A 144,179-nucleotide genomic window follows, 5' to 3' on the forward strand; every position below is an offset into this window, starting at 1 on the left:
CTGCTCCTTAACTCCAGGACCAATATTCTCACCACTAGGTCAGCACATATCGATTTTATATAGATCATAGAGCTAAAAGTTAAAATATGTGAGGTTAATTATTTCCTAAGGCAAAAATTCAGTAGCTGGCTGGCTAGATGGGCAAGAACCATATGATCATGACAGGTGAATATTTTATATCATTTACTCAGTCAATTTTTTTTGATGTGGACAATTTTTAAAGTCTTTAGTGAATTTGTTACAATATTTCTTCTGTTTTATGTCTTCTGGCCGCAAGGCATGTGGGATCTTAGCTCCCCGACCAGGGATCGAACCCGCACCCACTGCATTGGAAGGTGAAGTCTCAACCCCTGGACTACCAGGGAAGTCCCTCAGTCGATATTTTTAAGATCCTGCAGAGGATCCTCTAAGTCTGTGGCTCTAAAATAATGGAACCAGCTCTATACCACAGAGGGAGCTCACATTTGTGAAGCACTGAGAAAACCAGACTCCATGAGCAAGGAATTCTTATAAATTTGCTCCGTGATTGAAATACCAAAAAACCTCCAAGGAATGCTTAAATATGCAAATTTTATTTGAAAGTATTCACCAGAAAAACACTTCTTAATGGGTTAGTTCACTTCCTTGTCTATATAGGAAAAAAAAATCTTTGATTATTGCGGGTGTCAGAGTCATAATTTCAAGTCGTTCAGAGCACTTAAAACACTACCTACTTTTTGTTAACATTTGTTCTTATTTATCTTGAGTGACTATCTAGGAATAGAATTGCTGGGTCATCAGTTAAGTGTATGTTTAGTTTTATAAGAAACAATCAAACTGATTTTCAAAATATTTGTATGTACCATTTTACCATCCCACCAGCAACATATGGAAGTTCTAGTTGCTCAAAATCATCACCAACATTTGGTGTTATCAGTTAAACAATATGTATTTTTATTATTAGTGTTCATAGTTATCTCCTTCACTAGACTGTCAGCCCTTGAGGTCAAAGACCATAGCTTATCCATTTTGTGTCTGTCAGTGCCTACTTTAAATGCTCAATAGATGTTTGTCTAATTTATCAGCAATTCTCATTCTCCAAATAGGAGACTGGTTGGAATGGCCACTAATCTCTGGAAGTTGACATTTAAAATAAATACCTGGTAGCTTGTTGAATGTGGTTTCATTTTTTTCTATGAGCTGATTAAAGACAAAAATTCTTGTTAACTGAGGCAGAGTCTATGAGATTTCAGTTAATGGAAGTTTCAGTGTATGTAGCTTAAAGATGCTCTTGGGATATAACTGATAGATTTGAGAAAAAAATTGAGAAAAATCTTGATACATTTTTCATGATTGAATAACAACATTTAATGAATTATAATTTATTTAATAGAATAATAAAACAAGTTTGTGTTCAAAGGTAATACTACTCCATTAAGATATGTATTTTCTTTTCTGACAATGATACTTGAGAAGGAAAAAAATCCAAATATGCCTAGGTAACTGTACAATCTTTGAAGTGATCAACTTACATCCAAAAGTCTGAAACTTGATTACCCTCTCTCAGTAGCAAAACTTAAATAATTATAAGTCATAACATCATCCAACTCATTACAAAGTCCAGTTGATAGTGAACACACTCTTCATCAGACAGGCTCTATAGAGATACGTGTTCTGCCTGAGGCACAGTGGATCCTCTGTTGTCTTCCGTGTACCCAAAACTTATTTTACTTTCCTGGCTAACTTACAGTGGACCTGTCATCCTTGATTGTATTACTCTCATTGTGTCAATCTGTATTTTTTGCCTCCACAATCTTTTTAAGATAATGAGTTCCATACAACTTCTGAGTAAAATAATTTTATTTTTCCAACTCTTAATTCTTTCAACCTTAAAGGATATCCTAAGGGTTGAGAAGAAGGGTTTTTAGATTTCTGGGTTAGCCCCTTAACACCAGTGGTAGTTTTAGTTGACCTTTAGCCTTGTCTTTCTTGACAGGCATTGGGTAGAATCATATGCAAGACTGTTTGCACTGAGCTGGTACTGAAGTTTGATTATGCACTTCCTTGATTTCTTTGCCTTTTCTTATTATGACCAGTTTGTTGGCCTTTTAAGCTATTGAACCAAAGTTTTTAGAAAAGCACATTTCTGGGAAAGCCCTTACTGAAGCCTGTTAACTCACTTCTTATAATGATAAAGGCAGGTATTTTGATTGTTTCCATTGAATGAATTATTTTGTACTTAGTTGACATATGTGTCCCTGCCACTTTTCTGTTATAGTGTTTCAGGCTTGCCATTTCACTGCCCAGTGGAGCTAAGTGGCACTTGCAAGCAGGACTTTCACTATGTGAGCTCTGTCACTATGGGGTATGTGGATCATAGCCACATCTAAGTGTATAAAGAAAGGTTACTGAGAGTATTAACTATGTAAAAACACCTAATATAGGGCCTAGGACAAAGTAGGCATTCAATAAATATATATATTTATACACACACACACATACACACACATTATAGCTCTTTCTGAATGTCCCTTCTGAATGTCCTAAAGGATACATGTAATAGATTCTTTAATTTTATCTTTGATTTAGCATGACTGCTATCTTCCTGATGTCCATGCTTTTTGGCCTTGCATGTGGGCAAGCAATGGCTTTTTGTATTCCAACTGAGTATATGATGCATGTCGAAAGGAAAGAGTGTGCTTACTGCCTAACCATCAACACCACCATCTGTGCTGGATATTGTATGACACGGGTATGTAGTTCATTTCACTTCTTTTAGCTGAAAATTAGATAAACCTAGACTCAGTCCAATTCTATCCAGAGAGAAAATGAGATAAAACACAACCTCATTTCCAAAATCTGATGGTTATTGGCTCTGTAGAGGTAGAGTACACAGGTTACAGTATCTACTCAGCAGAGTGGATACAGATAATTTTATAACAGTTTTACTTCCAAAATTTATTTAAAACTTATCTTGTTCTCATGATATAAGGTAAAAGAGGGGGTGCCACTTTTGTCTCTATGGGATTTAGTGTGGATATGTTGAGTTAGTACCAGGGAATGGAACTAAGGAATCCTCCTCCAGTCCTGTTTGTGACAAAGGAATATAAGTGAATTGATTTGTATCTGTTTCCATTATCTATGTATTTTCTAAAGTCCTATCACAGTATGCTCCTTTTTTAATTCTTTCCTCAGGACTTCAATGGCAAGCTGTTTCTTCCCAAATATGCTCTGTCCCAGGATGTTTGTACATATAGAGACTTCATGTACAAGACTGTAGAAATACCAGGATGCCCACGCCATGTTACTCCTTATTTCTCCTACCCTGTAGCTATAAGCTGTAAGTGTGGCAAGTGTAATACTGACTATAGTGATTGTATACATGAGGCCATCAAAACAAACTACTGTACCAAACCTCAGAAGTCCTATGTGGTGGGATTTTCTATCTAACTTCAATTGCGATGTAATTTGCAATTTGGTTAAATGTGTTTACCTGGAATAAAACTAATAAAATATCGATATATTTCACAACACCATGTGTACATTTGAGTATTATTTCATCCATACTCATACCCGTTTATGCATTAGCGAGCTTAAGGGCTTTAGAAGAAAAAGTGAGTGAAAGACAATTTCCAGCTCATATGAAGGATGGTTTCCACATGAAAGGGCAGAGTGCAGGTAAAATGGAGAACAGGAACATGAAATACTAATGAAAGACAGCCTTAATCAGGCTCTCTTAACAGAGGGCCACGAGGTTTGTCTTGACATAGAAAATGAATATGGGAAAGCTACAGAGTAATGTGATCAGCGGCTGAAGGAACATATGGCGTCAGCGTACTGGAGACACCTACTTCCAAAGGCTGAAACGGGGCTGGAGTAGAGAGGGAGAGTAAGGAATATATGAAATCTGCAATATACTACTTTATCCTGTCATTCAAATACACAAGATAAAACTTCACTAAAACTCAGTAAACAGTATATTTTAATCTATTTAATTTAATTACTCTGGTGGGCCTACTGACTTATGAAAGTTATACTCCAAAAGCCTAGAAAAGAGGCCACGATCATTTTACATGTAGAAGTCTAAATCCTTTGTAGTCTTTAAGGTAATTTGAGACACTTTCCAGCAACTTACGCTGTTTTGGCTTTCAATGTCATGAAAAACTAGTATGATTATGAAAGATTTTAGGAATAGTGGTAGAGTGCTAAGGGATCTAACAGAGAGGAATCATCCTAAATTCTAACCTAAACCTTCAATAGTTAAACACTGTTTTCCAGTAAATGTGCTTAGTGAGTGGTTTATTTTTCTCTTCCTTCCTTAGGTACTCTTTCATGAGAGTTTGGTTTCAATAGCTGTGTGAAGTGAGACAGACCTAGTGCCCTGCAGACTTGACCTCAAAAAAGATGACTTATCCTATATTTTCCCATTTCTCTCCATCCAAATTGCTGCCATTGGGTAAAAATCAATTGTCAGCAGGGCCGGTTGTCTTTGTTATATCCTAGTCATTGGTTGCATTCATCTGGGCACATGTTGTAAATGCCTGCAGAGTGACAGTGTCCGGGGGGGGATGTTAAGGTGGTGTAGATGGACTAGTACCAAATCCATCCAGTGTTCTGCCAATGGGGACAGAATAGTTGTACATTTATATACAAAGTCATGAATCCACATTATTCTTACCTTAATATCTGAAGTCAATGTTATCATGATCTCCAAATATTAATCTGGGGTTTTGGGTTCTCATATCACTTGACAACATGGACACTTAAATCTGTAGGATTAAAACATTCCCTCTGAAAACTGTATATCAAATATAGATTTTTGATTAATGAGTAAAAAGTCTAATGTTCAAACCTAACTGGCACTAATCACATATGACTTTCACAGAATCTGAAAAATGTTTTCCAAGGACTTGAGCTGTGGAAAGGCTATGGGGTTCAGTGAGGCCCCTTATAAACAGTCCAGCTCAGAAGACATTCATTAAATGGGCTTCCTCAACCTTCAGGGAGGAGGCTAGGCCTGGACATGGGTGTGGTGGCCTGTACCACCATGGAGCCCTAGAGTGGGTGCATTAGAGACAACTTGTTTCCTTCCACTGAAGGCAGTCCATTTGGATTAGATGCATATGTAAATTATATTAAACTACTTTTGAAAATGGAGTTGTCCAAGGCAAAGAAGCCTTAGAAAGGAGCTTAGGAATTGGCATGACCAAAAATTTACCTCAACTGGATCCAGAAACTTGGGTATATGGAAATGCTATTTTGGAATGTATTAATATTCTTTGGGTTTAGAAGTGGGAGAATGAATAGAGAACTTAGAGATGGGGAAGTGAAGAGTTATTGCTTGTGTGAGAAGAGAAAGATGGAACTTTTGGAACATCTTCTGAACTGGTCTTTAATTCAACCTGAAGTTTAATAAGTCAGTTTTGGGCAGAGGAAGTTTGAGATTCAGTTCTTTAAAAAGAGTCCCTCTTGTTTCTCATTTAACTTTGAAATATAAAGAGTTCTTTCATAACTAAGTGGATTTGGGATTGGTGCAGCAGCAATCTCTGCTTTTCTAATGGCCAAACTCTTTAGAAGTAAGTGAATGTACCAAGATGATATATTGGCAGGTAACTGTGTGATGCTTCCTGATCATAGGAACTTCAAGTAATAAAAGTTCTCTTTTAAAGGGAATGTACCTCAACATAATAAAGGCCATATATGCAAGCCCACAGCTAACATCATACCGATGAAAACTTTTTCTCTAAGAAGAGGAACAATACAAGAATATCCACTCTTACCAATATATTGGAAGTCTCAGCCAGAGAAAGTAGGCAAGAAAAAGATAAAAGACATTCAAATTGGAAATGAAAATGTAAAATGGTCATTACTGCATGATACTGTATATAGAAAACCCTAAAAACTCCATCAAAAAACTGTGAGAACTAATAAATGAATTTAGTAAAATTGCAGGATACAAAATCATGTACAGAAATCGGTTGCATTTTATATATACTAGTAATAAACTAACAGAGACATTAACAAAACTATCCTATTTACAGTTACCTCAAAAATAAATAGGAGGTAAAAGACCTGTACACTGAAAACTATAAGACACTAATGAAAGAATATGAAGAAGACACAAATAAGTGGGAAGATAGTCTGTGCTCATGGATTGGAAGAATTAATATTGTTCAAATAAATGTCCATACTACCCAAAGCGATCTACAGATTCAATGCAATCTTTATCAAAATTCCAATGCCATGTTTTACAGAACTAGAACAAACAATTCTAAAATTTGTACAGAACAACAAAAGACCTCGAATAGCCAAAGCAATCCTGAGAAAGAAGAACAAAGCTGGAGCATCATCTGTCCTGATTTCAAACTATATTACAAAGCTATAGTAATCAAAACAGTATGGTATTGGCATTAAAAAAAGACACTAAATCAATTGAACAGAATAGAGAGCTCAGAATAAAACCAGGTACATATGGTCAATTAATATACAACAAAAGAGCCAAGACTATACAATGGGGAAAGGACAGTCTCTTCAATAAATGGTGTTGAGAAAACGGGACGTCTACATGCAAAAGAATGAAACTGGACTACTTTCTCACACCATATACAAAAATCAACTCAAAATAGATTAAAGACTTAAACGTAAGACCTGAAACCATAAGACTCCTAGAAGAAAATGTAGGCAGTATGCTCTTTGACATTGGTATTAGCAATAATTTTTTTCGATCTGTTTCCTCAGACAATGGAAACAAAAGCAAAAATAAATAAACTACATCAAACTAAAAAGCTTCTGCACAGCAAAGGAAACTATCAACAAAATAAAAAGGCAACCTACTAAATGGGAGAAGGTATTTGTCAACAATATATCCCATAAGGGGTTAATATCCCAAATATACAAAGACTCATGTAACTCGACATTGAAAAAAACAGAAAAATGAACAGCTTGATTTGAAAAATGGGCAGAGGACCTGAACAGACATTTTTTCCAAAGAATACATGCAGACAGCCAACAGGTACATGAAAAGATGTACAATATCACTAATCTTCAGGGAAATGCAAATAAAAACCACAATGAGATATCATCTCACACCTGTTAGAATAGCTATTGTCAAAAAGACAACAAATAACAAGGAGAAAAAGGAACCCTTGTACACTGTTGGTGGGGTTATAAATTGGTGGAGCCATTATGGAAAACTGTATGGAGTTTCCTTAAAAAAAATGGAAAATAGAGCTACCATATGATCCAGCAGTTCCACATCTGGATATTTATCTGAAGAAAATGAAAATATTAACTGGAAAAGATACATGCACCCCTATGTTCATTGCAGCACTATTTACAATAGCCAAGATTTGGAAACAACCTAGGCGTCCATTGATAGATGAATGGTTAATGATGTGGTAGATATACATAATGGACTACTGCTCAGCAGACAAAAAGGAAATCTTGCCATTTTTGGCAACATGGATGGACCCCGAGTATATTATAAGTGAAAAAGTCAGATGGAGAAAGACTGCCAATCACTGCCATTTGATTTCACTTATATGTGGGAAAAAAACCCCCAAAAAGCCCATAGAAAAAGATAACAGGTAGGTGGTTGCCAGAGGTGGAGGGTGGGGAAGTAGGTGAAATGGATGAAGGGGGTCAAAAGGAAAAAACTTCCAGTTATAAAATAAATAAGTCATGGGGAGGTACAGCATGGCGACTGTAGTTAATAATACCGTGTTGCATATTTGAAAGTTGCTAAGAGAGTAAATCTTGAAAGTTCTCATCAGAAGAAAAAAATTCTGTAACTATGTGAGATGACAGATGTTACCTGGACTTATTGTGGTGATTATTTTGAAATATTTACAAATATTGAATCATTATTTTGTACACCTGAAAGTAATATAATGTATGTCAATTATACCTCAATTTTTAAAAAGTTTTTTTTTATATAAGAAATTACCTCTCCCACCTTTATTGAGCAGCAAGTCTGAGTTTAAGTGCCGTAAAAATTCTTATATCATGGTATCTTCCACTCTAGTTCTAATGTTCAGTGTTGGGTTCTTCCTTACCCTCTCATTTCTTTTAGCCGATTCTTACTTATCTTTTAACACAACTCTGTCTCACTTTCTCTACTTCTATTACCCTCCTTTCACCTACCATTTTTGCCTGGCTAACATCCATGTCTCTTTTGGTAGCTGCACCTTGATTTTCCTTTGGGGGCTCTCCCCCCACCCTTTTCCAAGTCAAATGGTTTGAGTGGAGCTGATGGAGGTAGGCATGCTACTTAAGCTCAACCAAGCCTGACTGATTAAAGGGGCGACATATGACCTAATCTCTTCCAGTAGGAGTCAGTCTCAGGGCTTTAACTGTAACTGTTGGACAAAGAGGAGTGCATGGCCTGTTGGGGTTTCTAAGCTGCTATAATGTGAACCTAGAGCCACTGCTAGCCATCTTTGGCATCTCCTAGAAACAGCCAGCCTGAGAATAAAGCCAACCCAGAGAAGAACAAGAGAGTGAGGAAAGGGAGACCTTCTGATATCAGTAGGTCTAATGTGAAGCCAGCTTCAACCCTTAAAGAAATCATAACTTTCCTGTTCTGCTTAAGCTAGAGTTGGGTTTCTGACACTTTTTCAACTGAAAATTACTGATTGCTTCAGCATCTTTTCCACTAGTTTCAAAAGATGCTCCTCATCCCATCCTCCATTTCCTCCAGGACCTTGCTGTTTCCTCTTCTATCTTCTCTTGCTTCCTCTTTATGGACTCCTTTGCTTCAGTATAAAGCATCCTTGAATGGCTTCTCATCCAAAAAAAAAAAAAAAAAAAAAAAGCAAAAGCAAAAACAAGCAAACAGCTCTCTCTCGACACTGTGCAACCTTATATTTATTTACCTCTCTCTCCTTGAATTCTTATTCCAGGTTCTTTGTGAAATAGCCCTGTCTTTGTTTGGGCTGCTATAGCAAAATACCACAGATTGGGTAGCTTATAAATGACAAAAATCTATTTCTCACAGCTCTTCCAGCTGGGAAGTTCAAGGTCATGGTGCCAGCATGGTCATGTTCTGGTGAGAGCTCTTCCTGCTTCATAGCTGGCTCCTTCTTACTGTGTCCTCACTTGGTGGAAGGGGCAAGGGATCTCTGTAGGGTTTCTTTTTATAAGAACACTAATCCCATTCATGAGGGCTCCACCCTCATGACCTAGGCACTTCTCAAAAGACCCCACCTCCTAATACTATCACAATGGGCATTAGGATTTCAACATATGAATTTTAGGGAGAAACAATCAGACCAGAGCAAGAACCTTACACTAAATATTTACTTCCTCACTTCTCATTCTCTTCTTAACCCATTACAATTTGACTTCCACTCCTATCTTCCCTTGAAACTGTTTTCAGTAAGGTCAACAAAGACTTGTTAATAGTCCAATATTCAGGACAATTTTTAGTCCTGATCTTCCCTGACCTTTCTGCTTCCCTAGAGGGCCCAGTGGAGGTCACATATCTGGAGTCTCAATGTAATACATCCATGGCATTTATAACCAGTCCTAATGAGGCTGAAGTCAACATTTTCTCCTGTCATGCCTTTATACCCCTTTTCTCTAAGATGACTCAAAATCTATGCTGTGGTGTTTAGCAGGCAACAGTAATATAGTTCTGGACTATATTTCCTTCTGGGAATGTAATTTTGCTTGGTGCTGTAGGGGTGAAGGTTATAAACTTTGTGAAGGAAGGGCTAGTGTTGTGATAATCTTATGTGTCCTGTTGACCTTGTGGACACTTAAATGTAGAGCATATGAGAAACTTCAATTTGTATTCATTCGACCTTGGTTGTCCTAAGGAATTACACTCATTGCATTAAAAGACAGTTTAGATGTCAGCTATTAAAGGAATGCAGGTAGCTAAGAGACACTCCAGTCTGAGATTAAGAAATGCATGGGGAGTAAAGAACTGTTTGGGGCTTTTATCTTACTAGAGTAGGAGATTATAATTTTTTAAACTTTATCACTGAAATCTTAAATATGAGAGGTGGCTCATATAGTTCAAATCTGGGCATTACTACTTTTATGTTGCAGATTCCTCAACTACAGTTCTAGTCTAGACTTCTTTCCTGAGCTTCAGAGTCATATATCCAGTGCCTGTTTATATATCCTCTTGGATGTCCTGTAGTCATCTCCAACTTGCATCATCACTACAATCTGCTTTTCCTCTTGTACACCACTATCTTCCAGCTGCCAAGAAACATAGGCATGACTCTAGGTTCCTCTTTCCCTCAATTTCTCTTGCATCTGTCTACTACTTCTACTACTGGTAGAATTTGCAGTTCATTAGTTAGAAATCCTCATGACTCTGGCCTTTGCCCTCCAATCATTGTTTATACTAAAGCTGAGTAATCTTTAAAAGGCTGAAATTTGATTTTGTAAAAATTAATTTGATTAAAATCAATTAATCAAATTAATTTGATTTTGTTTAAAAATTTCCCAAGGACCTCTGTACAAAACCTAAGACTCCTTAGCACAGTTTAACAGGGCCCTTTATCAACTCAGTTCTTGACCTTCCCTCTTTGAATGTTTCCATGCTTTCTCTGTTTCAGGGCCTTCTTCATACTGTTCCTCAGTAATCCCCTTTTCTTTTCTACCTCTATTACTTTTTACTTGACTCATTTGTATGGGTTCTTCAGGACTCAGTGTGGTGACCTCAAAATTCAGGAAACCTCTTTCCTCTGACCATCCTTCCCAAGGTTGAATGGATCCACTCTGGGTTAATGATTATCATAGCACTTACCTCATGGTAATTATACTTGCCTTTTTTCCACTCTAACCTCCTTGAGGACAGACTTGTCTTGTTCATCTTAGCATATCAGCATTCTTATAAAGAGTTTTTTCAAGTGTACAAAATAGTAGTTCCAAAACAAAGTAAGAAAACAATTCTAATATTAGAATGGGTTGCATCTTACAAGGCAGAGCAGGCCCAGAGAATTACAAGGCAGAGTAGGCCCAGAGAAAAATATAGGAACTGTAGCTATGGCTCTTGATATGTAGTCTTTAAATTAAAATAGAATTGGGAAATATATAAAAAACTATTCATTAATTCAGCAAATGAATGTGTTCAAATAGGTATTTGGTATCATGCAAAAGTATCTTTAGTTATACACAATTACACATGTTTGATTTATAGTTAACAAAAACTCATAAACATAATAATTGTAACAATAGGTAATATTCATTAGTGCCAGGCATGCTAGGCACTTTGTTGGTTATTTCTTTTAATTTAATTTAAATTTCTTCTATTTAATATAAGTAAAACCATCATAAATTATACAGGACAAAAACAAAAACAACACCAAAGTTTTGGAAGTGTTTCTGGCATATTAGCTAAAAACTTTGTGAAGTCAGCATAGATTTTGCTTTGCAACATTCAGGACATATTACTTCTATTCTTCATGTATTCCATGTCCGCAGGAGATAGCCATCTGAATAGTGGATTCCTGAAATGTATTTAGTGGTTGTTGTTAAAATGAGAAAACCAACAAAATGATTAATAACAACATTTTGCATTGTAGTCTTTTTACCTTTCAAAAGACACCTACATACAGTACCTCACAAGTACATTTTATAGAAAAAAAAAATTCTTGTTGAAAGAAAATAGAAACCATTTGTCTGTCTTAAAATATACCTTAACACAAATTTGATTTTGATGAGCCCAAACTAAGATGATATAGTTAAATGACTAGCTTCAAGGGTTCACTAGTGCTCCCTCCTAGGGGTGGGGAAAATGGGGCTGCTGAAATCAAGGGGCTGGTGGTTACATGGGAGTGGTGAACCGGGAAAGCTGGGGTGCACCTCCTGAATACTCAAGGGCTGCCCTTGGGGCCATGGAAACCACATTTTACCCATGACATGGAGGGGGTCTCTTCCTTTTAATCTCTGATAAACTTACTTCAGAAGGGAAAATATGCTATCTCCTTCACTGCCATCTTTCCAGGAGCCTCATTCTCACCATGCCAAACCTACTGGCACTGCTCACAGGGGAAAGGAGAGCACCTGTCATTGATGACTGCACGGGCGGTTACACTGGCCTCTGTATCAGTGTGTAATTTTACAGGTTGTACTATGGATGACAAAGGAGCTACTCTGGGGAAAAGAGGTGTAATTCAGGTGAAACAATATCAATTGAAATATAACTGTATGCAATAACTTTGTTAGAGTGTTGTTTTTAAGCCCAGCTGCTATTAGTAACACTATAGAAAGGTTACTACTCTTTCCTTTTTTCACCATATTATTTGGGTTGATTGATAGTTAGGCATTTAGATAAGTTGAATGAGTGTGTATAAAGATATAACAGGATTTTAAGATAAATCAAACAAGAAATTCTGGTACATAGAAAATTTAATTTGAAATAAGTTAAAATATTTCATCAAGAAGTTTTAATTCTATGCCTTGGCACCATATATTTAAGAAAATCTTTGGGCCTGATCTCAAATTAGGTCAGGTAAACAGATATAACCAAAACTTTATACGTGTGTGTATATATATGTACACATATATGTATACATGTATGTGTGTATATAGATATATACACACACACACGTATACATATGTTCAAGCTATATATGTATATATATTCAAGAGATATATATTCAAGATGCATATGTAGATTCAAGATATATATGTATATAATTCTACCCTCACTCAGAGATGAAATTCTCTAATTTTACTCATGGCACATATTTTAGAAAAATTACTCCCCAAAGTCACACTTTAATCACATATGGAACAAATCTCTACTCTTCCACTTTTAGCTAGACTTCTTTAAGGTTAATTCAGATATAGAATGAAACTCACTTTTGTTGAATCCCGGAAGATTCTGAGCTGGAAGAAACCTAAGTATGCCCTTAAGCCTGTTTCCTGTCTTCAGGCAGACAGGTGAAATAAGCCACCAAGAGAGATGGTGGCTTTTTGTTCTTTACTTAAAAAGCTCTACTTCTCAACTACCAGGGTAGAAACATCTATTTCATGAAGTGAGTTTCTTAAAATAATCTTTCTGTTAGCTACAGACACAGCAAAGTAGCCATGCACAATTAAATTTTTGGCTTGCTTCCAGTTTGACTTTTTTTCTAGAAATCTTCCTCCACAGTTAGTAGCAGTAGCAAGTATGGCAGGAGAAATGTGGTTCCCTGTGGGAGTGAGATTATTTCAAATGGTTACGTGTTCTCAGCAAAATGTTTTGTAAAACTTTCTCGGAGTGCACACTGTCCTTTAGTGCAGACCCAAAGATTTGTGTTCTCACATGAGTACAAACTTACTTGGGGGTTTCCAAAAGTCCCCCATACTTTCATTTTTGTGTGGCCTTTTAAAATGTAATTTGAAAAAATCCATTATTTACTAAATGTACCAAGTTGCTATTTAAAAATGGACGTATATGTCAATTTAGATTGTAAATTTGGGATTACAATGAAGCATCAAGACCATAAAGAACACAAACATTTTATTTTTATAGGAGACCTGCACAGAAGGAACATATTTCTGTTGTGTGTGTATTTTTGTTTCCTTAGCTTGTCTCTGTTGTGTGCACAAAACTAGGAGAGGATGTTTTTCTTTATTTTGGTTTGGCTAAGGATGCTCATGATATAGTATATTTTAAGTGGCAAAAACTGTAGTTCTTAATCTATAAAGAAGAATTCTCTAGGTGAATAAATAAGAAAAATACTAAAAAATTAGGAAAATATGTAAACTCAAGTTATGAGGTATTTCAAAGATACAGTGTCAGTAAAAATTCTCTTTCCCACAATTTGCAACTGCCAGATCTCTTGCTTTAGTCTTTCTATGCTTACATCTGAAGAAACACAGAAAAGTTGGAGATAAAAGCCCTTTTGTGTATGTGGGGGTTACAGTAGTTCAGAGAAGAGTCAGAAAAGGAAAGTCATAAAGCAATATTTAAATGTCTTTATATAAGAACAAAAATATTTCCTTAAAAAGTTGTTAAAAGATTTTCTTTCTAGTCCTAAAAACACTCAGTTTTATAGGGCATGTGATTGTCTGTGTGACACCTCTTTCCAGAGCAAGGTTTTTTTTGTTTTGTTTTGTTTTTTAAACACTAGGAAAGTATGACTTAGTCAAATTAGATTTTCCAAGCTATATTTAGTTTTACAGATGTGTTTAGTCCTAAATTCTGGGGAGAGTATGTATACAAAAAAAATCCCAGGAAACCCTTACACCTAACCCAAACACAGTTACTTTTAACACTGCACCATGATCTCTCAATTCCTGTAGCTTATTGCTTCCATAAACTAGAAATCCCTGAATTCTCTGTATCTAACTTCCTATGGCTAGAGTCTGAGAAACTGACCCACTATCATATTTTTTTCCTAAATAACCAAGATTTTAAAGTTTATCAAAGCTCTTTGATCTTTTTCTGAGAGTTAAATATGTGTTTCTCTCACATAACAAGAATCAGGAATTCCCAGCAAAAAGATTTCATTATGCATATACCAGAAACATGCAGATCACACATGAATATGCTTCAGTCAACATACATAGGCATTCACTCAAGGGGTAAACCAGTAATGAGCCAAACATACATACATGTGCAAATGTACAATTAACAGCAAATTATTTTAGATCCTAATGTCCTTTGAATATTAAAAATGAGCCAGGAGACAGCTCCTGTGACATTTGTATGCTCTAGATTACAATTTTCATGTAGAAGTAGCTTCATATGACATCTCGTGAATTTCGTATCGCACAGCAAAGGACCATGCTGAATATCATGCCAAAGATCTGAAACAGAAGGAACCACTTGTTAATGACTTTCAAATGATGAAAATTGATTTAAAAAAAAGGCCAGCAAACTGCTTACATGTTTAACTCATGTTAACAAATAATTATAACCAATAATTACTGAATATAAGTGGCACTTTCATATGTGCTATTTAATTATGGCTACTGGTTAAAGACTTCTGTTAACTGCTTAAAATACATTCCTATTTTATTATTGTTAAAAAATAGCAAGACTCTGCTTTAAGAAAAGGGCTCTATTTCTAGCTTATAGGGCAGTTCTTAATAATTATAAAAGACTCATACACTACTGGTTTTAGAATTTTATATTTCAGGTTAAACCCAGATCTAATTTATATATATATGTTTTTGAAATTTTGAATTTTATTTTATTTATTTTTTTATACAGCAGGTTCTTATTAGTCATCCATTTTATACACATCAGTGTATACATGTCAATCCCAATCTCCCAATTCATCACACCACCACCCCCAGCCCCCCACCACTTTCCCCCCTTGGTGGGCATACATTTGTTCTCTACATCTGTGTCTCAATTTCTGCCCTGCAAACTGGTTCATCTGTACCATTTTTCTAGGTTCCACATATATGCGTTAGTATACGGTATTTGTTTTTCTCTTTCTGACTTACTTCACTCTGTATGACAGTCTCTAGATCTATCCATGTCTCTACAAATGACCCAATTTCATTCCGTTTTATGGTTGAGTAATATTCTATTGTATATATGTACCACATCTTCTTTATCCATTCGTCTGTCGATGGGCATTTAGGTTGCTTCCATGTCCTGGCTATTGTAAATAGTGCTGCAATGAACATTGATGTGCACATGTCTTTTTGAATTATGGTTTTCTCTGGGTATATGCCCAGTAGTGGGATCGCTGGGTCATATGCTAATTCTATTTTTAGTTTTTTAAGGAAACTCCATACTGTTCTCCATAGTGGCTGTATCAATTTACATTCCCACCAACAGTGCAAGAGGGTTCCCTTTTCTCCACACCCTCTCCAGCATTTGTTGTTTGTAGATTTTCTGATGATGCCCATTCTAACTGGTGTGAGGTGATACCTCATTGTAGTTTTCATTTGCATTTCTCTAATAATTAGTGATGTTGAGCAGCTTTTCATGTGCTTCTTGGCCATCTGTATGTCTTCTTTGAAGAAATGTCTATTTAGGTCTTCTGCCCATTTTTGGATTGGGTTGTGTGTTTTTTCAATATTGAGCTGCATGAGCTGTTTATATATTTTGGAGATTAATCCTTTGTCCATTGATTCATTTGCAAATATTTTCTCCCATTCTGAGAGCTGTCTTTTCATCTTGTTTGTAGTTTCCTTTGCTGTGCAAAAGCTTTGAAGTTTCATTAAGTCCCATTTGTTTATTTTTGTTTTTATTTCCATTACTCTAAGAGGTGGATCAAAAAAGATCTTGCTGTGAGTTATGTCAGAGTGTTCTTCCTATGTTGTTCTCTAAGAGTTTGATAGTGTCCGGTCTTATATTTAGGTCTCTAATCCATTTTGAGTTTATTTTTGTGTATGGTGTTAGGGAGTGTTCTAATTTCATTGTTTTACATGTAGCTGTCCAGTTTTCCCAGCACCACCTATTGAAGAGACTGTCTTTTCTCCATTGTATATCCTTGCCTCCTCTGTCATAGATTAGTTGACCATAGGTGCGTGGGTTTATCTCTGGGCTTTCTATGCTGTTCCATTGATCTATATTTCTGTTTTTGTGCCAGTACCATATTGTCTTGATTACTGTAGCTTTGTAGTATAGTCTGAAATCTGGGTGCCTGATTCCTCCAGCTCTGTTTTTTTCCCTCAAGACTGCTTTGGCTATTCGGGGTCTTTTGTTTCTCCATACAAATTTTAAGAGTTTTTGCTCTAGTTCTGTAAAAAAAATGCCATTGGTAATTTGATAGGGATTGAATTGAATCTGTAGATTGCTTTGGGTAGTATAGTCATTTTCACAATGTTGATTCTTCCAATCAAAGAACATGCTATATCTCTCCATCTGTTGGTATCATCTTTAATTTCTTTCATCAGTGTCTTATAGTTTTCTGCATACAGGTCTTTTGTCTCCCTAGGTAGGTTTATTCCTAGGTATTTTATTCTTTTTGTTGCAATGGTAAATGGCAGTGTTTCCTTAATTTCTTTCTGATTTTTCATCATTAGTGTATAGGAATGCAAGAGATTTCTGTGCATCAATTTTGTATCCTGTAACTTTACCAAATTCATTGATTAGCTCTAGTAATTTTCTGGTGGCATCTTCAAGATTCTCTGTGTATAGTATCGTGTCATCTGCAAATAGTGACAGTTTTACTTCTTCTTTTTCAATTTGAATTCCTTTTATGTCTTTTTCTTCTCTGATTGCCATGGCTAGGACTTCCAAAACTATGTTGAATAATAGTGGTGAGAGTGGACATCCTTGTCTTGTTCCTGATCTTAGAGGAAATGCTTTCAGGTTTTAACCATTGAGAATGATGTTTGCTATAGGTTTGTCATATATGACCTTTATTATGTTGAGGTAGGTCCTTCTATGCCCACTTTCTGGACAGTTTTTATCATAAATGGGTGTTGAATTTTGTCAAAAGCTTTTTCTGCATCTATTGAGATGATCATATGGTTTTATTCTTCAATTTGTTAATATGGTGTTTCACATTGATTCATTTGCGTATATTGAAGAATCCTTGCATCCCTGGGATAAATCCCACTTGATCATGGTGTATGATCCTTTTAATGTGTTGTTGGATTCTGTTTGCTAGTATTTTGTTGAGGATTTTTGCATCTATATTCATCAGTGATATGGGTCTGGAATTTTCTTTTTTTGTGGTATCTTTGTCTGGTTTTGGTATCAAGGTGATGGTGGCCTCACAGAATGAGTTTGGGAGTGTTCCTTCCTCTGCAATTTTTTGGAAGAATTTGAGAAGCGTGGGTGTTAGCTCTTCTCTAAATGTTTGATAGAATTCACCTGTGAAGCCATCTGGTCCTGGACTTTTGTTTGTTGGAAGATTTTTAATCACAGTTTCAATTTCATTACTTGTGATTGGTCTGTTCATATTTTCTGTTTCTTTCTGGTTCAGTCTTGGAAGGTTATACCTCTCTAAGAATTTGTCCATTTCTTCCAGGTTGTCCATTTTATTGGCATAGAGTTGCTTGTAGTAGTCTCTTAGGATGCTTTGTACTTTTGCGGTGTCTGTTGTAACTTCTCCTTTTTCATTTCTAATATTATTGATTTGAGCCTCTCCCTCTTTTTCTTGATGAGTCTGGCTAATGGTTTATCAATTTTTTTTTATCTTCTCAAAGAACCAGCTTTTAGGGCTTCCCTGGTGGCGCAGTGGTTGAGAATCTGCCTGCTAATGCAGGGGACACGGGTTCGAGCCCTGGTCTGGGAAGATCCCACATGCCACGGAGCAGCTGGGCCCGTGAGCCACAACTACTGAGCCTGCGCGTCTGGAGCCTGTGCCCCGCAACTGGAGGGGCCGCGATAGTGAAAGGCCCGCGCACCGCGATGAAGAGCGGTCCCCGCACCGCGATGAAGAGTGGCCCCCGCTTGCCGCAACTAGAGAAAGCCCTCGCACGAACCGAAGACCCAACACAGCCAAAAATAAATAAATAAATAAATAAATAAAGTAGCTATAAAATGTTAGATCACATTCTCCACTGCTCAAAATTCTCCAAAGGTGTCCCTGTCTTAGAGTAAAACTCTAGGTCCTTAAGAGGGCTGCCAGACCCTGAGGACTTGGCCTCCAGCTCTGTCTCTCTTCAAAAAAAAAAAAAGAACCAGCTTTTAGTTGTATTGATCTTTGCTTTTTTTTCCTTCATTTCTTTTTCATTTATTTCTTCCTGATCTTTATGATTTCTTTCCTTCTGCTAACTTTGGGTTTTGTTTGTTCTTCTTTCTCTAGTTCCTTTAGGTGTAAGGTTAGATTGCTTATTTGAGATTTTTCTTGTGTCTTGAGGTAGGCTTGTATTGCTATAAACTTCCCTCTTAGAACTGCTTTTGCTGCATCCCATAGGTTTTGGATGGTCGTGTTTTCCTTGTCATTTGTCTCTAGGTAGTTTTTGATTTCCTCTTTGATTTCTTCAGTCATCTGTTGGTTATTTAGTAACGTATTGTTTAGCCTCCATGTGTTTGTGTTTTTTACATTTTTTTCCCTGTAATTGATTTCTAATCTCATAGCGTTGTGGTCAGAAAATATGCTTGATATGATTTCAATATTCTTAAATTTACCAAGGCTTGATTTGTGACCCAAGATGTGATCAATCCTGGAGAATGTTCCATGCGCACTTGAGAAGAAAGTGTAATCTGCTGTTTTTGGATGGAATGTCCTATAAATATCAATTAAATCTATCTGGTCTATTGTGTCATTTAAAGCTTCTGTTTCCTTATTAATTTTCTGTCTGGATGATCTGTCCATTGGTGTAAGTGAGGTGTTAAAGTCCCCCACGATTATCATGTTACTGTTGATTTCCTCCTTTATAGCTGTCAGCAGTTGCCTTATGTATTGAGGTGCTCCTATGTTGGGTGCATATATATTTATAATTGCTATATTCTTCTCAGATTGATCCCTTGATCATTATGTAGTGTCCTTCCTTGTCTCTTGTAACATTCTTTATTTTAAAGTCTATTTTATCTGATATGAGTATTGCTACTCCAGCGTTCTTTTGGTTTCCATTTGCATGGAATATCTTTTTCCATCCCCTCACTTTCAGTCTGTATGTATCCCTAGGTCTGAAGTGGGTCTCTTGTAGACAGCATATATATGGGTCTTGTTTTTGTATCCATTCAGCAAGCCTGAGTCTTTTGGTTGGAGCATTTAATCCATTCACGTTTAAGGTAATTATCGATATGTATGTTCCTATGACCATTTTCTTAATTGTTATGGGTTTGTTTTTGTAGGTTCTTTTCTTCTCTTGTGTTTCCCACTTAGAGAAGTTCCTTTAGCATTTGTTGTAGAGCTGGTTTGGTGGTGCTGAATTCTCTTAGCTTTTGCTTGTCTGTAAAGCTTTTGATTTCTCTGTCGAATCTGAATGAGATCCTTGCCAGGTAGAGTAATCTTGGTTGTAGGTTCTTCCTCTTCATTACTTTAAATATGTCATGCCACTCTCTTCTGGCTTGTAGAGTTTCTGCTAGAAAATCAGCTGTTAACCTTATGGGAGTTCTCTTGTATGTTATTTGTCATTTTTCCCTTGTTGCTTTCAATAATATTTCTTTGTCTTTAATTTTTGTCAATTTGATTACTATGTGCCCTGGCATGTTTCTCCTTGGGTTTATCCTGTATGGGACTCTCTGCACTTCCTGGACTTGGGTGGCTATTTCCTTTCCCATGTTAGGGAAGTTTTTGACTATAATCTCTTCAAATATTTTCTCGGGTCCTTTCTCTCTCTCTTCTCCTTCTGGGACCCCTATAATGCGAATGTTGTTGCGTTTAATGTTGTCCCAGAGGTCTCTTAGGCTGTCTTCATTTCTTTTCATTCTTTTTTCTTTATTCTGTTCTGCAGCAGTGAATTCCAGCATTCCATCTTCCAGGTCACTTATCCATTCTTCTGCCTCAGTTATTCTGCCATTGATTCCTTCTAGTGTAGTTTTCATTTCAGTTATTGTATTGTTCATCTCTGTTTGTTCTTTAATCCTTCTAGGTGTTTGTTCTTTAATTCTTCTAGGTCTTTGTTAAACATTTCTTGCATCTTCTTGATCTTTGCCTCCATTCTGTTTCTGAGGTCCTGGATCATCTTCACTATCATTATTCTGAATTCTTTTTCTGGAAGGTTGCCTATCTCCACTTCATTTAGTTGTTTTTCTGGGGTTTTATCTTGTTTCTTCATCTGGTACATAGCCCTCTGCCTTTTCATCTTGTTTATCTTTCTGTGAATGTGGTTTTTGTTCCACAGGCTGCAGGATTGTAGTTCTTCTTGCTTCTGCTGTCTGCCCTCTGGTGGATGAGGCTATCTAAGAAGCTTGTGCAAGTTTCCTGATGGGAGGGACTGGTGGTAGGTAGAGCTTGGTGTTGCTCTGGTGGGCAGAGCTCAGTAAAACTTTAATCTGCTTGTCTGCTGATGGGTGGGGCTGGGTTCCCTCCCTGTTGGTTGCTTGGCCTGAGGCGACCCAATACTGGAGCCTACCCGGCTCTTTGATGGGGCTAATGGCGGACTCTGGGAGGGCTCATGCCAAGGAGTACTTCCCAGAACTTCTGCTGCCAGTGTCCTTGTCCTCACAGTGAGCCACAGCCACCCCCTGCCTCTGCAGGAGACCCTCCAACACTAGCAGGTAGGTCTGGTTCAGTCTCCTATGGGGTCATTGCTCCTTCCCCTGGGTCCTGATGTGCACACTAGTTTGTGTGTGCCCTCCAAGAGTGGAGTCTCTGTTTCCCCCAGTCCTGTCAAAGTCCTGCAATCAAATCCCGCTAGGCTTCAAAGTCTGATTCTCTAGGAATTCCTTCTCCAGTTGCCGGACCCCCAGGTTGGGAAGCCTGACATGGGGCTCAGAACCTTCACTCCAGTGGGTGGACTTCTGTGGTATAAATGTTCTCCAGTCTGTGAGTCACCCACCCAGCAGTTATGGGATTTGATTTTATTGTGATTGCGCCCCTCCTACCATCTCATTGTGGCTTCTCCTTTGTCCTTGGATGTGGGGTATCTTTTTTGGTGAGTTCCAGTGTCTTCCTGTCGATGATTGTTCAGCAGTTAGTTGTGATTCCAGTGCTCTTGCAAGAGGGAGTGAGTGCACGTCCTTCTACTCCACCATCTTGAACCAATCTCTCTCATTTATATGTTTATTTTGGAAAATGTGTTTGTAACCACTTGTTTAAATACACTTGTGGTCTAAATAGTTTTCTATTGCCGGCAAAGCTGTGAATTTTTGCAACAGTGACCACATATTAAAAAGTGGAGCATCTCTTCATTCCCAGTTCATTTTTTTTTTTCAAACATCTTTATTGAAGTATAATTGCCTTACAATAGTGTGTTAGCATCTGCTTTATAACAAAGTGAATCTGTTATACATATACAATATGTTCCCATTTCTCTTCCCTCTTGCATCTCCCTCCCTCCCACCCTCCCCATCCCACCCCTCTAGGTGGTCACAAAGCACCGAGCTGATCTCCCTGTGCTATGCGGCTGCTTCCCACTAGCTATCTATTTTACATTTGGTAGTGTATATATGTCCATGACACTCTCTTACCCTGTCACATCTCACCCCACCCCCTCCCCATATCCTCAAGTCCATTCTCTAGTAGGTCTGTGTCTTTATTCCCGTCTTGCCACTAGGTTCTTCATGGCCTTTTTTTTTTTTTTCCCTTAGATTCCGTATATATGTGTTAGCATACTGTATTTGTTTTTCTCTTTCTGACTTACTTCACTCTGTATGACAGACTCCAACTCCATCCACCTCATTACAAATACCTCCATTTCATTTCTTTTTATGGCTGAGTAATATTCCATTGTATATATGTGCCACATCTTCTTTATCCATTCATCTGTCGATGGACATTTAGGTTGCTTCCATGTCCTGGCTATTGTAAATAGAGCTGCAATGAACATTTTGGTACATGACTCTTTTTGACCTATGGTTTTCTCAGGGTATATGCCCAGTAGTGGGATTGCTGGGTCGTATGGTAGTTCTATTTGTAGTTTTTTAAGGAACCTCCATACTGTTCTCCATAGTGGCTGTATCAATTTACATTCCCACCAACAGTGCAAGAGTGTTCCCTTTCCTCCACACCCTCTCCAGCATTTATTGTGTCTAGATTTTTTGATGATGGCCATTCTGACCGGTGTGAGATGATATCTCATTGTAGTTTTGATTTGCATTTCTCTAATGATTAATGATGTTGAGCATTCTTTCATGTGTCTGTAGGCCATCTGTATATCTTCTTTGGAGAAATGTCTATTTAGATCTTCTGCCCATTTTTGGATTGGGTTGCTCGTTTTTTTGTTATTGAGCTGCATGAGCTGCTTGTAAATCTTGGAGATTAATCCTTTGTCAGTTGCTTCATTTGCAAATATTTTCTCCCATTCTGAGGGTTGTCTTTTGGTCTTGTTTATGGTTTCGTTTGCTGTGCAAAAGCTTTTCAGTTTCATTAGGTCCCATTTGTTTATTTGTGTTCTTATTTCCATTTCTCTGGGAGCTGGGTCAAAAAGAATCTTGCTGTGATGTATGTCATAGAGTGTTCTGCCTATGTTTTCCTCTAAGAGTTTGATAGTGTCTGCCCTTACACTTAGGTCTTTAATCCATTTTGAGTTTATTTTTGTGCATGGTGTCAGGGAGTGTTCTAATTTCATACTTTTACATGTTCCTGTCCAATTTTCCCAGCACCACTTATTGAAGAGGCTGTCTTTTCTCCACTGTATATGCTTGCCTCCTTTATCAAAGATAAGTTGACCATATGTGTGTGGGTTTATCTCTGGGCTTTCTATCCTGTTCCATTGATCTATATTTCTGTTTTTGTGCCAATACCAAACTGTCTTGATTACTGAAGCTTTGTAATATAGTCTGAAGTCAGGGAGCCTGATTCCCCCAGCTCCATTTTTCGTTCTCAAGATTGCTTTGGCTATTCGGGGTCTTTTGTGTTTCCATACAAATTGTGAAATTTTTTGTTCTAGTTCTGTGAAAAATGCCAGTGGTAGTTTGATAGGGATTGCATTGAATCTGTAGATTGCTTTGGGTAGTAGAATCATTTTCACAATGTTGATTCTTCCAATCAAGGAACATGGTATATCTCTCCATCTATTTGTATCATCTTTAATTTCTTTCATCAGTGTCTTATAATTTTCTGCATACAGGTCTTTTGTCTCCTTAGGTAGGTTTATTCCTAGATATTTTATTCTTTTTGTTGCAATGGTAAATGGGAGTGTTTTCTTAATTTCACTTTCAGATTTTTCGTCATTAGTGTATAGAAATGCAAGAGATTTCTGTGCATTAATTTTGTATCCTGCTACTTTACCAAATTCATTGATTAGCTCTAGGAGTTTTCTGGTAGCATCTTTAGGATTCTCTATGTATAGTATCATGTCATCTGCAAATAGTGACAGCTTTACTTCTTCTTTTCCGATTTGGATTCCTTTTATTTCTTTGTCTTCTCTGATTGCTGTGGCTAGGACTTCCAGAACTATGTTGAATAATAGTGGTGAGAGTGGGCAACCTTGTCTTGTTCCTGATCTTAGTGGAAATGGTTTCAGTTTTTCACCATTGAGGACAATGTTGGCTGTGGGTTTGTCATATATGGCCTTTATTATGTTGAGGAAAGTTCCCTCTATGCCTACTTTCTGCAGGGCTTTTATCATAAATGGGTGTTGAATTTTGTCAAAAGCTTTCTCTGCATCTATTGAGATGATCATATGGTTTTTCTCCTTCAATTTGTTAATATGGTGTATCACATTGATTGATTTGCGTATATTGAAGAATCCTTGCATTCCTGGGATAAACCCCACTTGATCATGGTGTATGATCCTTTTAATGTGCTGTTGGATTCTGTTTGCTAGTATTTTGTTGAGGATTTTTGCATCTATGTTCATCAGTGATATTGGCCTGTAGTTTTCTTTCTTTGTGACATCTTTGTCTGGTTTTGGTATCAGGGTGATGGTGGCCTCGTAGAATGAGTTTGGGAGTGTTCCTCCCTCTGCAATATTTTGGAAGAGTTTGAGAAGGATAGGTGTTAGCTCTTCTCTAAATGTTTGATAGAATTCGCCTGTGAAGCCATCTGGTCCTGGGCTTTTGTTTGTTGGAAGGTTTTTAATCACAGTTTCAATTTCAGTGCTTGTGATTGGTCTGTTCATATTTTCTATTTCTTCCTGGTTCAGTCTCGGCAGTTTGTGCATTTCTAAGAATCTGTCCATTTCTTCCAGGTTGTCCATTTTATTGGCATAGAGTTGCTTGTAGTAATCTCTCATGATCTTTTGTATTTCTGCAGTGTCAGTGGTTACTTCTCCTTTTTCATTTCTAATTCTATTGATCTGAGTCTTCTCCCTTTTTCTCTTGATGAGTCTGGCTAATGGTTTATCAATTTTGTTTATCTTCTCAAAGAACCAGCTTTTAGTTTCATTGATTTTTGCTATTGTTTCCTTCATTTCTTTTTCATTTATTTCTGACCTGATCTTTATAATTTCTTTCCTTCTGCTGGCTTTGGGGTTTTTTTGTTCTTCTTTCTCTAATTGCTTTAGGTGCAAGGTTAGGTTGTTTATTCGAGATGTTTCCTGTTTCTTGAGGTAGGCTTGTATTGCTATAAACTTCCCTCTTAGCACTGCTTTTGCTGTGTCCCATAGGTTTTGGGTCGTCGTGTCTCCATTGTCATTTGTTTCTAGGTATTTTTTGATTTCCCCTTTGATTTCTTCAGTAATCACTTCGTTATTAAGTAATGTATTGTGTAGCCTCCATGTGTTTGTATTTTCCCAGTTCATTTTTAAGTGTACATTATGCTTTAATATTTAACTCAACAGTTTTACCAAAGCATAAATTGAGGTGTTTGTACTATGGTATTACTGACATTTTCTACCACTTGGATGCTTCTTTGAAAAGCCAAATATTTAGCAAAATTAATAGCTACTTAAATGGTTTGAATAGAAGGATGGCAAAAAATCCTTCTTGTCCTCAATCGCTTCCCCTATTAATTTTACAGAGCCTATGATATGCTATCTGTAGGTGCATTGTTCATAGACTACTATAATGTTTGTTCAAAGAAATCAGTACCATAACTCTCTGATTCTCTACTCAATCCCATCCTACATTAGACTAGGATCTGTAAATGCTGAATTTAAAAAGGCATGTGTTATCAGTTATTGGAAGGGAAGGGGCAGACTTAAGGGAATAGCTGGGATCATGGCTCCAAGCTTTTGGCTGACAGAACTCAGTACCAGTGTGTGGCAGGGGAGACACCTAATGGACATTTTGTTAGCTGATTACATTGTGAAACTCTTACCTTATGAAGAAAAGAATTAAAGAAGGAACTCTGGGGGTTTCTTATGAGTCAAGATGGCCAACACAGGGCCTTCCCCTTTTCCGTGGTTGTAAGGTTGGATGCAACCCCTGCTTAGACCTCTTTGTACCTAAAGGGATCCCCTCAGAAAGAAACTTTTTCAGTCTCATCCTGCCACTGTCATGAGTCAGGGGTGACCACTTCTAGAATGCTCATTCCTTGAGATTGTAGAATTGTTGGGAGGGTCTATTTGATACCTCTGTTAATGCAGAATATTTTCAAATCTTCTGCCTCAGAATTGTCCTTGGGAAGCTGCAGACTGGCCATCAGGCTAGCCCCAGGGCGGGTGGGGAGGCCCTGAGAGAAGTCCCTGGATTGGGAGGTCCTCAGCATAGTATTTTCACCCACTGCCCCAGTCCTCTGTGCTCTAAATACAGAAAGGAGGGAAGATGATTGTGTGTCCCCTGAGAACTGCCAATTCATTGATTTCCTCACAATTCCATTGCCCCTGCCTCAGCTTAGGCCATGAATTAATCTACATAGGAGGGCTAGAGGGTAAGTACTATCTTAGCATTAGCTATTATCACTCAGCCCCTGGACAATGGGAATCACCTCTTTATGGGCTTACATGACTCCAATCTTACTTCCCTCCAACTTTATCTCCACACTGCACTACAGGTCCTTCCAAACCTGGGTGGCTCCCCTCTACCTTAAGGATAAAGCCCAACCTATCAAAAAGGCACACAAAGAACTCAATTATGTGGACCCTCATAACCCTCTCCAGTGTCATCTCTTGCTACACTTACCATAGTCTTCTGCCCCTATGAACTCTTGCACACTGTTCTTTTGTACTTTAGAAGTACTGAGCTACCTACAGGTGCAAGGATGCACTATGCTTCACACTTCCATATATGGTTTGCCTGGGTTCTGGGTTTGGGAACACTCAGATTCTATGTAGAGCTAGCATTTATTGAGTGCTATGTTCCAGACTCTTTATATGAATTAATTCCTAATAATACTTTATATGTATTATCCCACTTAATTGTCACAACAATTTTCTGAGGTTGGTATATTAAAATCCCCGTTTTGCAGATGAGGGAATTGAGACATAGAGAAATTAAGAAACTTTCTAGTGACCCCAGGGCTTGTAAGTAGTGGAGCTAGCAGTTGAATCCAGACAGTGTGATGCTAGAGTTTGCACTGTTAATCACTACACTGTGCTACCTCTGCAAATCATAGGTGAGAGAGTTTAATCTATGTTATCTTAAATATCTAACAAAGGAAGAGACCCAGAATTAAAAATCACTCATCTAGTTTAACCTTGGTGGCCTTAAAATGGGAAGTTACTGCAATGATAAACTCAAAGTCATAATTAGCTTAAAACTGAAATTTGTATCATATTTGAGAGAACTAAGTATTGATGTATTTAATTAGCTTTGTTCTTAGATATTCTGTCAAAAACATCTTTGTCTTTTATGAAAAATCTCTCCTAAGATACTGCCATATCACACTTGAAGAGAAATAAGATACAAAGGTTCAAGGCTTCTTAGGGGTCAAAGAAGGTATGTTCTGGAACTTTCTCACCGTGAGACCTGCGATTCCAATACCGACAATTCCGATGAGGTGGAGCTTAACACTGATTATGCTCTCAATTTCATCAATGCAATTCTGTTTTGGAAAAGAAAAAGTCAGGAGTAACAACTGATGGTATGTGTGAATCATCACCCTGATTCAATCCTTTCCCTCTCTACAGAGCATCCTGTGAGAGTTAACCCATGTCAGCTTCTGTTCATATTTAAACCATTCCTCCCAGATATCACTCTGCTAACTTTAAAGCAAAAATGTTGTTGGGGGAAAAATGATAATACTCTCCTTTTGGTGGAATTTTCCTATTTAGGCCAATGGCTGCTTCAAAGCCCTGAAACCTGGCTGGATGAAGTTATTCTGGGATCTGAGGTATTAAAAATTGGGGGCCTCTTCTTACTTTCAGCAAATAAAAAAAAAGTAAAATATCCCCCAAATAATAGCCCCTTGCTTTTGGATTGTTATTTATAGTTTAAAAGACTTTCTACATACTTGGTCCAATTTACTATGCAAGGTAGGCATCACGTAGTAAGAAGCTATAAAGTCTGTATAGGTTCAAATTTAAAAAAGGAAAGCCAAGTGTTGGGGGCTGGAGGACTGTTCTCTTCTATGGCGGCTGGGCTGGGTGGCCCTATTCTTTCATCTGTGTCCCATAGAGACTTGTGCAGTGTAGGTCCAAAGAACCTTCATGGATGGAGGAATATTGGACAGGGGGCAGAATAGATCACTTGTAATTACAATTAGTTTCTCCAACTTCTATTTGGTCCTCTTAAATACAGAGGTATTCTCTCAACCCAATTTTGTCCTTAGGCTGCCCAGGTCCTTTTACTTGTCAATGGTCAGCTCTCTCTGATACCCACCTAAGCAGTATGAAACTCTTACTGCTATCCTCACATCTCCTGTCATACTTCATTCATTCATCATTCATTCATTCAACAAACATTTCTTGAGCATCTGCCTTGCATTAGTCACCAGACTGGCATGGTGGATATGGAGAAAATAAGACATGGTTACTTTTGCCCTCAGGGAGCTCATAGTTTAGAGAAGGACACAGACTCACAAAAATAATTACAATACATTCTGGTAAAAGTTGAGAACCACTGCTCTAGATAGTGGCTCCCTTACTTATTGGAGTCAAGCCGTAGAAATTCTTCCAACCTTCCTCACCTGTACCTATAGACTTACACACTCCATTCATCCGGTGCCAGGTACTGCTGTAGGCAGCAAGCATGCAGATGAGAAAGGCAGACTGCTTCTTACTTCCCTTTCTCTCATTACAGCCAAAGAAGTGCCCTGCTCTGTTGGAAGTCAACCCCTTTACTGGCTCTGGATCTTATTCTCTCATCTCCTCAGGAAGGCCATGCTGTCACTTATCTCCTTTCCTTCCTACACACTCAGCCTCTCTTTCTCTGTAGCCAAGCAGGCATCTGAAGTCTTAGCTTCCTCCCTTTCACTCCCCACTCACACCCAGTCAGTCACCTGTGCCTGTTGATTCCACCCCTGGACGTCTCTGAATCTGTCGCTTCCTCTCCCTCCCCACGGTATGTGACTTGCTCTAGCCCCTCATCCTCTCTTACCAGGAAAAACATAAGCGCCACCTAAGCGGCCTCCCTCCATTGGCCTCCAGCCTTCTGTTCTACCAGTCACACCCAGCAGCCTGAGTGCTCTTTCTACAATGCAAAACGGATTATGTTAATCCTGTGCTAAGTGCAACGGCTTCTCTAAACTTCCAGGTATAAAACCATGCCATTGCCTGCCTTTTCAAAAATGTCCCTCACCATTCCCTCTGGACTCCCTATTCTCCTTCAGTCCTGGAATTTCATGCTTCTGTTCTTGCTGCTTTCTGGGCCTGGAATGACCTTCCTTTGTCAAAACTCGGCTCAAGGATCCATCCTCTGCAAGCTTTCCTGACTCCACTGTGTTCTGTACAGATACTGTGCTCTGCCGAGCATCAGCTCCCTTGACTAGTCTGTGAGGCCACTGAAGCAGGGACCATGTGTTTTTCACCTTAGAGTTTCCAGAACCTGGCATACTGCCTGCCATGCAGCACTTAATAAAGGAAGCATTTATCAGTGCGATGACACCCATGGAAGGGTACAGGGCAACATCCTTAGGGTGCACACTTCTGGCCCTGGTGAGCTTAATTAATGCCACTGCATTTGCATCATTACTGGCAAGTCAGCACACCATTACTCCCCAGGGTACCAGGAGACTGGGACTCATCATTGCTTCACTTATTCTACATAGAATAAAGCTGAGGCTAGAAGCTACTGGCAGAGGGCCTCCCAGAATCACCCCTCCACCCCGAGGGCAAGAACCATCTTAACACCACAGGCAGGATAGGAACCTGGTAGAGAAGATTACCTTGTGTCCTAGGAGCTCCTTTGGGCAGGTGGGTTGGACCTGTTCAGAGCTTTCTTTTCCACAGCACTGAAACTAGAGAGTCAGAAAAGAGATTTTAGGACAAGGAGGGAGAAGCTGCAGCTACAAGTCTGGGTATCACTGCTAAGGACTGGGTGTGCTGAGGCCGGAAAACAGCTCTGAGGCCTGACACTACAACCCAGTGGCCATTCTGGAGACAGTATGAAGAGTCACATAGTCATGCTAGCAAAGCAAGAAACGACTTCACCAAATTTGTCCAAGTTTTATAACAGGAGGTGACTGAAGGCAATCCAAACAAGGCAAGAAGCTAGCTGACAGTGTCTGTGTAACTTGCTGTTTTTTAGACAGGAGTTGGGTCTTTAGACTCTTTCTCTCAGCCTTGCTGAGTAGCTAAAGTTTTATGAGCTTCAGGAAAGGCTCATTAACTGAGGAGAGCCTGGGACGGACAGGAGAAGTGGCCACAGTAAACCCCAGGGGCTAAAAGACTGGGGCTTGAATACTGGCCAGCCAACAGGTGTCCTGCCTTAGGGCTACCCTTCAAAGACAAAGGAACCTGTGTGCTGTCTGATGTCCCTGGGGCAGCTGAAGCTGAACAGGATAAATGGTTGGCACCTTCCAGGACAGACCTGTGACAGACAAGAACTGGGCTACCTGAAAACACCTGGCCAGGAGTTCATAGCTACTTCTCCATATCACAGTGGTTGAGAAATCAGGACGACACTGGCCTGGCCCATCTCCCCCGGGGAGCCTTCCTTGATTAACTGCCTGTAGCTGAGAACACTGCACTGACAGCACGTTCTCACAGGATGTCCCGGGAGAAAAGGAGCGTGCCTGTCTCATGTGCCCCTTCATTTTACAACTGAGGGGGCTGAGTGAGGATCAGGAAGGCAAGGAACTTGCTCCAGGTCACCAAGCTGTTCCATGGCACAGCTGCAGCTAGAGATAAGCTTTTCTGACTTGAAGGTCACAGTTGTTTCTGTTACACCACAAGGCCACTCTTGAGAGAACCTGATTATTTACTTGGGCGGCTTTCTCGATGTTCTTGTTTGTGTGTGCTCTTTTGTCTCTTTGGGTGCGTGTCCTGACTTCCTCCTGTCGACTCTTTCTCTTCTAGGTTCTACACATAATGCAAACCATGGCTCCTACGAAGGCAGACATATAGTGCTGTTGCCTGGCTTCACTCAATTTATTTTTATTTTTAATCTAGGTGATTACAGAGAACCTGGCTCATGTATAATCTTTAGAAGATTCAATTTTAAGGAAGAAGTAAAGTCACTTACTGTTGAGTGGAAGGTGATGAGAGTCCCATTTCCCTTTTCCCTGTCTCTAAGGTAATCGTTATAAGCTTCTTCATACATGGTCTGAACATGTCGTATAGCCTGAGAAAAATACCAGGAAAACAAGAGGACATGAGTGAGAAGTTTCAAACGTTCTCCCTTCATCAAGAAAAAGTCCCTCTTCCCTACCCTTCAAAAATATGGCCTTTCCATATGTTTATCTGGATTTAAGGGTAATTCTGCCTATATGGAACAGATTATAGATTCTGGAGTTTCTAAGATGCTTCTGAAGATGGAAGGATAGATTAACCAAGAATACTTTTCATAGACTAGAAAGATTTCTTAGAGTGGAGGTTCTCAACCTTGAATCGACATCAGCAACAGCTGAACCTCAGTCAGATTCCTGGGCCCCAGTCAGGTGATTCTGGTGCACAGCCAGGGTAGAAACCTATGTATTCTTGGGACTCCATTGGTTACACGTACTCAAGTCTTTTCATGACATGGTTTAAAAGGTGTTCACGACCAAGGAAAACTGTTTCAGCATTCAAGTATCATAGAAAACGTAGAGAACGCTTTTTCTAGTATAATTGCACGTGATCCCCAAATCCATAGGCTCTCAAGAAGTCATAAGATCCAATTCCTCTAACCTACAAATATAACCAGCTACTTCAGAAAAATTCCAGAGGAGGTGACATTTACTTATTCTACATGTTTACCGTTTTTAAAATCTAAAATAAGTTCATAAGCATAATATTGATGGCATATGAATTTATGTAAAATATAGTAAACTTAAGATTCCATTCTTCCTCCTTTTCCATTTCACTCCCCTCTTCCCCACTGCATGTTTACACCTAAAAAGGCCCCTTCCTCTGTGGATTCTCCTGATAACCTATTCTGCTCACCTATAGTTTGAGCAAAAATCTTAACAAACTGGCTTCACCGGCACCCAGGAGGCTGGCTATAGCCTTTGAGGATGACCTGGCCTCTGTCCAGGCCAAACCCTAAGGACAAAGGACAGGCTAACAAGGGATGAGAATGCGTGTTCTTCCCCATCCTTCTTTCTCATATCTGCAATCTAACTCCTCCCACATTCCAAACGGGATCATCTTAAATTAGAGAGATCCTTTTGTTACAAAAAAACATAGGCCCCTCTATATATCTAGTGAAAGCTATGAACTATCTCCCCAGAAATATGTGTGCACCTATATGCACGCACACACATACACACATATGCTAAAGTCCACACCACACTCCTAGGTTAAAAAGTTCTGCATAAATGATTATTGTGGGGGTTATTTGGCTTTGGAATATCACTGTGGGTACCAATATTCTCATGTCCTTTGCCATAAAGAGAGCACTTTAACCATCGTTAAAAAACAATTATAAGTAATATTTACTTACTACATCCTTGCCTATAAAAGCAAATACTCCAGTGGTTATTTCAGCAGCAAATATCACCAATAGGCAGGTAAAAAACTGTAGAGGAGAGAAAATACTAACTTCATTAATTCAGCACCTTTTCAGTTTACTTAACCTCTTTGACTCTAGTTCCTTTTGCAAAACACTAGCCAAGGTTATTAGTTTGAAGAGATCTAGTAGGAAGCATTTGGCCCCTTAGTTCATTCGTAGTTTGTTCACACATTCATTCACTCATTAATTCATTCAGCAATTGTTTATTGAGCATTTGCTCTGTGCCAGGTACTGTCCTTGGTGCTGGGTATACAGTGGTGAATAAGATAAGATCTCAGTGCCTCTGCTCTCAGGGACCTTATAGTAGAGAGAGGAGGACATGATAAATGAGTAAGCAATAAAAGAGTAAGTTAATTTCAGAGAGTGATATAGAAATCCCACAACCTCGAACAGTGCCCGGCACCCATATGTTCAGTAACTAGTTGATGAACAAAAGAGATTCTATAAAGATATAAAATAAGACCAGAAGATAGAGAGTGGCTGGTGGGGCTGGGTTTGGGGAGGGGGTGACCTGAGACTGCGTGGTCTGGATGGCTTCCCTGAGGAGGTGGAAGTGGAAGTGAAGGGTGTCCTTCTGGACAGATTTCTGTTCCAATCTCGGGGTCTGCTCTGATTAAACTAAGTTCAGTGATAAACAAGACCTGAGATGCTCAGCAACAGGGGAAAGAGAAAGAATAGAGAACTGAGGGAATGAGTTAGAAACCTTACATGGCAAGAGATCAGGAGAAGGGCTTCCCTGGTGGCACGGTGGTTGAGAATCTGCCTGCCAATGCAGGGGACACGGGTTCGAGCCCTGGTCTGGGAGGATCCCACATGCCGCGGAGCAACTAGGCCCGTGCGCCACAACTACTGAGCCTGCGCGTCTGGAGCCTGTGCTCCGCAACAAGAGAGGCCGCGACAGAGGCCCGCGCACAGCGATGAAGAGTGGCCCCCGCTCGCCGCAACTAGAGAAAGGCCCTCGCACAGAAACGAAGACCCAACATACCCCAAAATCAATCAGTCAATCAATAAATTTATTAAAAAAAAAAGAGAGAGATCAGTAGAAGCAGCCACAGTTCAAACACCAAAGGTTGCAATGAGTAAGGAGAGGCCGCCTAATAAAACTGCCATTCCTCCTCATGCAGAAACACAACAACTTGCTTCCTGCTCCTCTTCTTTCTCAGGTCACACCGGCACTGGATGTAGAGCAGTTAACGGAACTTATTTCATTTTTTTTTTTTTAAACCAGAGGCTGCTAAACTACATAGGCTTAAAATAAACCACAAGAGATATGTTTGTTTAAATTGCTGATCTCAAACAGCAGTACTTTTCTTATAGATAACAGTACTTCCCTGATTATGGGAATCTTGTAGCTGCCTCACTCACTGTGAAATATTATTAGGCACTTTTTCTCCCAAAACATCTTCACACTAATGACCTTTTTTTGTTTTGTTTTGTTTTCACATTTCCCACAGAGGTAGGGACAAAGAGCACGTCCAGCTCCCTTCAGGCCAAGCCCCTGCCCACCTCGCCCCACTTACAGATCCGAGAACGCACTGGGACTCCCGCGTAGCTCCACAGCACCCGAAGAAGCCCACGGCCATCATCAGGGCCCCTGCTCCAACCAGCACATACAGTCCTGGGGGGAAGAGGCCAGAGAAGACGCTGACTACTCGGGATCGGCCCTCTGCCCGGCACCAGTGCTGCCAGCCCAGCCTCTGCCGCCACTGCCCCAGGCGTCCGGCCCGGCAGGGCCTTCCGTTGTTAATACGATAAAGGTAACCCTTGTGGAACGCTTCTGGCTGAGAGCTTCATACCCCTGACTTCATACATCCTGCACAAGGATCCTGAGAGGTGGGGGGGGGGGGGGTGGGGGCCGCTGTAATCCCCAGGGAACAAAGAAAGCCCATGCGTACAGAGGTGAAGGAAGCCGCTCAGGCTCACACAACCAGCGAGGATCGGAAATTGCCTCTGTCCCCCAGCTTACGCTCTTGGTCATCTGCAAGTGCCTCCTACGTGCCAGGCACTTCACCTGCCAGATGTCGGCCACCCCTGTAAAGTGGGCGTTAATACCATTCACAGAGATTGATGACAGTGGGTCCAGGGGCGGTGAGGAGCCAGTGCCAGAGCTGGGACGTGAACCCCTACCGTCCTAGGAGCCCGAGGCCCTCGTGGAACTCTGGAATTAGTGGCTGTCCCCATCTCATGAGAGGCCCTGAGGACAAAGTGTCTGGGAGGGGAGGGGGGCCGTTGATCTGCCCAGGCTCGGATGGAGAAGCAGGGAGGGGGTGGAATGGAAGAGGGGAGCTTTTAGTCAAGGAAAGGGGCGGAGGACACAGCGATAAGACAATAAGGTTTTGTGTGAAGATAAACTTTAGAAGGCAGTACCGTATATACTGGATGCACGCAAGGTGGTAAGTGTTACAAGAAAATAGCCAGTGAGGGGAGGTGATAAGGTAATATGCACCAAGTAATATTCTTATTAATATAATATTAGCTACATTTATTTTAAGGGCTTATTTTCTCCAGGCACTGTTCTAAGCACCTAGCACAGATTTATTAATTTAATCTTCATGAAGCAGGTACCATTATTATCTCCATTTTTTTAGACAGAGAAACTGGGCCCCCAAAGGTTAAGTGACTTGCCCAAGATCACAGAGCTGGGATAAAAATACCCGTCTGCCTCTAAAGCCAGCTTATCACCACTATCCCATCCTGCCTCTCCAACAATAACAGCGGCCTTAATTCGGGTGGTCGTTCCACTTAGTTCTGAAGTCAAGCCACAGGAACAGCTGTTCCACAGAGAAGGAAAAGGGCAGAGATGTCTTGTTCTGAGAGAAATAAAGGCAAGCCAGTTTCTTACTTCCTTTTCTGATCCTGAGATAAGTTAGAACACAATATGGGGCCTGGCACTCGACTTGCTTAGAATAATGCCAATCACCTCAACTTTATTTTCTGCATTTTATTCACATGAGTCACCTGGGAACCACTCCCATTCATGAGAGGGTGGGGAGCTGGCGTCCCACCTCTGTGGGGCAACCCTGAGGCTGGCCTGCAGGGCGCCTCCGGGGGCCCCTCTGGGTGCTGACAGGGGTTTGTGGGCAGACCTCTCTGTTCCCTGACAGACTGGGCGGCAGGCTGGGCTGTTCTGCTCCCTGCACCAGCCAGGCTGCTCTCAGGGCCCTTTTCAGGGTCCGGGAAGCCCTGCTCTTCCGAGGCCCTGAGATGGGTATTTATTTATTTCCCGATAGGCAGGCTCAGCCACTTCCTCCCTTTTCCTTTTCTCTAAAAAAATAATTTCATGCGGAATGGAGGTGGTAATGAGAGAAATGATACCATATTAAAAATAATACTATTGTTGGTCCCACTGTCGAAATACCTTATTGTTTTAACATTTTTCTTTACTTTTCAAAGCTCTTTTATTTCCATCATCTCTTTGGCTCCTCAAAACAGCGCCACTAAGTAAGGCAAGTATTATACGCATTTCTATTTTACTAATGGGGGTCAGAGCGGCAAGAGGGCTCCAGGCTGGACACACAGGCCTCGAGCCCCGATTCCCACCCACTGGAGCAGTTCCCTCACAGAATGTCTCCTGGGTGGGCCACCTTCCTGTATTGATTTCCTACTTACAAGGTTCATTGCCTCTTCACTGCTACATGATACAGTCTACAGATTCTGCTTGGAGTCTATAGAGACGGACCCACTGGGACCCTTATCCATCCTACACTCCAGCCACATAGGAATTCACTATGATGTGACCCAGCCTACTCTTTTCCACTTTGTACCTCTGTGGGTTCTCATCTATGTCTCTCTCCATAGATGTTAGGTCCTTAACCAAACCTTAGTCACCCTACCTAGAATATGGTAGGAACAAGACAGAATTCTCGGTTAGTGTTTGTTGGATAAGAGGATAAAGAGAGAGCAAACTAAATGTGAAGTTCTGGACTGGCTGTCTACTGTTGCCCATCTTTGCTTAGAGATACATGCTGGGGATACATCCCAACAAGCATCCAAGAAGCCACCAGAGGGCTGGGCTCTCCCAAGTCAGGTAGATGAGGGCATGGCTGCACACCGCGGGGAAAGCCTCCTGAGAGTGTGGAGTCTAGGAGAGGGGGCTGCTTCTGAGGAGGCTGGGGTACGGTGACAGAGGCACCGGGGTCTGAGGAGGACAGACCTGCTCCCCACGCGAACAAGCTAACTCAGCCCCTTGCCCTTCTGAAATAAGAGCTCCCCAAGAAAATTCACTTATTGGTACAATATTCCATTCTTAGACTATCAGAATTCCAGAGCTCACAGCAAACACCCTGAAAACTGCCCCAGGGGCTCTGATTCCTGAGGCCTCTCCCCAGCAGATCTCCATGTGCACGTGTGGCCACAGGACTCAGTTCAATACCAGATGAACACTGCTGGTTGGAGCTGATGGGAAAATCAGAAGAAATTCTACAAGCAGCAAATTTCTTGGCCCTGCTGATTTCAGTTCCAAATCTGGTTGTAATACTCTGCACACCACAAGGCCACTTGTAGCTTCCAAGCATACCTTATCCTTTTTTTTTTTTGATCTGGCCCTCAAAACATAGTTGTTGAATGAATACATTTAATTGGCAGTCACATTTTAATTCCAAGATGGTTTCTGTAGAGCCCTCTCGCTCCTGAGGCAGCTTTGTGACAAGTGTATGACCTATTTCCCAACCCCCTGTGCTTTCTGAGTCCTATTTCCCTTGATTTGAAAAAGAGAAAACACTTTGATATTGCATTTTTAGCATTAGTAGCTGGGCCTTGCAATGCCAGTGATCTCCAGGTGACATGCTACCACCAATTTCCTGACGATTCCATCACTTGTCTCTGGTTTCCAATCCTTCTTTTGAAGCTAGAAGTATCATTTCAGTTAACACAGAAAGGAGACAGTGACATCCTAAAAGCCTTGTCTGCATCAACTCATTTTTAAATGGCTCCCCTTTTAAGGACTGGATAGTGACACGTTCATCAATTTCAGTGGCTTTTTGGCTGCAGATGATTTTACATACCTGCCTAATGACCGTTTTTCATCTGAAAATATTTTTCTCTGCCTCTGTGCAACTTTCCCTCCCTCCCAGCTTGCCCTGGACACACATAATTATATATGTATTTAGAATATTGGATGGGACTTAGTTTATGGGGAAGGTAAGGACTAGGGTCCTCGCTAAATAACAGCAGCTGTTAGTTATTGAGTGCTGTTCTAGGAGCTTAACATACATTAGTCATGGAATCATTCAACAGTGAGTAACCACCACCATTCCCAGTGCCTCAGCTGCTCTATGCAGCATCTGTCCTTTGCCCTAGACAGGCATTATCTCAGGAACCTGCCACCTGGAAGCCTCAGTGCTACCAGTTGGTGTCTCACCCTGACTACATGGCATCTAAACCACTCTTTTATCTTCCCCTCTCTTACTCTCCCACATCATTGTGCCTCCCACAGGCTGACTCCTTCCTCAGGCTGCCCTCACTGCTGTAATAGCAGCTGACATTTATTGAGGGCTCGCGACACAACAGGTACTGCGCTCAAGCACGTTGATAGGTTAAATCATCTCATACTTCAATCCTATGAGGTATGTAGAAGTGGTATTCATATTTCACAGATTAGGAATCTGAGACACAGAGAAGTAATTTACTGAAGATTGCACAGCTAGTGAGGGGGGAAACTGGAACTGAACCCAGGGTTCTATTCCAAAGTGCACACCCTCACTCCTATGCTGCACTTTCAGTAGGAACTCAGAAGAAACGTGATTTTCTTAGCTAGAAATCTGTGAATCTTGCAATTTACAAATGGCAGGAGGGTTCTTTTCCTTCTTCCTTCAGAAAAGTGCCCGAGGGATCTATCATTGATGATTTCTGGGTTTTCCCTTCAAACCACATTGGTGGGAGCTAGAAATCCAGGCCTGTCAACTGTGCCTTTAGGTAAGTCCTCTTATTCCTCAGTTTTGTTATGTGCAATATGGCAATAATTATCTCTTAAGTTCTTGTAAAAATGCTTTGGAGAAACTGTCTCAACAATGTAAGCTATGGCACGTGTCTGTTCTGCAACTACTATGAATCTCAGGTACAACTAAAAATTGAGAAGTAAAAAAAATATTACCAGAGTGAGTCAGAGTTTTTAAAAAGTCAAGCCAGCCCCTCAGCACTCAGCACTGGAATGCTTTCCTCACACATAACGTCCAGCCACCATCAAAGCCGGGCTCTGCGGCTGTGGATTCACAGGGAGGGACAGCCACAGGCAGCCTGCGATACCGGAGAGTGAGTGGCCGCAGTCTGTGTGGGCAGCCCCTTCCCCGTCGTGGAGAAGCCCCATGACGTCCTCTGTCCCCTGCTCACAGACATGACTTCACGTGCTCCAGCTTTCCTAGGGCCGAAGGGATCGCCTCCTGGAAAGAAGACCCCTGTGCTGCCTGTACCCCTAAGGGGCAGCCCCAGAGACAAGTTGTAACAGGAAAGCAGAGGGGCATATTGGTGGAATGTGGAAGACACTGGGGCCTTCCCCCAAGAGTTCACCGAAGGAGACTAATGTGGAAAGGGTCTGGGAAACACCAAGTCACCCAGCCTTTCTTGCTGCCAGCTCCACTCTTGCCAGGCTCTCCTTTCTCCACGATAGCAGCCAGTGGACACAACAACCTGGGTCAGCCTCCAGGTCTCGACCTGAGCTCAGAGGTCCTTGAGAAGAGGCGGCAGGTGCAGTCAGTCTGACTACCCTGGTTCCCTGGCCTCATTTCCAGCTCCCCTCACAGCTGGATCCTCTCCACGCTGGCCCCTGCCTGTGACGTCACCTCCAGATCTTTATTATAAGAAGGGACCTTCTCTCCATCACCAAGGAGAAAGACCCAAGGGTCCCAGAGAGGAAAGCATCCCCCTAGAGGCGGCAGTCATCTGCCCAGAAGCAGGGAGCTAGACCACGTGCCTTCCTGAGGTCCCTCTCAGGGAGAGGTGGTATTTCTTTAAGAGTGCTTCAACGGGCCAAGCCTATTCTCCAGGGCTCTTTAACAATGGGGTGATAAGAGTTTAATGGGCTGATTGCTCTGGAACCTATTCTGAAAAGGAAAACACACAGATCAGTGCACAGTACCCTGTGACATGAAGTGAGATTTTCCAAAAACTGGGCCTGCTTCTTCTTTAAAGTCCTGCTACCTCACACTGTTGGCTATGCAAGTCCATAAAATGGCATCCTGTTGTACTTTTCTTCTCGTTTTATTGCTAGAGAACTGGTGTCTTTCCTATTTGGAAAATTACTTATTGAGGAAAGAAACATCAATTTCTGTAAACATGTATATTGCTCTTTCTATTTATATTATAAGAAATATTTAAAGTGGAGAAAATGTTCCTGACTTCACAAGGACTTTTTCTTGTTGGCACTCTCCAGAGAGACAGCACAGGGAAACAAACAGAACAAGCACAGGCCTGGGCGTTGGCAGACCTGGGGTGCCGGCTGAGCCCCACCCTGAAGGGCTGGAAAACCACGGCTGGCTGTCAGCACCCCTCCTCCTCTGCTTCAACCCCTGGTCCTCAGTTTCCTTATTCTGTCTAGTGCTAAGACTCTATGATAATCCACTTCTCTGGACTTCAAGCACTGACCGTGAGCATTCTCACCACCAGCCACTCCAGGGTGACTCAGAGAGAGGAGGAAGAAGAGCCAAGGGTGGGCAGACCCACGCCCACGCCCCAGGCCGCCAAGAACAAGCGGGAAGGATTCAGGCCCTGCTGTGAGGGCTGTTGTTTTCCCCCCTGCCCAGAGTTCACTTCCTTTTCTTTTCTATTAGACGAAGAACCCCCTCCACTCTCAGTCCATGTGGTCTGAGAGGGCTGACTCGCCTCAGCTCCAAGGCAGGTGTGAAGCCCGGGCTTCAGCCAACAAGCCCGTCCCAAGCAGCTGGCCACGATGACTGGTGTGGGAACGGGCACTGGACCCAAGATTGCCGGTGACAGTGAGACCCAGGACTTTGGCTGGATCAGTTGGAATGAAAGAAGAGTGTACTGTTGCTGAGGTTACCCGGGAGATGGCGCCTGGACCATCTCCCGGGTGCGTGGAGATGTGCGTGGACGTTTTATCTCGTCTAGGGGGGACCTGCCCCAAACTGGAACCACAGGAAAGCGGAGCTAAGAGGTGGCTACAGACTGGATTCCAATCACGTCACTTGTGTCCCTGAGATGAGAACTAATCCTGACTTTTCAGTTATATGAGTCAAGAAATTTCTGTTTTGCTCAAGACAGTTTGAGTCAAGTTTCTGTGATTTGCAATTAAGAGTCCTGACCGATATGTCCATAAATATATGATATTTCTTGCATCTTGGGCTGTTCATATTGCTTTAGTTTAGATTAGGAAATAGGATCAGGAATGTCTGTATAGAACTAGTTCGCTCTCCTATTCAATGCAGGAATCTCCTGTATTGATAAACGCTCCATTCTGATTTTTGGTTAAATACCAAGCTATCAGGAGGGATCACTTTCATCTGTAGAAGTCTGCTCAGCTTCTTTGATTTACCAAGTCATTAGAAAGCTTTTCTTATGTTGGACCCAAATCTACACCTGTGAAATTGCTATCAGTGTTTTGTTTCTGGAGCAACACAGACAGAGGCTGCCCCCCAGACTGGCTTCCATCTTTCCTTCCACATACCCGCCCCTCTCTCTAACCGAGCAGGGTCCCTTACCTCCGTAACTCAGGTTTCCATCTGAAAACCATGAGTTGTGACTTCTAGGCTTGACTCTGTCTATCATTGATATCTTTTTTGTTTTGATTCCTTCTGTCCCTGAGTTCAATGATGTTTAATAATAATATTTAATAATGCTTAATAAAGTTTCTTGTCTTTCTGTCCTTTTCTTTACAATTCCTACTGCAACCACCATGGGTTATGCCCTTATTTCTTCAGGCCTGACTATATCAATAATCTAGCATGGTCTTTTTCTGTCCTCCCCTCTCATTCCAGAATAATCTGTTTAAAATGCAGTGTAGGTCGTACCCTCCCCCAAACCCTAAATTATCCTTCTATTGTTTATTAAACTAACTAGCCCTGACATTCAAGGCCCTCTATACTTGTCCTCCGTCCCTCCCCAACTTTTCTAATCTTAATTCCTACCATGCCCACATCCTTTACATTCTTGTAAGAGTCCTCTGCCCAGCCTAGGCTTGCTAATCACTATCCTATAGACACACCTTGTGCCCCAAACCTCTGCAGTCCCTATTCTTCCTTTTCTCTCTTGATTATGGTTGGTCTTTCAAACCTAACTCAAATCCTTCTTGCCTCACCAGTTTAGAATGACCCCTGATGCACCAACTGCAAATACCACTAAGTCAGCACTTGGTTACACACTAGTTTCTCATCCCCTACTTAGCACATGGCCTCAGAATTGGAGGCTACGTCAGCCTCCCACTCCCCACCCCTTTCCCACAGTTGGAGGGAGACAGCTATTACTCCTCCCACACTGAGGCCTCTCTCCATGGCAGCCCTCCCTCCGCCCCTCCCTCCTCTCCCCACCCCCCTCCTCTCCCCCGTCTCTCTCCCCTCTGCAGTCCCTAGTCATGGAGAGACTGAGATTGACCCCTCCACATCTTGAGATGTCTCTCTTCATTTTGAATTATGTGTCTCTCCTAGACAATTTAAAATACAAGATCACAAATACACAAAACCAGACCCTGACTGGGCAGGGGTCCCCTGTCACCCCAGATGGATGAGCGAATAACTGACTTTGTGGTGTACCCACTTCACTCAGGGGGGCAAAGGGGCTTTTCCAATTCTTTGGAAATGGATTGTGGTTACATGCTGGGCTTCTTTTCTGGAAGTGGCTGAAAGAAGCACAACAGTTCAGTCCCACCTGGTCTTCCTTGCTTTTAGAAGCAGAGGGATGAACCATGTGTGGGGTGGGCAGGGTAGGGGTGGTAGGGCCCTCTCCTCTCCGCTTGGACCACACATCCCTACCCCAGGGCCAGGTGGGCATCTGGGGCTCACGTTTGCCTCCTTTCTCTCCCTCCATTCCCCGTCCCAGAAGTCCAGGTGCAGGTTCCACTCGAAGCCCGGGCAGCCCCAGCTAAGGCGGAGGAGAGCTGAAGTCACTCACCCATGTAGAAGTACTCTGGGGAACTGTCCTCCGATGAGAAATCCTTCATGGTGCCTCCAAACCGAAACCACAGTCCAAAAGCAATGACAGCCGACCCTGCCAGCTGAAAGGTAAACAGCCTGCATTTTACAAGGGAGGGGAAAGTGTGTGCAGGACCTGGGAGGCCTGAGGCCACAGAATCTGAGGGTTGGAGGGGGGGCCCCTAAGAAACCAGCCCGTCTCCTCTTCACACTTCTTATAATAGGAGTGGAGTGATGTGCTCAAAGCCCCCAGCCCACCCCAGGTCCCTGATGTGATATTAAAACTGGGGTTTCCTGATTGCAAGCCCGGAGTTTCTCCCATTCTGCCAGGCTGCCCGCGGTTATGGGGCATACACAGCACAGCCCAGGAGGCGTCTCAAAAAGGGTATTCCCACAACAGCCCCCCGGGAAGGTATCTGGTTCCTGCCCTATTGTCCCCTGCTGGGCACTTGGGATTTCCTCACCAACACCACAGTGAGAGGTCACCAAGAGCAAGATGAACTCCAAGACCGGGGGAAACCCACTGCTTTAAATGGGAAGAAAACACGCCAACCTCAGAACCCGCCCACACCTCCTGAGTGCACAGTGCCCAGTTAGAAAGCCGTTTTAGAGGCGTCTAGAAGCCGTCCTAACCCCCAGGCTGCCACTGTCACTGCGCCGCACTGCCTGGGGATGGTTTTGCAGGCAGTGAGGGAAACTGGCCGGGGTTGTTTTGTTTCTTTTTTTCTTTTTTTTCTTTTTGGTTGCTATTTTGGGTTTCCATGGAAAGCAAGACAGGAAAAAGTAATTTTCTGAAAAAGCCTGGTCTGCGTGCTGTGTGGCTCAGGGAGAGGCTGAGTGGCCGCCGCAGGCAGAGGCTGGGCAGGCTGGCGGCTGGTAGACTCATTGCCCTCTTCTTCCCCGCCACTCTGAGGGCTTCTCTGCGGCTCCGCACCTGAGCTGGAAGCCTTTCCTTCGCAGGACTGTCACAAAGGCCCGCCAGCAGGCTCCAGCCACGGTCTCCTCTCTCTCCACAAACACCCATCTCGAATTTCATTGTATCAGGTCAACAGATGTTCACTGGCACCTTCTGGACTCAAGGCACCACAAGTGAGCAGAGATGTAAAGAGAGCCTCCTGGTTCTGCCAACCCATCCAGTTAGCGTTGGGCTCCCCTAACCCATCCCCAGACCAACAGTTTAGAGGCTGCCCCTGCCCCAGCAGGGAAGAGCAGACCCAGATGCCGGCAAAAGGGAGACAAGCACACAAGTCAGAGAAGTAGAGGTTTAATAAGGAAAAATGATGTCAAAGTCGGGGTCAGACCAGAGGCCTGTTTATACAAGATCCTTCTGTCTGTGGGCTATTTGTAAAGGGCCGGGGCTATCTGTCTGAATATATATGAGGACTTTTTGTCTTTCTTCACCCTGCGTCTCCCCAAGGCCCATTCCCTCTGTGGCCGGCTTCTTCAGAAGAGCAGCATGACTGCCGCAGGGGGAATTGGAGGGGCAGAGTTCTATCAGCTGGACTCTCTAAGGTGGAACAACTAAAAGTTTCCAGGACTTAGAGGAAAGCACTAATTAGATAATGTGAGGAACAGCTAAAGGAACTGGGTTCAACCAGCTTTAAAAGATTTTTGCATTTTTTAAAAGGGTAGCAAGGCATGGAAAAATATTCAAAGAAGTCATGTTAAAACATTAACAATACTTTTCTTTGAAAGGTAAAGTTACAGGTGACTTTTCTCTTTTCACTATACTTTCTAAGTTTTGTGCGTGAAGCAGGTATTACTCTTGTAAGTTTAAAAGTGTGATACGGTAGTTTAACTGATCAGTCCAGAAAAAAAAATGGGGAGAGTTTTCTTGGGCTGTGCTTTAGTTTGGGAGGAAATCAGCTTTGAGGTCATTGCTGTTTCTGGTGCAGGGAAGAGGTCATTGTGAGGTCATTGCCGTTTTCTGATGCCCTTGGGAAAGCCCCATCCTCGGAGCGCTAGGGGCTGCCTGGGTCAGATGTGCCCAGCAAAGCCTCCCAGGCAGCCCTGCCTACCCCGCCTCTGCAGCGACTCGGTGGAAAGAGTTTCCAAGTACAAAGCAAAAATCTGTTGACGGAGGCGTCAGGCCAAGGCCTGTAACCACCGAGCAGACTGTGGAGGAGGTGACTGGTCCCAGGGACACCCTATCACGAGGCCACATTTTTGGCATCTCTGTACACAAGCTCTAATTTATAGCTGTCTGGGATCATCCTCCCAGACGGAATACATGTGTCCATTTCTGGCACAGATGTGTTTGATGCATAATGGAAAATTAGAAGAGAGGTTGCCTTTTAAAGCCAAGGGGCAATGAGGAAAAATCTGCGCCTGCTTATCCACACCCCCCAGCCCAAACCCAGGCTTTCCTCCCGGGTCAAGGAAATCGTGGTGCAGCTGAATGTCGTCACTGCGGAGGGAATCCTCCCAGCGTGCCGCCGGATCAGGAATACTGTGGGCGCGGGCCGGGTCAAGCCCGAGGCTGCGCCCGATGACAGCCAACAGCGATTTGGAAAGTGGCATCAACAGAGACAATGAAGTCCTTTGGTCCTTTTTAACTCACTGTTCTTTCAAGACTCTTGAAATACTCTGTGTTCACTGGACTTGGGTTGCTCTATCACACACCTGAAACTGCTTGAAAAGAATTCACACCAAGTCCATTCCAGTCAGGGGCAAAGTGAGCAAGTCTGGTGTCAGTAAGGCCCATTGCTCTGTGCGTCCCATACCCGGGAAGAGAAGTCTCACGGAGTAGCCTCCAGTGCTAAATTTTAACCCTACTAGACCAACCCCCCAAGCCCACCCCATGCCCCCATTCTCAGCCCCTCCTTTGCATTCAGATACAACACTGTACCTCTGGTTGCACCTCAGCACTGCAGCCAACATGAGAACAAATAAGGATGGAGAGCCCGCCCCTTCATGTTGCTTTCCTTCTCGTGCCCCTGCCCATCCTCATCTGCTTTCCTTCCTCCCTTTCACGGAGGAGGTAACTATGGTCCTGACTGGGTACCGCGTTAAGCATTAGGGAAGCAACGATGAAAAAGACATGTAAAGTCTGACGTGGAAGATAATCCCGTAAACTAATAAATGCCACAGGACGCAGGAAGTGTACTCCGTGGAACTGCTTCACTGCCCAGGGATTAGAGCAAAGCGTGATGACCAGTGTGCAGCAGAAGATGTTCCATTTTGACTTGCAGCTTGAAGAATGAGTTAGAAGTGTCGGAGCAGCGAGGGACTGGAGGGAGGAGTGAATGCCAGGCAGAGGGAACAGTGTGGGTAAGGGCTGCGCTTCCTTTCGTGGAACACTGTGCCGGGGAGAGAGAGGAATCTGGGGAAGGTCAGAGTCTGGGGCTTGAAACAGGAGTTAGGGCACATGGCTCACAGCCTGTACTAAGCTTGCTACCATTGTGGAAAGTCCATGACAGGGCCTTGAGGAGAGGGGAGGTGGGAGCCCTCATTCTGATGGGGACGAGTGCTGCCTGATGCCAGACACGGTGAGAAGCCGAAGGTAACGACCTGAGTGGTTGAAGGCCAGAGAGGGTATGTTAGGGGCTGGACGCGGTGATCGGCGAGGACCATGATGGATCCACTCTACCAACCAAAGAACTTTGCTGAGGGCTACTCTGCATTCGCGACTAGTACCAAACCCCATGCCTTTGGAACAATTACCATTAGAAATACTGTTTTTCCAGGGATGGACTTTTTCATACAACAGCATGAGTAGGGCTTTGATATTAATCATTTAATAAACATTTGTTGAGCATCTGTCGTGAGCCAGGAGGCAAGGATTCATAGATAAGGAAGATCCAGTTCCTTCTCCAAAGGATCTCAGGGGCTAGTGGAGAAACTGATCCCGCCTCTGTGGCCCAAGAGGGACTCAATGCAGGTCAGAGAAGCAGCCCCTGAGAAGACTCCAGATGTCATCATTCTTTGCGTCACCATTTCTCTCCTGCGCACCAATTGTGCGTTAAGCACTCAGAGAATGTGATGCAACAGGATTTTGAGGGCAAAAGTGTTTACACTATTTATAAAGAAGAGAGAAGTAAAATAGAAAAAGAAGATAGAAGTGAAAGGAACAGACAATGACATTAGATCGGGGATTACCCGGTACAATTACATTATGCATTTTCATGGACAAGTCATTTCAGCAGCTAACCATATTCCAGAGAGTCTGCAGGACAAAGCTGCAAACTGTAAGCATACGTCCATGGAGAAGACTGTGTGTGTTCTAAAACTAAAGCAGCAGAAAAGGGGACTACAGACCCAACTGGAAAACTTTTAAAGCAAAGTGGATGAACAAAAAGTTTCCTTTAAGTAATGCCTATCTGCCAGAAACAAGTCATTTAACATGAAGCAAAGCTTGTTATTGGATTTCAATTTTATTGTGCTGTATTTATTTCCACTTTCCTGGGACTGCTGATGAAATGTTGTATCTTGAGGATATATTCTTTTACTTAAAAAAATTTTTTTTTCATGAATCACAAACGTGGTTCTTAGGAAGGCACCAAATTGGAGGGAGGTTAGTGCTGAGATACAAAAATGCGAAGATCACTCCCCAGGCTTGGGTCCTCAGCTCCCCCCACCCCAACCCTTGCCTCCAGCAGAAGGTAGCCCACCCTGATCACAAAGAGCAAATACGTGCTACTCTGCTATCTGATGACTAAACCCACCAGAAAGCTCCCTTTCTGGGTAAAAAGCATCACTTAGGGATGTTCTCAGGCAGCTCACGTGCTTTTCCCTAGATAGGAGACCCAGTTAGTTATCCTCAGAGGCTCTAGCCGCACAGTTTCAGTTCCTTCTCCCACTTGGGGACCCTGCTCTTGCTATTTCCTTAGCTTACAAAGTTCTCCTCTGCTCCCCCTCCACCTGGCTCACACCCACTCACAGCTGTCAGCTCTCATGTCACTTCCTCTGCAAAGCCTACCCTAGCCTAGGTATGTGTCTTCCTCCATGTCTCATATAACCACTTCTGTTTAAATATTTCTGTAATTAAAAAAGAAAAATTAAGTCCTGAGCTATGTGAGGGCAGGGACAGGGTCTATACTGCTGTGTCCCAAGCACCTACCCCTCTGCCTTGCACAGCCAGCTCCCAACAGACATCTGTTAAATGAATGAATGGAGGACCTTCACAAAGGTACAATTTAGGCTGTGCTGTTGATTGAATTGTGTTCCCTGCCACAATTCATGTGTTGAAGCCCTAACCCTCAATGTGATGGCATTTCAAGGTGGGGCCTTTGGGCGGTGATTAGGATTAGATGCGGTCATGAGGGTGGGGTTCCCATGATGGGATTCCCTCATAAGGGACACCAGAGAGTGCTTTCTGCCATGTAGGACACGGGGAGAAGGCAGCTGTCTGCAAGCCAGGAAGAAAGCTTTCACCAGGAACTGAATTAGCTGATACCTTGATCTCCAGGTTCCAGAACTGTGAGAAGTAAATTCCTGTTGTTTAAGCCACCCAATCTATAGTATTTTTTTTTTTATGGCGACTTGACCTAAGACAGGCTGATAGAAGCAATTGTGAACAAACTCCTTCACAGCCCTCCAAGGGAATACTTCCCAAAGTACTGATTTCAAATCCATCTGCACCTGGGAAACACTGTGCAGACACCTCAGATGGCACTGTGTGAATACACTGTTGAATATACTCAGCAAAACACTTTCCCACAGAAAAACAAAACAAAACTAGATGGAATCATGTAATGAACACTCACAATTCTTGATCTGATTGCAAATCACATTATGATACCATAAGGGTAATGGGAGTTTCATCCTTTTAGCAGGCAAAAGTCGGAAGCACATTTGCTCTAGAAGATGATACTAATTTTCTCAAAGAGGTAAGCCAGCTCCCAAGATTTTCATCCGATTATGCAGCGAAAGCGAGGCAAGGATTGAGATGGCACTTTCTCAAAATCAAGGATTTTGTCAGAAGAAATACAAGAGCCAAATGCCATATGACATCCAGGTGAAACCACCTCTGAGGAAGCTCGCTGTCCTTGCCTCAACATCAGGACCAGGTGAGGTGGAATTGGGAGGCAGGACTATGGCAGCACATGATGAGATAGCTGCTAGGTTGGAAATGCGTGGCTGTCAGTCTGGAAACGCACTGGTTAGATGCCAGTGTTTCTGATTTCCCCTATTATTTTCCTCACAACAATTTCATAAGAACAAGCTCATGCTAAGAAATTCCTGAAAGACTTCCTTCAGGTAAGGATATATTTTAAAAATCAATGCTTAATTCTCTGCACTAATGGACGGGTTCTGCAATTCAAACCAAAATAGAGCAGGAGTGTTCTACGCATCTCCAGAAAGATAATCGGGCTACATGTTTGTCCTAACTATACCTTCTGCTGTTTGTTTAGGTTGTTATAGTTAACTTGTGTGGATCAATTGACATTGCTGGGGGGTGGGGGTGGGGATAGTACAAAAGTGCTGGGGGGATACTAAGCTCAGGGGAAGGAAACTGAGCCAGGATGAAAGGCTTGCTCTGAATGATAAAGCAGATAAATATAGATATGGAAAGTGTATGTATTTATTCAGTGGTTGTACACAATGCCTTTTTCTAAAGGAATACAGGGAAAAGGAGAGGAGAGATCAGTAAGAATTAGGAGAAAGATGATGGCTGTATAGTTTTCTTCATACAGTACAACAAATGCCACAGACTACTGGCTATGATTCCAGTGAGCAGACAGCTTTATCAAATGAAGATCAAATACAACTAAAGTAAAATCCAATCCACCAAGTTATCAAAGTGATTTAAAGCCAGTGTCTGTCTCACCTGACCTGGGGGACGAGCTCCAGGAGGACAATAATGGTCTTTTCTATGATCTCTGAACTGCCCCCTTGCAGCATCCAGCTGGCTCTTCTCCCAGGCTTGACCTCTGAGTAAACACTCCTTTGAGGGCTACCCTGACTTCTATGACATCTCAGCTATATTGAGCTTTTACATAAGCAAAGATGGAATATTAAACAATATTTATTTTACAGTCTAATATTTTTGAAGGTAGTTTGAGAGAACTACTCTTGAGCAGATAAACAGGATTTTTGAATATCAATCAATAATAACGATCTTCACCCGGTTTTAGTTGTTACAGACAGACAATGGGAGAAAAAAATGTTTCAGGTAAAACTCAGGTTAGATTGGAACAAGCCAAAACACTTTGTTTATTAAAAAGTTAGCTTGAATGGAATCCTGAAAGTCTTGTATTCTAGAGAGAATTTTTCTTACCAGCAATTTGACCAGAAATCATTTGGGGTCAGGGAGGCAGGCAGCACTGGACCACTTACAGGGGACTAGACAGGTACAGGGAGACCACGTGGGCTTCCTGGATGAGTGGCAGCAGCTTCCAGGCCCCGACCCTGCCCCACTGGGGGGCTCTGTTGTCCCTGCCCAATTAATTCCCTTGCCCTAGTTTATAAGCTGACTCTTTCCCAGTCACCATTACAATGGGGAGGGCAGGGCTTGGCACACACTTTGGAACATTCCCCAACTGCTCTTGTAGAAAATTTTACCTCTTCTGAGTACTCAGACTGAATAATGATGCTCTTGGACAGGACAGTAACAAAAACAATCCATGTGTATACGCTGTGTTGTCGAGGAGTTGTAGCAGATAAAAACGGGGGTTCTAGGCATCCCGGGTTTGAATCAGGCTCTGCCACTTACTAGTCCTGTGATCTCGGGCAAGTCCCTTAACCTCACTAACCTTCAGCTTCCTCAGCTGCAACGTGGGGGTAATAATGGTGCCTCCCTAAGAGATTAAATGAGTTCACCTTACACACTTAGAACCACTCAGAACTGTGATTGCCCAGCACTTATTGTTACTATGGTGGTAGACTCACTAATGTTATATTCAAACTGAAAACTTAATCCTACTCAAGATAGGAAACACCATGGCCATGATTCTAATGACTTAGTCCTCTGCTGCTTTCCTCTACTAATTTTTATTTTAGCACTACACTTTTTCCATGACAGCTGGGATTCCCTTGAGTTTCTAAACCTCTATACTAGGTATGTCGGTTCCGCTTTCCAGAAACTCGTTCCCCCTCTCTCTTTAATTAATTAATTTATTTATTTTTGGCTGTGTTGGGTCTTCGTTTCTGTGCAAGGGCTTTCTCTAGTTGTGGCAAGCGGGGGCCACTCTTCATCGCGGTCGCGGGCCTCTCACTATCGCGGCCTCTCTTGTTGCGGAGCACAGGCTCCAGACGCGCAGGCTCAGTAGTTGTGGCTCACGGGCCTAGTTGCTCCGCGGCATGTGGGGATCTTCCCAGACCAGGGCTCGAACCCGTGTCCCCTGCATTGGCAGGCAGACTCTCAACCACTGCACCACCAGGGAAGCCCCCCACCCCCCTCTCTTTAGTTTTAGTTTTTATAAGACCCAATAAGAGAAAAACAGGAAAAGATGACTTATGAGAGAAAGAATAACTATATTTAGGCCAGAGCTATCCAAAAGGACTTTCTCCAGTGATGTAAATATAAATGTTCTCTGTCTGTGCTGTCTAATACTGCAGCCACTAGCCACCCATGGTCACTGAGCACTTGAGATGTGGCTAGTGCAACTTAGAAGCTGAATATTAAATGCCTTTTAATATAGATTAATTTAAATGTGAAAAGCCACGTGTGGTTAGTAGCACAGCCGCCATATTGGAGAGTGCAGGTCTGGAATTCACATGCTTATCACAGCTTCAATCTTCTCTTCTTGTCAGTCTGTAGACTTGGAGTGGTTAAGAGGACAGTTTCTGGGGCCACGCACAGAAACCCAGCTCTGCCACTGGCCAGCTCTGAGGCCTCGGAAAAGGCTCTTAAACTCTCTGCACCTCTGTTTCCTTATATATAAACTAGGGGTGACAATAGCTGCTATTTCAGAAGGTCATTGTGAGGATTAAGGAAGTTAATATACAAAATGTGCATGGGAAAGCAGCCAGCACGTATCTTCCATTTATATAATGCTTAATGTTCTTCTTCAAGTTTTTGCTACTGAAATTAATTTTAAATACTGTCTCTTGATACATACCCTTTCTCAATTCCCATCTTGCTTTTCCTCTGCCTTAAACTGATCAGGGGTGTTCACAACCTTTCTCTTCTTTCTCCCACATGCCAGAGCGTTATGCACCTCTTTGCACCTGCATTTCTGGAATGCATCAAGACAATCCAACACTGGATATAATCTCCCCGGCCATAAACTTCACGTTTTCTAAGCCAGTAGCATTTATTATACCTTATATTCCATGTGCCCTCATAAATGTGTACAATGAAAAGAACACAGGGTTTAAAATCAGAAGACCAGGGTGTGAATCTTGGCTTTGCTCCTCCCTAACTCTTTGATCCCAGACATACTGTGCCTGCCTTTTGGCTTTCACATCTGTAAAACGGGGATTACATTATTTCATGGGATTGTTGTGATTCATGATCAAATGGGATAATGTATGTAAGAGCATTTTTAAACCAAAGCATCATATGAATGTTATTTTTGTCCCTAATTAAATCCAAAGAGGATGAAAAAAGCAAGCCAAGGTAACCCCTATTTGTCTGTATCATGTGCTCTCAGCCCATTTGGTCGTCCCATCTTATGGGTCTCTTTCTCAATTCCTTCTCCTTAATTCCTTTGCAAGCATGACATGATGGTTAGTATAGCGTCACTTGCTTTAGGAGAAGAGCCCTGTTGTGATATTAACTATCAGTGTTAAGGTGGGGGATGGAAGTTATGTTCTATTTTGTCACACATGATTGGAGACCCAAAGATACTACATATTCTGGAATAACACGGTGAAGCATAATGGGCAATGGACAGGTGGCCTCCTGGTGATTGTAGAAACCAACAAGTCTCAATGTAAAAGAAAATTCTTAGAAGAATAACGGTAAAGTGGTAAATGGAATTAAGAGAACTGCCACAAGGAAGCCAGGTGAGCAGGCCAAAAGGAAGGGCACTCCCTGCCCCATTCAGAAATGAGAGCCACCAGTGGATCTTTGACCCCTTAAGGCCATGTCTAAACTGGTGCTTCTCAAAATATGTTCCCTGGACCAGCAGGGCTTCTTAGAAATGCAGACCTACCGAATCAGAATATATATTGGAAGAAGATTCCCAAGTGATTTGTATTCACATTAAAGTTTGAGAGGCACTGATCACCAAAGGTTTTCCTATTTCTACCCACTGGCCTCCCCTTGGCAGCACAGAAGCAGGGTGGGGAAAAAACAAACAGCTCCAGCACTAGGGTCTATTAGCCAGAGCTCTGCCAGTGACCGCTGAAGCTATTCTAGGTGCTGAGAGATGGAAGAAGGAGGATACCAGCACAGCACACTCACTGCCCCGAGGAGCAAAGACATTAGAGAGACAGTAAACTATACTCAAAGGCACAAAGGAGCACCAAACAAAGGTCTTTTGAGTGCCTCAAGATCAAGGACTGTGTCTTAACCACTTCTGAATGCCCAGCCTTTGGTAAGGTGCTGGGCACACAGTTGGTGGTAAGCACATATTTGCTGAGTGACTAATTGCAGAGGAAAGAACCTCTCCTTTTGACTTCAGGCCTTTGATAAGCTACAAGACTCTTGCCACTTTGCTTGGTTGGTTGGACTTAGGACACCTGTTTCCTACTTCTCCTTACCTTTATGAATCTCTTGGATTCTAGATTCCACTTTCCCACTTGTTTTCTAGTGTTTAAATATGACTACCAGTAATATCTATGTTACTGAATATTTACTATCTCATGTACCATACTTAATACTTTACATATATTTACTCTTTTATCTGCACCAAGGTCATACATTGATGTTGGTACTTGATTATGTCCATTATATAGATGAGAAAATGGAGGCTCAAAGAGGTTAAACAGCTTACTAACCAAGCACCCCTGGTCAGTAAATACTATGGCCAGGAATAAACCCAGGAAGTGAGATGCCAGTATCCACCTTCCAGGCTTTGAATTCGTGGATATGAATTGCCACGCTGCCTAGACCTGGCCGAGGTCTACCAGACTCCTGGAACCATAGCTCTGGCTTCTGCAGGCTGGCTCCTATCATAGAGTCCTTGTCCCTCCCAGCACCACTGGGCCCCTCTTGTCCAAAATAGGGGAGGCTGCCGCTCTCTCCCCACCTTGACAGAAATCAGAAATGGAGACTATCCAATGACAGGGCCAAGGAAATTCCTATCTGCCTTCTGGGGTGGTCTAGCTTTTGGGTGGACCCCATAGAATACTTTCTTCAGGTATTTTTTTAAACCAGTCTTTCTGACAGGTGGTAGCTCTGAAGCTACTGTTTGAAATGAATTTGGGAAAGAGGAGTAGACAAGTCAGACATCTCGTAAGCCCACGAGACACGGTCTTTCCTAAAAGCACCTGTTAGGCATCACCAAGTGAAACTCCAGAGCTGCATTCATAACAGTGAGAAGGAAAGGAGAGCAACTTCAAACAAGCCATATATGGCATCTGACTTTCAACAATGAACGGTCCTGCTTCCTGTTGGTCGGCAACCCTGAGCAGCTCACACAGCACAATGATAGGAAAACGCTGAGTACACAACAACAAACCAAGGAATAAACAGAGCCCAGGTTCTTTTTTTTTTCTTTAAACCAACATATGTGGCTTGGTAGATTGTGGTGTTTTATTTATATTACTATGCAACAGAGGGGAAAAAAAAAAGGTGATCGCAGTGAAAGGCATGGGACCATGCCATGCTATCTGACTGTAATGTCCGAATTTAGACATGACAGATACTGGGAGGGGTTTCATGTTAGACATCAGCCATGATAACAGAAATTAATTTAGTGGGGCTTGGGGCCAGGCTTTACTTTTGTTTTGTTGAAATTCAATGGTGAGCACAGTCAGCAGCTCTGGGCCGGGGAGAGCTCTGCTGGCTCTGGCAGGCTCTAGCTGAATGTTTATAAAACCAGGAGCACAGCCTAGGGAAACTTCACCCAGCTGCCAGAAGGAGGTCGCAAATCGATTTGCAGATCACAAAACATACCCCACCCTGCCTCTGCGGCTGCCTTCTGGTGAGTTCCTGACAGGAAAGGAAGTGCTGTCACCCAGGGGGACCTCAGACCTCAGAAGGGCAGGCACGCAAGCATCTAAGAGTGTGTAAATAGAACTCTTGAAGTCATGGCAAACGCCTGTCCTTCCAGGAAAACTGTCCCCTGCCCTCTCTCCCTTCCCCAAACTTCCCACAAACCCTCTAACCAGGAAAAAAACAACTTCAAACACTAGGGTGGGACTTTTCTGGAATCAGGTTCCCTCAGTTACAGTGAAGGTACATATCTAGACAATTTATCCCAAACAACTGCTTTCCTCTAAATCATTAGGAGCCCGTTTCAGGTCGCCCCTTTCCCTTTGGTTGTACAGTTATAGACATGGGAGAGCTGTCTGTGGCTGTTGCTGGTCCCTGGACCCCATTCCCCATGGAACTGAGAGTGAGGAAGGCCCCATATTCTCCTCCTGGGCCCAATCTGTACAAAGAACAAATCGACAGGGAATGAGCAGGAAGAGACAGGCTCAGTCCTCCAGATAAAGTTGACAATTGATTACCTTTGCAAATCGGGAAGGCCATTTGTCTCAAGTTCTCTAACCTGCAGATTCATCAATTCTTTCTACAGTTATTTATGGAATGCCTTCTATGAGCTGGGTACTATTAGGCGCTAGAGATATATCCATGAACAAGACAGAAAAAGATTCCTGCTCTCAGAGTATTCTAAGTTCTAGTGGGGGAAATCCACAAGTACAAACTGAGAAGCCAGTGTGTAGTTATCCTAAAACAAAGACAAGCTGCAAGTTACTTGGCAAATATATACACTATTCCCCGATATTAAGGGACTCTGGGGAAAGAGCGCTAACTTTTACTAAATGCTTTCTATGTGCCAGGCACTTAATAATAAAAATAATAATTAAAAAAATTTGAGCACTTACTACATACTGGGCTCACAGGAAGGTGAAGTCAGATACTTTACATATTTCCTTTGAATCCTCTCAACAACTCTTTTACCTCAATTGTTCAGCTGAGAAGACAGGGCTAGAAGTAAAAGTAACTTGCTCAAGCACACTCTGCTTGCGATCTCTGCACTTGACCCTGATCCTTTTGTCAGATGGTGGTCACACTCACCCTTGCTCTGTTCCTCTGCTGGTGGGTGGCGTGTCACCCCCTCACCCTTGTCCACCTCCATCCTAACAGTCCTTGGAGCTTCAACTTAAACATCCCCTTCTTCAGGAGAACTGTCCCAACTCCTCACTATTGCTGTGAACTCCTTAATTAGATCGGATATATAAAAGGTCCTGCTTAACCCCAGTGGCTAATACATGATAGGCACTCTAACATTGCTTTGTTCCTACTTCCCTTCCTTCCTGTGTTTAGAGTCAGAGGTGTGAAATTTGTCACTTGATTATATGCTGTCGTTTTTGTTTGTTGTTGTTCTATATTCATTGGCCATTTCCTCAACTAGATTAGCAGCTTAGGGAACAGTATTTTTAATTTATAAATTATATATATATATATATATATATATATATATATATATATACATATACTTTTGTCAATATAAATTATATATATTTATATTTACATATATAAGTTATTTTTATAATTCTTGTGCATTGATTCTTTAACAGAGTGGTTCTCAAACCTGAGCATGCATAAGCATTTCCTGGACTTGTTTAAATAGATTGCTGGGTCCCTCCTCCAGAATTTCTGATTCAGCAGGCCTGTGATGGGGCTGAGAATGTGCATCTCTGACAGGTTCCCAGGAGGTGCTGATGCTACCGGCCCAGGACTCACACTTTGATAACCACTGGTTAACTACCTGTACCACTGTGCTTAGGAGCATGAAGGCTGAGTCTGAGTCCCACCTCTGCCACTCATTAGCTGTGTGACCTTGGGCAAGTGGACCTATTGGAGCCTCCGTTTTTCCTTATTTGTAAGAATGGGGATAATAATAGTATGCACCTCAGGATTGTTGTGAGGATTAAGTTAATAATGAATGCAATGTGCATAGCACTGTCCCTGACACATTGAAATGCTCAATAAATGTTGCCTGTTATCTCTGGAAAGGCTAGCACAACATCAGGCACTAAATAAGCACTGTACCCAGCCTAAGAATTCCTTCTCAGACTTAGATAAAAGCTCTTTTGAATTTGTAAGCAGTGAGAGTGAAGAGTGTCACTAAAGCATGACATTTATAATTAACAGCTTTTGAAATTAAGCCAGACTATTAAAAAGCACAACATAAAGGGCCTTTAGAAATGCCCTTCCCGATAGTATGCTGGATGTAAATGCCCAAGTGTACAAAAGCCATGTGTATTTTTAAAATTCAGGGCTGTCTATGGGGTACCTCCTTCACACTTTCCCCTGCTGCAGGATGCTGAGGATGGCAACTTGACCTCTGAGAGCTTGGAATTGCTGGAGTCACCCAGGCATCTGGGCTAATGGGTTGTTAGACACAAGCAGAGACCATCCTTCAATAATTAATTAGTTGGAGTCACCGGAAAACAAACTCCCCAGAGCAGATAAGACAAACAGCACCCTCCTCTATCCTAGTTATTTTAAAGCACCCAGCCCCCTGCTGCTCCCTCCCAGCTCTAAGAACTTCTTCACCCAAAGCAAGATCTGTATTTTCCTTCAGGGTCTGTCTAAGCAGTTATAGTGACTGACATTCCCTTGAGGAAGCCCAAGAGGGAATGCGCAGACAAGACAATTTTCAGACCTTGTCTCCCAGTCCTTCAGGGCCTGAGACAGAATATCCAGGGATCTAGGGATGGTCTAGCCCTAATCTTGTCCCAGTAATACAGGAGACAAGGGTCATGGCCCTACCAGCCGGTGAACCACTAATCCTGGGAATGTTGTTCATTCAATGCAAAGTTGAATGAGATCATCTCTGGCAGCAGTAGGATTTAGCAAAGGCTTCTCGCTGGGGGTTGTGGGGAGGTGCTGCTGCCCCTTGGAAGCCCCTCCCTTCCGCCCATTCCCTCACAGAAGAGCACCACCGCCTCCTTCCATCCAGCGGTACCCTCCCCTAATGCCCAGAAAAAGGCTGACCCCCGCAATACCACTTCCACCGCTACCCCCAATTTCCTACACAAGCCCGCCACAGCCAGGTGATGTCTCTGCACACTCCGGATGGGGCACCACCTCTGGCAGTCCTGGCGCCCTGGCGGGCCCCTGCTCCAGCGGAAAGACAGAGCGAGAAGGGGGTGTGTGCGCGGAGAAGCTGGTGGCCCCGCACCTGATGTTACCAGGCTCCAGATGAAAACAGAGGCAGAGAGGTTCCTCAAAGGGAAGAGCCGCACGGGGTCTCCCCCCTTTTCACCATTTTTCATTGCTCAATCTCTCTGTCGGTTCTCTCCCCCTCCATCTTTCCCTCCCTCCCCCCCTCCCCACCCCGCCCGCTTTGTCTGCCTTTTTCTTACCTCCTTCTTTTTGAACACCCTGCCTTCAGGAGCCCGGCTGGGACGCCGCAGCGGTCAGCTCCCTGGGGACCCCTGCCCTGCGCCCCCGCCCGGCCCCCTCCCCTACCCGACCCTCTCCGCTCCGGGTCTCACCCAGAAGAGCAGGTTGAAGCCGAGCAGCAGGTACTTGATGCACCGCAGGCCCCCGCCGAAGCGCCCCATGCTGCGGCCCCGGCGGCGGGATCCCGAGTACCCAGGCCCGGGCTCGGAGCTCCGGGAGCGCCGGGAGCCGGCGGGGAGGGGGCGGAGCGCGAGGGGCCTTGGGCGGGGCCTGCGGGGGGCGGGGTGGGGCGGGGCGGCGGGGCTGGAGCCGGCACAGGGTGAGAGAGGGCCGGGGAGGACCCCGAGCCAAGAGGCTGGCGATGGGTGGGAGCGCCGCTGGGTGGGGGTCGAGCGGCCAGAAGGAGCAGGTATCCCGTTCAACCCCGGAACGAGAGGCCGCCTCCTTCCCTCCCCAGGCCGGGCGACGCGCCCCGCAGGCACCCCGCTCGCGGTGGTTATCGGAGCATCTGCGAGGAAGGAGCGTCCACTGGGGACCCGAGACCCATTTAATCAGCGCTCTGTGCAGAGACTCATTTGAGGCCTGCGGTGATGGTTGAGAATAAGGACACGGCCCTGGTGGCTATGGAAACTAGGAAGATGGCCTCGGGTAGAAGAGATAAGTAGGACCCAAGGCCGCCCAGGAGCTGGCAGTACCCGTCGCGGGACACCCGGCCCGGGGCACCGGGTCCCAGGTTGTGACACCCCAGCGCCTTGCGAGCGCACAGGCCGCGGAAGCAGCTTCTAGGGGACCCTCCCTCGGCCCCTTCCGCGCGACGCCAACTCTTACCTTAATAGGCAAGAACTGGGAGAAGAAGGCGTGGGATGCGGCTTCCCTGCGCCCAGAAGGCTGCGACCCATCCTGCTCGGCCTGGCCAACGGAGGGGAGTCAGACACCCCGGGTCCTGCTGTATTCGACTGATGGGAGAGCTAGGAAAGGAATCGAAATCCTCGGGGATTATGGTGATGTGGAAATGGGAGAAAAGGGGGGAAGGTTTTGTTTCGCTTTGTTTTATTAAGTTAGGGGTCTGGTGGGGAAACCAGGCTCCCACTCCCATTGACTAAGTGTCTGCAACACGTGGTGCCGGGCAGTACGGGGGCGACAAGAAAGTGTAAACTCCAGGGAGCCTATGCATTAATTCAGTGAAACTTCAAGTGCCCGTTATAGGCCAGGAATAGTGGCAAGCCCCAGGGACTCGACAATGAGGAGACAGCCAGGCCTGTTGCCTTGGCTCTGGTGGTAGAGACAGATCTATAAGCAAATTATAGCACGGTGAGGAGGTGGGGCAAGGTTCCAGTAAGCACCAACTGCCCTCTTGGCACTGGGCAGGGAAGGCTTTGCTGAGGAAAGTGGGCCTGAGCGAGTCCTGAATGAGTCTGAGCAGAGGGGAAGAGCAGACGGGGCTGCACGTGCCAGAGCACGGGGCTGGAGAAGCCAGGGCCTCCTGGGGGGCCTGTGAGAAGCGGAGCAGCCCAAGTGGAGCAGAGGGAGGCGAGGGGGATGGTGCTAGGGCACAGCTTTCAGTCAGCTCACAAAAGTGCAAAACTGTCCTGGGGCCTCAGTTTCCTCATCTGCAACATGGAGACACTAGTACATACGTCGTGGAGTTGTGAAGGTTAATGAGTTAATATTTGTAAAGTACCTAGAACAGTGTCTGGCACAGAGTGAGTAAGTACAATATAAGGGTTAGCTGTCACCGTGTTGTACTCTACCAGTCAGTTGCTACCATGTTGCCGTCTTTGCCATCTGTGTCTTTGGACATTTGTTTGAATATCTCATGAATTTTACTTATGAAAATGAAGAGAAGACAGAAGAATGAACGTGTGGATTCTGGTAATAAGCATAAGCCCCAAATAGTGAAATAGAGGCAGAGATGGAAGTCATTAGGAATGCAGACAGAGGCACAGCTTTAGTTTCAGTCAAACACTTATTGTCCTCTCTGATCTATCAAAAAAGAAAAGAACTAAACTAAAGAAGAGTGTCTAGTACATGGTAAGCATTCAGTAAAATCTCTGAACTAAATGAACAACAATGGCATGATACTTTAAATATATTGTTGAATTTTATGTCTCTAAGACAAAATACATTTAGAGACTATATATTCTCGACCCTCTGGGGAGAGAACCCCTATTATAAATCTATTATTCTTTCCCACTACAATTTTAGCACACATGCACTAGAGACAGAGGGCTGCCTGCCTAACGTAACAGATATAGATTTTGAGGGTAGACTTCCCCAGCCACCCACCCTCCAACAAAGCTGTGTCTTAGGGGAGCTGACCCTTGACAGGACTAGGGTATCCTAACTGATAACACATGTTCAAGAGTACATCATTATATGAAAGTAGGAGACTACATTAAATGAAATAAGGAAGTTAGCCTTTAAACTAGATGTTGCGCAAAGCCAGAGACAGGAGCTAAAGCAGGGCGTAAGATGGTTAGATTTCTATTTTTAGACAAATTGGGGCTGCATGGAGGATGCTTTGAAGTTAAGGCTTGAGACTGATTAAGAGACTACTATTGCAGTTCAGGTAAGAAATGAGAACCTGAACCGAGACAGTGGCAATGGGTATAGGAAGGAGGCTCAGATCTGAGAGGTATGCAGAAACTTGATGAAAGATCAAGACAGATTGGAATATAGGGATAGGAGGGGAAAGAGAGGAGAGGATGACTCCTGGGTTTCTTACTTGGGTGAGTAACTAGGCAGATCATGGAACCATTAACAGAGATAGAGCTTATAGAAGATGGAGCAGGTTTTGGGGAGAATGTTACAGATACTGTAGGTGGGCTCACCTGTCACCCAATTCTATGTCCAATTTAGAGGATAGGAAGGTTAAGTACTTGCTTCCTGGTATCCTTTGCAGGTAGGGGTGGTAGTTGGACACAGTTCTGATTAATGGGATTTATGTGGAAGTCTGTTGGGAGGTTTTTTGGAAAACCCGAAATTGTCTTGGTAAATGGTTCAGTTGTGGGACTTCACTGGTGGTGCAGTGGTTAAGAATCCGCCTGCCAATGCAGGGGACACAGGTTTGAGCCCTGGTCCAGGAAGATCCCACATGCCGCAGAGCAACTAAGCCCGTGTGCCACAACTACTGAGCCTGTGCTCTAGAACCCGCGAGCCACAACTACTGAGCCCATGCGCCACAACCACTAAAGTCTGTGCACCTAGAGCCCATGCTGCACAACAAGAGAAGCCACTGCAATGAGAAGCCCGTGCACTGCAACGAAGGGTGGCCCCTGCTCGCCGCAACTAGAGAAAGCCCGTGCGCAGCAACGAAGACCCAACACAGCCAAAATAAATAAATAAATAAATAAATAAATTTATTAAAAAAAAAAAAAAAAGGTTCAATTGTCACTGGCTTTGCTTCCTTCCCTTTTTTCCTGTCTTGAACTCAGGCATGATGCCTAGAGCTGTAGAACATTTTGTGACTATGAGGAAAGGCCAAGAGAATTGCAGACCTGCCAGCCAGGATATCATTGAACTGCTGAACCAACACCAGCAGGCACCTATCTCCAGGTTTCTTGTTATGTAAGAAAAATAACCCTCATTTTGTTTGACACTTATATTCTGTTACTTGTAGCTGATGATATTTTAACTGACATATGAAGACAATCAATTCATGTTTAGATCTGTTGAGTTTTAAATGTGATGGGAAATCCAGATGATGTGTCCAGGAGACAGATGGAAATATGATTGGGATTCTGGAGAGAGGTTTGGACTGTAAGTTGTTAAAGATTCATCAGCAAATGATAATAGAAACCAGTGGTCTCCAAACTTTTGCTCACATGTTCCCTAAAAGAATTATGAAAAAATATATTCTCCCTTGCACATTTCCCCCAATATTTTATTATGAATATTTTCAGGCATACAAAAAAGTTGAAAGAATTGAGCAGTGAACACCATGTACTCGCCACCTAGATTCTACTATAGCTGATTCACTTTGTTATAAAGCAGAAACTAACACACCATTGTAAAGCAATTATACTCCAATAAAGATGTTATAAAAAAAATTCCAATCAGAAATTTTATCAAGATTTACAAGAATCAATATCTAGTGATGTATAACATTTTTGTATATTTCTATTTTTGTGACATACTGTCGGTAGGGCATATGTCAGTCAAGCACACCCATACATAACTTATTTCCAGTTTATTAAAAGTCATATAATTCCATCGGCATCCTCAAATTACCCTTAAGGCATTTTAGTAGCATAGTACGCCCAAAAATGTAATATACCAGCATTTTTACTCATAACAAATCAGATTTAATATTATACTTTATCAGATTCAATCTTCAGTTTGTATTATTGCAGATATTATTCTACTTTAAGAAATAAGCTGCATTTAAAATTTTAAAATTCACACCAACTATCAACTCCGTTTAGCAAGTGTCTGCATACATCAAAGAATATAGAAAGCCTTCTTCACGTAGCCCTTATTGCGAAAATCATAGCTTTTTGGAACTACAACAAATAGTTTGAATTAATAAAAATGTTTGAACTTAAAAAAATGTTTTTTGCTTTAGTTACATTACTTACCTCTACATCTGTCCATTTGTCAGCCTATCTTATTTTTTATGCATTTCCAGATAAATTTTAGACATTAATACATTTTACTCCTAAACTCTTCAGAATGAATAACAGTAACGAGTTCAAATATTTGCTTATAGTCTTTCTTTTTTTAGATAAAATTTATCTGAATGAAATGTTCACATTTTAAGCATACCCTTTGATGATTTTTGACAAATACTTTTGCCTTTCTAACTCCAAATCCTATTAAGGTGTAGGACATTACTATCACAACTGAAAAGTTCCCTTGTACCTTTTCCCAGTCAATCCATGACCCCACCTCTCTTAGAGAAAACTACTGTTTCGATTTTTTTTTTACTATAGATTAGTTTTTCCTGTTACACAGTATTATATAAATGGAATTGTGCAGTATTTACCCTCACACATTGTTGACATATAAAATTGTTTATTATAAGTTTGAATATATGCAAAAGATGTCATTTCTGATGTATTTCAAATTTTGACATTTTAAAAGAAAATGGTCACATCCCTCATTTTAATGCATTCAATAGAAGCTAAATACCAGTGTGATCGGCTACCAACCATCATCCATTTTTTTTCTTTTATCAGATTTGATATTTGAAATGACAACATGAAATTTTTGATCAAGACTTGTAGATGATGGTGTCTTCAATTTTTAAACATTCCTCAATGATGAGAAACTTAATTCAAAATAATTTTTTAAATTGAGGTATAATTGACATGCAACATTATATTAATTTTGGGTGTACAACATAATGATTTAACATTTGTATATATTCATCATCTATTTTAAAAAGTACATGAAAAACTCCTCTTTAATACGGTGAAAGTTTTATGTCTTTCTTTTTTTTCTCCTTAAACTTGTATTTTATTTCACTTTTTCCATGAAGTGTAATCCTAAAGCAATGCATTTTTAATGTGTGAAAGATTTTTCTTGAATGCTCTTTTATACTTGTTCAAACAAATATTATTATATGTTTATTAAAAGAAATTAATGTTTCCTCCTGAGACCATAAGGCTCTGAGTGTTAATTAATTTCTTCTAGGCTGAGTTATCATTAAAATTATTCTTAGTATACAATTAATTAAAATAACAAATACAATTTAAATAAGCAATCATTAAACATAAAATATTACTGGAAATGCATCTGTTAGTGAGATTGGAAGGGTTGGGATTTTTTTCTACTAGTTCATGTATCCATGAATGAATATTCCTTATTGCTAGAACAACACAGGGCTCAGTATAATTTCCCTTAATATTTTTTATTGCTTTGATATTAATGCTAAGAAACTTTGTTTAGACAAATAAGTAGATGAGGATGGAAGGAGTTGTTACAGCAATGCCAATCAATTCTTTAAACCCCTTCTGAATTGTATGCCCCAATTCACATACTGATCTATCATCAAAAACTATTTCTAATGACCAATCAGCTGACAACTTTAGTGTTTCTTCAATTTTATTGAAAACATAGTTGGAACCCTTCTAACTGACAAGAGCATTTGTTACCCACGTTATAGTCATTCACTATATTAATGTCATTGTTAGTGGTCTCAGTACCTAAGGAATTTTTCAAGTTGCTGGCCCAAAGATTTTTATATAAACTCTGGAGAAATGTACTGTAATCGGATTTCAGATGAGTGAGAGGTAGCTTGTGAGGGAAGACACCTTGATCACAGGCATATTCTCAGGCAGATTGATTCTAGGAAGGAATACACGTGAAAATTGAGGATCTGGAAAATTGATTCTTCTATAACTATTCACGTGGGAGTACCCTCTGGAAAGATTTCTTACATTGCCATTATATGCATGCCCCAGAGATAGAAGGCTGTTTTAGGCCACGACAATGGATGATATGGCCAGGGAGAATGTGAAAAGGGTTGAGAACAGAAACTTAAGAACAACAGCAATTTAGGAAGTGGGCAGAGATGTAACACTCAAAGTAGACTGGGAAGAAATGACCAGAGAGGTAAGAGAAAACTCAGAAGAAAGTGATGTCACAGAGGCCGAGGGAGAAAAGAGTTTCTGAGGAGGGAATGGCCACCGTACAAATACCTCAGCAATAATAGGTGGATTATAGTCCATTGGAATTGGTATTATGGTAATTTAGGGCCTTGACAACTGGTGTAAGAGCTATTTCAGAATAGTGGAGGCAGCTGTGCTGGAGCCAGACTGCAGTTTAGGAGTGAAAGGACAGTGGGGAGCTCATGATGATTGCTCTTTCCGGAAGCTTAGCTAAAGAGGTGAAGCAAGATAAGGGGGAAGCAAGTTTTCCTTTTTTCTTTCCTTCCTTCCTTAATGGGAAAGATCTGGACATGTTCTTGGTCCTTGAGGAAGGTGTCTATGGAGAAAGAAAGGTTGAACAAGAAGTAAAGCAAGGGCAGAGTCTCGGAAGAAATAGAAAGTGGCTGAGAGCCAGAGCGCTGGTGGGGATTTACATCTGGAGACAGGAGAAAATAGGTAAGCGTGGAGTTGTAGAAAGATTTTGTTTTCTGTATCTCACAATCCCAATATTTGAACTCTCTGTCATCTGATTTTGCTGGCTGTGGAATATGCTGCTTGGATTTTCGTGTCTCGCCTCCTTGTGTATTGTGTGATTTCTTTCTTCTTTCTTTTCTTATTGTAAGCTGCTCATTTTCCTTGGAAAATTGTAGAGATTCTTTGAGTCCTCAGTTGAGGTTTTGTTCCTCCAGAGAGGGTATACTTTGACTTCTGCAAATCATCTTAAGGCACTACCACAGAGTATTAATTCAGATAACAAGTGCATTTACAGGCTGGCTTTACAAGTTCCCTGGGGAGATTTCCCCCTACTCACCATGATCAAAATACGCACATATCCTTTTGCATGATGGGGTTATTTCCTATCTACTCGTACCTTGAAGGTGTAGCCCTTGGGAGGGGGCACGAGGTTTGGGTGGGGTCTCCTAATAGACTCCTTACCTTAGTGGGATCTCAGGCTTTACTTCATGAACCCCAGCCTTTGCAACTACTGAAACAGAAACTCGGGGCCAAAGCTGGTCTTGGTAGCTGCTTACTTCCTCGGGTTCTTGCTTTCACTTCATTTTGGCCTTTGTAGATTCCCTTCCTTTTGTGCTAGCTAAGCAATGTGTTTTTTAAAAGTTGCTTAAATATTTTCTCCAGTGCTTAGTTTCAATGGAGAAGGTAGTTCAGGATATCAAATCTGCCCTAGTGCTGGAAAAAGAAGCCCAATGTGCCCACTGTTGTGATTTTGGTTTTGATAAGCAGGACATGAGCAGTGTTTTGACTGCTGGGTTTGCAGCATATTAATCCTGTTGCTATGCAGTTGTTACTGGAAAATAGTCTGTGGGCTCAGGGTTTCTAAACCAACCATGTCTTGGATACCCAGAGAAGGAAGGAAGGTGAGGGCCTTGGTTTGCTAATTACAAACTATCTCCATGGTCACAGGTTACTGAGCTCTCCTCTCACAATGTTTTCCCAGCAGCATTCAGGCAGCTATGGCTTCCTCTCATTATTTTTCAGCTTCTGGTGTTTGCTGGTGAGAGGAAGGAGTGTATACGTGCTTGTGCAGGCATGTATGAAGCAAGAGAGGACTATGAAACAGGAGAAGGGGGCAAACTCAAAGGATAATTGATTGTTTCCACAGGACAACCTTAGGAGTAGGGAATAACATACTCATTTTAATTTTCACTTTTATAGGGGGATGGAGGAAGGAGAGGAACATAATAACCAATTCAGGTATAAGTTCTAAGTCTGAATGTTTATTGTGTCTTCTAGATGATCCTCATTTGAATCATCTGAATTAGGAAATTAATTAATTAAAATTTACAGAATAATCATCTGGTATTATTTTAATGTGACTTTTCTTTTTGTTTCTAAGTTTCAACAGAAGTCCCAAAAGACTGAGGGCAAAGTCATAGGTACTTAAGGACCCTTACATTCTAAAGCAAGGTGAAAGATTATCTGCATAGGCAGGGTTCTCTAGAGAAACGGAACCAACAGGATGTATATGTATATATAGTATAAGGAGTTGGCGCATGTCATTTGGAGGCTGAGAAGTCCCAAGATCTGCAGTCCTCAGGCTGGAGACCCTGGAGAGCCAATGGTGTAGGTCCAGTCCAAAAGCTGGTAGGCCCAAGATCCAAGAAGATCTGATGTTTTCAGTTGGTGTCTGAAGGCAGGAAAAGACCACACAGCTCAAGGAAGTCAGGCAGGAGGAGTTCCCTCTTACTCAAACTTTTTGTTCTATTCGGGTCTTCAACTGATTATATGAGGCCTGCCCACATTAGGGAGGCAACTTGCTTTACTCAGTCTACCAATCAAATGTTAATCTGAACATAGACACATCCTCACAGACACATCCAAAATAATAATCATCACACTGTCTATGTAGGACTTGCAAAAAGATGGAATGAAACCTGGTTCTGCCACCCAAGGGCATCCCTTATCATCTTGGCTAAGAGAAGGCTAAGAGTACATTGACAGATTGAAAAGAGAGGGTCAGTCGCACTTCACCAAGGAGAGCAGTGAGGGAGGGGATGCTTTCTTTCCCCAACTTCAAGTCAGCTGTAAGAGGCTTCAAGAAAACCCCTGGAGGGCTTGATGTATGTTCCCTGGAGTTTGAGGAACAGAAGAACTGGTCCTTGACTCATGATAGGGCTACAATGAGAGTGACAGGACCTAATGACACAAGTGTTTCCTGTGGACCAGACATGGGCCCTTTGGAGAGACCTGGACTTGGGATGTCCTAAAAGAGACCTTGTGCAAGAGGAGTTCGCAGCAGAGGTGGGGACAATTAGAAGTCAGGGGCTTAAGAGATATTCATGATTGCATGGCTGGAAGGGGCCTTACCCAAATCAAGAGAGCTAAAGATGGGGAGGGGGCTTCAGAGACCTTGCAAAGTGGCCCTTGAGAGAAAACAACTAATGTGGACATGTGCTACCTCTAGGGGTCAAGTAAGACCATCTTTCTTTTGCTTGCTTTGCGTACTTGACCCTGGAGAGTGGGGGAGGGGGAGGATGGGGTAAAGAGATGGGAGTTACCACAGTCTCTTCCCTTCAGGCTTCTTAGTCTCAGATAGGCCCAGGCTAGGGCTGGGGGAAGTCTTAGATGGAATGAGGAGCTGGAGATTTGAATTATTCTGGACTGGGATTCTTATTAACTGGAAGGCACCAGGACAGCTTTGGGAACTGCCTGAGATTTCATGCAGGGGTGGTGAAGATGACTGCTGCAGAGCAGATATCCTGGGTACGTGGTGAGAAAGGACAAAGTTGCTTGTTTGCACCCTTCTGAGTGTGGAACGATACCTTCAGTGTCCTGAAAAAAATAACTGCCATTCTAGGAATTTGTACCCAGCAAAAATAACCTTCAAGACTACAAGAAACAAAAATATTTTCAGGCCAATAGAAACAGTCTTTGCCACCAAAAGACATGCATTAAAGAAAATACTACAAAATGTATTTCAGGGGCTTCCCTGATGGCACAGTGGTTAAGAATCCGCCAGTCCTGAATGCAGGGGACATGGGTTCGAGCCCTGGTCTGGGAAGATCCCACATGCTGCGGAGCAACTAAGCCCATGCGCCATAACTACTGAGCCTGTGCTCTAGAGCCCGTGAGCCACAACTACTGAGCCCGCGAGCCACAACTACTGAGCCCACGTGCCACAACTACTGAAGCCTGCACACCTAGAGCCTGTGCTCCACAACAAGAGAAGCCACTGCAATAAGAAGCGCATGCACTGTAACGAAGAGTAGCCCCCACTCACCACAACTAGAGAAAGGTGTCACGTGGCAACGAAGACCCAATGCAGCCAATAAATAAATAAATAAATAAATAAATAAATAAATAAATAAATAAAATGTATTTCAGGCAGAAGGAAAATGGTCCCAGCTGGACAGTCAGAGTTGCTAGGAGAAATGAAGAGCAAAGAAAACAGAAAATATATGGGTACAGTAAGTCCCTTACATATGAACCTTCAAGTTGCGAACTTTCAAACATGTCCCTGTATGCCAGCTGCTGTACTGTACTACTATACTTTTCAAGGTACTGTACCATAAGATTAAAAATGTTTTCCTTATCTTTTGTGTTTTTTTAATGTATTATTTGTGTGAAAAGCATTATAAACCTATTACAGTACAGTACCATATAGCCGATAGTGTTAGTTGGGTACCTAGGCTCACTTTGTTGGACTTATGAACAAATTGGACTTACAAACACACTCTCGGAATGGAGCTCGTTCGTATGTAGGGGACTTACTGTATATCTGAATAAATAGGCAACCACAGTTTTCCCACTAAACATGGAATGCAAGCTTAATCAGTTTAAAAATAATATTAAAGGAGGGTTGACAGGGGAACTCTTGAGGCAAATGACGCTTGGTTTACTCTTTTGGTATCTGGTAGTTTAGTGATGTTGAGGGGTGAAGACATGAGGGAACTAACTAGAAAGCCTTTTAAGATTCTTTTAAGGAGAACATAAGAGTTGGAAGGGACCCTAAAGGTCAATCATTCTAATCTCCTCTTTGTACAGCTGGGGAAACTGAGGTCCAGGGAGGTCATGTGGTTTGTTGGTGGTTAAGGCAGGGCCAGATCTCAGGTGCCCAGATTTCTCACCAAGGTGCTTTCAACTCATAAATGCCCATTGTCTTAGGTGTGTATATTGAAATACTTCCATCTTCGTGCACTCACATTATCACTTTATCCATAATGAATCTCATTTGGCCATGTTTCTTCTTCTTCACCCAACTTCTAAAGACTTTTTAGGAATTTAGCAGAAAAAATTTACTGTCATTTACAAACATGGAAAATTCATGGGGCATTCCATGTTCAAGCTAGCTACGCAAGAATTACATGAGACTCATCCGGTCGCAGAGTTTTTGATGGGAATAATGTAAATAACAAACTTTATTGAGCATGTAATGTGCAGAGCTCTATTCTAAGCTCATTACAGTTATTAATTCATTTAATCCTTAAGACAACTGTATGAGTTATTACCATTTTAAAAATGAGGAAACTGAGGTACAGAGGAGTTAAGTAACATGCCCAAGATAAACAGTGACAATGTTTGGTTTCAAATCCCAGAGGTCTGGCTAGAGAGCTTACATTCTTACCCTTGCATTGGTCATTCACCAATGTTGAGTACCTACTATGTGCCAGGCATTGTGCTAGGCACTGGGGATATTGAATAAGATACCTGCTTATGGGAACTAATGGGCCAAAGGAAGCAACAGTCTTTTAAAGGAGAAATTCTAATATCATTGACAAGTGCTTCAATAAAAGGGGAGGGGGAAGGGTAAGCTGGGACGAAGTGAGAGCGTGGCATGGACATACATACACTACCAAATGTAAAATAGATAGCTAGTGGGAAGCAGCTGCATAGCACAGGGAGATCAGCTCGGTACTTTGCGACCACCTAGAGGGATGGGATAGGGAGGGTAGGAGGGAGACGCAAGAGGGAGGAGATATAGGGATATATGTGTATGTATAGCTGATTCACTTTGTTATAAAGCAGAAACTAACACACCATTGTAAAGCAATTATACTCCAATAAAGATGTTTAAAAAAATGTATAGAATGATTTGGGAACACAGAGGAGAGCTAGGAAAGGCTTCAAGGTAGAGAGGCCATTTTAGCTAACACTTGAGGACTGAGTTGGAGTTTGACAGAGAGGAAGTATGTTTCATGGGTTGCTGGTAGGGAGACTAGACAAAGAGATAGCAAGGAGTTGGGTGTGGCTAGAGACAGACTGTGTGGCTGGGAGGAGAGCGGAGAGATAGCAGAGTGGATAAAATGACATTTGGGGCCAAATTGTGAAGGACATTTTCTCTTTATGTCTGCTAAGTTATTGGAACTTTATTTCGTGAGAAGCAGGAGAATGACGTCAGATTTGTGTTTTACCAAAGAGAGGACTGAATAGTGAGGGGGGATACATTCATTCAATAAGTGTTAACTGAGCCAGACCCTCTGTAAAATGACCAGCTACGGCCTCAGAAAGCCTGCAGATGTTCTGAAAGAGGAGAAGGCATCTACCCAAACCTCCTATTTCAAGACCAACACTGAGTCCTAAGTGAGAAGTACCCAGTGCTCCAAGTGCAGGGAGAGTTCAGAGAGGCGAGACGCCTTCAGGCCGGGAGAGTTGGGGAAGGCCTCAGGAGTGGGGGGCATCGGAGGGCTGGGCTTTGAGTGATTAATGTGATTTGAAAGGCAGAGAAGGGTGGTGGGACAAACATGGGCGTGGGCAGTGTGTGCAGGGAAAGGTGAATCGTCCCTTTTGGCCGGAGTGCAGGGTACGTGAAGGGCGCCTGGTGGGAGCCACGGGCAGGCCTTGAATCATGTTTCCCAAAGTGTGGTGCCACTAGGGGATTCACAACATGATTTCTGGTGGTACATGATGGACGTTTTAAAGTTAGGTGTTTAAATTCATGTACACTGAAAATATGTAAACAGTAATTATAATATTGCTTACAGTGATGCAAAGTAAATGAGGCAATTTAATCAATATTCAGGAAGTAATAATATAGATGGTACATTGATATGACAGAATCATCAAGGAAATAAAGATTTGGGAAAATTGGGCTAAGGAGTTTAGAATGATTTAGGAGGGTAGGTGCACCAGAGTGGTGATTCAATAGAAAGATCAATCTGAGAGCTGGTGTGAAGTGGATTAAATTGGAAAAAGAGATCTGAGCTGGAGAGATCAGTAAGGAAACGACCATAGTGCATCAGTAATAAGAGTTTCCTCTTTCAGGAGCCTGTGCGGCTCAAGTTCTTATTGTAAATTCATCAGCTTGCGGCACATGGAAGCCACACGTGCTGTCGGAAGTGGGCATGATCTCTCCTACCGCCTTTCTGCAAGAGAGGCATCTCTTGGTTTTGGCAGTGGTGTTTTGAAGATTTGACAGATTACACATCACAGTTTCATCTCTAAGCTCCTTTCCTTGGAATCACTGCCACTCTTTTTGCACCAAAAAGTTCATCTAATGCGATGGAAGAAGTCTGTGAAAGAGGGGAAAAAACAAGTCTTTCAGAAACTGTCAGGCCGATGACTCAAAACTGCACAAGAACCTCGAGCTCTAGTCCAACGAAGCAAAAGAGCACGAAGGCAAGCCAAGGCTTCCCATCCCACCCCAGTGCCCAACTCTTGTGCAATTTTTATCTTTAGGCCTTTTGCAATGTCTTCTTAAGATACTGCAACCCACATTTGAAATGTTCTTCCTGTGAGAAATTATGCGTTGAATTTACGCATTTTGAGCAAAGCTTGCTTGTCCAGGAAGGAAACCACAATGTTATTCTAACAGACAGATCTCTAGTAGCAGGGGAAGTGGCTCTGCCCATCTTGGGTGCTTCCTGCCTGCAGGTCTGTCAGCAGGTGCCATGACGTATTTTCCTTTTGTCCTGCACACCTGGGGTCTCTTTAATAGGTAATGCTTGTCTCTTCCTTCACCCTCCAAAGCAGAGGAGCCTGTCAGAGGCAGAGGAACATGCTTATACATAAGTATTGGTAGAATGAATATATTTCTTCTCAGTTTCCTCTACCACCTCTCACTATGCTTGGTGGCTTATTTGTTTAGTGGTTACCTTATCGCTCTGAATGCTATAGATGACTCAGAGAATGAGGCCTGGGGGAGGGTTATGTGACGTGTGACCTGATATGAGTTGCTGTCTGGTAGCTCCTTTCTCTACTTCCCATCTCCCAAGCCTCCTATACATTCCACACCCTTGACACGATGCTGTCTGAGTTTGTCTCCTGGGCAAAACCATAGGAATCCAGTTTGTCCTTAATGATCCTCCTGCCTTTCTTTCAGAATCTGTGGTAGGTCTCTGATTTTTTTTTTTCCAGAATCTTTTCCCACTTCTTTGGGAATGTCACCACATTTTTTGGTGATTTTCCTTTGGGGAACACTCATCCCTCCTTGGAAGCTGTTTTATCGAGAGACTGCCAGTCTAGGTGTATTGTCTTGTGGCCAAGCTGAGCCCATGAGAGTTGGGTAGATTCCTTCTGATGGTGGTGACCATCCCTTAGTCCCCGCTGCCTGCATCTGTAGCACTTCCTTTGTTCCTGTCCTTTTCAAGGCTTGGTTGTTTCACCTTTCCTTTGATGTTACAATATCTGCTTCCAATAAATTAGTTTTTTTCTGAAGTAAATCAGACTGTTACTGTTGTTTAAGATCAAAGAACCCTGAAAAGGCCACTCCCTGCTCCCTTTTCTCAGTGCTCTTCTAGCTCCCCCTCTGCTTCAAGCGCTGTCATGGCTGCACACTTTTGTTAGACCAAGACCCAGATCCCAACCACAGCCTGCAGACACAGCCTGTCCCACTCTTGGTGGCCTCTCCGCCCACCTTCTCCATCACTCTCTCTGCCGCCTGGTTCACTGTCTTCCCTTATCTCGAGTGTTCCATGCACTATCGTTTGGGGAATTCACACACGCTATCCTCTGCTTGCCCGGCTCTTGGAGTTGGCCTTCCCATGCCCTTCCCAACTCATGGCCAGGTTTACTGGTTAGGTGCTCTCTCAACACACCTGGTACTTCCCCATCATAACACTTGTCTCAATTTGTATACGTATACACATATAGCTACTTGTGGCTTATGTGATCATTATTTGTCTCCTTCACCAGGTGACAAGCTCCATGAAGACAGGAACTATGTTTTTGTCCCTGACTGTATGCTGATGTCTAACACAGCACCTGCTATGCGGTAATAGTCCAAACCATTTTTGTGGAATGAATACATAAGAAAACGTACAATCTGACCTTGTCAGACAACCTGAGATGTGAATTGTGCTCCCAGCCTTCCTCTCATTGGGGTTTCTGAGTTTCATCTGTCCTCTTTAGGGCTCCGATCTGCACCGGGCAATGGTGGATGCAGTGGTTCAATCAAACACATAAACATAGTTTCTGCTAACAAGCTTTCCCACAGCTCACCTTTCTCCAACATTCTCTCATACCCCTGCCTAATGTCCACCTTATACCACCGGATTGTATTCTCCTTTGGAGGCTCATTTCATGGGAGGATTATTATACCCGTGAAGGCAGGAACTAGGGATGTAAAGACTAATTCTTTTTCTGGTTCTGCCAAAGTAGCAGGGTGGACATTAGCTAATTCATTTAATCACACTGAACCTTAGTTTCCTCATCTTTAAAATGGGGATAATACCTGTTCTACTATATCATACAGTCAGTCATCTCTTGGTGTCCACAGGAGAATGGTTCCATACCCTCCCCACTTCCCACATCTACCAAAATACAAGATGCTCAAGTCCCTTATGTAAAATGGCATAGTATTTGGATATAACCTCCCACATCCTCCCTTATATTTTATATCATCTCTACTTATGGTACTAATACAGTGTAAATAGTTGCCCATGGGGCAAATACAAATTTTGCCTTTTGGAACTTTCTAGAAATTTTTTCCCTGAATATTTCTGATTTGTGTTTGGTTGAACCCACAGATAGGAAGGGCTGACTACCTGGTGGTGGTGAGGATGTGAAGAGATGATGAATGTCAAAGCACTTGGGAAAACTGCTCAATGGATATAAAGTGTAAGAAACATTATCACCTCCATTTGGCACACTCCAAATACTACAATGCCTTAATCTCTCTGCCCTTATTTAATCTAGTAAGTGAAATAAGATGTGCTACTAGTTACCACTGAGTACCTACCAATAGCCAGGCATGGAGTAAAAGGCTTCATATATGGGATCTCATTTCATCCTCACAAGACTATGAGGCAGACAATAGTTTTCATCATTTGACTGGGGAGAAAACTCAGGCTGAGAGAGGTTAAGCAATTTATTCAAGGTCACACAACTTACAAGTTGGGGAGCTGGGGTTCAAATCTGAGCCTACTGACTCCAAGGCCAGTGCTCTTCACCAGGACCCACAGGGCCTCCCCTGCAAATCCCTCAGGTGGCCAAAAAAAGGCCCCACTCTGCTAAGTGCCCCCATGCTCTGGGCACTGTGTTGGCTGATAGACATCCTTCCTTTCCCTTAATGTTTACACTATCATCATCATTTCACAAGTGAGGAAGCAGAAACTTAGAGAGGGAACCTGGACTTCCGCTCCTGGGTAGGATAGAGAGAGTTGCAACAGGCCACCACCACTATCACTGCAATAACACAGTAACAAGAAGAAAACTGGGTAAGTTGTCAGAGTCATGTACTGAAACAATGGAGAGCAGTGGAAGCAATGAGCAGGAGGAGAACTAAACTAGAGAAGGAGCCTTTCCTAGGCCAGCTGAGCCCTACTCATTTTCTTCCCTGGGGGCACTTGCCTATTCTGAGCATGGGTGTGGACTTGACCTGAGCAAGCAGACTCCACAGAGGGAAAGAGAAACCACAGAGGTTGTGGCCATCTCGAGGGGCTGGTATGACAGAAGAGAAACCACAAAGGCCAGGCTGGTTTTCCCCATGGGACGTTGGCTGAGCTCTGGAGAAGCTGATAAGAGGGCTCAATAAGCCGGGAGCTAAATCTGGGACTGATTTGCCTGCATCACAGGCTAGTTTTGTTTTGAGTTTCTTTTCTGGGGCCCATGGGGCCCAAAGGATCCTTTCCACTTCTTCCCTTTGGCATCTGTATTCCTCTGCACCAAACCCGTCTAGATTTTCTGCGACAGGTAGTTTTTCGGAGACATTGGCGCCCCCTGCTGTCAGAGAGCAGCTCTGCAAGGACTTGGAGCCTGCCTTTAGCATCTTCTGTCCTGATAACCATTCTCCCAAGAATCAGGGGTTTAACCTTGATGATCATTTCCAAAGTCTGAGATTTTGTCTCACTGGTCTCCCTTGAGTGCTGACTATCTAGATTGGTAGATGCCCGTGGCTGTCATTTCCTCGTCTGTAAAACAGAGTCAACAGTGACCACTTCCCAGGTTGGTTGTGCATTAAGGAAGGCAGTGGATAAAGTTCTTAACGTTGCCTGGTATACAATTAGTGCCTGGTAAACAGTAATAATAGCAGTGGTGTTTGCTAAGGCTGCCTTGGGTTCTTCTCAAAGCTCCTCAAAGCAGGCAGCCCCAGCTGTCCCTCTCAGTGGTGGTGAGAGCTGCTCTGACTCTGGATGTTCTGGGACGTTCAGATGTTCTCAGCCCTCCTCGCAGTAGGACACCAAGGACCTGGAGGCTGGTGCCCAAAACCAGGAAGAGGAAGGCCTGAGCTGCGGCAAGGTGAGTGCCAGGCAGTTCCCCTGACTTCAGCCTCCAGTCTGTTAACTGGGTAGCCTTGGCAATTCTCAAGCCTCAGGCCTGTGGGAGCTGAGGTTGCTAAAACTGTCTCTGAAAAACTGCCTTTCTGAAGGTTGCATCTTAGTCCCCTCTTAGAAGATGAAACCTCCGACTTCCCTTACGTCTGAGTTGACTTCGCAGGGAGATCAGGCCTTCAGAGTCTGTGGCTTCAGCTCTGGTTCACGCCGTTTCCTGTTTTTCAGTTTCTCCAGCTCTCAAGTTCCCGTGTACCGGTACCCCTCACAGCGTGGGTCTCGCGGAGGTTTCTTTCCTGGCAACAAAGAAGACTTCGCATCACTCTTCACTTTGAAAGCGCACACCGTCCCTTGGGCACCCCTCTCCGTTCCCTAGATCTTGGCACCACCTCCTCCGAGGCCCCGCCCCTGACCCGCCCCCTCCCAGGGTGCTTTGCGTCAGCTCTGGTCGAGCGGACGAGTGGACGCAGCTGGCTGCAGAGTCGTGGGGCTTCTTTCTCCGGATCTCACGCGGCCTACGACCCAGGGACGGGGACACAGCCAGCAGCAGCCTGCGGGGACGGTCAGAATCTGAGGTATTCCAGATAACCTGGGCACTGCCGGGCAGCCCCCTGCTGACTCTGAGCCACTCTTTATTTTCTGCCTTCTCAGCATTTTGACGCTATGACTTTTAGATTTCTACCTGCTCGCACATTGCCGCATACATGGACTTAGGTTTGGGCCTTGTGATTTTGTTCAGTTCTAGAGTTGCCAGATACAAGATATCTAGTTAAATTTAAATTTCAGATAGAGAAGGAAGCCTTTTTTTTAAAGTTTAAGTATGTCCCACATATTGCACAGGAGATACACTAAAAAAAGTTTACTTGTTTATCTGAAATTGAAGTTTCACTAGATAGCTTATGTTTTTATTCAGTAAATGCAGTAACTCTATTCTGGTCTTCCTTGTCAGGGGCCTCCCTGCGCTAAGGAACTTTCTGGAGGAGGCTCTTTAGCTGACAGCGGGGACTGCACCACTCTTCAGATTAGGAGCATCACCGCGATGATTTCTTCCTTAGACTGGGAGCTCCTTGGAGGCAGGACTGGCGCTCTCCTCCTCCCACTACCGCTTCAGATGCTCTGGGTAAACCTGTCTGCGTGCAGGGTCTCGAGCTACGGCCCGAAGGCTGGGCCCGTTGTGAACCATTTGGGTGAGGGGCTCCCTTTCCTGAAGAGGTACCGGTCAGGGCTAAAACCACCCGTGTCCTGCTGCTGCCTACCTGCACGGGGACTACATTTCCTGAAAGAGTGACTGGCTTGTGAGCAGCAGGGAAACCTGGAGGGGGAATTCCCACGGTCACAGGTCTGGTGATGTCTGCCGGGCTGGGGGATGTGATCTGAGCTTCCACCCAGTGGGCTTCCTCCAGGTGCCTTGTGCCATTTTGCAGGACACAGAGGTTCATTTGATACTTTTCTGCGGCATGTGGTTTAGGATAAAGGGCAGACCTGGACTCCCTCCTCTACGCAGTGGCCTTTCAATTTCCTGGCTTGTGCTTCATCGCAGAACAAGGGGAACAACTCCTTTGTTATGTGCATGAGGAGAAACAATTTGAGCAGAATTCGGCTCTTTTGGCTCTCAGTCCAGTGCTTAGCACTGGCTGTCTCTGGGGAGTTGGCGAAGGAGGGTGCAGAGGAGGATGGCTTGGGGCAGGAGATTTACCCATGCCCCAAACTCTGGCAGCGGCGACTGGTTGTTGCTTCTCTTCTCAGCAGAGATGACAGAAAGTGTCAAAGCCACATATTCACTGGAGGCAGAGTCTGAACACTTGAAATAAGATTTAGTGACTCATTCGGTCCTGGGCTTGGGACTCTGAGAATCCCTGCGGGTTATATACACTGATAGCTGAGCTAATCTTAGGAAGGTGGACAGGGCATCTTCTGGTGTTTATATTTTGAAATTTCCCCTTTTCTCCTCCATTCAGGAAAAATAAGTTTTATCTTTGTATTGTGAAGCTGAGGAGGCCTCTGGAAGCCTGTCATCAGTGAATGACAAAGTCAAGGTCTGAACACTAGTGACAGAGAGCCTTGGGCTCAAGCAACCCCCTTCCCTTCTCCCTTCTTCCTTCTTCCTCTCTGCCCTTTGATGTCCACTCATTTCCAGTAACCTGTGCTGATGTGCAGATCAACCAACGCAGGTTCTCTTACAGGCGTAGAGGTTACCCCTACTGTCCCCTGCCTCAGTGGGGCCCATCTGAAAGGGTGTCTCTTTTTTTAAAAAGTGCAGCTGTTTCTGCTTTAGCTGGAGCTCTCCTTAGTTTATTACCCCCACCTCCCATCATTATCATTGTCTTTTGCTACATTTCACATCTCTAAGTGCCCCTTAGAGTCCTCTGTTGGGACTTGCCCAGTCCTCTGGTGGGGGAGGGCTACTCCTGCCAGTTGGTATTTCTAAACTGCAATCCCTTCCCTTGGGCTCTTTTCCACTTCCCCACAACCTCTTGCCCACCTGGCAGCTCTTAAGGGTGACTGATGGTGTTGTCTCCCATTATGTTGCCAGAGGGGAGAAGGTGAAGAGGCTGAGTGAAAGAGAGGGGCCTGGGTCTGGGGGTAGGTGGGCTTGTTTCCCTAAAGGGGCCTGGAGGTTCTTTTTTTTTTTTTTTAAATTAATTAATTAATTTATTTTTGGCTGTGTTGGGTCTTCGTTGCTGCGTGCGGGCTTTTCTCTCATTGCGGCGAGTGGGGGCCATTCTTTGTTGTGGTGCACGAGCTTCTCATTGCGGTGGCTTGTCTTGTTGTGGAGCACGGGCTCTAGGCACGCGGGCTTCAGCATCTGTGGCACGTGGGCTCAGTAGTTGTGGCTTGCGGGCTCCAGAGCACAGATTCAGCAGTTGTGGTGCACGGGCCCAGTCGCTCCGTGGCATGTGGGATCTTCCCGGACCAGGGCTCGAACCCGTGTTCCCTGCATTGGCAGGCAGATTCTTAACCATTGCGCCACCAGGGAAGTCCCTGGAGGTCCTTTTTAATACCTTAAATTTCATGCATGGACTCTCTGTGGTCAATAACGTAAGTTTTTATTTAAAAAGCAAGTTTTAGAAAGGACTTCTCCCCCTCCCCCCAGCGTTGATGTTCTGGCATGAGAATAGTTTATCCTTAAACAAGACATAAAAAGAATTTACCGTAAGGTTGATTATATTAAAATAAAGAATTTATGTTTATTAAACATCTTAAAGACAAGTTGTACACTGGAAGAAGATATTGGCAATACATGTAACTTGCAAAGGATCAGTATCAAGATTATACATGCAGAATTCTTGCAATTCAATAAAAAGAGAACAAACAACTCAATAGGAAAGGGATAAATGACATGAACGGGGGTTTTACAGAAAAGGAAATTTATATGGCTAAGAAACATGTGGAGATGTATTGAGTCTCATTAGTTATCAAGGAAAAATAAATTAAGACAACAATGAGTTAACATTTATCTGATTGATTGGCAAAAATTACAAAGTCTGTTAATACAGGGCATTGGAAAAGATGTAGACATTCATTCATTTACTCAATAAAAATTCATCCAACCCTACTTTGCACTAGTTACTCTTTTAGGTGCTCAGGACATAGCAGTGAACAAAAAGACAAAAATACCAGTTCTTTCGGTGGCTTACATTCTTCTGGGAGGAGATGGACAATAAGCAATAAATATAATAATTAGCTAGTAATATAGTATGCTAGAAAGGGAGATGTAGAAAGAGGTGAGGATAATTGAGCATGATGGTGGGGCTGGTGAGGTTAATTTCAATTTAAATGGAGTAAGTCAGGGTATACCTCATTGAGAAAGTGACATTTGAGAAAGATTTGAAAGGCGTGAGGGAGTGAATTGTGCAATGCCTGGGGGAAGAGCATTTCTGGCAGAGGGGATAGCCAGTGTAAGAGCCCTGAGGTGAGAGATAACAGGATTTCTTATACCTTGTCAGTGGAATGTAACTTAGTACAACCTCTTTGAAAAAACGGTTTGGCATTATCTTGTAAATTTGAACAGCAATTCTAGTCCTAAGTATATACCCAAAAGACACTCTTTTAGATGTGTGCTGGGGAAATGTACAAGAAATGTTCATAGCAGCAATGCTCACAATTGCAAAAAAAATGAAATAACTCAAATGTCCACACATGGGGTTTTAAAACCATACTGTCAAGGTATAAGTTCCAGTTATATACTGCTGTAAAACAAATCATTGTTTAGTGGCTTAAAACAATGAGAATCATTTTGTTATCTTTCATGGTTTCTGTTGGTCAGAAATTTGGATAGGTCATAGAAGGAATGGCTTGTCTCTCCTCCACAACATCTGGGGACTCAGCTGGAAAGACTTGAAGATTGGGGTGACTCAACAGCTGGGATCTAGAATTATCTGGAGATGTCAGGAGTCACATAGTTTGTGGTTGATGCTGGCTGTTGGCTAGGATCTGAACTGGGCTGTTGGACAGAAAACCTACACATGGCCTCTCCATGTGGGATAGTTTGGACTTTCTCACAGCCTGGTGGCTGGGTTCCGAGAGTGTGTGCCCCTGAAGAGCAAGGCAGCAGTGCATGAACTTTTTATGATTTAACCTTTAAAATGACAGTGTTACTTCTGTCTCACTGTATTGATAGAGGCAGATACAAAGGTCCACCTAGGTTCAAGGGGAAGGGATGTGGACACCACCACTCAATGGGAAGAATATCAGGACAACATTGTAAGAAAAGCATGTGGGATGGGAGATACTGTTGTGACTATCTTTGAAAAATACAACTTGCCACAGTCTACCCTCTGGCCACAACAATTCAAATCACTCTCATACACAAAATACACTCATCCCCTCCCCTGAGACTTCCAAGGCTTATCCCATTATAGCATCAGCTTGAAGTCCAGGATCTCATCATTTAAATCAGGTTCAAATATGAATGAGGCTACTCTGATGAGGTCCTTAAGGATCAACTTGAGTATATTCTTCTCAATCTGAAGAACTGTGGACTAAAGAGATGTTTTCTGCTCCCCACATAGGTAACATACAATGGTAGGTTAAGCATATGTTCTAGACCCTTTGGTTCATAAAGAGGAAAATAAGAGGCATATAGCAGTCACTGGTCCATAGTAATTCTGAAATCTATTTGAGTGCATACTGCAAGTTCGTTTCACAATTAGGGCTCAATTCTGCTCTCTGGGAATTATTGTACGTAACTCTTGGCTCTCCCCTCTGGGATCTTGGGATTTTGATCTACCTTCTGAGTCTCTTCTTTTTACATGTAAAACAGCTCATGTTTACAGCCGAGTGATTTTCTGAGCCTACCTTCTGCTTATAGAAGTTTGGGGGTTCAAAGCCCTCTTCATTTTGTATTGTCTGTCTCTCTCAATTGAAACTGGTATAATCCTTTGAAAACTTTGTGGCCCTTTATGTATCAGTTTATAATCCACTCCATTAATCAAAAGCCATGTCCACAGTGATGTTTGAGATAAGGTCTTCTCTACATTGGGCTCCCAAGGAGGCTGTTTTGAAACAATGCCTTTGAGATATTACGAAGCTCTGTTTTTTAACAGAGAGAATCTGCAAGACATGCCCTTCAAATAGTTATAAGGGAGGAGGCATTTTGGAATGGTGGAATAAGGACCTCTGAAAATCAGTTCCTCTATAAAAGCAGCTAGAACACTGGAAAAGAAATGCCATAATCAGTTTTTCAGAATTCTGGAAATTAACAAAAGACTTGTAACAATTAGATGATTGTTTATTTTAAGAAACCATCTTGGCAAGAACAGCAAGCTTTGTGGTATTTTAACTTGCTCTCTTCCCATCCACTCTCCCAAGCTCTGTGGTAGCCTTGAAAACCAACAGCCTTGGAACTATGGACCCTGTGAAAACCAGTAGCATAGCAATCACTGAAGGGGGCAGAATGGGTTTGCAGTGCCCCAAGAAGCCCCATCTCCATGAATGAATAGAGAATTGTCATCACTTGACCAGTCTGGCAGCTTCCTGGAAAAGTCCCATTCATAATGCTTATCTTGATTTGCCTGACTCAGAGTAGACTTAGTGAGGAAAGCTCTATCCCTTGAGTATTTGTTAAAAACAATCAGCTGCAGTTGTTTAACATCAAGCTACTTGAGGCAGTGATACCACTTAGGGCAAGAGACTGACCAAAAACTTGAAAGAAATATCTGAGGAATAAAGTGTACATGGAGGGCTCCATCCAAGAAACTCAACAAGCTCCAAGTAGGATAAATTCAAAGATATCTACACATGTCATAGTCAAACTGTTGAAAGTCAAAGACAAAGAGAGAATATTAAAATAAGAGGGAAACAACTTACCATATACAAGTATTCCTCAATAAGATTAACAGCTGGCATCATGTCAGAAACTGTGGAGGCCAGAAGGCAGTGAAACAACATATCAAAGTACTGAAAGAGTAATAGTGTTAACCAAGAATTTTATATTGAGCAAAACCCTCCTTCAAAAATGGAGAAATTATGGCATTCTAAGAGAAACAAAAAATTAATAAAAAAATTACTAGAACTTCCCTATAAAAAAATACTAAAGGGAGTCCTTCAGGCTTAAATGAAAGGACACTCACCAGTAACTTGAATCCACATAAAGAAATAACATCGTAAAGATAACTACATAAGTAAATATAAAAGGCAGTATAAATATATTTTTGTTTGTAACTCTGTTCTTATCTGATTTAAAAGAAAATGCATAAATCAATAATTATAAAATTGTGTTGATGGGTTTACAATGTATAAAGATATAATTTATATGACAGTAATAGCACAAAGGAGGCAGGGAGTGAATAAAACCATATTAGAGCAAAGTTTTATTCTATTGAAATTAAGTTGGTATTAATCTAAATGAGATTGTTTTAGTTAAGATGTTAATTATAATATTCCACCACTAAGGCAATGACTAAGAAACTAAGTAAAAAAATTAAAGGAAACAACAAGGGACTTAAAATGGTACACTAGAAGATATCTATTTGACATAAAAGAAGGCAGTGATGCAGTAATAGAGGAACAAAACCTGTAAGACATATAGAAAACAAATAGCAAAATGGTAAGTGTAAATTCTACCTTATTAGTAGTTACATTAAATATAAATGTATTAAATACATCCAATCAAAAGGCAGAGATTGGCAGATGGATTAAAAAGCATAATCCAAATACTCAAGTCTACAAGAGACAAACTTTAGATTCAGTGACATAAATAGTTTGACAGTAAAAGTCTGGAAAAAGATATACCATGTGAACAATAAACAAAAGAGAGCTGGAGTCACTATGCTAAAATAGGCTTTAAGACAAAAATTGTCACTAGAGATAAAGAAAGGCATTTTATAATGATAAAAGAATCAATCTAGCAAGAAGAGATAACAATTATAAACATATATGCACCTACATGAATAAAAAACTGAAAAAATTAAAGGGAGAAGTAGACAATACAAAAATAATAATTGGAGGATTTATTTAAAGATGGCGGTGTGGGAAGATGCAGAGTTAGTGTCTCCCCACAACTAGGGCACCTGCCAGCCACTGGTGGGGGACTCTGATGCCCAAGGAGATGGGAGGAACCCCAGAGTGAACCGGCAGGATGTAGTGGGACTGAGGGGGGAGGAGAAGTGGAGGCCAGACAAGATTGGCGCCCCTGAGCCTGGGGAGGTCAGGAGAGGCAGGTGGGAGGGACTCTCCGGGAGGAGCGGGAGAGGAGTGGAAGGCGATCACCTGGCTCACTGGGGCTGGGGATCCTGCTGAGCTCCCAAGCTGGTTCCCCCCCCCCACTCCAGGGCCCCATCCAGGCCACGTGGGTCCTGGGGGCATAGGAGGGAGGCTGGGGAGATCAGGAGTGGCAGGCGGGAGGGGCCCTCCAGGAGGAGCAGGAGAGGAGCAGAGGGCGATTGCCCCACCCACTGGGGCCTGGGGAGCCTGCTGAGCTCCCAGGCCAGTCCCCTGCAATCCAAAGCCCCCTCCATGCCACGTGGGTCCTAGGGGCATAGGAGGGAGGCAGGGGAGATCAGGAGAGGCAGGTGGGAGGGTCCCTCCCAGACCCCAGACTGGAGGAGCAGTAGAGGAGAGGAGGGCATTTGCCCAGCCCACTTGAGCCCAGGAAGCCTGCTGGGCTCCCAGGTGAGGTCCCCTGCCCTCTGAGACCAGGGGTTGGGGGCACACATGGGATACTTCTGTTCCTTGAGCCTAAGCCCCACCCCCACAGCCCCCAGGGCCTTTTCCAGCCCTGTGGGTCCTGAGCATTGGCCCCGCCCACTGCCCAAACCTCACCCTTGCTTAGCCTTGCTCTCCACAGCCTGCTCTCCATCCCCCCTGCTTTTTTTCTTTTCCCCCCTCCTTTTTTTTTTACTATTGTGATACTGATGTACCTTCTGGTTGTTGATTCATCTATATTTTTATTTTTACATTCTGTCTAACATATCTGTTAATTTCCTAGTCTAATTTTATTTTTTACTTTGTTATTGTTCTCTTTTTTTTTTTGGCCACCCCATGCGGCTTGCAGGATCTTGGTCTGTGAGCCTGGGGTCGGGCGGAAGCTCCTGCAGTGGGAGCTCCGAGTCCAAACCACTGGACTAACAGAGAACCTCAGACCCCAGGGAATATTCATCAGAGTGAGGTCTCACAGAGGTGCTCATCTCAGCACCAAGACCCAGCTCTACCCAATAGCCTACAAACTCCAGTGTTGGAAGACTCAGGCCAACCAACCAGTAAAACAGGAACACAATCCCACTCATAAAAAAAAAGAAAAATGAGATGGCAAAAAAAATATGTCACAGATGAAGGAGCAAGGTAAAAATCTACAAGACCAAGTAAATGAAGAGGAAATAGGCAATCTACTGGAAAAAGAATTAAGAGTAATGATAGTAAAGATGATCCAGAATCTTGGAAATAGAATGGAAGCATGGATTGAGAAAATACAAGAAATGTTTAACAAAGATCTAGAAGAACTAAAGAACAAACAGAGATGAACAACACAATAACTAAAATGAAAAATGCACTAGAAGGAATCAATAACAGAATAACTGAGGCAGAAGAACGAATAAGTGAGCTGGAAGACAAAATGGTGGAAATATCTGCCGAGGAGCGGAATAAAGAAAAAAGAATGAAAAGAATTGAAGACAATCTCAGAGACCTCTGGGACAACACTAAATGCACCAACATTCAAATTATAGGGGTCCCAGAAGAAGAAGAGAAAAAGAAAGGGTCTGAGAAAATATTTGAAGAGATTATAGTGTAAAACTTCCCAAACATGGGAAAGGGAATAGTCACCCAAGTCCAGGAAGCACAGAGAGTCCCATACAGGATAAACCCTGGGAAAAACACACCAAGATGCATATTAATCAAACTAACAAAAATTAAATTCAAAGAAAAAATATTAAAAAGCAGTAAGGGAAAAATAAAAAATAGCATACAAAGGAATCCCCATAAGGTTATCAGCTGATTTTTCAGTGGAAACTCTGCAAACCAGAAGGGAGTGGCAGGATATACTTAAAGTGATGAAAGGGAAAAACCTACAACCAAGATTGCTCTACCCAGCAAGGATCTCATTCAGATTCGATGGAGAAGTCAAAAGCTTTTCAGACAAGCAAATGCTAAGAGAATTCAGCACCACGAAACCAGCTTTACAACAAATGCTAAAGAAACTTCTCTAGGCGGGAAACACAAGAGAAGAAAAAGACCCACAAAAATGAACGCAAAACAATTAAGAAAATGGTAATAGGATCATACCTATTGATAATAACCTTGACTGTAAATGGATTAAATGCCCCAACCAAATGACACAGACTGGCTGAATGGATACAAAAACAAGACCCATATATATATGCTGTCTACAAGAGACCCACTTCAGACCTAGGGACACATACAGACTGAAAGTGCAGGGATGGAAAAAGATGTTTCATGCAGATGGAAATCAAAAGAAAGCTGGAGTAGCAATACTCGTATTAGATAAAATAGACTTTAAAATAAAGAATGTTACAAGAGACAAGGAAGGACACTACATAATGATCAAGGGATCAATCCAAGAAGAAGATATAACAATTATAAATATATATGCACCCAACATAGGAGCACCTCAATACATAAGGCAACTGCTAACAGCTATAAAAGAGGAAATCGACAGTAACACAATAATAGTGGGGGACTTCAACACCTCACTTACACCAATGGACAGATCATCCAAAATGAAAATAAATAAGGAAACAGAAGCTTTAAATGACACAATAGACCAGAGATTTAATTGATATTTATAGGACATTCCATCCAAAACCAGCAGATTACACTTTCTTCTCAAGTGCGCACGGAACATTCTCCAGGATAGATCACATCTTGGGTCACAAATCAAGCCTTGGTAAATTGAAGAAAAGTGAAATTGTATCAAGCATCTTTTCTGACCACAGCGCTATGAGAAAGGAAATCAATTACAGGAAAAGAACTGGATAAAACACAAATACATGGAGGCTAAATAGTGTGCTACTAAATAACCAAGAGATCACTGAAGAAATCAAAGAAGAAATAAAAAAAATACATAGAAACAAATGACAATGAAAACATGATGACCCAAAATCCATGGGATGCAGCAAAGGCAGTTCTAAGAGGGAAGTTTATAGCAATTCAGTCTCACCTCAAGAAACAAGAAAAATCTCCAATAAACAATCTAACCCTACACTTAAAACAACTAGAGAAAGAAGAACAAAGAAAACCCCAAGTCAGTAGAAGGAAAGAAATCATAAAGATCAGATCAGAAATAAATGAAAAAGAAATGAAGGAAATGATAGCAAAGACCAATAAAACTAAAAGCTGGTTCTTTGAGAAGATGAACAAAATAGGTAAACCCTTAGCCAGACTCATCAAGAAAAAAAGGGAGAGAATGCAAATCAATAAAATTAGAAATGAAAAAGGAGAAATCACAACTGACACTGCAGAAATACAAAAGATTATAAGAGACTACTACAAACAACTATATGCCAATAAAATGGACGACCATGAAGAAATGGTCAAATTCTTGGAAAGGTACAATTTTCCAAGACTGAACCAGGAAGAACTGGAAAATATAAACAGACCTATCACAAGTAATGAAATTGAAACCGTAATTAAAAATCTTCCAACAAACAAAAGTCCAGGACCAGATGGCCACAGGCGAATTCTGTCAAACATTTAGAGAAGAGCTAACACCCATCTTTCTCAGTTTCTCAAACTCTTCCAAAATATTGAAGAGGGAGAGGAGAAACACTCCCAAATTCATTCTGCGAAGCCACCATCACCCTGATACCAAAACCAGACAAAGATACTACAAACAAAGAAAATTATAGACCAATATCACTGATGAACATAGATGCAAAAATCCTGAACAAAATACTAGCAAGCAGAATCCAACAGCACATTAAAAGGATCATACACCATGATCAAGTGGGATTTATCCCAGGGATGCAAGGATTCTTCAGTATACGCAAATCAATCAATGTGATATACCATATTAACAAATTAAGGAATAAAAACCATATGATCATCTCAATAGATGCAGAAAAAGCTTTTGACAAATTTCAACACCGATTTATGATAAAAACTCTCCAGAAAATGGTCATAGAGGGAACCTACCTCAGCATTATGAAGGCCATATATGACAGACCCACAGCAAGCATTATACTGAATGGTGAAAAACTGAAAGCATTTCCACTAGGATCAGGAACAAGACAAGGATGTCCAATCTAGGCAGTCTTATTCAACATAGTTTTGGAAGTCCTAGCCACAGCAATCAGAGAAGAAAAAGAAATAAAAGGAATACAAATTGTAAAAGAAGAAGTAAAACTGTCACTGTTTGCCGATGACATGATAATATACATAGAAAATCCTAAAGATGCCACCAGAAAACTACTAGAACTAATCAATGAATTTGGTAAAGTTGCAGGATACAAAATTAATGCACAGAAATCTCTGACATTCCTATACACCAACAACGAAAAATCAGAAAGGGAAATTAAGGAAACACTCCCATTTACCATTGCAACAAAAAGAATAAATTATCTAGGAATAAACCTGCTTAAGGAGGCAAAAGACTTGTGTTTAGCAAACTATAAAACACTGATGAAAGAAATCAAAGATGACATAAACAGATGGAGAAGTATACCATCTTCTTGGATTGGAAGAATCAATATTGTGAAAATGACTACACTAAACAAAGCAATCTACAGATTCAGTGCAATCCCTATCAAACTACCAATGGCATTCTTCACGGAATTAGAACAAAAAATCTTACAATTCGTATGGAAACACAAAAGACCCCGAACAGCCAAAGCAATCTTGAGAAAGAAAAACGGAGTTGGAGGAATCAGGCTCCCCGACTTCAAACTATACCACAAAGCTACAGTAATCAAGACAGTATGGTACTGGCACAAAAACAGAAATATAGATCAATGGTACAGGATAGAATGCCTAGAGATAAACCCACACACATATGGGCACCTAATTTATGATAAAGGAGGCAAGAACATACAATGGAGAAAAGACAGCCTCTTCAATAAGTGGTGCTGGGAAAACTGGACAGCTACATGTAAAAGAATGAAATTAGAACACTCCCTAACACCATACACAAAAATAAACTCCAAATGGATTAAAGACTTAAATGTAAGACCAGACACTATAAAACTTCTAGAGGAAAACATAAGAAAACACTCCTTGACATAAACCACAGCAAGATCTTCTTTGACCCAACTCCTAGAGTAACAGAAATAAAAACAAAAATAAACAAATGGGACTTGATTAAACTTAAAAGCTTTTGCACAGCAAAGGAAACAATAAACAAGAAAAAAAGACAACCCTCAGAATGGGAGAAAATATTTGCAAATGAAACAACAGACAAAGGATTAATCTTCAAAATATACAGACAGCTCATGGAGCGCAATATCAAAAAAACAAACAATCCAGTTAAGAAATGGGTGGAAGACTGAAATAGACATTCCACCAAGGAAGACATACAGATAACCAAGAGGCACATGAAAAGATGCTCAACATCACTAATTATTAGAGAAATGCAAATCAAAACTACAATGAGGTATCACCTCATGCTGGTCAGAATGGCCATTATCAAAAAAGCTAGAAACAATAAATGCTGGAAAGGATGTGGTGAAAAGGGAACCCTCTTACACTTTGTCAATGTAAATTGATACAACCACTGTGGAAAACAGTATGGAGGTTCCTTAAAAAACTAAAAATAGAACTACCATATGACCCTGCAATCCCACTGCTGGGCATATACCCTGAGAAAACTATAATTCAGAAAGAGACATGCACCACAATGTTCATTGCCACACAATAGCCAGGACATGGAAGCAACCTAAGTGTCCATTGACAGATGAATGGATAAAGAAGATGTGACACATATATACAATGGAATATTACTCAGCCATAAAAAGAAACGAAATTGAGTTATTTGTAGTGAGGTGGATAGATCCAGAGTCTGTCATACAGAGTGAAGTAAGTCAGAAAGAGGAAAACAAATACCGTATGCTTAACGCATATATATGGAATCTAAAAAAAAAAAATGGTACTGATGAACCTAGTTGCAGGGTAGGAATAAAGAGGTAGACAGTGAATGGACTTGATGACATGGAGTGGGAGGGCGAAGCTGGGGCGAAGTGAGAGTAACATCAACATATATACACTACTGAATGTAAAATAGTTGGCTGGTGGGAAGCAGCAGCATAACACAGGGAGATTGGCTCTGTGCTTTGCGATGACCTAGAGGGGTGGGATAGGGAGGATGGGAGGGAGGCTCAAAAGGGAGGGGATATAGGGACATGTGTATTCATATGGCTGATTTGCTTTGTTGTACAACAGAAACTAACATGATACAGTGAAGCAATTATACTCCAATAAAGATCTATTAAAAAAAACAAATAATAATTGGAAACTTCAATACCATATAACAAGTAGGCAGAAGAGTGACAAGGAAACAGAAGACCTGTATAAGATTATAAACCTACTTGACCTAACAGATATCTATCTATAGAGCACTCCACCTGACAAGAGCAGAATACATTTTCTTCTCAAGTGCACATAGTACATGTCTAGGATAGACTATAAAACAATACTTAATAAATTTAATAAGAGTGAAATAATACAAAATCTATTGTCTGACCACAATGGAATTAAATTAGAAGTCAATAATAGATGCAAATTTGGGAAATTTATAAATATATGGAAATTAACGCACACTAATAAATAACCAATGAGGCAAAGAAGAAATCACAAGAGAAATTAGAAAATTCTTTGAGATAAATGAAAATAAAAACACAATGTACTCAAACTTATGGGTTACAGTGAAAGAAGTGCTTAAAGGGACATTCTAGCTATAAACAATTAATATTAAAAAAGAATTAAGATATCAAATCAATAACATAACCTTCCATCTAAAGAAACTAGGAAAAGAAGAACAATCTAAACCCAAAGCTAGAAGAAGGAAGGAAATAATAAATACTAAAGTGGAAATAAATAAAATCGGGAATAGAAGAAAAACAGAGAAAACCAATGAAACCAAAAGTAGGTTGTTTGAAAAGATCAGTAACTAAGGCGGGGTGGGGGGAGTGAAGAAGACTCAAATTTCTAAAATCAGGAATGAAAGAGGAGACATCACTATTGACTTTACAGAAATAAAAAGTGTTATAAGGGAATACTGTGAATGACTGTATGCCAATAAATTGAATAACTTAGATGAAATGGAAAAATTCCTAGAAAGACACAGACTACTGAAAATGACTCAAGAATAAATAGAAAATCTGAATAGACCTGTAACAAGTAAGGTGATTGAATTAGTAATTTAAATACATCTCACAAAGAGCCCAAGCCCAGATGGCTTAACTGGTGAATTCTACTACATATTTAAAGAAGAGTTAATACCACTACTTAACAAACTATTAAAAATAATAGAAGAGAAAGGAGTACCATCCAACTCAGATTATAAGGCCAGTATTACCCTGATACCAAAACCAGACAAAGACGTCACTAGAAAAGAAAACTATAGGCAAGATATTGATCCCTTATGAATATAGATATAAATATCCTCAACAAAATACTGGCAAACCAAACCCACAAACATATAAAAAGGGTTATACACCATGACCAAGTAGGATTTATCCCAGGAATTCAAGGTTGATTCAACATATGAAAATTAATCTATGTAGTATACCATATTCATAGCCTAAAGGGCAAAGATCTCATGATTATCTTAATAGATGCAGAAAAGCATTTGACAAAACTGAACAGCCTTTCATGATGAAAAACAGCTAAGATGACACAGTGAAAGACTGAAAGCATTTTCCCTAAGATCAAGAAGAAGACAATGATCTCCACTCTTTCCACTGTATTTAATATTGTACTGGAGGCTCTAGCAGAGCAGTTAGGCAAGAAAATGGTAGAAGTATTTGAATACATGTTTCTTCCAAGAAGATATGCAAATGGATGAAAAGCACATGAAAAGATGCTCAAAATCATTAGTCATTAGGGAAATGAAAATCCAAGTACAATGAAACAGCATTTCATGCCCACTAGAATGGCTTTTTAAGAAGACAGACAAAGCAAGTGTTGACAAGGATGTGCAGAAACTGGAACCCTCATACATTGTTAGTGGGAGTGTAAAGTGGTGCAGCCATTTTGGAAAACAGTTTGGTGATTTCTCAAAAAGTTAAACAGAGAGTTATCGTATGACCAAGCAATTCCACTCCTGGATATATACCCAAGAAAACTGAAAATATATGTCCACACAAAAACTTACATATGAATGTTATATATAAGTATATGTTAAATATATATAGCAGTACTATTCATAATAGCCCCCAAAATGGGAACAACCCAAATGTCCATGAACTGATGAGTGGATAAATAAAATGAGATATATGCACACAATGGAACATTATTTGACAATAACACGAAATAAAGTACAGATACTATTAGATACCGTTAGATACCGATACTATTATTGTCTTTTTTTTTTTCTTTCAGAGTTGGAAACTAGGGCATAGAGAGGTTAAGTAAGCTGCCTAAGATCACACAACTAGTAAGTGGTGAAGCTGCGATTCTCACTGAGGAGGAGGCCATCAAGGCTGGAGCTGGTGGGTGAGGATAAGAACAGGTAGGAGATGGGGCTGGAGGCATGTGGAGGGTCTGGGTCATGTCTAGCCTTGTAGGCTATGGGAAAGGAGTTTGAATTTTATTCTGTGTGCATGAGAAACTATCAAAAAGATTTAAGCAGGAGAGTGCATGATTTAATGCACATGTAAAAAAGCAAGTGATGAACTTTGTTTTCTTAAAAAATTATATTTTATGAGTTTTTAAAAATAAATTTATTATTTTTGGCTGCGTTGGGTCTTCATTGCTGCGCGGGCTTTCTCTAGTTGCAGTGAGCGGGGGCTACTCTTCGTTGTGGTGTGCGGGCTTCTCATTGTAGTGGCTTCTCTTGTTGTGGAGCACGGGCTCTAGGCACTTGGGCTTCAGTAGTTGCAGCATGCAGGCTCAGTAGTTGTGGCTCGCGGGCTGTAGAGTGCACTCAGTTAGTTGTGGCGCACGGGCTTGGTTGCTACGCAGCATGTGGGATCTTTCTGGCCCAGGGCTCCAACCCGTGTCCCCTGCATTGGCAGGCAGATTCTTAACCACTGCGCCACCAGGGAAGTCCCATATTTTATGATTATAAAACCTAAAAGTGTTCATTTGGAAAATACAGAAAAGCATGAAGTCAAAAATAAAAATCACCTCTAATTCCACCCCTTGCAGACGATAGGTAATCACTGTTAACCTTGGAATATAGTAACCTTGGCATGTAGTTTTCCAATCATTGATAAATATTTATATTTTAGCATAACTGGAATGATCACCCTACACATATTGTTCTGCCAACCAGCACTTAAGAAAAATAGTGTGTCAAGTGATAGTTTTGTTCCAAGGTTTTGCAGGAGGAAATGGGCATTGGCGGGAGTGGTAGGAGAACCTGAGGAGTGGGGTAAGGGGATGGAAAGAAAGAAGCCCATTGTGTTCCAGGGGGATTAGCCCAGCAGCAAGATGGATCGTGTCTGGGGCATGGGTTTAGGTTGTCAAATTGCAAGGTTGCTTTTGAACCACATGTGATCTCACTGAAAAATCCAGTTTCTTTGAGTTCTCTAAGAGCCAGGCTAGAGACTACCCCTCTTCTTCCCCACAGGCCTTGGCCACAAAACCCCAGCTATCCTGTGCATCTCCTAAAGTGGAGAGATTGTCCTTCTGTGCTGTTCTGTGTACCTCCCTCATCCTCACCTTCCCCTCTGCTTTCACTAGATCATAATTCTGGAGTGAGAGGGTGGGTATGTCGTATGCTTCAGCCTGCCCCTCTTGTTCACAATTGCAGTACATCACCAATTCTGTATCAGGCCCAGTGATAAGTACTTTTTATATATATTGCTTAAATTCATCCTATCTCCTCCCGTTCTCTGAGGCAAGTCATGTTAGCTCTTTCACTGGTGAGGAAACTGAAACCCAAAGAAGTAACAACAGCTAGAAAGTGGCAGAGCCAGTTGAACTTGAGTATGTCAGACCCCAAATTCCATGTGTTTAACCACTTCTTCATACAGCCTATGTCCCCTCCAAACCCTCTATCATCAGTCTGTCTTGTTGGCGGCAGAAGTTCACTCTCCATCTCATGCTAGGTTGGGGCTGGCCTGAGGTATGAGCACAGGTTACTGGTGGGGCCAGCCAGCCCTAAAGCCTGGGGTATTTAAGACGTGCAGATAATAACCCAGGCTGAAGAACTACCATGCAGATCCAGCAGGGAGAGGAAGCTGGTTTGGGGGAATCAGGACCGCCTCCTGTTTAGAAATCAGGGCTGAGCGAGCCACAACTACTGAGCCCGCGAGCCACAACTACTGAGCCTGCATGCCACAACTACTGAAGCCTGTGCGCCTAGAGCCCGTGCTCGGCAACAAAGAGAAGCCACTGCAATAGGAAGCCCGCGCACCGCAACAAAGAGTAGCCCCCGCTCGGCGCAACTAGAGAAAGCCCGCGCGCAGCAACGAAGACCCAAAGCAGCCAAAAATAAATAAAAATAAATAAATAAATATCAGGGATGAAAGTCTGAATGCTCACACCCATCAGGGCCTCTGCCACAGCTGGACTGGATCAGGTTGGAGTAACTTCCCCAAAGCCAACTGGGAAAATCCCCAGGATGCCAGGCCACCAGGCAGCGTTCCCGGGGAAGCCGACCCTGCTGCGGTCCCCTCCCTCCATTCATGGAAAAGTACAGACAGTGCTGGTGCCCCGCAAATGTCTGGCTGCACTCTGGACTCACAACTGCAAGCTCTGATTGGTTTGTCCTTGGTCCAGGGCTGGAGGAAAATAGTTTCCCAAAAAAACAGTTTAAAAAAAATGTGGAAAATATCCACAGTCCAAGTGTCTGAGAGGGGGCGGGAAGTGTTCTAGACAGTCTTGCAGAGAAGATTCCGAGGTCCTCCTGCGAAGAGGCAGGAAGGAATGTGAAACCCTAGCCCGCTCTAGGAAGGAGGCAGGGTTGTGGATCATGCTGGGAAGTCTTGGCTTCCTGAGAAACTGCCTCAGACGGCAGTGGTTCAGCGGGTGGGCCAGGCAGGATAGCTGCCTGTGGAGAATCACCCAGGTGCTCAGTGGGGACCTGGAACTCGCATCAGTTTCCTCATGGACGCTGGGCTTGCCCAAGCCTCCCAGTGCTAAGCTAACTCTCTGTTATCTCTTCCTCACTTCCTCCCTTATCTAGGGACTCACAGTTTTACATACGATCTCATTTGACACTGCAGCAAATGAGGAAGTGGGGAATAGATATGGATATTACTGGACGTATTGCACCAAAGAAGAGATAAAGTTAAGGGAGGCCATCTTCCTAGGGCCACATAGACCTCAGTTTTCTGTGAATCCAGTGTCCTCACGCTAGACCATGACGAGCCTCATAACCTTGTGTCCTAGACGCTCTGGGGGCCCCTGCCGTGGTTATTTCAGAAGCAGGAAGTGCTGGGGAGTGAGTGCTCTGTAGTCAGGAGGCTGACCTTCTGTGGCACTGCACCTGCCCCGTAGCTGGCTTACTGATTGTGTGAAAGAATGAATGTGTGACCTTGGGCAAGGTACTTCACCTCCCTGTGCCTCAGTTTCCTCACCTGCACAATGCAAGTGTGCAGTTGGGTAGCCTCTAAGTCCCTTCCCGTTCCAAAGTTTTGAGGTGCTCGCTGTACTTTCTGATGAAACACAAACTTCCTAGGCCCTGCCAAGGGTCTTCGTCCTGGTCCACTCAGCCACGTTTCCCAGCACAGACTCTGCCGTGACCTTTGCTGATACCCACCTTGCCCTGGAGCAGCGGGCCAAGTGCGGACTGAAAGCTCAAGGCCTGCTTTTGCCTCTGTATCTTGACACAGAGCCCAGGCCAGGTTGCACACAGATGCGCGTTTGATGCCCTGAATGACTCAGCCCTGGGACTCCAGAGTGAGGCTGGGGCTTGGGTCAGAAAGTGAAAGGTGTGGGAGAAATTCATGTGTCTCAGTGCTGGGGGCGGGGTGTGAGGCATTCAGCCGAGGATCAGGGTGAGGGGCTGAGGTTTTGACCAGGAAAGGGAGAAATGCAGTGACTCCATCACCCTGAGTCCCGTGTCTTCTGGGTCTAGACTGCGTGTTGGGGCGTGTGTGTATTTCCTTTTTGTGGTCTTAGTAGCTGGGTGCCCTTAATGGGACTAATGGTATGGGGCACAGAAAGGCAGGTGATGGGCTCCGACAAGTGTCAAGGAGCTGAATCCCTGAAGTCCCTGGGGTGCTCAAGGGCCTCGGAGGGCTTGTTTTTCACACCCTGTGGTCGGCTAAGCATCGTTTGTCTGGAGGTTCCGTGGACAAGGTTCCTCTGCGTCCTGGCCTGAGCTGGTCCAGTGGTGCTGGTGGTGTGGGCAGAGCATGTAGAAGCTCCCTGGGAATGGGAGGACTGGCATGGGGCTGAGGGTGGGGCTGCCTTTCTGTCTGGGCTGGGATGCCTACATCTGTGTGTGCGCAGATGGCAGAGGGGGTGGAAGGCGGCAGTGTGGCTCTAGGCTTCCTGAGCCCGGCCACCATGTTGGAAATCCAGTTTATTGAATTTACAGTAAAGGTTTTATGGGGCTTTCCTGGAAGCCTCTCAATATGGAAACTCTTGTGCTGGCAGTTTGGTGGCTGGTGTCTGGTTTGCTTGGGAGAGATTGAGTCAGGCCTTGCTTTGATGGAAAGTTCCTCTGCCTGGGTCACTGGAGAGGAGCAAGCTGGGGACCTGAGCGGGCCTGCCAGGTTCTCGGAGGGGATGACTGTCCTGCAGCTTGGTCCTGAATGGGCCCCCACTTGTTTCCTGTCTTCTCAGGGGAAGCTGTGATGAAAAGTCACCCCAGTTAGTAAAGCCATTTTCATTATTTTCCACATTTTTTTTTTTAACATCTTTATTGGAGTAAAATTGCTTTACAATGGTGTGTTAGTTTCTGCTTTATAACAAAGTGATATATACAGCTATATATATACATATATTCCCATATACATATACATATACATATATCCCCATATCTCCTCCCTATTTTCCACATGTTTGAAAAGCATGAGGTGCTGGTCCACCGAGCAAAAATAAGCCAACTCCATAAGAATGGATTTGCTGATTATATACAGCAGGAACCTACAGACACAGGGCCACATCTGGATTGAGAGTCCTTCGGCCTGGCATGAAGTGCTACCCGCTACACCGTACCAGCTTCTTTGGCTTTTCCACCATCCTCTTGGACTCCCACTTTATGCCTTCCTCGCCACGAGGCGCCCATTCTGACCCCAGGACCCCTGATTTCATGGGGAGAAGATCAGGGGCTTGGGCTCTAGGATCTTTGAAGGTCCAGAAGTCCAGTCCATGAGTGTGGCTGGTTCCATCCTGCCAAGGCCCTGACGTGGAAACCGATTCACAAGTCAACAGCCTCCCTTTGGCTTTTCATGAGACTATTAGGTCCTGCAGTGCTGGCTCACTAGTCCTTTCCCATGTACCTTTTGTTTAAGCATTGATGTCACTGATGTTCTGTTCTTTACATTCATAAAACAACATGCTGCCTGGCAGTTGAATGACAATTGTGAAAATCAGTGAGGCTGTTAAGGTTTCTCTGGGCACTGACGTGTGTCCCTTTCTGTGAAGCTGTCACGGAAGATTCTCTAGGAGCGGATGTTGTCCCTCCGCAGCACTAGTGGTCAGCCACCTTTCTGATGGTCCCAGGTCCGGGACCCAGCGAGCTGCCCACCACCAGAGAAACCAGCTGTGGTTTTCATGACTGCTCTGAAGGGTGGCTGGCCTGGATCATCCCTAAGCTTCCTAACCTGAGGTTCAAGGGGGAAGCCATTTGGAGTGAACAAGTATCAGCTTTGGAGTTCAAGTCCCAGTTCGCATACATACTTGGTTTCCTTCTCTGCAGAAAAGGAGGTAATAATATCAAGGCTGCTGTGAGGAAGAAATGAAACAACCTGGAACTGGGATGGCAGTTTCCTATTATTCTCTTCTCTTCATTTCAAGTCAATCATGTGCTTAGGGTACGGGCTGCACACTGTAAACAATCCTGCATTTAAAAATAAACAACCGCTTAGCTTCATTTGATACATGATTATATACACACACGAGTGTTTTGCATCTTGTTTTGATTCCTCCCCACTGTCTGTGTTTCCGGCACGTATGTCTGGGTGAGTGTGTCTGTCCTGGATGGCAGAACCCCGAGGGGCTGACTCCGAGCCACGCTGGGCACAATTATCTGCCTCGTGATGGTGATGATGCTAATGACACCTGTCTTATATTTGTGATTACATTTGACTTTCACAGTAACCCTGGGAGGAAGGAAGGACTAACGAGGTGAAGGTCACAGTTGATTAGACTGCCTAAGGACACACAGCTAGGGTAGCAACAGGACCAGGCCTAGAACACAGGCCCTGCTGTGGATTGAACTGAAGAACTTCTTAGGATTGCCTTCTCTTTGCCACCCTCCAACCCCTTCCCAGACATTCTTTTTTTTTAATGTGCTCCTGACCCCCTTTTTTCTGGGCTTGGCTTGAGTTCCAGTAATCAAATAAATGGCTCATTTTCCATGTGGGCTCTAAGCAGCATAATCTAAAAGACAGGGGAGACTTTTCCTCAGACCCTCCAGGCCTGGGTGTCTGGGGTAGCTGAGGGTTAGTTGCCTGCAGCCTGAAGGCCCTGGGGAAGCAGAGCTGTGGGCTCTGAAGCCAGAACAGTGCAGAGGAACATGGCCCTTTGTCCAGGGATCTGCAGGCTAACTGCTTTAGACAGTGATGTTCAGCAGGTCAGTCTTTTTTTCTCCCTAAATTAATTAATGTGTTGGTTCATTCACGCCTCTGGCGCGAGTGGCATGTTACACTCAGTGTTTCGTCATTCACAGGAAAGGTGAGGTCCTCCCGGGCCTTGAGAATTTTGCAGTCGGTTGATGAGTCAACTAAACAATGGAAATAGACAAACAGAAGCACCAGAGAATAAAGATTTATAAAGAAAAACATTCTTGGCAAAACCAGGGTTTAAATCCTGGCTCAGTGTGGGAAGCAGGGATTCGGCTGAGGGGCTACTGGGAGTCCCGGGTGTGAGATACCAAGGGCCTGGCTTCCGGTCATCTGTTTGGGGGAAAGGCGAGGTGAGCGTGAGCGATTTAAAGCTTTCAGTTGTGCGCCAGCCTGGCTCCTGATTGGACGGGGCATCTGCCCTAAGTGCAACTAACCCACGGGCCTGCCAGTGACTTGGTTGTTTGAAATGGTGAGCCAGGCCAAGTGAGATGCCCCTCTAACTGTTCTGAACCAGAAAACACTGAGAGAATGAAATAGCCACGGGAGCTGAAGCTGCAGATTCACGATACGCGAGGGGAGGGCGGCCAGGCTGGCTGAATGCGAGCCTGCATTCGAGAGAAGCAGGTGCTCTGATGAGCAAGAGCCGTGAGGTGGGGAAAAGCTCAGCTTCGGGAATCAGAGAGCTCAGAGAGGAACGAGAGGAAGGCACAGAAGGAAGTGAAGCCATGTTAATGGTGGAAAGTTAGATGGGAGATGTACAGACTCTGCTGTTGAAGGCCCCAGGGCTGCTGCAGATCCAGAACCAACCTCCAGGTGCTGCGCCCACCCCCGATGCCAGGCTGCTTGGCTTCCCTGGGTCCCTGTGTCCATGGCTCTGTCCAGAAATCCCCACGACCGGAGGAAACATTGGTCAGCCTTAGGCTCATGCAAATGAAAGATACATTAGCCTAGATAACATCTTAGACACCTGGAGAATGAGGATCGGTGGAATGGCCACGGGTGCACATACACACATACTCATGTGTGCACACACGTGTATCTTAATTTAAATGGACTTGCAGGCTCAGTTTCGAGATGGAAGTTCTGTGAGTGTGGAGCGGCCAGGCTGTGGGGAGTGCCAAGCGGTGGGACGTGGGCTGGACCAGCAAGGGAAGCCAAGCGTCCCGTCCTGGGGAGTCCAGTTGGAAGAACTAATGGGTCATGGCAATAGAAGCTGCCAATTTTAGTTTCCTTCAGGATGTAGATGTCATTTAAAGTCAAACTGTTTCCTAATACTTGTGCCCAGAAAATGATTTATTGGAGGATGCTAATGCTGTTCTCTGCATCCGACGTGGGCAGCGTGATGCTGTCCCAGAGCGGAGGACGTGTGGCCTGATGGGAAGCAACTCAGTGCTGTCCCTGGAGGCCATTTCTAGGCGGTGTTTGTCTTGTCCGCCCCGAGACCCTCCACTGTGGCCAACTCTCCCTCATGTTAATTCTTCAGATACCTTCAACGTGTGTCATCTGTACATATCCTTTTGGTACTCATCACCTACAATTTTGTCTATTGCCCTTAGAGGTTTGTGTTTGGGGGTTTATTGTTTCCTTTGCTTCCCTGAACCCTGGATCCGGGGTCAGGATTCCCTGTTCTGGCACTCTCTGCTGTGTGACCTTTGGCAAGGCACGAACGTCTCTGAGCTGTAAAGTGGGAACAATGATATCTCACCAGGCTGTCTTAAAGGGACAGGGATCAAATGCCAATGTTTGAGAAAGCTTTTGAACTCTGAATTATGGTGCTAAGTGAGGAACTGATATTATTTTCTTCTTGTAAGGCCTGTGCTTTATAGTTTTTCATGGTTTTCTCACACCCCAACCCCAATCCCCACAAAATTAGCGCACTGATGAGCAAATAGGAGGAGTTCAATATATAATTGTCGAATGTGATCATCGCTGTTTTCATCTTCACAAATTCCTTATTATGCCTATCTGGTGCTGCACAGAGAACTCACCCTCCCCGCGATGCTGACAGATAAGCATGGACACACACAGGACCATGGGAAGGCATCAGGAAGTTACATAACTTGCCAGTAGAGAATAAACATCAATTACACATAAAGGTTAAGAGTACTTTGGAGGTTAGAAAAAGCAGTGAGTGAATAATTGAGGTAAGAAAGTAGCTTGTGGGAACAGCTTTAAGATACAGACTGAGGCAGGGTGGAGCAGGGGAACTGCTCTTATGTGATTAATGTAAGAAGACCTTCCAGAGGAAGTGGGTTCTCAGGAGCAGGTAGACTGGAGGAAGGGATGGGCTCAGTGAAGAGGTGGCCAGGGAGCATTCCAGGCACATGAGTGTCACTTCTGCAGGCTGAGGTGCTGAGATAGCCTCAGGATGGCTCACTCCTTTCCACAGCTTGGAATGTCTAGAGGTGTCTATGCATGTGTGTGCACATGTATGTGCGTGCGTGCATATGTGTGTTCGTGTGTGTGTGTGTGTAGATGCTAGGGTAGGAAGAGGGCAAGGGACAGTGAGAGTGGGTGAAAGGAAAGGAGGACTTGGTGGGAGAGTTGAAGAATATATGAAATTGATAAGCCGTAGGTGTGAGATGTTAGAGGAACCCCATAAAGAGATTTCTTTACACTATATCCAATAAAGATGCCCCACCTTCTTTGTTTGGGTTCAGAACTCGGACTTGGGACCAGATTAAAATCAGAGGAAGGGATAAGGTTAGGGATGATGGCAGAGTAAAGAACTCAGGTCCTGAGATTCACACGGTGATGCGCAGACCTCACCAGAGTTTAGTTGAGCCTTGGCCAGTTGACCTGGCACCTTTCCTTTTGAAGGTTTATCATTGGAATTGAGCTTTTATTTACTTGCTGCTCATTTTGGAGAACCGTTGTCGAAACCCCCAAGTTCCCATTTGTCCTAGGCCTCAGGCATGAGTGATGTGATCAGGCAGGCGTCGTGCTGTTGGTCTGGACTTTTGAATGTGCACGTCCCCTTGAGGTGAGGAGGAGGGCTGGGCTTCCCTCTGCCCAAGCCAACAATCAGATATGATCTCAGCACGGCCACTCCTTAGAGGGAGGGGAGAGGCACAGGGCTATTTCATCCCATTTCCAGATGGAGAAACTGAGGCCTTGAGCAGTGAGAGGAGCTTCATAAACACGAGATAATGAACTAGCTGCAGAGCTGAGAAAAAATTGGGCTTTGGCTCGGGGTGTCCAGTGCAGTTAATGGGTGTGGGTGTACCTGTTCCTCTCTGGTCCTCCTAAATCTTCAGATGGAACATAGGAAATGACTCAGTTTAAAAACAGACACTGTTTCCTAGGAAAGAATGTGTGGCACTGGGAGAATTACATACTCTTTATAAGCCCAATGTCCTCATCTGTAAACAGGGAATAATGGTAATAGCTACCTCATACCACTGTTGTGATGGGTCATTGAGGTCAGAATGGATCTAAATCTCAGGATCCAATTTCTGACCCCCTCGCTGAACACATGAGGCACCACAATGCCCACCTGGTGGAGATTATGTCCACTTGACCTGAGCCCACTCTCGGTTACCCAGTTCAGTGGTGGGAGCCATGACCCAGTCAGCCTAGACACCAGCTGACCTAACATAGGTCTGTATCCTGTTGGATTTACTTTCCTAGTTATGTTATCACAGTACAGGAGGGAGCTAGCTTTGAGTGTCTACTGTGTGCTGGGCAATTTCTAGGTGCTCTCCATAAATGAATTTATTGAATTCTTATCACAGTCCTGTGATGGGTGTTGTCAAACCAAGGGTTTGCATTCCCCAAGAAATTTTTTACCTGGGTAGTCCTGGATGCTGAGTGGTAGAAAGAAAGGAAAGACTGATATTTTCAGAATCCACATCGAAGAGGCCATGAAGCCGAGTGTCTGTAAAACCACACTCCTTTTCTCAGCTCCACATACTCTTCAACTTACTGCAAGACTTGTAGTCTTGGTACTCATGGGAGGAGGTTGACCACACCCTTCTTGAAGCTCTCTTCCATGGCTTCAGTTCGTTTCTGGTTCTCCTTCCACCTCAGTCTTTCCTCTTAGTCTCTGTGGGGGGCAGCTGTTCTTCTGCCTGCCCCTTACAAATTAGCTTTCCCTAAGGGCCTGCCCTCAGCTTTTTCCTCTCTTCATACTGAGTGCTCACCTTAGAAGACATTTTCTCTTCCAATGCCATAGATTGCTCATAACCCCACATTAGTTCCCAGAGCTCCAGACTAACAGTCAGCTAACAGTCACCTCCCAGAATTTCCTCTTGGTTGTCCCTCAGGTACATCCAATCCTACATGCTCAGAATTGAGCTCACTATCTTTCTTCCTCATCAGCGCCTTCTCTTAATTTCTGGTTTGATGAATGACATCACTATCAAGTTAGCCTCTCAAGCCTGAGGCTGGGAATTAGTCTAGATTCCCCTATTTCCTTCAGCCTCCACACCCAGTCTGTAACCCGGGCCTGGAGACCCTCTTGCCTTCACATCTCTTCCTCCTTGCCATCTTGATCCTCAATTTAGACCCTCAGGTTTTTGTTTGCAATTCAGCTTCTGTTCCCTTTGCCAGGAAATCCTTCTAAATCTGTAAAACAGATTTGTGCCTCCGTGGCTTCTTTCACCTTCAGGATGGAGGCCAAACCCTCCATGATCTGACCCAATTTACTCCCCTCCAGCTAGCTCTCCGGCCATGACCCCATCTTCCCTCTCTCTCCCAGATGGGGCGAGAACACTTCAAGTTTGTGCTATTCTGTCTGGAAGGCCTGTCTCCCACTTATCTGTCCGGCAAACATCTCGGCTGGAGGGTCACCTCTCTTGGGAAGACCTTCCTGACCCACCACTTCTGCTTCTGCACGCCCACCGTCCTTGACACACACATCTACCACGGCTGGTGGGACTTCCTCAACCAAGCTGAAACTCTCTTGAGAGAGCGATCATGTCTTAGCCACACGTCTCCCTAATGTCTGTCGTGGTGTTCAGCACATAATGGGAATCCAACCAATATTTGTTGAATGAACGAGTGTGGAGCCTAAGGGAACACTGAAATCCGTGCGGCTCTACGCAGACGTGAGGGGCGGTGAGCGCTTGTTCCTGCCGCTAGAGGGCACCCTCGCCGTGCGCTTCGCTGGAGGCCGAGCCAAGTAGGGCTCCTCCTCGGGCGGCTTCTCGTTGCGAGCTACGAACCTGGCCACTGAGTGCTGCCTGTGGGCTGTGCCGTCCCCTTACGAGGCTCCTGCCATTCCCTTTAGATGTATCCTTTATTTCTTCTCATTACGCACCCCCCCCCCCACCTCATGCTCCCCCTGGACGTACAGCACCTTACACTGCGGCAAATCCACGCCTTTCCGTACTTCCTTTAGCGGTAGGCAATAAAGCCTCAACTCGAGCTAAGACACTGATTAATAACAAGTTCTGAGGGTATCATCTTACTGGTGACACAGCTGCGTCTTAGCAACTGCTTTTAATGCCTTTGAGTAACATGTTATGTGTGCTGGTGGTGGGACATATTTGTTGGGAGAGGTGGGGATGCCCTCAGAGCCCCTCAGATCACTCCGTTCAGGGGCTTGCCTGTGAGTGCTCAGCCCCGGCTTGACGTGCTAAGGCACACATCCATCCTCACGCCACTTACATCACACCTCACCCACGGAGTGTAGTGGCCACCTCTGGAAGTGTGTCCAGTTTTGAAGTGGGCTGTACTTTCATTTTGTAGAAAATGTTGTAAGAGTAACGCATTCTTTAGCTTCATCAGTAAAGTTTCTTCCTCATGGAAAGTTTTACAGTGCTCTGTGTTGTGAAACCACGCTTGAATTATTGTGTTCAGTTATGCGCACCTCTTTTTAAAAACAATGGGAATTATCCAAGAATAATATAAAAATGGTGAAGCTCTGGGAACTGTGCCATTTGAGGGTCAGATGAAGAAATGGGGGCTGTGTAGACTGGAGAAGAAAAGATGTAGGGAAAGTGTGATGGCTTCCTGTCATGTGGGTGCTTCTGTTTCCACCAACATATAATAAAAGAATAAAAAATAGGTTTTCAATACCAAGGAAGCTCCTGGGCCTTCTTTTGTAGTGCAGAATCTGGGGAGTGAGGTAAGGGAGAAAATAATAGAAAATTTAAAAAGCTAGAAAGGCTAAGATTATCCACAAGAGTTGTACAATCAGAGAGCAAGTGGTGGTGGAGCCCTGTGGAAAGAGACTGCTGTCTGCTTGCAGGTTTGGTTGGAAGTGGTTAAAAGAGGGAAAGTTTTGGGGATCTCTGCAACTGAGTAGAAGGTCAAAAGAGAAATATGGGGAAAGAGGATTGTGAGAAGTTGTCTGTAGTTTATTATTTGGTTGCCTTTTAATAATATTTGAGAAATTCCAGGACATTTTTGAATTGCATCTTCACCTATTCTTGGTTGTTAGACTGTTTAATTAGAATGAGACATTATTGAGACAAGAGCACAGGGAACGCTGGGATTATATGGGTAAAATGAGGAAGTCGAGAATAGGATAGGCTCCCTCACGCTGTGGTGAGTCCCACTGAATCTGGATGAGCAGTGGTCAGGGTTGCCGTGTTGAGATGCTCTGCCCTGGTTGAAGTTTGCAATGGCTTCTAGGATTCCTTTCAATTCTGAGTCTATAACTTCATGAAAATGACATTGCTGGGCAAGTTTGAGAAGCCCATCTTTGTACCTGTCCTTCCACAGTCTGGTGTGGAGTTCATGAAAAGTTGGGAATTTACAAGGAGATGCCAGTCCTCCAGTCTATGCTGGACAGTTCTTTTCTGGCAGCTAATTTAGCTCTAGGAGACCCTGGTTCCCAAAACACTGTTGAGGGGGTCACAATCAGAAGACTTGATAAAATGCAAGTGGCCAGCTTCACAAACATCTTTTGCAGAGAGTCTGTGTCCATGTACAGTCCTAGGATCTGGGGTACAAGAGTCACAGAGACACAGTCCTTGTTCTCGGGAAATTTACCTTCTGTCGGGGAGAGTCCCATAAGTCAGTAGCTACATCCGGTGTCCCAGGCATGGAGAGAAGTATGCATGAGGAGGGGTGATGGGAGACGAGGACAAGCTTTGCTAAGGAAGGTCATTCTAGAGCAAGTTTTAAAGGGTGAATAGGGGTTTGCCAAGTGAGCAAGGGGAGGGAAAGGGCATTCCAGGCAGACAAAGCCCCATGGGCCAAGGAGCAGATATGTGAGGTTACACGATGTAGTAGGGGAGTTGGGGCCAGGGAGACAGCGGCATGGCCAGGGCCTGAACACCTAGTTATAAAGTTTGTGATATGAGACTGCAGAGTTATGAAGGTCTTTCTCTTCCATGCTGAGGACTTTTAGCTTTATCCTACAGGGACTGTGGATCCCAGAAGCATTTCAATCCTGTCACCTTTTGGTGAGCAAATGGAGGATGGCTCGGAGGGGTGTGATAGAGTGTGCACGCATGTGAATACGTGTGTACGATGTGCATGGCCAGATGCACTTATTCAAAAAGCCCAAGGATGTGGGGCCTCCCCCAGCAGACAGCCTCACAGTCTGCTTTGAAACCACGCTTCTATCCTCAAATTGTTTCACTTGCCTCTCATGGAATAAAAAAATCATTCAGCTCAGTTCTCTCATTTGGCAGAGGAAGAAAGGGAGACCCTGAGCAGGGCAGTCCCTTGCCCAAGATCACAGAGCTAGGAAATGGCAGATTCCTTGGTTTCTTGGCTCTTAATCCAGTGCTCTTTTCATGGTGTCATTCTGCCTTCTGAGAAGCTCCAATACCCACAGGGCAGACCTGGAACTCTGGAGAATGGTAAATAAAGCTTTGGCAATCAAGACACAGCTGTCTTTCCTTCCCACCTAGGTCCCCAGCACATAGAATGCCCGGGGACACCTCTCTTCCTCACTTAAAAAGCTCCTGCTTTGGGGACTTCCCTGGTGGCGCAGTGGTTAAGAATCGCCTGTCAATGCAGGGGACACGGGTTCGATCCCCAGTCTGGGAGGATCCCACATGCTGCAGAGCAACTAAGCCCGTGCGCCACAACTACTGAGCCTGTGCTCGAGAGCCCACGAGCCACAACTACTGAGCCCGTGAGCCACAACTACTGAAGCCCGCACGCCCACTGCAATGAGAAGCCTGTGCACCGCAACAAAGAGTAGCCCCCACTCGCCACAGCTAGAGAAAGCCCACATGCAGCAACGAAGACCCAAAGTGGCCAAATAAATAAATAAAATAAAATAAAAAAAGAAAAGCTTCTGCTACCCACTAGCTATCTATTTTACATATGGTAGTGTATATATGTCCACGCCACTCTCTCACTTTGTTCCAGCTTACCCTTCCCCCTCCCCTTGTCCTCAGGCTTTGTGACCACCTAGCGGGGCGGGGGAGGGGTAGGGGAGGGGGATAGGGAGGGTGGGAGGGAGATGCAAGAGGGAGGAGATATGGGGATGTATGTATATGTATAGCTGATTCACTTTGTTATAAAGCAGAAAGTAACACACCATTGTAAAACAGACTCCAATAAAGATGTTAAAAAAAAAAAAAAAAGCTCCTGATTCTCTTCTTCCTAAAGAACTCCTACTCCTTCTTTAGGTCCCAGCAAATGTCACCTTTCATCTGAGGGAGTCTGTTACCTCAACGCCTTTGGGCAGAACCAGTCATGTTTCCTCTCTGTTTGCACAGCACCTAATATGGCAGGTTTACAAGCCTCCTGCCCCACGAGTCTTCAAGCTTCTTGAAGGAAGGCACCATTTCTGTCTGGCTCCTGGTTGTAGCTTCAATGCCTAGCATGGTACCTGGCACAGAGTAGATGTCCACAGAATGTTTGTTGGATGACTAAATTGATGAATGTATGAATCAGGAGTCTGACCCTGAATCCTTCTGTGTGGATCTATTGTGAGACTCTCAGGGGTCTAACAGAGCACATGGTTTTCTTATGTTATAGTGGCTGATGCTGGTGTTCTAAGCAGAAATGCATTAGGGCTGGAAAGTTTTCTATGTGTTTCTTTTTCCTAAAGCAAAGTGAAGGTGGTGACTCTGGGTTCATTTTTCCTTTGTAATTCCTCTGTATTACATTGACCCCAGGAAATTAATTTCCCCTGGACACTTTCAGACTGGAAGATTTATTTGTTTATTTTTTAGCTGCTAAGAGCTAAAGCTGTTCTTACAGTTTAGATTTGTTTTGTGTCTTTTGGGAAGAAAAATTCTCTTGCCCTTCTAAAAAAATTTTTTCTTCCTTCTCCCTCTCAAATTCCATGCTTGTTTAATCTTGTTTAAACAATTAGATTCACCTTAAGGGAGCCAAAAATGGAACCACTTTGGGGAGGGGGCTGGGGCTTGGCCAGCTTTTCTTCTCTTTTCAAGAAGAGCCTTTCCCATCAGCATTCTTCTGCCAACTGATTAACACCTTGTGATGAAGCACCAGGCTGTGCATCTCCAAGGGGTTAGCTCTTTCCCTATGGAGAAGACTTGTTCTTTGTTTAAGGAGAACTATTTACATTTTTTTTTGCATTTGATTAAAACTCCTGGGCCTGGTGCAGGCAAAGCTGTGAGAGGGTGACCCTGGGGCCAGGGTGGACTGCATCTGGAGAGCTCTGGCCTCTTTACTTTGGGGGAACCGCAGGGTTTGGCCTGGGCAGGAGAGACCCTCTTTGGTTGTAGGTGTACAGATACCTTCTCTCTCTCTCTGGCTTTATTTTCGCCTGAGCCTCAGATCCCTGGGGCTTTCTGGGGGCTGTTGGTGGCTATTGTCAGCTGGTGGCTCTGGGCAGGAGCTTACACACAGCCTTGAGGCCAAGTGGTGTGAAGCAGGGTCAGATGTGTCTTCCTGCAGCTCAGAGAGGTCTGTTACGGAGTAACAGCCCTCTGGGATATTTGGAGAGTGATTGGAAGGAAAGTGAAAGGCAGGGCATTTGTGGATCATCTTGCAAGTGTGAGGAATGGAGCTAGGTATATTTAAAATGTTTGCTCATTTAGTCCTGGGAATAACAATCACTAAGTGTACCGAGTGCCTGCCTCACGCCAGGCGGGATACACACACGATTACATTTAGTCCTCAGCATGTTCCCCCATGAAGTGCTTACTGTTATTTCTCTTTTACTCATGTGGAAACTGAAGCTTGGCGAAGTCAGGTGAGTTAAAGAAATTGCCCAGGGGTGAGAACCAGACCTGACTCAAAATCCCCTTCCGCAGTGCCTTGTCATGGAGCCTACCAGGGTTGGGGGCTGGGGCCTGAGAGTCATGAGGCTTTTTTCAGAATGCCATAAAATATGATCTATTGAATTTCCTCAAATGAGAAAGGGACAATTTCCCCAGCAAACAAATGATCATATTAAACCACAAACATAAGCAGCCCAGGCCAGGAGAAAGCAAACTGTTGAAGGATGTGTGAGTGTTTGCTTCTGAGTTTGCTCATTAATAATTTCTACTCATTCATTTATTGTGTCTTATGCTATCTCTGGCTAAAAGGCAAGTGGTAACAGGCACTAAGGGCGGAACAGAAATTTATGGAAGAAATGCCTACAAATTGAGAAAAGGCTATATGTTCACATTTTTTTAGTGCATTAGGAAAGCTGCTAATATTTGATTTAAGCAGTGCAACCCCCCAGGCATGCTTCCAGAGCACCAGCCTTCACAGAAGCATTGATTCTGAGCCATACTGAAGATGTGTGGTGGACATAGGTGTGTGCAGGGGAGGGCTCACCCCCAAGTATGGATCTGCTCCTTTGAGCCCTGAAAGATGTTGCCTACCATTTTACAGGCAGACAACTCACCTTCCACGTCCTTTTTGCTTAGGTCACCATCAAAATGATTGGAAATGCTCAAGTCACTGGTGGGCCTGCGAACTTGACCTGAGTGTGCTAGAGCAGAGGTGGGAGTGGGGAAGGTGTATTTGCTTAGAATTTTAGAAACAGGGATAATGCTGTAAATGGGCCACTGCCCTTCCAAAATCACCTAGGTGATTATCCTTTTCCTTCCAACAGGCGCAGACTCATGGACCATCATTTTCCCCAACTTGCAAACATTCTCCACAAGAGAGAACGAGAGCTTTCTGTGCGTCTTCTCATAATCATTCCTCACTGGGGCCTAAAGGTGTGAGTACCACAGATTCCCACTCTCTTTGGAAGGATCAGAGCTCTCTCTGCTTTTGCTGCACTAAGTAACTATGATTGTCATGCACGAGGTCAGCTCTTTTAACAAAATCTCACATGGATCTTTGACCAATCCCTCCGTTTGGATGGCAAGGATGGGTGGATGGGTTGGGTGGGGGAAAAATATCAAGCTACAACAATGCCAATAGATTTCTCTAACTCACCTCTATTTCTAGTCTCTGCAGGGAACAGGGACTGGGCTCCAGATGATAAGATACTAATGAAATGATTACACTGTACTTTGCACTGTAAAAAAGAACAAATGTTAAATAACAACAACAATAGTAGTAATAAGATTTTGATTTGGGGCTGGGGCCTCAGAATTTCAGAGATGGAGTGCATATGGAATACATTCGTAACTCTGTGTAATGCCCTGTAAACTGATTGGGTTCAGGTGAGAAACATTTGTCAGCAAAGTTCCCATTATGGGGCGTGGTGGGGTCTGGCCTGGGCTCTTACTGGAGGGGCTGCCTTAGGAGACCAGATGCTGTTGTTAGCTGTGGTAGTGGGATATGTTCCACAGGGAATTCTCCTTATCTTCTTGTAAGCTCCAAGCCAAAGAATGGTTGATCTGGCTTGAATTGCGCATTTCAGTCTGTTATACGGAAGGTATGATGGATCAAACAGGAAATGCTAAGCACACAGGAGGAGACCTGCTGAAGTCATATGCCATGAGAATTTCAGATTTCAAGTTCATGCTCTTAAGGCCCTCACTATTCTGGTACCAGTAATGGGATGTTATTGGTGAAGTTATTGCAGGTTTGGATAATCTAGAAGACCATGGGTGATGAGTCCCAACATACCACTAGCTGTTTGTGGTACACTGCAGGGCCGCTGGGGTAGGGCATACAAAGCCCCTGCCCTTCTAGTATTTGGGCTGGGCACCCCTTTCATGATAAGATAAACCACCAAATGACTATATTTTTGTTCTGGAAAAGAGGAAACCAAAGGTTTTCCCAGAGGGTTCTGTCCCCGGAGTTTCCTGGTCCTCTGTGGTTTGGCTTCCCCACTTGGGTGGCCTTAGTGGTCTGCTGTTTTTATCCAGTTTCCTTGCTGCTATTTTGATCATCGTTGCCCCTAGTCACTGTTGCATGTTCTAGTGGAAATTTTACAAATATTTAAAATGAGACTGAGTTAGAGGTGTATCAAATAGAGATCTTCACCACACTTAGGGAGTAGTTCTAACATATGGGGAATATTTAAAAAGCCAAAGTCTATTTTAAGAAAATTTCTCCTTTGAAGCATAAATTGGTTTTTTAAGTTTTGTTTTATAAAACTCAGTTTTTGCTGGAATTTATCAGGGGTATGGGTAGATGAGAGAGCTTCAAGGAGCTGGGGAGGAAGGAAGGGTGTTGGGATTTGGGTCTGAGGAAGGAGGTGACAGTGGGAAAATGGGCAACTAATGGAGGGGAGTTGTTCAGATGGATGATGGAGCAACCATCAGTATCATCAGAAAATAATTATTAAGTGCCGATGTTTGCCACTAATAGAAACATGGGGATGACCAATATGCCCAAATCTAGGAACCGAGGCAGGTAAGCTAGTGTTTCTCATCTTATCAAAACAGGAGGGCTTCCTGAAGGAGGTTGGGCATTTGGACTGATGCACGGGAAGAATGCTGGCTGAGCAAAAGGGCAAGGGCTGCCCTTGCCCCTGGGGGTAGCCAGTGTGGACTGCTGGTCTTGTCCTAGTCACTTTTTCTATTTTTTTTTTTTTTTAATTTTTATTTTTGGTATATGAACATCTAGTTGCCTATATATTCTTTTTTTTTTTTTCCAAATTTATTTATTTATTTATTTATTTATGGCTGTGTTAGGTCTTCGTTTCTGTGCGAGGGCTTTCCCTAGTTGCAGCAAGCGGGGGCCACTCCTCATCGCGGTGCGCGGGCCTCTCACTTTCGCGGCCTCTCTTGTTGCGGAGCACAGGCTCCGGACGCACGGGCTCAGCAGTTGTGGCTCACGGGCCCAGTCGCTCCGCGGCATGTGGGATCCTCCCAGACCAGGGCTCGAACCCGTGTCCCCTGCATTAGCAGGCAGACTCCCAACCACTGCGCCACCAGGGAAGCCCACTTTTTCTATTTTTAATATCTTTGCCAGTCCTTGGTCTAGGTTAAATATTCCAAAGCAGTGGGAGAATTTTAGCACGGAGCCGTGCTAACTTCCAGCAAGGCAAGCTCTGGCTCCACAGCTTAAACCATCCCCTCTCTATAGACTCTAACCTCGACTCCTGCCTGAGTCCCAGCTTCACATTTCACCCTGCTTGTTGGACTTCTCCAAATGTGTCCAATTGGTACCTCACATTTGAAGAGTATAAAATGTAATTTTCTTATTATTCCTCTCTTTTTTCTCTTCCTGACATCCAATTTTACTCTGAAATGCATTCCACATTTTTTCCTATGATTTTCATTCCTATCACCACCACACTCCTCTTTTCAGACCAAATTACATCATGACTAGTGCACTAGCATGGCCATATTTCCCATCACCATGCCCCCATATTCTCTCTTCCCTCATGTGCTGATGCTAGAGGTGCCTCCCATATATAGTCCAGCTTAATAAATATTGACCAAGTGCTTAATATGTGCACAAGGCCTGTCACTTATAGACCTCGATAAATATGTTCTGAATTATACCAAACTGAAATACTTTTAAGATGCATGTAATTTCTTTCAAGAAGAAAAATACAAAGTCATTAATCAGAAACAACTGAACAAAGGACAGGAGAGATTTGTATAGAAGAAGGGGATGGAGAAGAACTTTCCAGGCAGCATGAGACAGTGGACTATGTACTGAAGGAAGATCCAGGAGCCATTGCTGGTCTGTGATAGACTTGCAATCAAGTGCAACCCTGTACTTACTAGTTACAAGGCCGTGGGCACTGACTATCTCTGGACCTGTGTTTTCTCATTTTCAGGGTGATAATTTTTTTTTGTTTGTTTGTTTTTTGTTTTTTTTAAAGTTTTTTCCTTTGTGATGAGAACTCTTTTTTTTTTTTAATTTTTATTTATTTATTTATTTATTTATGGCTGTGTTGGGTCTTCGCCTCTGTGCGAGGGCTTTCTCTAGTTGTGGCAAGTGGGGGCCACTTTTCATCGCGGTGCACGGGCCTCTCACTATCGCAGGCTCTCCTGTTGCGGAGCACAGGCTGCAGACGCGCAGGCTCAGTAATTGTGGCTCACGGGCCCAGCCGCTCCGCGGCATGTGGGATCTTCCCAGACCAGGGCTCGAACCCGTGTCCCCTGCATTGGCAGGCAGACTCTCAACCACTGCGCCACCAGGGAAGCCCCAGGGTGATAATTAAAAACTGTCATCATTAAGTTCCCTTTTGGGGGACAATTATTTGATTTTTTTGTTGACTTTTGGTCATTTTCCAGTTCTGTTCAAGGGCTTAGGTTTGGGTTGATGACTGATGATTTAGTTCTGAAATAAGTAACTCAGTAACCTATTTGTTAGCATGGGTCCTATAAATACCACAACAGGCCTGCCAATTTACGTTGAGCCAACAGACAGAGGCACATGAGTGATGTGCTCCTGGAGGACTTTCATCTGCATCGCCCTTCTTCGTGGTGGGGAATGATGCTGATGGTTGTGGCTGTGCACCGGGATGGGTGTGTCTGCAAGTTCCCCACCTGCTGCAGGACTTAGTCACCAACCCCTGCTCCTGTGAGAGTTCACCTTACTCTTTACTCTCTTAGCCCAAAGTCTCACTATAGTCCTTGTTTATAATGATCTGAGCTGTGTTTCAAAAGACCCAGACACTACCACATGCTGGACCACAGGTAAATCCTGGCACCTCAGATACTTAAGGTCTAGTGCTAAACTGTATGGGATGCAGGGAGGTTGATGTCACTCTGAACACAGGCTTCTGAAAAGCTGGTTCCAGAGTATATATTAACTCAAATGTTAAAATGTCAGGAGAGAAATTATGAGATCAAAACAACTCCAACTTTAAATATTACTTAGTTTTTTTTTTTTTTTCAATTGGCTAATGTGGAGCACATGGCCTAATCAATGGAATATTACTCAGCCATAAAAAGGAATGAAATTGGGTCATTTGTAGAGATGTGGATGGACCTAGAGTCTGTCACACAGAGTGAAGTAAGCCAGAAGGAGAAAAACAAATATCGTATATTAAAGCATATGTGTGGAATCTAGAAAAATGGTACAGATGAACCTATCTGTAGGGCAGGAATAGAGACGTAGATGTAGAGAACGGACATGTGGACACGGGGGGAAGGGGAGGGTGGGACAAATAGGGAGATTAGGTTTGACATAAATACACTACCATGTGTAAAATAGATAGCTAGTGGGAACCTGCTGTAAAGTACAGGGAGCTCAGCTCAGTGCTCTGTGATGACCTAGATAGGGCGGGGGGGAACGGGGGGAGGGAGGTCCAAGAGGGAGGGGATATAGGTATACATATAGCTGATTCACTTCATTGTACAGCAGAAAGTAACACAGCATTGTAAAGCAATTTTACTCCAATTAAAAAAAATAAAAATAAATGCCAGAATATTAGCTTGAGGAGCAGCACTGTGGGCCTGGGAATGATCTCAGGAAAAATATATCATATATATTTTAATTCTTCCCAAATCTGGGAAGGCTTATTGTCATCAAGGGTAATAAATTTGGTCAGCTTAACAAGTCTAGGAAAAGATTAATTTGGGTCCAAGGATAAGATTAATGAAAGGAAATCATTCACCAAATGCATTCTTTGCTTTGCCAGCCAAGCTCATTTGCTCTCAGCATCCTCTCTGTCCATGCAGCTTTTCATTCCTTCACCTCTATCAGCCTGTGACTCTTACCTGTGATGACCTTCACCTTCTCTCTGTAGAATTGTATCATTGGAGTCCTCCCAAACTCATTCCTTCTAGAAGTCTTCCATTATCAAGACATCCAACTGGAGGATCACAGAGTTGTGTGGTAGCGGGCAAGACTCTAACCCCTGTGCCTCATTATTTTTTTAATCTTTGAAATGAGTCAATAAAATATCAAGCATCTGTCTAGCACTAAGAGCTATGGCTCAAGATAACCTGTCTGCATTTACCTTTTTTGTAAGAACTAGATTGCAGATCCAGGTATAAGGAGAACGGAGAGAGATCTGTGGTTCTGTTTGAATAGAAATAAAACATGAAAAACACATTTTATCCCTCTCTGCAAAGCTGATTTTCCTCCTCTCCAGATTAATGTTATCTCCTCCCTTCCTGACATCCACACTGTAGGGACAGGCTTATTTTTGATTCTTCCTGCTCCTGTAGTCCTCCTTCCCATTTAAGGTCATCATAGTCTGAATCCTATTATTAGGTTGAGCCACAGGAAATTGCCTTTTATTTTTTGTATGTCAAAGAAATGGTCTAATATTGGCAATTTCATATGGTCAACCTAATGCAAAAGCATTTGTAGAAGCTGTTCCCTCAGTCTTGGCACTCTTGTCTCCCCCTCACCCGATCATAACCCTGTTACTAACTGACAAGCGTTTGCTCCTCTTTCAAGGCTTTGTCAGGTATGAGCTTTATCTCTGCAGCTTTCACGGATCACTTAGGCTCTCATAGTAATTTCCTTGTGCTCCATGAGGTCAGGGTACCGGTGAGAAATAGGTGGCATGTTCAGGTGGGGAAATCAAGGAGAGCCTAATGAGGGTACCATTTATGAAGTTACGGGCAGAATGAAGGAAAACCAGACTGGACATTGAAGCACCTGGGGCTGGTGACAGCAAGGAGCCATTACCCACCCCAGGCCTGAAGAAGCAGGGGAAGGAGGGATTGCTGCAGCGCCCAGAAAGAGCCACAGGGGAAGCCGGTAGAGGCCCACACTTGGAGATGTGGCCTTCAGCAGAGACATGCATCCACTTCCAACCTGTAGGCCAGCAGGGAGGAAGCCATTTATTTAAATACCTGGTCCTTTCTTTCTTCCTGTTGGGCCATCTCTGCTTCTGCCTCCCATTTGCCAAACCCAATCAGAAGCCAGAATCTGGAAGCTGTAAGGACCTGTCGTCCTTACAGGTGAGCTTCTCGGGGCATAGGGCAGGGTGGAGGGGGGATGTCTACTGAGGTCAGGAATGGCCTGGAGGAGAATGGGTGACCCTACTGCCAACCTTTGTTTAACATAAATTTCCATTTGCGTCTTGAAGAAGGAGGAAAATCTGGCAGAATTAGACAAATTATCCTTTGTGAGGGAGGCAGGAGCCTGGAGAATTTTTTTTAAAATTTTTTTAATTAAAAAAATTATTATTATTATTTTTAAATTAATTAATTAATTAATTTATTTATTTTTGGCTGCGTTGGGTCTTCGTTGCTGTGCGCGGGCTTTCTCTAGTTGCGGCGAGCGGGGGCTACTCTTGGTTGTGGTGCGCGGGCTTCTCACTGCGGTGGCTTCTCTTGTTGCGGAGCACGGGCTCTAGGTGCGTGGGCTTCAGTAGTTGTGGCACGTGGGCTCAGTAGTTGTGGCTCCACGGCATGTGGGATCTTTCCGGACCAGGGCTCAAACCCGTGTCCCGTGCATTGGCAAGCAGATTCTTAACCACTGCACCACCAGGGAAGCTCTGGAGAATGTTTTAAGAGAAGTAATTCACATTTATTTATTTTTTTCAGTTGGATAATATTTCAAATATTAGAAAGCACAATCATGTAATAGACACTCGATATACCCACTACCAGATTTAAGTAATTGTTACTATTTTATCATATTTGTTTCAGATGCTTATTTAAAAAAATAAAATATTAGAGATTTGGCTATAGCCATCTCCCCCAAGTCCCATCACCTTCCCTTCTCGTAAGTAACCACTTTCCTGAAGTGTGTCACTTCTCCATAATTTTGTCACACATCTGGAAACAACATGCCTGGTCTTGTATGCTTCAGTGTACGTAAATGGCATCCTACTGTACATATCTTCTACAACTGCTTATTTTTACTCAGCCGCATGTTTTTGAGATTTATCCATATTAATAAATTAGATCTAGTTCATTCATTGTAGTAACTGCTCGTCGTGTGACTGCTCCGTAATGTGTTTACCATGCCTGTGTTGATGGATTCTGAGGTTGTTCCAGGTTTTTCCCTTCTTCCTCTTTATGCTGTCACCAGTAGTGCTACATGAAACATCTTTGTACCTGTGTACTGTGCAGGAGCGCCTCTGAGATATCTATCTACAAGTGGAATTGGTGGGTCACAGGGAATGTGCACCTTCCACTCTACTAGCAGTGCTAAGTTATCCTCCAAATTGGTTGCACCAGTTTACAAAGTTGTGGAGCAGAAAGTAGGGCCATGTGAGGATAATTGTGAGTCCTCTCTTAGTCTTGGTCTGGTGGAGCAATGAAGGACTCTGCTTCTGGGTCCCTTCCTATTAGCTATAACCTTGGTCCCAAAGGGAGAGGGAGCAGAAGGTCAATAGTTGCCTGTGACAGTTTGTAATTTTCCTTGGAGAGCCCTTTGGGAGAAGAAAGTCTGTTTTATGTGCTCAGGGATGAGAAGGGTGCTTAGTGAATACTATTTAATAGTGAAGACTATTTTCTAAGTGCTTACTACATGATGGGCACTTTAATTATTTTGTTTATTTTTATCTGTTTTTGGTTAAGAAATAAAACCCACATACAGAAATATATATATATATATATATATATATATATATATATATATATATATATAAAATAAATGTGCTTAATAAATTATAACAAAGCACATAACTGTGTAAACCCCAGCCAGATCAAGAAAGAGCACCTCCTTCATGCCCATTCTTCTGTCTCCACACTAGACGCTCCCTCAGAGCTAATCATCATTATTTGACTTCTAATGCTATAGTTTAGTTTTGGTTGTTTTTAAAGGTTATCTAACTAGAACTACACAGTAATTTTTCTTTTGTGTCTGGTTTCTGTGGCTCATTCATATTGTTAAGTGTACCTGGAGTTTATAAATTTCATTGCTGTATAGTATTACATTGTATACATACACCATAATTTAGTTATACGTTTTTACGGTCGATGGACATTTTGAGTTGTCTTCAGTTTTGATTCTTAAAAAGAAAGTAACTATGGACATTCATGACCATGTCTCTTGGTGCCCATATGCATGCATTTCTGTTGGGTATGCGTATGCCTGGGTTACAGGATATGCGTATCTTTTTTGTTATTGTTGTTGCTGTTTTTGGCTGCACTGCGCGGCTTGTGGGATCTTAGTTCCTGGATCAGGTATTGAACCCAGGCCCTCGGCAGTGAAAGCGCGGAGTTCTAACCACTGGACCGCCAGGGAATTCCCAGGATATGACTCTCTTTAATACTTAACGTCAAGCTATTTTTCAGAGTGACTGTGGCAATTGATGCAATCACCACTAGTGGATGAGAAATTCCATTGCTCTAAATCCTTACCAGTGGTGATTATTTTCAGTTTTTAAAATTTTGGCCAGGCTGTAGAAATGTAGAGCTACTCATCTCACTATGGTTTTAGTTTGCTTTCTTTCTTTCTTTTTTTTTTTAATGACTAATGAGATTAAACAACTTCTACTTACTGGCCATTTGGGTATTATCCTTTGTAAAAGGCCTGCTCGAATCCGTTTCACGTACATCTATTGGGTTGTATTTTTTTTCTTTTTGATTTATGGGAATTCTTTATATTTTCTGAATGCAAACTCTTTGTCAGTTGCATAAATTGCCAATACCTTACTCTATTTTGTGACTTACCTATGTATACCTTGTTCTCTTAATTGTGTCTTTTGGTGAACAGAAGTTCTTAATTTTAATGTATTCCATTTTATCAATCTTTTTCTTTATGTTTTGATGCATATTTACCTCCTGATTAAGAAATATACCCTCTTCACAGTCATGAAAATATTCATATATGTCTAGAATCTTTATTTTACCTTTTAACATTTAAAGCTGCATTCTTCTTGGAACTGATTTTTGTGTATGGTGTGAAATAAAGAGTTCAGATAAGACTTTTTTTCCATATGGCTAGCCAATGAACTTAATACCTTTTATGAAATATATCATACTTTTTCCACTTCTCTGTAGTGCCACTTTTGTCACAAATATCATGTATCAAGTGACATATATGGATTTCTGAAATTGCTCTTTTGTTCAGTAGTATGTCTATCCTTGCACAAAAACCACTCTCTTAATTTTTGTGGTTTTAGAGTAAGTTTGATATCTGGAAAAACTTCTCCCTCTTTGTCTTTGTCAGGAGTGTCTTGGCTATCCTTGGCCTTTGTGTTTTCCTACATATTTTAGAATTAGCTTGTGAAGTTCCACCAAAAAAAACCACAACTCTACTGGAATTTTTATTGGAACTGTGTTGAATTTACAGATTAAGTTACAGAGAATTGATAATTTTACAGTATTGGGTCTTCCAAACCATGAACCAAGCCAAGTTTTCTTCAATTTATCTTGAAAATTCATATTTATTTTTTTCCTCTGTGAAAGATTTACACATTTTTATTAGAATAATTTCTAGGTATCTGATATTTTTAATGGTTTTATAAATGATATCCCCCTTTTAAATTGAGGTTTAATTAATTAATTAATTTTCTTTTTTTTTTTCTTTTAATTTTTTTATTGGAGTAAAATTGCTTTACAATGCTGTGTTACTTTCTGCTGTACAATGAAGTGAATCAGCTATATGTATACCTATATCCCCCCCTTCTTGGACCTCCCTCCCCCCCTTATCCCCCCCTAATCTAGGTCATCACAGAGCATCGAGCTGAGCTCCCTTCCCACTAGCTATCTATCTTACACATGGTAGTGTATTTATGTCAGACCTAATCTCCCTATTTGTCCCACCCTCCCCTTCCCCACCGTGTCCACATGTCCGTTCTCTATGTCTACGTCTCTATTCCTGCCCTACAGATAGGTTCACCTGTACCATTTTTCTAGATTCCACATATATGCGTTAATATATGATATTTGTTTTTCTCTTTCTGGCTTACTTCACTCTGTATGACAGACTCTAGGTCCATCCCCATCTCTACAGATGACCCAATTTCATTCCTTTTTATGGCTGAGTAATATTCCATTGTTTATATGTACCACATCTTCTTTATCCATTCATCTGTCATTGGACATTTAGGTTGTTTCCATGTCCTGGCTATTGTAATTAGTGCTGCAGTGAACACTGGGGTACATGTGTACTTTTGAATTATGGTTTTCTCAGGGTATATACCCAGTAGTGGGATTGCAGGGTCATATGGTAGTTCTATTTTTATTTTTTTAAGGAAACTCCATACTGTTCTCCATAGTGGCTGTATCAATTTACATTCCCACCAACAGTGCAAGAGGGTTCCCTTTTCTCCACACCCTCTCCAGCATTTATTGTTTGTAGATTTTTGACTGAGGTTTAATTTATAAACCCTAAAATGCATAGATTTAAAGTGTACAGTTAGATGGATTCTGACAATTGTATACACCCATACAACCAAGATATAGAATATTTCTATCACCCGTGAAGGATCCCTTTTCTCTTTTTGAGTCAACCCCTACCCCCTCCCTGACTGGAGGTAACCACTGCTCTATAGTGCTGATTTCTTTCACCATGGATTACTTTTCCCTGTTCAAAATGTCATATAAATGAAATAACACAATATGTACTCTGTCGTGTCTGGATTCTCTAACTCAGCATATCTTTTGAGATTCATCTATATTGTGTGTACCAATAGATCTCTTTTATATTGCTAAATGATATTCAGTTGAATGAACATACCACAATTTGATTTTCCATTTTCCTGTTGATGAAAATTTGGGCTAGTTCTAGTTTTTGGTTAATATGAATAAAGCTGCTCTGAACATTTTTTAAAATTAATTAATTAATTAATTAATTAATTATTTAGGCTGCGCCGGGTCTTAGTTGCGGCACGCGGGATCTTCGTTGCAGCATGTGGGATCTTTTTTTAGTTGCAGCAATGTGGACTCCTTAGTTGTGGCATGCACACTCTTAGTTGTGGCATGCATGTGGGATCTAGTTCCCTGCAGGGATTGAACGTGGGCCCCCTGCATTGGGAGCATGGAGTCTTACCCACTGGACAACCAGGGAAATCCCACTCTAAACATTTTTGTATAAGGCTTTGTGTAAATGTATGTTTTCATTTCTCTTGGGGAAGTACCTAGAAGTGGAATGGCTGAGTCATAGGGGAGGTGCATGTTTACCTTTATGAGAAGCTACCAGACTTAGGTCCAAAATGAATGTCCCATCAGTAATGACTGAAGTTCTACTTGCTATATATCCTCACCAATATTTGGTATTGACATTCTTTTAAATTTTAGTCATTCCAGTGGGTGTATTGGTGTATTATTATGGTTTTAATTTTATTTCTCTGATGATTAGTGATATTGAGCATCTTTTCATGTATCTATTGTCCATTTATATATAACACCATTTGTCAAGTATCTGTTCAAATTTCTTGCCCATTTAAAGAAAAGTGGATTGCATTTTTATTTTTGAATTGCAAGTGTGTTTAAAATACATTCTTATATATTCTTGATATAAGTCCTTTGTCAAATGTAAGTATGAAATTTTCTTGCAGTCTGTGTCTTACTTTTCATTTTCTTAATAGCGTCTTTTGATAAGCAAAAGTTTTAAATTTTGCTGAAATTCATTTACCAATTTTTGTCTTTTATGGTTACTGCTTTCTGGGCACTAAGAAGCTGTTATCTACCCAAAGATTATAAAGATTCTTCTCCTATATTGTCCTCCAAAAGCGTCATACTTTTAGCTTTACACTTAGGCATATGATCCCTCTATAAATAATTTTTATATATGGGTTGAGACATGGATAGGCAGTTTTTCCAGCATCACTTAAAAAATTTTTTTCCTTTTCCCATTCATTTGCTTTGGCACCTTGGTAAAATATTAATTGATCATATTGTAGGGGCCTATTTTTGGACTCTATTCCATTGATCTGTTTGTCTGTCTTTATGTCACTACCACATTGTTTTGATTACAGTAGCTTTATAATAAATCTTGAAATGAGTTAGAGTAAGTTCTTCAAGTTTGTTCTTTTTAAAGAATGTTTTGGCTACAGTATTTATGTTTCCATATAAATTTTAGAATCAGCTTATCAATTTCTACAAAAAAGTCTTCAAGGGTTTTGATTGGGATTGTGTTGGATATATAGATCAACTTGAGAAAAATTGAAAACTTAAAAATACTGAGTCTTCCCAACCATGAACATGGTATATCTCTGTACTTATTTAGATCTTCATTACTTTCTTTCAGCAGTGTATAATCATATTTCATGTGGAACTCTTCCACGTATGTCTTCAAATTTATCCCGGAGTATGTTATGTTTTTTAATGTCATTGTAAATCATATTTTAAAATTTAATTTTCCATTTTTCCTATAATATATTATATATACAACATTTTAAAAAATAAATTTATTTATTTTATTTTTGGCTGTGTTGGGTCTTCGTTGCTGTGCATGGGCTTTTCTCTAGTTGCGGCGAGCGGGGGTTACTCTTCGTTGCAGTGCGCGGGCTTCTCATTGTGGTAGCTTCTCGTGTTGCAGAGCACATGGGCTCTAGGTACATGGGCTCTAGGTGCGTGGGCTTCAGTAGTTGTGGCTCGTGGGCTCTAGAGCGCAGGCTCAGTAGTTGTGGTGCATGGGCTTAGTTGCCCCGCGGCATGTGGGATCTTCGTGGACCAGGGCTTGAACCCGTGTCCCCTGCATTGGCAGGTGGATTCTTAACCACTGTGCCACCAGGGAAGCCCTATACAACATATTTTTATATATTGATCTTATTTATTAAGTTATCTATTATTGTGTAACAAACTACCCCAAAATTTAGCAGCTTAAAAGAACAAGCATTTTATAATCTTACTGTTTCTGAGGGTCAAGAATCCAAGAATGACTTAGCTGGGTAATGCTGGCTCAGAGTCTCTTTTGAGTTGTGGTCAACCACTGGTCAAGGCTGCAGTCATCCAGAGGTTCAAATGAGGCTGGATGATCTTCTTCCAAGGTCACTCATGTGACTGTTCGCAGGAGGCTTTTTTTCCTCACCACAAAGGCCTCTCTATAAGGTTTTTCATGACACGGCAGCTGGATTTCCCCAGAGTGAATAATCTGAGAGAGAGCAAGAGAGAGAGTACCCAATACAGAAGTTGCAGTATAACCTAATCTCAGAAGTCATTTACTATCCCTTCTGCCATATGCTGTTGATTACACAAACTTTTGTACAGCATGGAAGCCACAGGATGTGAACACCAGGAAGTGCGAATCATTCAGGACCATCTTGGAGTCTGGCTACCACAGTCTTACTTCTAACCCTCAATAATTCATAGGCCCTACACATACAGAATACACTCATCCCCTTCCTAGGTCCACGAGAGTTTCATGCCATTACAGCATCAGACCCAATTTCAGAATCTCATCTTCTAAAGCAGATCCAGGTTCTTAAGTGTAGTCCCTTAAATATAGCTCCATGAATATAGTTCCTCTCGATTTGTAGACCTGTGAACTAAGGAAACAGGTTATCTGTCCCCATCCAACATGCAATGGTGGCACACCAGAGGATAACCAGTATAGACATTTCCCCCTTTGTGCTTCAGGGGGAAACTGAAGCACAAAGGAGTCACTGGTTCATAGCAATTCTGAAATCCAGCCAGATAAATGTTGTAAGTTCCTTGATTAGGGCTCAGTCCTACTCCTGCTAGAAGCGGCTTTCCATAGTTCTTGGCTCTGTTCTCTAGGTTCTTAGTCCACCTTTCAAGTCATCCTTCCTCATTCATGAAAGGTATCGTGTTTGCAGCTGAGTTGTTTTCTCAGACTATTTCCTGCTTGTAGAAGCTTGGGGGTTCAGAGGCCTCTTTTCATTTTATACTGTCCCTGTCACTCTCAGGTCAAGCTGGCAGTATTTCTGGTCTCTCAAAACCTCTGTGGTCCTCCTGTGAATCTCACTGGGGTTTGCTCCGTTAGACAAACCCACACCTACAAGTCTGTTTGAGATAAATCCTCTCTACATGGGCTTCTGGTGAAATGTCTGAGGGACAATGCCCTTAAGCTTCTTAGGACCTCGATTATTTTATTTATATGTTCTGTGAGGCAAACCTTAAAAAAAAAAAGTCACTCTCAAAAATAAAAATAGGGGCTTCCCTGGTGGCGCAGTGGTTGAGAATCTGCCTGCCAATGCAGGGGACATGGGTTCGAGCCCTGGTCTGGGAAGATCCCACATGCCGCGGAGCAGCTAGGCCCGTAAGCCACAATTACTGAGCCTGCGCGTCTGGAGCCTGTGCTCCCCAACAGGAGAGGCCGCGATAGTGAGAGGCCCGCGCACCGTGATGAAGAGTGGCCCTCGCTTGCCGCAACTGGAGAAAGCCCTCGCACAGAAACGAAGACCCAACACAGCCATAAATAAATAAATAAATAAATAAAAATTAAAAAATAAAAAAAATAAAAATAAACTCTTTGGAGGGCCTTTTTGTCTGATTGAATGTACTCTGAGCATTAATTAGGAACTACCGTTTAACTTTCTGCTGTCTTAACAAAGGATTTTACAGTTACCCCCTTGGCTTTACCTTTAGAACATTGTTTCCTAAGAGTGTCCTGGATATGGTCTTTGCTTGTGAGCAATTTCTTATTTTTAGTATTGTTTGCCATCTAGGGAGCCTCAGAATCTTCAAAACCAGCAAGTGTTGTCTTCTTTTGATTTAACAGTACTTCCTTTAGCTTATCTCTCTCCTCTAACATTTTAATATAAGCAGCAACAGGAAACCAGGTAGCACCTTCAACACTCTGGCTGGAAAACTTCTTAGCTAAGTTACCCAGTACATTAGGTACCTTTTCTACCTTTTACAATACTGCGGGAGAGAGTGTTGCTAAACTTTCTACCACAACAATGCAAGGATCACCTTTCTTCAAGTTTCCAACAAGATTTTCCTTTAATACCTCACCAGCAACCTCCTCAAAGTCTGATTCTAACAGTCTGTTCTAGGTGATTTAGGCTTTAATTAGTGCTCTCCTTAAAGTCCATTGAGAAAGGAGCTAATGATTAACATATAAAGGGATCTAGGTCTAGGTCAGTGCTAAGTGTTTAAGAAAATAAACACACATGGAGAAAACCTAAACTGACCTCATTTTACGGATGAGGAAACTATGATTCAGAAGGGTTAAGGGACTTGCCCAAGGTCACATGGCCAACTGGTGGCACAGAAGGGACTAAAACCAGTTCTTCTAACTCTTTATCCAGTGAACTTTCCAGGTACCATATGGCCTCAGATTCCCATCATGTTCCATGGCTCTAAGAAAGCAGCTCCTACCTGAGAATTCTCAGTGGCAGCATGTAAGAAAGCAAGGCGAAGAATGTTAGGATTTTCTGTCAACATATTAATTGTTTTAACGCTTTGTAACAAGTTATCAAAGTAACTCTTGGACAGCTAATGCTGCTCATGGGAACCTTTCCATTGTGATTCTGAAGATATGAGAACTTGACAGTGACATCTGCAGAGATCCAAGAGTGAAGGATTATCCCTGGCTCCTCTTGTCTTTGATTTTTTTTAAAAATTAATTACTTAATGTTTTTTTTCCAGCATTATTGAGACATAATTGACCAATAAAATTGTCTTATCTTTGCTTTTGTTTCAGGAGTGATGAGTCAGGGAACTTTGAAGACAGTTTTCATTTTCTTGGTTACTTTTTCTTTGGAAGTAAAGTTTACAGTACATATTCAAAAAAATAGATTTTGAATAATTTGGTTCACCTGCCTCTATGAAAGACTATGAGTAAAAATCAGCCAATTAACTCTTCTGAGGTCCTGATGCATATGTCCAGTTATCTACTGGACTTTGGGTTACCTCCAACTCAACATATTCCTAACTCAACTCATTACCTTTCCCTCTCAACCTGCCTGGCCTCTTATATTTTTAAAGACCTTAGAGACCTCATTAGTCACTCAATATGGAAACTTTGGATTTTTTCCATTTTCTTCAGACAAAATTCTTTAGACTCTAGCCCAGATCAATTTTTTGAATATGCCCTTTTCTCTACATCCCCACTGATGCTGCCCTACTTTAAGTCCGCATTCATTCATTCACCTATGAAGGGCAGTTTCTTGCATGCTTGCACTGTGTCAGCCATTCTTCTCTGTGCTGGGATACAAAAGTGAACAAGACATAGTGCTTGTCTACAAGGAACGTCTCTGTGTGTCTGGGGTGGGAAGGGGACAAAAACAAAGAATGACAGTAGCATGTGATATGTTTTACTTTCATCATTCCTCTCCTAGCTATTACAAAAGATCTTGACTTCTCTCTCCCTCCTGATCCATTCTCTTCACTGCTATCAGCATTATCTTTCCAAAGTACAGATTGATCATGGTCATGATTAGGATCATCTTTGTCTCCTTGTTGCCTAAAGAATGAAGGCCAAAGTCCTCAGAATGCTGTTCCTTCACAAGCTTTCAAAAGCTGGTCCAAAACTACTTCTTCAACTCTCCATCCTTTTGTTCTCTAGCTTTGAATCCTATACTTTAGCCAATTAGGCTACTAGTAGGTCTCCAGATACTCCACATGTAATCTCACATTTCTGTCTTTTTTTCCCCCCTGTTCCTTTTGTCTCAAATATCTTTCAAATCTCATTCATCACCTGGCTAGCTCTTACTCATCATTTACCTTCCTCAACTTTCCTACCCTGAGGCAGAATTAATTATATCCTCCTTTTAAAGTACCACTATTATTATAGAATTTATTTTGTTTCATTGTAGTTAATTCACAACTTAGATATTGAGTTTCCTCCTAGCACCTAGCACAATGCTCAATATATATTTTTTGAATGATTGGGGAAAAAAAGTATTTAAAATATGCATTGCACATTGTAAAAGGTGTTTTTGTTTTTACTGGTAATATATTGTGAAAGAGTAAACAGAGTCTCTAAGTGCCTGGACACGGTAATCAAAATTCCTGCATTTGGAAATCAAAAGAAGTTCCCAGGCATATTTTTCATCCCCTCTCTTTCATGTGAAGTTTGAGGATATGAGTTGGGACATTTCCATTAGGTTATCCTGAGTTTCCAAAACGTAAGATGGGACTAAATGACCTTAGGAGTTCCCACGAGAGAAGTGGTGGTGAGAGAGACTATTCCTCAGGGACGCTGGAGGTCAGGAGAAAGTCCTACTTTCACTTCACTGATGTGACTGAAGTTCTTTCACAATCTGTCTCATGGTTCTGGTAGTGAGGTATATGTGGCTGTGCATGTGGCAATACTTGGAGATAGTTGAAAATCTTAGACATGAGATGACCTATACATGATTCACCCATTGCTGTCAGTGTATCTTCCTTAACTTTATGAGTAAGTGGCAAGATATCTGGGCCTAAGTGCTTTTTTCTACCAAACCCTGCCTTGAGAATGCAATCAGGATGCTTCAGAAAAGAATCTGCCCCACATCCAATTGAATAAAGATTTCTCATACATTTGGGAAAAATCACTCTGAAAATTTTCAGCCTTTATTACAGATTAATCCCCAGAATTTCATTTCATGGAATGTCAACAATTTCAAAACATTTCCCACAGGGAATTCTATCAATGGATAAGAAGTCTGCAGGAGGTTACAGATAAGGGCTGGAATTCTTTCTTTCTTTTTTTGAAGCTAAATTTCCAAGAGCTAAACTACATGATCCCTAGACCTGGTTTAGGGTTGCATGCTTTCAGGCTCTTAGAATGTTGGAGCTGGAAGGGACTTGAGGAAACATCTGGCTCAGCCCCCTCACTTTAGAAATGGTGTCAGGGAGGTTAATGGTTTTTTAAGGTCACATAGCTTGTTGGGGTGGATCTGGGACAAGGACCCAAGTCTCCTAGCTCTCAGCCCAGGGATCTTTCCTCTATACCAAGTTAGACACAGACAAATTCCTGTATGAAATGAATGGAGCAGTTTTTAAGTTTAAATATAGGACTGTAATCATTTTTAATATGGCCATGTCCCCCTCTTTTCCTGAGGCCTGAACCTCACTGTAGGCCGGCTTTCAGAGGCATCACTCTAGGAGGCTCGTGCTGTTGGTCCTTGTCTTGGACCCGCTCTTAGAGGAGCAGTAGATGTTGATGTTGATGATGGATCAATATTTAACCTAGATTTTGGGGGCCGGCCAATTCCACTTAACTGGTATCTACTTGTCCTCCCATTACTTTCAGGAATTTCTGGCCCATCCTCAACCTTTGGCCTCCTCGGGCACTGCCTCCTTCCCCCAGTGGAAGGCCTGCCCTCCTCTCTTCCTATGCAGGTCAGCCCCTCTCACCCAGGATCCCTCTGCTCCCCCTCTGTGGGAGTCTTCCACTGAGCCCAGTAGAACCCTTGTTCTATCAGAATAAACTCCTCCTCCGCCTTTCCCTAAAGCCTTCTTCCTGCTTCCTTATCACAACAGAAGCTTGCCTTTTCCCTGGATACTGTCCCTGCAACTTGCTCACAGAGGCTTCTGTTTTCCCATTCCCGATGGCTCACAGCGCGGGGAGGCTGAGACGTGTGTATGCCTTCATTTTCCTCCAAATTGTGTTCACTAGTCATTCTCTGGCCCTTTCAGTCTTTTTACTCTTATTTTAAAAATTCTTACTGACTCACCAGAGCTTCCTCAAGGAGTCAATTTCTTCCAGATCCCTTCTTCTCTTTAAACCTTGAACAATAGTTCCACTTCCTCAGCCTTCGTAGATGGCTCCATATCCTTCCTTCAGAGATGATTTAGGCTTTTTCTTCTTTTTATCTCAAAATTTCTATGTATCTTTCCCCATATATTTTGGAGAAAGGAGTCAAAACTTCAAGGCCCACTTTTCCCTGGTTCATGGATTCTGGCCCATCCACCTGCTCTGGGACATCAAGAGCCATATCTCTGAATCGCATCTCTCGGTATTTCCTTTTCACTGAATGCAACCTTTCCTTCCCCATCTTTTCCAAAGAGTGCTGTCCAGTTAGTGCTGTATCCCCAGTGCCTAAATAAAAATCTTTGGGTCTGGTGCCTAGAACCTGCATTTTGTCTTCAGGTAATAAAATTTGAAACTAGAATCATGTGTAGGCCTCCCTTATTAAAAAATAAGCATCCTGTGTTAGCTACGTATTGTCGTGTAACAAATTATCCCAAAATTTGGTGGCTTAAAAACAACATTTCTTATTTCACTGTGTTCTGTAGGTCAGGCGCCAGGACGTGTCTTAGCTGAGTCCTCTGCTTCAGGGTCTCACAAAGGTTGCAAAGTGTTGGCTGGAGCTCCTGCCCACGTCAAGGCTCAGTCAGGGGAGGACCTGCTTCCAGGTGCATTCATGTAATTGTTCAGAGCACTCAGTTCCTCAGGGGCTGTTGGTTTTAGGGCCTTAGTTCCTTGCTGGCTGTTGGCTGGAGGCCGCCCTCAGTTCTTTGCCATGTGGGCCTCTCTGTAGGGCAGCTCATAACATGGAAGCTTGCTTCATCAGAGTGAGCAAACTGAGAAAAGCCGGAGAACAGAAGAGTGCAAGTAAGACAAAATCACAGTCTCTCATAACCTGATCTCAGATATGACATCCCATCACTTTTACAGTCTTCTGTCTGTCAGGAGTAAATCACCAGTCCAGCTCATACACAAGGCGAGGGGATTAAACAAGGGTGTGGATGTCAGGAGGATGGATATTGACAACCTTTTAGAAGCTGACTACCGTATATCCCAACCCCAAAGCTTTTTCTCGAACTTGCTGCTACCTATTTAAGGTATCAACCTTTTTTCCTCCTTATATTTACCACTCAGCTTCTCAAGAGAGGAGTCTAAATTGGTATCACTCTTTAACCTGTGCCACTGTGGCTTCCACACTTGCCGCTCTATACAGCTGTCTTCTTGAGGGTTGCAAGTGAACTGATTGCCAAGTCCTCTTCTTCTCCTCCTCTCCCAGGGCCTCTCTGCAGCATCTGATTGCCCTTCTTTCTTAGGATTCTCTCCTTCTTGGCTTCCATGATACTCTACTTTCCTGGGTCCTCAAGCTCGTCTCACTTCTCTGTTTATTCCTCTACTGACTCCTGCACCCCCCAACTTTGACCAATTATTACACTATACTGGACATAATAATTTTGTATTTGAATAAGACATATTATCTGAGAGAGACTGAAGAAGTTTTGGGACCAGCTCAAGATTTCATCTAGGGGCAGAGAAATGACCAGTCCACTAAGCCTGTTGGAAGAGACAGTCTAAGAAAAAAAATAAAGTTGCCTTAAAAGTTGTGACAGGTGAATGCTATCACCTGTCACAGTCACAAGGAACCTAAGGAGACATGATGACTAAATGCACTGTGGTATCCTAGATGGGATCCTGGAACAGAGAAGACATTAGTTTAAATACTAAGGAAATCTCAGTAAAGTACGGACTTTTGTTAATAATTAACCAATATTGGTTCATTAATTGTGACAAATGTACCATACAAGTGTAAGATGTTAAAAATGGGAAACTTGGGTGTGTGGTGTCGGAACTCTGTGCTGTATTCACAATTTTTCTGTAAATCGAAAAATATTATAAAATGAAAAGTTTATTTTTAAAAATGCATGCTATCAAGGTCTACTCTTCCAGGTAGAGGTCACACTAGTATTTGTACATTTACATTTATGTGTCATGCCTCTACAAGATTCTACCTTCAGGTTTATGCTCACCTTTCTACCTCCTTAGGACTAAGTTCAGGGCCCCACATGTTTCATAAGTAACTATTGAACGAATGAGTGAGTAAATGAATGAATGATTGTGAAATACCAAAGTGATCTCTGGGACAGGCTGTTCTGTAAGGACATAATTAACCCAGTTGAAGCCAAGGGTGGTGGGAACATTTTACTGGGCTTTGTCTTCAGTTCGTTCAGTTCAACCAAACCTCTAAAGTGGTGTGTTCCCACTTTCTTCTTCAAATTACATGTTCCTGCTCTGTTTTTATCTCTGTCACTTCCTCTTCTTCCTTTTACTTTTTCTCTCTATTATTGTTTTTCTTTTACTGTGGTGTGCTTTCCACTCATTTTGACCCAAACAATGGTTGTTCTTCCTAATGTGTTGTGGTCTAGTGGGAAGTTTCTGGAGTGTCAGTGATGAGCTGGGACTGAAGCAATAGGAGAACAAAGACCTTTGGTTCTGGATGTGTGCCACCCAGGTAACCACAGATCCTGGACAGGAAAGCTTGGTGCCACTTCCCATGGAATTAGTCAAAATGAACTTGTTTTTACTAGCATCAAACAATTAGACTTAATCCCCAAATTTCATCATTTTGAAACAGTTGTTTTGGTTTCCATTAGCTTCAGTTTTAGTGTTTGCTCATGAATATGGTTATCAAATAAAGAGAAAAGTCTCCTTTAATGTCACTCACAGGGCTCCTCTTTCTACATCATAGCAAACATTTGCATATTTGCCTCCTCCTCCTTCTTCTTCCCCTTCCTCTTCCTTTTCCTCTTCTTCCTCTTTCTTTCCCCCTCCTCTTCCTCCCCCCCTTCCTCCTCCTCCTCTTCCTCCTCTTTCCCCTTCTCCTCATCCTCCACTTCTAGATATATGACTTGCTTATTCATGGACTTGAACTTTCCTGGGCCTTGCGAATTGTCTTCTTTCTGTTCTTTCTTCACGTTTCAAAAATAACATGCTATTCTCTGTAAAGGAAACTAGTGCTATTGGCTGATCCTAAAAAAGGATAGATGGGAGTCAGCTGATTTCTGTTGGTTTTAATCAGTTGTTTGGGGTTTAAGTCCAGGATGTGACATGAAAATAAATGCAGTTAATGAGATCACAGAGTTTTGACCTCAGCAGCACCATTTTCTGATCCTCTGACCTAACTGGCTATTGATTACAATTGAAAATGCCTTGTAATTTTACAGTGTTTCATGCTCTTCAAATAAGTTAATTTTATTTGATTCTCACACTTTAAAAAAAAAAATCTTAAGATATAGTTCTTTCAAGAATTGTAGTTCTTGGGTTTTCAGACCAGCATGGCACTGGGTGGAAAGTGTGACTGAGGGGACTAAGCTTGTGGTGGACTTCCTTAGACTGTATTTCAGAGTTTGAAGTCATAGCAGGGCCTAGGAGGGAATTTATGGTCCTTCATGGAGGCAGGCACTGTGTCTGTCCTGTTAATGCTATATCCCCAGTGATTAAAACAGTGCATGGCACGAGGTAGATACCCAGGGAAAGTTGGCTCAGTATCTCTTTCTCTTGGTGGAGATGAGAGAAGGAAGCTGAAATGGGCAGAAGGTGTGATTCACTCTCATCATCCACTTCCCAAAATAGAGATTTCAATCAACAGTCTTGGGAAGGTTGTGGTTCCCAAAACTGTTCCTATTTGTAAGACAGGGATGAGCTTAGCTCTATTCCTACTTCCCTTTTTGTGTTCAACAGGGAGGATGAGTTATTAGTTAGATTAGTCACAATCTAAGATATAGAGCCATATTTACTAGTGGGTGGGCTTTAAAGGACAATGGGCTGAAAGTTTACCAACCCACACAGGTTTGTGGGAACTCATCTCTTTGGTCTTCTACAATTGACCAGAAAGTGGTAAGACCCTTCAGCCATTTGACTGGGACACATGTGTCATCCCAGCTTACCAGGAAGCTCTGCAGTGCAGTTTTAGAACCAAAGCCAGTTAGATGTTTAGAGAGGTATATTGGTCTTGTGCTCGTTATTTTTTGTTGTGCTCCCATCTCTTAGGAGCTCACAGGGAGGAGGGCTGGCTGAGCCAAAGCAGGTGTTAAGTACTCCTCGACTCACTGGCAGGACACCAGGTAAGAGCCCCTGCCTCACGTAGATCCCTAATGCTACTGCTGGAGACACAGGAGACATTCTTCTTCTGCTGCGCAGTAACTCTTTAATCTGAATGGACCCTGGATGGATGCAAACATCAGTCAGCAATGAACCTCCCTCCCACGTGTAGAAATCTTACAGCCTATTAGTTCCAAGTGTCCCTTCTTTTACCCTCATCTCCAGGCTTGTATGCAGGGGCTCTTGTAAATAGCTGTGTATTAGTCTCCTGTGATTGCTATAACAAATCACCACAAAGTTGGTGGATTAAAGAAACAGAAATTTATCCTGTTACAGTTCTGGAAGCCAGAAGTCTAAAACCAAGTCAGCCACACTCCCTCCAAAGGCTCGCTTCTTGCCTCTTCAACTTCTGGTGGCTACTGGCATTCCTTGGCTTGTGTCTGCATCCTTCCAATCTGTTTCTGTTTTCACATGGCCTTTTCCTCTTTTGTATGTGTCAAACCTCCCTCCACCTCCCTTTTATAAGGATACATGTGATGGCACTTGGGGCACACCTGGATAATCCAGATGACACCTCCATCTCAAGATCCTTAACTTATTCACATCTGCAAAGATACTTTTTCGAAATAAGGTAACATCATAGGTTCCAGAGATTAGGACTTGGTATCTCTGGGGCCACCATTCACCCACTATAAGCAGACTCTAGAATCTTGCTTTTATCTATCTTTTTTCCCCCTTCTTCTCCCTTATAGAAAGAGACTGGTGTGTCTACAACTAAATTTCTTTGAGCAGATTAAGCCCCCATGTCTTGCTCTTGGGCGTGGTGTTGGAAAAGACAAACAACGTCTCAATTCTTCTAGTTGTTGTGACTAATTCCAAGTCATAATAGAAAACACAGCTTCTAGCTGTGGCTGCAGGACTTCTAGGCAGGGTCTACACGATACCAACATCTGGATGAAAAGTAAAAAACCAACCCCTCCAGCCAGTTAACCAGATGCTTGTTTCCAAGCATCTAGATGTTTGGTCCTCATATTTGGGGGGCAGGAAGCATCATGGAGGCAGTTCTGAGAAGAGGAGGAATCAGTTTACCTTCACCCTGACATGACTGAGGAAGGTCATAGGTGGTGAGGCCAGCCTGCGGGCAGGGAGGCAAGGTGTTCAGGGTCTGGAGTTGAGGCATGCTCTCAGGAGTGGGATGAGAAGAGAGGGAGAGAAGAGGGACTTCTGAATGCAGAGTTGCAGAATTCTGTTCAAGAACTTGGGGTGGAGGCAGAATCAGTGGAGGATGAAGACAGAACTAGCTGCAAATACTGGGATCCTGGCCCCTCCAAGCAGCCATATTAAAGATCAAAAGGACAAAGCCCATGCATTCCAGATGGAATCAGGTGCAAAGCACAACTATGAAAGCATTCTTGGCTGTCATACCCTCGAGTGCAGTGAGTGGGCTCTCCACACGGTACTCTGTGTTCTGCCTGCAGAGTTGAGAATGCTCCATGTAGTCTTCGCAGGGTCTGGGCCTTGACAGTGGATATTTTCAGCGTGATCAAAACAAGATGCTTCAGTGCAGTGGTTCCTTTTTGCTGGGGACGTTTGGGGGCCTCTAGGAATAGGAGGATGAGGGACCCTGTCCCTTTGGTTTCTGACCTTTCAAGAGTGATTGAACACATTCACTTTGAGGCCAGGGCTTTTGGAACAGTCACCTGGTTGACAGCTCCTTTTCCTTTTGGGACCTTCCTGAGAGCTCAAGATTCCAGGATCCTGGCTGGAGGAGAGACTGCCAAGCTTGGTGCCTGACCAGAGTGTGGTTGACAAAAGGCTGGCAGGAAAGTTGCTTGGGTCTGAGTCCCTGGGCCTTTAGTCTGGGATGGTGATGGGCTTTCTCTGTCCCAAATCACAGTGACTCTTATTACTTCCCCAGTACCTGGTCAGGATTTTAGATTGGCTAATGGATGCAGGCCATGTGATTTGGCCATAGCTCAGCTGAGAACCAGCACCCGGATGGGTCATTCGGAGTCAGTGTAATTGGGGATTAAGGACCCAAGCTCTGAACTTAGTGACTCTGCCACTTACTAGCTGAGTGACCCTGGACCTCAGCTTCCTCCTTTGTGGAAGTTTGAAGATAATGCCTACCTTTTAGGCTGTTTGTGAAGATTACATGAGATAACTTTTGTAAAGCACTAGCTCTGACTGGCCTATAGGGAGTGCTCAATAATGCTAGCTATTTTTACTACTCTTATATAAAAGCGCTTCTTCCTTCCTTCCCTTCTCTGCCTACCCCCACTTCCTTTTCCTTCTAGGGTTGCACATCTGGGAACCAAAAACAGAGAGAGAGAGAGAGAGAGAGAGAGAGAGGAACAGACAGACCATGGATTCTTCCATAGATCCTCTCGCCTTGGCTGGGAGCTTATTTGTCTATATAGTAAAACAGTTTTGGGGTCACTCATACTCTGAGGCAATTAATAATTTAAAAAAATATGTAAATTTCAATTAAAGAAAAAATTATGAGCCACATTAAGGTTTCCAGGTAGGGCTAAATCTAGTTAGTCCCTTAATATACCTACCAATTCCTGCCTTTCCTATGAGGAGTCATGGTGGGAAGATGTGTCCTGTCATCACTCTCCACTCTGTGTTACCCTGGCTCCTTCCCAAGGCCCAGATTTCCAGACTCTCTGATATTTCAGGCTTGTTCTTCATGTGTGGTTCATGCCTACCTGATACTGGAAATTCTGATGATAAAATGAAGTAGAACCCTTGGCTCGTAGTCAGTGCTCACTAAAATTAGATTGAGTTTGTTGAGTAGTTTGTGTTGCTTTAGAGGCAACTCATCAGCTTTAACAGCAAGCTTCTTTCTTCTTCATGTGAGGTGGATGTGCGTGCTCAGGACCAGCCATCAGCTTACTACGCGATTGCCCAAGTGGCATGATTTAGAGGGGTGAGAGAAGGCCCCTCCCCACGCTTAGATACAGAGCCCATTCCCTTCAGCTGGAGCAGAAGAAGTCAGAATACCCTGACTTCTAAAACTATCTCTGCTTTGTACTGTGTGGTCATACTTATCCCCTGAGTAACTTAGTCACCCTATCTATAGAATAAAGATCAAATGGTGCCTGTAAGGTTGCAGCAAGATAAAGTAATATATATGTGTGAATATAAGTGAGGATTTATCCAAATGGGAGCAACCTTGTATTTGAGGCCACACCAAAGCTTTCATATTACAGGGAACTCTCTCAATTACTTTGTTTTGAATAATAGGGTAATGTTTGGTTAAGGGCCAGCCTGAAACAATCTTAATTAATGCCCTATTGAGATGTTTTGGAGTTCCTTAGGTAGAAACTATGGGGAAAAAAAGGCAGATAAATTTAATATAGATTAAATGATTCTTCCTGGAAGTAGGGCTTCCCTCTTGCAAGTGATGGATGTAATTGTAAATAAGCCCTTTGAAGATCATTTTTAGTTATGATAATAATCACCTATAAGAAGAATGAAAAACATAACATTTCTGTTGCTATAAATTGCTTTCTTTTCTTTTCTTTCTTCCTTCCTGTTATCCTTCCTTCCTTTCTGTGAGTGTGGAAAAAATTTCTAAAATATTATATTATTTTATATATGATGTGTTTTAAATATTTTTCTAATTAAATTTTCTATTGTAAATGGACACTTACCTATTTCATCATCAGTTTTCATGTTTATATATTAAAACTGGAGAAAGTACTTTTTGGGTGGTACTGGACCCTGGGAACTGGGAAGTATAAGGGACCTGGGCAATGCATTTTCCTCCCGCCTCTGCTTCTGTGTGCATTTCAGCCTCATCCTGCCCTCACTGTGGACCTCTAAGCTTTCCTGGTCATGTTATGGGAAAAATGACCCCCCACCACTCCTGAGTCTTTACAACTTACTTGTTTAAGCCTTTAGCCTAGACAGAGACTGAAGCTTTTGACCATATACTCAGAATTTCCCAGGAAGAGATTCAGACTGGCCCAGGTTAGGTCAGGGGCTCACCCCTGGACACTCAGCTGTGACCAGGGCCACATGGTACAGACATGGCTGCCAGGAGCTACTCCCTCTTACCCTACATGTGGCTGGCAACGAACTATACAGTGTTAGGAAGAAGACATTTTTACTGAATTTGGTATGAGATGGGAGTTTTTGAGCAATGAGTTACATCTGAGGAAGATTAATCCAGTAATAATATCAGGCGTGATTTTAGTGGCAAGAAGAATGATTTACGAGAAATTCTTTTAGCAGGGTCGGGGAGGGGAATTGGGAAGGCTCTGGGGCCTTCAAGAGTTTTCTAATCATAAGTTACAATAGACAGGGAGGGAGATGCCTTTTTTGTAGTTATCCTCTAGGAGCTGATGCAGAAGCAGGTGACAGCAGGAGGACAAGAGGGGCAGAAAAGGAGGGCTTTTGGAGGAGAGGTGAAGTCCCTGGTGGGGCTTGGGGTAAGCACTAATGCTCAGCCTTGGGCCAGGGCCCAATTTCATCGGGGTGCTCACAGGGAGCCTGGAAACACATGACTCCTGAAGACAGATAGAACCTGGCTAGTAAGCAGATCGCATGGCCCCCGCCACACCATGGGGCATGCCAAGCTTCACCTCTCTTGGAAGGCACTTCTCCTGGGAGAGGACAAGTAAGCAGTGAGTCACTGACAGTATAGCCCAGTGACATAGCTTAAATAAAACGTGAGAGAAATCTTGACTCATCCTGGCTGGTGGTGTCTGCTGAGCGTGTGGGTATAGGTATAAACACACAGCCACACACACACACACACCCACGTCCCCTCACACATGAGGCAGGCCCACAGGGGGTCAGGTGGTGTCTCAGAAGGTAGCAGCATGGATAACCTGCTGACTCACGGTCTTACATTCCTCAGCTCCCTCCTCAGACAGGTCCTGGGTTTGAAGCACAGGTGAGTCACAGACTGACCCTCTCTCTGGTCTGGCTTTTCCAAGTGCTTTTCTTGGTTCTCCAGGTCACCCCAACCTCTGGGGCATCCCTAGTCTGGAGGCCATATTAAGTCCTCAGCCCCCTACTTAGTTTGCTCACTGGGATTTCTGTTCCATCAGCCTCTCCATTTGTACTCATTCATCAGTTAACAAATGTTTAGTCAGTGCCCGCAATGTGCCAGCTCCGTGCTGGGTGCTGAGGATCCAGCAGTGGCACAAGAAATGACCCCTGCCCCAGGCAGCTATAGCCTTCTCTTGGGGACTGTTCTTACTCACTTTCTGTGGAAGTTGGTTCAGTCACGAAAGAGACACCTCTTCAAACCCCCCCTCTCTATTGCCCCAGGGGGCTCATACTTCTGGGTGGTGACTGGTGGGTTCCCAAGTCTGGCCCAAGTGGCTGGACCCTCTCCCATGTTCCTGCTTCATATTTCTTGCCACCTGAAGGGAGTGATTCCTCTTCCTCTCACCAAGCATTTAGCAATTTGGGACTATTTTGTAGGCAAAGGGTTGCTTGAGTGTGTACTGAGCTTCACACATATAGTAGCCCCAGCCTTGCCCCTAGACTCCTGGTCATTGCCTGTGGATGTGCCCCGGGAATGGCGACTGCTTATTTATGGAGCCTTTGAGTTTTGTATGTAACTTGATAATCACAATGACGCTCTGAGATAGGCTGTTTGTCATCAGGTCACATTATCATCATCATTATTTTACATGTCAGGAAACAGGCTCAGAGCAGTGAAATCCCCTTAGATCACACAGCTTGTAAGAGACAGTCCTGGTTCACCTGGATCGCACTGCTGTCCATGGCTACACAGATTGTCTCAGACCTAGGGCAAGTTCTCTGCCTTCTGGGGGCATCTTCATTTTGAGATTGGGGACTATTCATCTTTTGGCTTCTCCAGGTGCCTGACCCCTGTTGGCCTAGGAGGCTGGCAGTAGAAGGAAGGGACAAAGTGTAGGCAAAAGCTTGTGGGTACAGAAATGACAAGAGTGGCAATTTCAGCGTTGTGTGAGTCTGGTGTCAGGGCTTGTGATTGGACTGCAGGGTGGTCTTAAGCAAGACTGTGGTGTGGACAGAATGTATCTTCAGGCTCCAACCCCTTTAGTAGTACCTTCTCATGGTCCTGGTTCAGTGGGCTACTCTTTCAGGTGGGCTGCATCTCTGTGGCCCCATCAAGAATGTGAAAAGGAGGACACTAGAGTCATGATCACTTGCTTTTGAGCTGGAAGCGTCTCAGAGGTCACCTAGTCCAATTTCTTCATGTTACAGACAAAGAAAATATGAGCAGAGGAGCTTCTGTGACTTTCCTGAAATGGCAGCAGGACCAGGACTTGAACCCAGGTCTCCTTTCTGTCCAGTGCTGTTTCTCTGACGTCACCTTTCATCACGCTAAACAAGATCACAGGCAGTTTGAGGGTCTATACATTTGGCCATGAAATACAATGAAACTTGCATCAGTACAAGTCTACTCAGTACAAGCCAGTTATCTTGTGTGTCTACCCCAGGCCCCTTGGGGCCCATCCCCCCTACACTTTATGCATGTTGTCTTATAAAGAATCCTCTGCGTAAGAGTTCCTTTTTGACCATGGCTTCTGAGAGTAGAAAGTGTAACCATGAGTTTGGCTGGAAGAGCAAGCATTGTATCCATCTGCAGATGTTCCTTTTCTCTCTCTTTTGGCACTGATAACTGTCTTTGTATTTTTCATTGTTTCTTTTGCAGAAGAACCTGTGTTTGGCAGAACAGATATGTCAGTGTCCTTGTTAAGTACACTTTTCTCTTTGTGAGAGGTCTTGGATAGCGTGTCCTTAGCTCTCTTTCCCTGGCTACGACAAAGTATCTTCTCTGGGGAACATCACTGTTCCCTTCCGCTCTGCTCTGCTGTGGTGGGTGTTATGGAAAAACTTTGTTCCTGAAATCAAATAGAACCTGGTTTGAGTCCTGGCTCAAACACTTTAGTAGCAATGGGACCCTGGAAAATGTACTCAGCAGCTCTGCATCTTGATTTCCTACCTGTGAAATGGACATCACACAAGAAAAGGTGAGTGAGGGGGTCTCGTATGTGAGGCAGTCCTGATGCCTTGTGGACGAGGCGGCTTTATCTTCACTAAGTTGAGGAGAGTTGGCTGCCAGTCATTGCCCGAGAAGGTAAAAAGACTTTAGCTTCAGCTAAACCCCACAGCAGTGTCTTTGGTACGCACACATTTGTGAAACAATCTTTCTCCCGCTGGCCTCCGTGTTATTTCCTCTGGTGGTGTTGTGGGCAGATGGTTTACTGATGCTGTGACCTGTCTGTGGGGAGCAGTGGGCCAGAGTGGTGGGAAACGTGGCACGGAGGGTTCTAGTCCTGTCCCCAGCTGCCATTTACCAACAGGCAGGATATTTAACTTCCGTTTTCTCACCTGTAAAGTAATGGGGACACTTACATTGCATTGGGCTGATGAGAGGATTAGATGCGACGGTGCCTGTGGAACATCGGCACAGTGCCTGGCACATAGTAAGTGTCGCCTATTAAATTGGCATCATGTCTGAGGATCCTTGTTTTGAGTGTATTTTTATATAATTAATAGGGTGATAACTTCTTACAGGAACCTCCCCAAAGAGGTGATCATTTCCCTGGTTCCCCCTGAAGTTTTTCCAGTTGGCTGAGCTATGTTTCTGATTTTGGAAATGTAGGGTCTCCTCATCAGGAGGGTCCCTGTGCTCAAGGACACTGGCCTATGTAAGTTACTATTACTTATTGTCAGTTCCCCCCACTTTTTCAGGAGCTTGGGGCTTCATAACCTTGCCCTTGATGTGAGCCTGCAGAACACAATTCGGTACATGGTGTGTTGTTCATCTTGCGCCCCACCTAGGATTGGGGGAGAGGATAGGGTTAATTTTCAGAGTGCAGCATGGCTTCCTCTGCCCGGAGCAATCTTCTCATTTCTTCTGGTAAATGCCTAGTTATTGTTTAAGAGACTTTTTTTTTTTTTTTTTTTTGGCAAAGCCTTCTCCAGCCATTCTCAGCAGATTCCACAGCTCCCTGCTCTGTGCACCACAGCCCTTCTGCGTGCCTCTATTAAGCTCCTGTTGTGTGCTGTATGTGGAGGCCTGCCTGCTGCCCAGCTTTCTCTCTCCCCTTTCCTCTGCATTTTATACTCAGTCTGACTGTGTTCCTCTTAGTTTCATAAGTGTGCTGTGCCTCTCACGTGAGATTTTGCGTATCCAGTCCCTCTGCAACAGCAATGAATGTCCCTCCTCTGTGCCCCTTCCCTGCCCCCCAGCCCTGTGCAGTGAACTCCTGCTCCTCCCGGGTCTTGGCTGAGCACCCTCTCCTCTGGGAAGGTGTTCCTGAGCGCACACGTCTGGGTGGCCCTCCCATGGGCCCCCTTGGCACCTCCTCATGGTCCCTATCACACTGCTTTCATATCTGTCTCCCCCGCTGGACTGTGGCATCTGGACGGTTGGGCTGTATATCTTGTCCCTGATTATATCCCTAGCACAGGCCTGTGGTAGCTGTTCATCATATTAAACCATCAAATCTATTTCCATGTTTGCCTCCCACTGCAGAAGCCTAGCTCCTTGAGGAGGGAGCTTGTCTTCCTTATCTTCACGTCTGCAATGGTTAGCCCCATGCCTGGCCCACCAGAGCTTCTCATCAAGGCCGACTTAGAGCATCAGCTCCTAGGCCCTGTCCCAGTGAGCTCCAAAGCTACTTTTCCCCAGCAATCAAATTTCTCTTTTTAGCATCAGAAACCAAGAAACTGGAAGGAGCCTCAGAGGCCCAGCTCCTTACAGAAAGCTTCAGCTCCCTCTCTCCATGGCAGGTGGTCCTGCACACCTTCCCTCCCACCACTCTTCACTTCCACTTACCTCCATCCCCACCCCCTAGCCAGCCAAGCTGTTACTGGCAATTAATGTAATGTTTCTGGGCTTTTCTTTAGGCCGAGACTCTCTGGTTGTACTTAAGAACATGAGTTGGTGTTGTCCAGGCTTGGCCTCCCAGTGTTGGTAAATGTTCCCCCAAATCCGGTCGTTGCAAACCTGTCTCCATCCTCTTTATTTGATCAATATGCTGAGCACCCAGGTCAATGGGAGTCATCCCATGGATTCCTGGCCCATTTATTAAAAATGTGGAACAATTTAAGTTCTTGCCGCTTTGACTGGAAGTCATTGAGCACATGTTTCCAGCAGGCTCTGGGACTGGGAGGTCAGGTTTCAGATGCGACTAATTCAGTGCAAAGGTGAGCCTTCCAGGCCTGGAAGAAAGAAGAACTGACAGCTGATTTATGATATGGCCTTTAAACAAATCACCCCTAAAACCCAGCTCGTTTCATTATGGAAGGGGCTCAATTTGTATTAAAGTGTCATCCTTGGACCCTGAATGCTGCCCCTGTAGTCAGCAGCTGGTGGAATAAAATGGGATTTCAGTGATTCCAAAAACTGTCTCCATGATGTCTGACAAAAGAAATGCTGGTGTGTTCAGGTCCCTCTCATGACAAAACACACTGTTGGTGCCCGGGGGTGTGTATGACTGTAACGGAACAGCTCTGTGAGGCCCGTACTTGGGGCCAAGGGTGACCCGGTTTGTGGGACCACCCTACACAAACTGCCCTTGGCATCTGTGAACTGATGTGGTTTCTGTCCCCAGAAGTGAATGGGATCAGGAATAGTGACAGGTCCCGAGAGGAAGCTGCTCTGTGTGTTTGGGAAGTGATGCCTGTCTGGGAGTGTTTACAGGGATCCTTTCCTTAATTAATGTGTTGCAGTTTACTGCATTCTATGAAGGAAACAGAAAGCCTACATTAGTGCTGAGTAAATAGAGAATGTGACTAAAGCCTTCTCGTAGATCTGGGTAGGGGGGCAGACTTCCAGGTATTTTAGTAGTTTGGTATTTAATGACAGACCGTCTTGATTCTCTTTGTCCTTTCTGTTCCAGATAAGAAAAGGAACATTTTTTGCCACCATCCAGGAACACTGGGCTCAGGTGGAGCCCTGAGTGTGGCAGTGTAGGGAGTGGCCCGCACCACCAAGACATGCGCTTTCATAGGTTTTGGTCTTCCCGTCCAGTCCCAATAACAATGACTCAGCGGCAGAGAAAGCGGAGTCATTTCTGAGTCCCAGACATGCTGCCACAGGGACTCCTCATTAGTGGTCAATCCAGGCAGGACCTGGCAGGAGCTGAGAGGGAGCCATCTGTGTGGGTAAGTGGGAGGGCAAAACTTAGAGCCAGAGGCCCTGACAAGTGATGTTGACGATGGAAGAAAACCACTCTGTGACGGGGTGCAGATGTAGCCAAATAGCGCCGCGTAATAAGCATGCTTACATCCTGAGTTTCCAGACTGAGCTCTGCTCTCTGTTCAGACTGAGGAAGACCTGTAATAGAAGACTGCTCCTGGAATGGGCAGCCCTCATTCTGGGTGGTTGCAGACAGATGTGTAATGGCATCTGGAGCCATGAGATGCCAACTGCTTTTGGTTGGGCAAGTGACTTCCTGGACTTCAGAACTACAATCCATAAAAGGAGAATTTATGAACAAACAAGGATACTGGTCTCTTTTCTGGAACATTAAAAAATACATTTTCAACATGAGGACCTCATTACTGCTGTCTTCTGGGAAACCAGTCACATTTAGTCAATATACTATAGTTTCACATTTCTGTCACTTACCACCCACCTGCTGAACTCCTCTGGCAAGCTGTTTGTACTTCTTGTCTTGCATGCATCACTTAGTGCCCAGTGTTTCGGGTATTTATACATTGATCTACATTCTCAGTATGGCTTGATGGAAAGAATTTGAACTTTGGGACTAGACAGATCCAAATTTAGACCAAAATCCAACTTTTCAGTGGCTCTGTGAGCTTGAAAAATCGACTTAACCTTTCCTAGCTTGGTTTTCCTTCTCTGTAAGATAGAGACAGTTCCTCTTTCAGGGTGTAGTGAGGATTAAGTGGAGCAATGCATTATAATTCCAATGTGTTAGTACCCATCTCTCCACCCAACCAGACTGTAATTTCCTTAAAGGTAACATTGTATCACATTTATTTTTCTATCTCTCTCAACCCTTAACCGATTGTCTTGTCTATAGTAGGTACTATAATAAATAGTGAATGATCTCATTTTACTTTAAAGTCAAAGTGGGGTGAGAAATGGACCAAAGAGTTATTGGGTTAGAGCCTCCCTGTTCAACGTGTCGCTCAAGGGCCAGCAGCGTCGGCATCACCAGAGAACTAATGAAAAATGCAGAATCTCAGGCCACACCCCAGGCCTACTGAACCAGAATCTGCACTTTAACCAGATGCCCAGGTGATTCATGAGCACATTAGAGTGTGAGAAGCCCTGGTCTAGAGTATTGTGTCAATAACCTTGTACTAAGTAAATAAACAAAGGAGTAAGATTAGGAAGCTAGCAGAATAATTTACTAGGACACTACTGGTTTTGCTTAAAAGGAAAAGTCTATTAAAAATGAAATAGAGTACCAAGAATTTGAAGTCCACCAGCAGTTTTTACTCCATTTCCAGCAGCCCCTGTCCCTGGCTATTAGTCCATGGCCACAGACACTGAGATGCCACCTCGACTCCCCTGACTCACATTCCCTTCCCCCTCTGGGCCCCCGTGTGCTTGTGCCCTGTGTTTCTGCTCTCAGGCAACTGTGTTGTCCCTTTGGGCATCTCCTCTCCCCAGCCCTGTGAGCCTGTTTGCTGCCCGGCACAGTGTCATGTCTCAGAACACCATCGGTCACCGCGCTGCCTGTCTGACTGTGAGCGCCAAGCGTGGGGATTGTGCTGGGCTCTCCACAGAACATCTACTGTTCCTGTTTGGATCACTGCCCTAAGTTTGGGTTCGTTCGAAAGCGCTTGAGAGATTCCGGCTCTCGCGTTCACCTTTCAGAGTCGTGTGTACCTGGAGAGCAGCTCAGGGACTACTGATTCCAAGACAGAGCATCTCTTTGTGTCCACCTGTCCTTCCCACCGGTACGCGCTGTGGAAGTACGTGGTCCTTCTTGCCCTCTTCCTCTGGATTTATGCTTTATCTGATGGAGGTCTAAATCCTACTGCTTCGATGGTGGTGGGAACAAAGTTATGAGCACCTGTCAATTCTGCCTCTAAAATACATTTCAAATCACGCTCCTTCTCTTCATCTCCACGGACACCACCTGTCGGGCTACCACCCACTCCTGCCTGGACGACAGCAACGCCCTCTTGACCAGGTTCCTGCAAGCCATTCTCCTCACAGTCAGAGGTTTTGTCCTAAAACATAAATTGGATACTGTCTGTTTCCTGCTTAGAGTCTGGCAATGTCCCTCCCCCCACTACACTGCACTCCCATCTCCTTCTGGTGGCCTCGAGGGCGCTGCCCATCTGCCGCCCTCACCTCTGTCACCTCTTCCTCATTACCTCTTTTCTAATGACGCTGGTCTGCCACTTTCTTGCGCCCACCCAGCTCTTTCAGGACTTAGCTGAGATGATCCCTCCTCAGACCTGCCTTCCTATCACCCTAGCTAAAATGGCCACCCATTTGCTATCCTCCAGATTTTCCCTTCCTATGGCTCATCACTTTTCTAATTGTTTAATTCATTTGTTGGCTTTCTTTTTTGTCCATCTTGCCTACTAGACTCTAAGCTCCACGAAGGCAGGG

General features: G+C 43.2%; 2 protein-coding genes across 4 annotated transcripts; one reads left to right on the forward strand and one right to left on the reverse strand.

The window, feature by feature from the left end:
- Nucleotides 1–2,569: 2,569 nt before the first annotated feature.
- On the forward strand, nt 2,570–3,429 carry TSHB (thyroid stimulating hormone subunit beta). Its single transcript, XM_007169342.2, has 2 exons — nt 2,570–2,731; nt 3,175–3,429. Exons 1-2 carry the CDS (start codon nt 2,570–2,572, stop codon nt 3,427–3,429), a joined length of 417 nt encoding a protein of 138 aa, XP_007169404.2.
- Nucleotides 3,430–10,913: 7,484 nt separating this feature from the next.
- Nucleotides 10,914–58,079, reverse strand: TSPAN2 (tetraspanin 2). 3 transcript variants are annotated; one of them, XM_057533630.1, is made up of 9 exons: nt 57,946–58,079; nt 42,422–42,524; nt 33,886–33,983; nt 32,297–32,371; nt 30,899–30,997; nt 29,601–29,672; nt 27,237–27,320; nt 14,650–14,736; nt 10,919–11,444 (listed from the first exon to the last, which is right to left on the reverse strand). In XM_057533630.1, the coding sequence occupies exons 1-8, from the start codon at nt 58,012–58,014 to the stop codon at nt 14,671–14,673; spliced, it is 666 nt and encodes a 221-aa protein (XP_057389613.1). In that variant the 5' UTR covers nt 58,015–58,079; the 3' UTR covers nt 10,919–11,444; nt 14,650–14,670. The 3 variants fall into 3 exon arrangements, 2 of the variants coding, with proteins under 2 accessions (XP_057389608.1, XP_057389613.1); XR_009006022.1 differs by lacking the exon at nt 10,919–11,444 and adding an exon at nt 25,910–26,079 and having other exon boundaries at nt 14,661–14,736; XM_057533625.1 differs by having other exon boundaries at nt 10,914–14,736.
- Nucleotides 58,080–144,179: the final 86,100 nt, after the last annotated feature.

Source organism: Balaenoptera acutorostrata, chromosome 1 (genome assembly GCF_949987535.1).
Source record: "Balaenoptera acutorostrata chromosome 1, mBalAcu1.1, whole genome shotgun sequence".
Lineage (NCBI taxonomy): Eukaryota > Metazoa > Chordata > Mammalia > Artiodactyla > Balaenopteridae > Balaenoptera > Balaenoptera acutorostrata.

Coding starts and splice junctions, on each gene's coding strand:
- TSPAN2 (XM_057533625.1), bottom strand. CDS start 58,014: ATGGGGCGCTTCGGCGGGGGCCTGCGGTGCATCAAGTACCTGCTGCTC. Junction 32,372..33,885: donor CCCAGTGCGTTCTCGGATCT/GTAAGTGGGGCG, acceptor TCTCCTCTACAG/TTTTTTACCTGCCTATTGGT. Junction 14,737..27,236: donor TTGGAATCGCAGGTCTCACG/GTGAGAAAGTTC, acceptor CTTCTGTTTCAG/ATCTTTGGCATGATATTCAG.
- TSHB (XM_007169342.2), top strand. CDS start 2,570: ATGACTGCTATCTTCCTGATGTCCATGCTTTTTGGCCTTGCATGTGGG. Junction 2,732..3,174: donor CTGGATATTGTATGACACGG/GTATGTAGTTCA, acceptor TTCTTTCCTCAG/GACTTCAATGGCAAGCTGTT.